Here is a 144,179-nt window from a genome sequence, read left to right as displayed (position 1 = left end):
GTGCACAATATGATATATCAACTAAGATAACAAAAGGAATACAGTCTCTACAATTAATATATAGAGAAAGGTAAATACTAGTCATCAGGTAACAGGAATTGTGTAAATTAATACAGTGCATGTAATGTCATACTATGCAACAATCATATATAGCACACAAGTGTAACAGTCACACACAAACATGCTGTAAACAACAATGCAGTAAAATATAACAGTAAATGCATGCAAATATGCAACACATATCACATGCAACATGTATGGTCACTGTCTGCACTCGTCATCCCCAATCACTCACCCAGTACAGTGAACTGAGGCGCTAAACAGGACATACTGCATAGGCTCCAACAACTAACCACTAATAATCAAGTGGGGAGCGGGCAGTGTATCTCAGGAGGGCTATCTAGTCAGTCTTGATTACACCCAACATGGCGCAACAAATGCTCTCATCCATATCACACCACTAAGTGCTAACAACAACAACAGCCAACAGCTGTCAACAACACCAATAGCCAACAGCTGTCAATAACACCTACTACTCGCATGTAGATGTTATGATGATCAACTCAATATATAATAGCCACAACTAATCAACATGAATCAAGATGAGACATCATAGGTCAACGATACAAACTTGAGACTGTACTATCAATGGATAGATCAATCAAAGGTCAATCAGCATATATCAAGCAACGAACAACACAAGGTATCAACTAGGTACATAACATAGGTAAAATGAGTATCAACAGGATAATATTAGATCATATCAAAAGTCAACTGGCAAGTATCAAGCAACATGTGAAACAAGAGTATCAACAAGGTAATAACACAAGCAACATGAATAACAACAGGATAGACAAGTAACAATAGATCATGTGCTAGAAATAGAGCCTGTAGTGACCAAGTATAGGGTACCCACCTGATCTGACGAATATCAATCACAGAACCCCAAATATATGCTCCGAGTATAATAGGACCAATCAAATCAAAGTCCTGAAATTAAACAACAATACAATACTTACTACGATGATACTGTATCAAATTTACAGTAATTAAATTCTATAATTTAATCCAACTAATCCCCTTATCAACATTCATCCCATATAATCGATAATCCATTACCACCCGCCCTAATTGTTAATGATCAACTTAGCATTTAATCATGCAATTAAGCCAATAGAATCCATAATTCCATTTATCACAACCGAATCCTATATTAACTAATCAATCCACACTAAAATCTATACTTCGCTTTAATCAAAGTTAACCTAACCTAATCCTATCATTAAACTGATCCAATAGTGGTTAATCAACTATCCACACACTCTTCCAACCTCCACAACCCATCTGTTCCCCCATTTGATCAACCCTAACAGCCAACAACCGGTAGAATCCCATAAACTTAATCAAATTCTAGGAAAGAACTTACCTCAGTTCAAGTTGTAGGATCGAGTGCACGTGAGAGGGGGGTGAATCACGTGCTTTTTAAAATTCATTTGTTTAAAATTAGAGTTAGAAAATTTATGCTTTGAAAAGCATGTAGCAGAAAATGAATACGAAGCGATGAAAGAAAATATATACGAAGGACACAAGTAAAATATTTTTACTTCGTTCGGAGCTGTCGATGACTCCTACTCAAAGGCCCAGGTCCCTTGGACCTTTTCGTTGGGCAATTCACTAAGTCTCTCTACCGGTAAACTCCCGGTAGAGTAGTCGGAATACAAAGATAGGTGAAAGTATAATAACCCTATACTTCCCCCGAATATTTAAGCACAAATAAGATAATAAATAAATGTTACCAATGCCTTAGGATTGTATCAGAGCAACTCGTGTGTTGGCGTTGGTCTCTCGGTAGTGATTGGACGTGGATGAATTAGAGTGTCGTCGTCGAAGGAAGAAGAATTGATGAAGCTTTAATGAAGGCCTTGATCGATGTACAAATTAATCACAAATGAAGCACTGTTCTAATTAATTCCCCAAAAGAACAACTCTAATGAAAGCTTCGGCCAATTCCTTTATATAGGAATACTCGATCTCATCAAGATCCAAAATACTCGCTGCTTTAATTCCTATCCTGCACCGAAGCTATATGAAGAATTAAATGGATCTTTTATCCTTGAGTAATGTGGCTTCATTAAGAAAGGGATAAAGTAACGTAATTATAGCAAGGAATAAAGTAACGTGTCATTATAACAAGGAATAAAAAATCATATTTTATTATTAGAAAGAATAAACTCTTCATTAGTAGAATGATACTTTATTATTGATAGGAGTAAATAGATTTTCAGATTTAGCAAAATGAGAAATTATGAGGAGTAATTTTGCAAAAAGACCCCTGCAAAATCATGTTAGTCCAAAAGTAAATCCTAGCACAATTTATTTGGACTAAGATAAAATTCAAAGTTAATTAGATCCTGTCTCCCATATCAGGATCTAACCATGTCTCAGTTTAGATCACCCAAATGGGTCTAGACTGGACCGCGCCTAAAGTCCAAAATTGGACTCGTCCTCACTGGTTCACTCCTCCAGTGACTTACCTCACTTACCTCATGCAGCTCTACTTAACTTCTTAACCCACTAGGACTTCCTACCAATGCTCAACCACCCTGGTCTTTCTGCCAAGTCTCAACCAACTTGGTCTTCGGCCAGTTGTCAGGCTCCGCGGACCCAACTGGACTTCCTGCCAGGGCTCAACCACCCTGGACTTCAGCCTGGTGTCTGGTTCTAAGTCTTTCGACCCTGCACACTTAGTAAAGAGGTTAAACCCACAACAAACCTAACTTTAACTTATTTGTCATTCATCAAAACTTGAGTTTGACCGTTAGTGCAAACTGCACCAACACAAGCCAATCTTGCCCTAGATCTCAAATTTCAAGCCCTTTCTTCTTCTTTGCAGATCCAAAGAAATCAATCTGATTAGAGCAAGGTTCATCAACCAAATGGCTTACAAAATTCATCATCAAAACCGATTGGATTCAAGAAGAGCAACCTCACCTCGAATCTACTTATACCTTAAATCCAATCCCTGATTTCGATTTCTCCTTCGATCCAATCTCCCTTCTTCCCTCGCAGTCGAAACCCAAAGAATACCCCGATCAATCTGCTCAAGTCTCAATAAATTGAATTATGGAACTCAATCAGATCAAGGGAATCGAAGGAATACAACAACAACAACAACCAAACCTTATCCCACTAAGTGGGGTCGGCTATATGGATCCTTTTACCACAACAACAACCACAAAAACCTCATCCCCTTACTGACCGGCTTTCTCCTCCTGTTCGCGCCGATTGAATCGCCACCACACGCGCGATTCCAACCACCTCCAGTGAGCCGATCCCCAATCGAGCAAGCTTTTAGTCGCTGGCTTTGAAGATGCTGCAATGCGAGAACGAAGGAAGAAGACCTCGACTTCCTTGGCAATAGCACTCGTCGTTGAAGACGATTTCAAATCAGAGTTGGATGGCGTCTTCCTTGTGATTCCTGGCAGATGCGATTGGCAATGACGTTGTGTGGCATCCGGCGGTGATGGCGAAGGAAGGAGAGAAGAAGAGAAGAAACGCAGTGGAGGCATGGTGTCAGGCACGGGATCGCAGGGTGGGAGAATAGATTGCGATTTTTCTTTTATAACAAGGAGTGCACAGTAACTCTCAATGGGGTTAGGATTTGGGCTAAACTGGCTTAAAACCTAGGATTTACTGTAATCATTGAATCGACTACTGTAACGAACCAAGTTCAATCTTGATTCGCTTAGTTTACTAACCAAACGACTTCTGATTTGATCCAAACCAGTTTTGTTTGATTCGTCTTCGCAAGACGAATCTTCTCGCTCCTTTTTTTGTCAACCCCTCTTCTATAATGAACCAAACCAAGTTGGTTCAAATTGGATTCAAACCGACTCGTTTGGTTCAGTTCATTCCATCTTCGCAAGACAAGTTCCCTTCTCTCTTACTAGCAAAATTTCTGGTATCTTACATATTTATGAATTTTTATTTAATTATTTTATTAAAGAATTAAAGGATAATCATAATATTGCATAGTAGAAAATTAAATCGGGTTGGATCGGGTTAATTTAGGTTCGAGTTCGGGTTTATACTTTTCAGGTTGAATTCGAGTTCGGGTCGAATTCGGATTGAGAATTTCTAATAATATTTTTATTTCAATCCGACCCAAACCCACCCGATCCACTCGAATTGACACCCCTAATATCTTTCCTCTCTTCTCTTTCCTCTTAAATTAAATTAAAATTTAATTTAAACATTAATCGACATAAATAATCCTCTAAATTTATTTATTTTTAATTTTAAACTTTAATAAAAATTAAAAATGTAAAAGAAGATTAATAAAATATTAAAAATAGTTTTCTATTTTTTAATATCTAATTATAAAAAATAAAAATAACATTAATAATGAGAGTTGATTTATTAAAAAATAATAAAATAAAATAAAAAATCACATTAGTACTAATTTTTAAAAATCAACACCAGTGCTTAAATATAACATTGTTGTGGTGTTAATTTCTGAAGACCACATCACAGTGATGCTGGTCTTAAGAAATCACCATTGTAGTATTGGTTCTGATTATACATTGTGGTGTTGGTTTTGAAAGACCATCAACACAGTGGTGCTAGTCTTTGGAAACCAATACCATAATATTCTGAAAGTTTTAAATTATTTTGAGCACTGCTGTGATGGCTTTAAAATAGTAAACAAGGGTGTATTTGGACTCAGGTTCACATGATAAACTCATATGCGTTGGAATGAGTTTGATCAAAATTTTTTAAGTCCATCAATGGATTTTGACCGAAATCCATTGATGGACTTAGATGGAAATTTTACAATGAGATGGAAGTGTGGAGTGTGTAGAAGGTAGATATGGTGAGAAATCTTGATTTTGAGTCTACTATGATAATGGTTGATAGACTTAGACAACTTAGATTTCTGAAATTTTACAATGAGATGGAAGTGTGGAGTGTGTAGAAGATAGATATGGTAAGAAATCCTGATCCTGAGTCTACTACACTAAGTTGTAGGCCTGTGTCAATTAACACAAAGTCTGAAACTGTCAAAACCTTTTGAGCAATATTAGAACTCTTTTACTATGATAACGAAGGACACCCTTGGACTTTTGGGCACTGCACAAACCTACAGTAGTTGGAATGGGTCTGATCAGAACTCTATTGGTCTATCAATGGATTTTGATCAAAACTCATTGATGGACTTAAGGTATTTGGATTTCTAAAATTTTACCATGAGATTGTAGAGGTTAGTTTATAGAAGATATATATGGTGTCCAATCATCACTAATACTTGTAGGTGAATTTATGGTCGCATATCAACTAGCATAAACTATAATGTTGGTTTCTATAGACCAGCACCATAGAAACCAACACCATAGTGTTGATCTTCAGAAACCAACACCATAGTGTTGTTCTAATCACACACTATGATGCTGGTTTTTGAAGATTAGCACCACAGTGATGTTGGTATTTGAAAACTAGCACCATAGTATTTTGAAAGTTTCAAGTCATTTTGAGCATTGTTGGGAGGGATTTAAAACAGTAAACGATGGTTTATTTGGACTCAGATTTACTTAATAAACCCACAAGCGTTGGAATGAGTTTGATCGGAGCTCTTTAGTTCCATCAATGAGTTTTGATTAAAACTCATTGGTGGACCTAGATGACTTGGAATTCTTAAATTTTGCAATGAGATGAAAGTGTGGAGTCTGTAGAAGGTAGATATGGAGAGAAATCCAGTCCTGAGTATCCTACACAAAGTTGTAGGCCTGTGTCAATTGACATAAAGCTTGAAACTTTCTAAACCTTTTGAGTAATGTTGGAAATCATTTATGATGATAATCGAGAGCACCCTTTCTGGATACTACAGAAACCTACAGGAGTTGGAATGGGTCTGATCAAAGCTCTCTAACTCCATCAATGGATTTTGGTTGAAACTCATTGATAGACCTAGGATATTTGAATTTCTAAAATTTTACCATGAGATGACAAAGGTTAGTATGTAGGAGGTATATATGGTATTCAATCATGGTCCTAATACACATAGGTAAAGTTATCATGTGTCAACTAGCATAAACTGTGGGGCTAGTTTCCAAAGACCAGCACCACAGTGTTGGTTCTAATCACACACTGTGGTGTTGATTTCTAAGGACCATCACAATTATGGTGATGGTCTTTAGAAACCAACACCACAATATTCTGAAAGTTTTAAATCATTTTGAACACTGTTGGGAGGGCTTCAAATAGTAAAAGATGACTTATTTAGATTCATATTCACCTAATAAACTCACAGAAGTTGGAATGAGTCTGATCGGAGCTCTCTAGATCCATCAATAAATTTTGACCGAAACTCATTGATGGATCTAGATGACTTGGATTTCTGAAATTTTGTAAAGAGGTGGAAGTGTGGAGTGTGTAGAAGATAGATATGGTGAGAAATCCTAGTCTTAAGTTTCCTATATGAAGTTATAGGCTCGTGCCAATTGACATAAAATTTGAAATTTTCTAAATCTTTTGAGCAATGCTGGAAACCTTTTACAATGATAACGGAGCAGACCCTTAGACTCTCATGCACTACAGAACCCTACAAAAATTGGAATGAGTCCGATTAAAGTTCTCTAGGTCCATCAATGGATTTTGATCGAAACCCATTAATGGACCTAGTGTATTAGGATTTTTGAAATTTTGTCATAAGATGGAAGATGTAAGTGTGTAGAAGGTATATATGATGTTTATGTCTGGTTCTGATATCTCTACGATAAGTTATATGTATGTGTCAAATACCTACTTTTGAATGTTATAATTTTTGACTCGAATATTAAAATGAGATGTTCTACACACCAAATCAAAGCTCGTTTAAAGATCTACATTTGTTATGAAGTGGAACTTTATAATAGACCAATTTCATGTTCAAAAAATATCATTTAGGGCCTTTTAGAGGTTTAAAATAAATGTTATCTTTTTTATTAATTTTTGCTCATAAGTTATCGTAGGGATGTCAGAACCAGTCGTGGACACCATAAATACCTTCACTGCATTACCTTCTTCCATTTCATGGCAAATTTAGGTCCATCAATGGGTTTTGACTAAAATCCATTAATGAACTTAGAAAGCTTTGATCGGATTCATTCCAAGTGCTATAGTTTTCTGAAGTTCCTCGGAGTCTATATATGTCCAGAGATATCAATTTAAAGTCATTAACAACAGTGATCAGAAGTTTTTAAAGTTTTAGACTTTAAGGCAATTGACACATACACATAACTTATCGTAGAGATGCTAGAACAGGATTGGACACCATACATAACTTCACTACACTACCCTCTTCCATTGCATGTCGACTTTTTAGAAATCCAAGTCGTTTAGGTCATCAATGGGTTTTGGTCAAAATCCATTGATGACCTAGAGAGCTCTGATAGGACTCATTTTAACTCTTGTGAATTTATTAGATGAATCTGAGTCCAAATAAATCCTCTTTTACTGTTTTAAGGCCTTCACAATAGTGCTCAAAATAATTTGAAACTTTTAGAATATTATAGTGCTAGTTTTCATAGACCAGCACCACAATGGTACTAATATTTGAAAATCAACACCACAGTGTATGATCAAAACTAATATTGTGATGTTGATTTCTTAAGACTAGCATCACTATAGTGCTAGTCTTCAAAAACCAGCATAATAGTGATGTTGTATTTAAACTATGGTACTGAATTTTTTAAATCAATACTAAAATAATTTTTTATTTTTTTAATTATTTTTATTAATAAAATCAACTCTCATTATTATTTTTATTTTTATTTTTTATTCTTTTATAATTAAATATTAAAAATAAAAAATTTTAAAAATTTTAAAAATAATAATATTTTATTAACCTTCTTTTATGTTTTTTATTAAAGTTTTAAAAATAAAAATAAATAAATTTAAAGATTATCTATGTCGATTAAAATTTAAACTAAAGTTTAATTTAATTTAAGAGAAAAGATGTTGCATACAAAGAAAAGAGGAAAAAGAAGAGAGAAAATGTTGCATGCAAATGAGAGATGAAAGAAAAGAGAAAAAATCACTAGTTGTCAGAGGGGTAAAATGAGAATCAAGTATGTTCTTTGAGAAAAATGGCAATTAGGTGTATCTTTTGAACATTCTCAAACTTTAGGTGCGTCCTTTGGGAATTTACCATTATTTTTCTTAAGCCTTTTCCCCCACCATCATGAACTCTCCTTGCTTCTTTATTTATAGCCCTCAAATTGCCTTCAAACAAATAGCCATTTTGCAAAATTATAATCGACTCGACCTTTTTCTAGTCAACTAATTTTGTGATCACATAAGCTTCTACTTGCAAGAGATAGGCTAATATTAACATAATAGTTTGATTGATCCATAGAATTTGACAAACAACCAAGAGGCATATTTATGATTGTACGAACAACCGAGAGACATAAATGCTCTCATTAAGTGATGTGAGTTCATGATAAATACGTATAGTAATTGAGGAAAAGAGAGATGAAAAAAACTTAATTAGAAATGATAAAATAAGATAAATTTTATTTAAATATAAATAAGGATATAGTAGGATATTGAACCTAATGACATAGGAAAACCATATAGTTAACCATACTTAGTGGAATAAAGGTTAAGTTGTCAGTTGTTATATGTAAGCTTCTGCTTGATAACAAATACTTTAATAGACTCAATCTGATTCTAGTTAATTGAACTATTTGATCTCGTATGTCATTTCATAGTTGTTGTCCTCCTTTGTCAAATCAACAATATGATTATAAGATTTATCTAACTAACTAGTGAACTAAAGTGTTTAGTTGACTACTCTAATGAACTCCCAACTAAAGAGCAACAAATCCATAAAAGACAAATCTTTATTTCACTATTCAATCGACTCAGGCTACCTCAGTTGATTGAATTCACATTCAAATAACTTCACTCCAAATAAAACTCTTCTATTTATGAGCAGAATATCTTGAGTTGATTTTATAGTCAACTCAACATCCTAATTGATTGATATCAACCTCTAGTAGATTGGATCATTGACTACAACCAAACTATGGTCTAGTTCTTGCCTAGTTAAAAGTCTATCTGAAATCCAAAATATAGGTCACTCATAGACTCTCACAATTCTCTTAAAGTTTTTATGTTGTCACAACTTTACTTTGCCTAAGTGTTTACCCCCTATCAAGTCCTTAGTCCCTTGAATGCATCAAGTTCTCATTTCATTCCACATGTTATCTTTCACTAGGTCACCTACATGGTCCACCTCTTGTTGTTGTTGCCAAAGTTGTTAACCCAACTCAATGCTACTAATCCTGTAGTCATTTTGATGTCCATGTCATCCTTTGAAAATCTCTAGTGGTTTATATTCCTACGGTTAAACCAACCGAGAATAAAGAGATATTTTAATTATAAAATAAAGTGTCAGGTGCTTTTCTAATAAATTTTGAAAGAGGAATGCTCCTTTGATAGTATAAATAAAGAAGAGTACTCTTTTGATTTTCTATCAAGAAATTTTAAAACAAAGGCAAAGGATTTCTTAGTCTATAAAGAGGGAAAAGGGATGTACCCATGAGATTATAAGAGAAAAAAAAAGATGTTCACCTAGTCATTGAGAGGGGATCGTCATCTCTTCTCTTAGTCACCTCTCATCAAGAATCACCTAATGCGATTCGACCAAGAGATAAGAGGATAAAAGGAGTTTGTAGGGGATAAGTGAGATTGAGAGGGTGAAGGAGAAGATGGAGAGAAAGTAGGTCTTTTGTTTGAATTGAATCCAATTAAATGTAGTTATTATAACTCAATTTTAAACTCAATCACATGGATTTAAATTGGGCCCGACTAAACTAACTCAAATCATATATGAATCAAAATTAACCCCCCTAAAACTCTCAAACTCATACTAAAATCAAATTAGGTTTAGATAAATTTATAATTAATTTTATAATTAGGGAGAAAATTAAGCATAAAAATTAAACCAAAAGAAATTATTATGATTTAACTTGGTTCAATCTAAACATAACAAAATTAAACCACACATTTTGATTCGAGTTCAAACTAGATCTAACCTAACTTAAATTCATCATAGTATTAAATTCTTATTTTAGAATAAAGGTAATTAGAAATAATGCATTGAAAAGTGTTTATTCAAAACCTCAAATACTTGAATATAATATTAAATATATAAAATTTTATATTACTGCAATTAAAAAGATTAACAAATTGAAAAAATCTTCATTGGTAACAATATTGATAAACATTGTCAAATTGATAAAATAGAGCAAAAGATAATAAAAGCATATTGTGAAAATTAGTGCAAGCACTTTATAATGTAATTTTTTATAAGAATTAATAAGAGAAAGTAAACTTTTGAAAATATAAAATAATGGGCATCTTAAATTTCTTCAAAGATCAACCCCTTTTTACTCATAGTAATGACTATTTATTTAATAATAACAACTCGTTTTGAAATTCATCATATCTTAAAATTGAGGTCAGAGATACTTAAATGCATCATAATTTTTGGGACTTAATTTCCTATTGATTTGAGAGCAATTAATGGACCTCTCACATTAGTTGGCTTACTCTACATGTGGATTTGATGTGTTGATGTTGGATGCTTAATGAAATTATGCAAGTTTTAATTGTGAGGTTATTTATTATTGTGACAATGTTGTATGATAAGTTGCTTATTTTTTAACTTATTTTTGCACTGAAAATGTGAGCTGTGCTATTTATTATGAACATTTTCCTTATGTTGATATTGAATATGTTTTGAGTTATATGATATTGATATCCATTTGTTGACTTGTTGTCTCCAAATTCACACATAAGTTAGTGGTGAATTATGAGTTTGCAATCTTAGGTTTAGGGAAAAAACTTTTCGGTATTATTTTTTGACACTTTGTGATCCTACACCAAGTCAATGTAGTTTATCTTAGGTCATATCTTTGCAAGGAAGGATTGAGTCATAAGGGTTGACTTTTTCATCAAATTAGTAAGGATAATATTATGAAGACCTATAGTCACGGTAGAGTCCTTGATTTATCATTGACATTCAAAATATATCTTTAATTTCATCATTCTTGAGTGACTTAAGCATCATAGAAACTTTATCTGAAATAACTTCACGCTCGCTAATAGAAACCCCGGACATCCACTTCAACAACCAACCTATCCACTAATCTCCTCGCTCTGGTAAACTTTTGGTGCCTATTTAGTATCATCTCAATATCCATCTTGACGATCCATTTTGATAGCATCAATTTTGATTTTAGGATTTTACTTGAGTATACTTTTGTTATGTTATTACGTGTCTTGGATGAATGTTTGTTTCCTCTCATTTTCATTAGATTTGACTATGATTTATTTGAGTAATAATGTGGTATAAACTAAGTTTCTGAGTTGATTTATTCTTATAATGTGAGTAGACTAAGACTTTGCTATTGTGAATATAATATAGTTGTTGAGTAGGGGACTTTGATGTAATTTCTTTAAAGATCGAGGTTTTTTTAAAATATTGTTGGTGTGAATAATTCTAATGCTTCTTTTGTTTGTTTATATGGCAATATGGATGCCAAATATATTATTTTAATAACAAAAGGATGGAATTTTAATGTAGGTGCTAAATTCCAATACAAGCTTGTGCATGTCGTACTATATATATATATTTGAAAATAAAATATCGTGTTAGATTTTAAAAAATATTAAACTAAAGGTCGTGCCAGATGTATCTGTTAACTTCTTTATAAAAGTCTACAAAGCACATTCTTGATAAACGTCAGTAAAGATGGATGTTTTTTTTTTTTTGCAAAAATCAAATGGAGTTTCTTTTTATTGGAATTACACCCTCTTTGATTTGTTTATCAAACACCTGTCCTTTTTATAAAATTATATAGGTACTCTCAAGTGCCTTGTTTGATTGATTTTGACTTTTCAATAGGTTATTTTTAAATTTAAACATTCTTCTGTAAAAAGGTGGATCATCAAAGTTACAACACTATCTATAATAATCGACCCAGTTACGATTTTATAATTCCTATAAAATTAGAAACTACAATTTTATAATCATGACACAGGAATATATTGCTTGGTTTTACCAGGATTGATCAATTGCGTAAATAAAAAAAAATATATTATAAAATTTATATTATAATTTTATAATTATTATAAAATTATAATAATTATAATTTTATAGCTGTTATAATGTGAATGTTATCGAACAGAATAAATCTGTATTGTAGTTGTTATAGTTTCATAATTATTGTAATGTGAATGTTAAGTGAATAAGATCAAGTTCAAATTATAACAGTTATGATTTTATAACTGTTATAATATAAATTGTAATAGTTATGATTTTATAATTATGACGTAAATATTATAACAGGTCAAATTTATTCGCCTATTAATTTAGAGGTGTTGATGAGGTGTAATACCCTTTTAATTTTTGTAGATATTTTTAAAAGAATTTTTGACGAGTTCAAAAGCGATGAGATAAGTAAAGAAAATATTCAAATAAACTTTTAAAAATTTTATTTTAATAAGAGTAAAATAGGGAAATTAGACATCAACCGGAACATGGATAATCTTACCTTATTTAAAATTTAAATATAGAACTCTTCTAATCAATTAATATTAAAGATGATGGATCCGATCCGATTAAAATTTCTCATTAATCATAAAAAATCTAAAAATACGAATAATATATCATTTTGTCTTAAAATTATCTTTCTATTAAAAAAATAATAATCCGGGATAGTCTTATCTTAGAAGTTTAATCCAATTATTTATCTTTTAAAAAAATTATGTCAACTTCGTATCGATGAAGCAAGTTCGATCACATTATAGCCATTCATTCACTTGAATAAAATGACAACTCAATTCTCAGTCAAAATAAGTTGATTATTTATTATTAGTCTTATTCAATCATCGTCACATACATACATTTCCACTCCACCAAGGTTAACTTTCATGTTTAAGCCCTACAATTCCTTTCTATTCGCCCTCAACTCCTCGGCCTCCTCCTTTCCTTTCACATGCCCCTTTTCCTTCCTCTCCTTTTCCTGCTCCACGCCCCCCGCTTTTCCATTTCTTCCAAAACTTTCAGCCCTTCTCCTCCTTTCGCCTGCCTCGCTGTTTCCCTCTTTATTTTCTTACCAAAACAGGAAGAGGAGGAGCTCCTCTCCGTTGGTTGTTTACCGTCCGCTCTCGTTCCGGTCAACATCTGTCCCCCTCCCCAAAACCTAATCTTTAGCCCTCTCGATCCACAAAAGAACTTGTTTTTTTCCTTGCTCCTCGTCGACCAGGCGCGCCCATGGCTTCCTTCCTCGTCTCCATTTGCCCCGGGTAGTCTTAGACGACGCCTTCGAGTAGCCCCTTCCCCCTTTTTCCTTCTTCCGGTGCTGGTGGTGGACTGTCTGTGGTTTTCGAGCGTATTTTGGTGTGGGATTAGGGTTTTGGAGGATGGAAGGAGGTCGGCAGGGATTAGAGAGCCTGGTGGCGGCGCGGCGGTCGCTGCGGGCCAGCCTGGACAAGTCTCGAGCGCTGGGGGCCGCGCTGGCGCGTGCGGGGCCGCGATTGGAGGAGATCCAGCAGCGCCTCCCCTCCCTGGAGGCCGCCGTCCGCCCGATCCGTGCCGAACGCGGCGCGCTTGTAGCGGTCGGAGGGCATATCGACCGCGCCGTGGGTCCTGCTGCTGCTGTGCTCAAGGTGTTTGACGCCGTGCACGGCCTCGAGCGCTCGCTACTCGCCGATCCACTGACGGACCTCCCCTCTTACCTCGCCGTCCTTAAGCGCCTCGAGGAGGCCCTCCGCTTCCTCTCCGACAACTGCGGCCTCGCCGTTCAGTGGCTCGACGACATTGTGGACTACCTCGAGGATAACGCCCTCGCGGACCTGCGGTTCATCGGGATCCTTAAGGACTCCCTCGCCTCCCTCAAGTCCTCGCCTTCTCTGCTCGATGGCGGCCTCCTTGCTGCTGCTCTCGATAAACTCGAGTCCGAGTTCCGCCGCCTCCTGGCCGAGCACACCACGCCTCTTCAGATGCCACCCGACACCGGGGACGCTCCCACCATCGCGGCTTCCCCTATCCCTGTCCCTGTCATCAACAAGCTCCGCTCCATTCTCGAGCGGATTATCGCGAACAATCGGCTTGATCGCTGCATCTCCATCTACGTCGATGTGCGAGGTTCCAATATCCGTGCCAGTCTTCGCGGACTTGACCTCGATTACCTAGAGATCAAACCTGCGGAGTTCAGTGACGTGCAGAGCATTGAAGAATACATCGACAAGTGGAGTCGCCATCTTGAATTTGCCGTCAAGCACCTCTTTGAGGCGGAACTCAAAGTCTGCTTTGATGTTTTCGAGCGCGCCGTGCCTCGGGAGATTGCTGAATCTTGCTTTGCTGAGATTGCTGCACAGGCTGGGATCCTTGCGTTCCTCCAGTTTGGCAAGACTGTCACAGAAACGAGGAAGGATCCAATCAAACTTCTCAAGCTTCTAGATCTCTTTGCAACTCTAAACAAATTGAGATTGGACTTTAACCGGTTGTTTGGAGGAAAAGCCTGTATTGAGATCCAGAATCAAACTAGGGATCTCATCAAGAGAGTAATTGATGGGGCTTGTGAGATATTTTGGGAGCTTCTTCATCAAGTAGAGCTCCAAAGGCACATGCCACCACCTTCAGAAGGATCTGTTCCTAGGTTGGTGAGCTTTGTGACCGATTACTGCAACAAACTTCTAAGCGAACAGTATCAACCAGTCCTTAATCAAGTTTTGATGATACATCAAAGCTGGAAGCAGCAGAAGTTTCAAGAGAAACCACTAACAGAGGCGATTCTTGATATATTTAAAGCAGTTGAGGCAAATATTGATACTTGGTCCAAGAACTATGGTGACATTACTCTTTCCCACCTTTTTTCTATGAACACACACTGGCATCTCTACAAGAACTTGAAGGCAACCAAGCTTGGGGAGTTGTTGGGTGAGGCAAAGTTGAAAGAGCATGAGCAGTACAAGGATTATTTTGCTGCACATTTCTTGAGGGAAAGCTGGGGGAAACTTCCTCCTCTGCTGAGCAGAGAAGGATTGATATTGTTCTCTGGTGGTAGAGCAAAGGCTCGGGATCTTGTGAAACAGCGACTGAAAGATTTCAATAAGGCCTTTGATGATCTGTATCAGAAGCAGTCAAATTGGGTCATATCAGACAAGGATTTGAGGGAGAAAATATGTCAATGGGTACTGCACACAATTGTTCCTAGCTATCGGAGCTATATGCAGAATTATGGGCCTCTTGTGGAGCAAGATGCCAGTGCAAGCAAATACGCCAAGTATACTGCTCAGAGCTTGGAGTCGATGCTTGGTTCCCTTTTTCAACATAAAACTGGAAGAACAATGAGTCTAAACATAAGACACTCAAATGGAAAAGTAAGCAATGCAATGACAAACTTGGCACGCTCTGCTTCAACTGTGAGCTGATGAAATGATCTTTTCCTGTTGGAGTTGAGCAGAAGCAGTTGCACATCCTCCGCAGGCACCAATATCAGATGAATAAGAATGGGCATCAATAGTAGTAGCTGATGGAAGAGTGAACATATCAAATAGAAGTGCTTGAAAGTTAAAACAGTGACAAGGTTTGGCAGCTAGATTTAACAGTTCTCACAAATTTGCTGTTTCAGATAATTGGAGACTAGAGAGCTATTGATGGCAGAAGGTAGACTGAATCTTGCCATGGGCAAAGTTTTTTTCCCAATTGTCTTGTGAACTAGGATGGATGGTTGTGGTCCATGGCAGTGCTAACACATTCCTGGTAGAAGATACTGCTTTGTACTGCTTCTGAGGTTCTTTTCTCTCTCTGTCTCTCAATATGCCTTAGATTTTTCTAGCATTTTGTTATTCGTTTTAGGTGTAAGGTTGGGGGAAGCATATATTAGTTTGCTTTTATTTGTAAAAACTGTTCATAAAATTACATGTCATGTTCTTGTATCTTCATTTCTTTTCATGATCGATCATCTATATCACTATGTATCAGCATGCTAATAGCTAGTTAGGTGCATTCTTCATGAGTGAAACAATTTGGATTGTAGTCATGGGTTTTCATGCAAAGCCATCGCGGTCTAGCCCATCTTCTTTTTTGGATTTCCATTGGAAGTGCTGGAACAACTTGCACTTCAATGTATTTTATTTTCACATGTTACCTGCAGCAGTGATAATCCAGACTCATGCTTTTGCTTGTGGTACTGATTAATATCTGGATTCTGACTGTGAACTCAAATAAAACAGACTTAGTAAGTGGCTAATTCAGTGAAGTTTAAGTAGGATGAAAGTTTTCATGCTACTTAATTATAGATCGTTAATCCATGTGTGGTTCATCTAAATGCTAATTTGCACACCTGGATCTTCCTGTATAAGTAGGAATTTCTTATTAGAGGAAAGCATATATTTTGACAGTTCTATTTTCTTTCTAAGATATATTTCATGCTCACCAGTGGATAATTACTATTCTCTTAGCGAGATGTATTGCACATCTTGATTGCAGTTGAAGATCACCTGGAATGAATACAAGATGATCAATATTTTGAAAATGGGAGGGTAGGATGGTTCAATTAAGCTGAGAAATTTCCAGTCTGATCTATGGAAAAATATCCTAGTAAAATATGCTATTTTGACTGGTCAAAACTTGGAAAAACTAAGCAAAATCAGACACTAAAATCTGGAAGTTTTTTTTAAAGAAAAGAAATATGAATATAAGACACATAATAAACATCCTTGAGATCAAATGTGAAGTAAAGTGAAGAAAATGATTAAGAAAATTAATGACAAAATAAAATGCACAGTAGATGCTGCTCTTTCTTCATCAAATGCTCCTCTTTTCATCTAAAATTAATATCAAAACTGGGTGAAGAGAAAGATTCAAGTAGACTTTGAGGCTTTTTATTGATGTAGTAGTATGATGCTCACATGGATAAATGAAGGAAATCCAAAGTGAATCCTAAGAGACAACATATTGTCATATTTGTAACTTTCTGATGTTGTGGAAACCTGCAGGTGAGATATTATGAGATTATGAAAAAAAGTAGGAGAAAAGGAGAGGAATGAGAAGACTGGAAGAGGTAGGAGACATCATGAGGCGATGGTTGCTTAGGGTAAAGAGAAAAGAATTTTAAAGATGGCCCATGTATGACTAGTGCTTGAACTGGTTGTACTGTAACCTATGAACTGGTTGTTCCACAATATTGCAGTCCAATTTTTAAAACTTTGGTCTGCTTGTTGATGACTATTGAAAAAAATTTAGCAGAATGTGATACAATCTAGAAGGAATTTGTACTGCTCCCTATAAGGTGGGATAATATTCAGTTTATATGTTTTTCCTTCTAGCTTGCTTACAAGAGTTGTCCAATGGATGGGTGCTCCTAGTGTAGGGTATTTTATGCTTAATCTTCAAGCAAAGAGTCTTTGCTTTACACACACACATATCTATATATTTGGCTTTTTTTCAGGGCCGAGTAGAAATTAGCACCTCTCTAATTTGCATCCATTATATTTCCTTCAACATTATAGAGATACATATAAGCGAAGTAGACAAGAAAGTTCCCGCTAAACTAAGAAACTACTACTACCGAAGGGACTATTGCACCATGGACAGTTGCTATGTATTACTTACAATTAATTAAATTTCCACTCACATTTTCCTCCACTAGTGATATATTGAGAGATTTGGTGGGGAACAGATGGAGGAATATTGATGATTGGGCTCAAGCTTGAACATGGTGCTATTTGGAGGCTTATATGGAAGGGGAACCTTGTGTATTAAGCAAGGTAGTAGAAGAGGGATTGTTGGGTGATTGTGAAGATATAGGATTTCTAGTCAACCAAAGGAAGGGGATGAAAGAGAATGCCACTATGATTGGTCAATTTGGTCCATCTGAAATTTGAGGGGATGAAGATTGCCTTTGCACGATGATGAGTGATAGGGATTTGACATAATTTCAATCTAAAGGGGCAACAAACATGTGCAAACTATTTCTTGCTAAGGTAGAGGTGTGAGTGGTGATGGTTGACATTTTTAAGGTTGCAGATTTAGTAAAGGGGTCATGTTGCGTTGGATCTGATGAAGTTAAATTTAGTGGAGAGGCTTTTGCAGGCATTCAATCTCTTAGGTACTGATCAACAAAGGAACAGAACACCATGTTAGTTCTCAATATGTGCAGAATGAATTTTGGCATGGATGCAAAGGCAAATGATGGGCATAGGTAGACAAATTTTAGGCCAAGGGGATATGGAGCAAAGTAGTCTGTGCAAGACAATAATTATGCAGTTGGTGACAAGGGAGAATGCTGTCATATTCTCATAACTATATCAACTGGATATTTCTGAAGAGGCAATTATGCAGTTGATCACAATGGAGAATGCTGGCATACTATGATAATATCATTTTGATATATCCGAAAATCATTTTGATACATTAGCTAAATCAGAATTTTATGGCAAATGGTGACTTTTTATGTAGATAACAGATCAAAATGACTGTGGAAGAAAACTAAAAATCCAATGTACTGAAATAGTCATGTACAGGCAGTCTCCTTCAATGGTGAGTAAATCTTTGCTGCTCATTCTAGCCTCAAACATAAAAGTGCCTTTCACTTGAAGGGCTTTGAGCTGATTTTTTTTTTTCTTGAAATTACAAACTCATGAATGGCATTTTCATTATTGCTTTCCCCTCATGAAGTCTGTATGATTTTCATGTGTCATGGTTACAGATTGAATAGTAAGATAATAATGGCATAGTGGATACACTTGTGATAGATGTTCATAACTAATGTTTCTATACTAATTAGGGTGTTTTTCCATGCCTTGGCTAGTTGAAAATTCCACAGTGTGGAGCAAAGTCACTAAGAGGACATATAGAGTCACTAGAAAGGATAAAAAATAAAATACTAATAGAGAGAAACTAGGTGGTGCTCCAAATAAAATTATAAAAAAAAGTAGGATGAGATGGTATTGATGTGTTTGAAAGGTGCCAGTAGATTTTATAGTAAACAGAGAAATTTATAAGAATTGAAGGTGCAAGGAATGGAGGGAATAGTGATAGTTTTGTATAAAGTTTAATGGAGGGATAATGGATAAGGTTCACGTAGCCAAAACTAAAAGTTGTGATAAACCTAGTCTGATGCTGATGATGATTGGACCTTTGATGCATTGAGTACTGAGCAAATCCTTTCTTCAAAAGGGTCCTGAAAGGTGTGAGAGGGTGGCACATCAACTAAATACAAAAAGTAAGAAGTTAATACATGTATTTGACAAGAACTGGATTCATCTTAGGAAACACTTCTTGCAAACTCAATGATCCCTATCTAGTAGGATTTTTCAGTTGCTAGTGGTATGTATAGGAGGGTTACTGAGTGATTGATTGAGGACAAATTTGGGCAATATCTAACAGATTAAATTTGTGTGCTAGTGTGGGGTTGCAATAATTGATTTCTTGGTATTGGTGGGGGGACGAAGGTGCAACAAGGAGATGTCGATTGTGCCATTGGAGGATGGTATGCTCTACTGATAATAGAGGTTAAGTTGATGTTGAAGGGCATCGAGTAGTTTTGTTGTGCAGAATTGCTTGTTGGAACTGTGAAAGACAGAATACAAATGATATAGGAAAGAACCAAACAGAGGGAGAAGAGAAGGCAAGATACTAGGGGGATTGGAAAGAGAAGGAAGAATATAGGTAGAATTATCGACTAGAACAAACGACTTCTACACATCAGAATTGTGTAGAAGATAGGATTGTTCTTGATCCATGAGTGGTAAGGCCAAAGGTGCTGCACTTGGTCAACTAGTATAACAAACCATGTAGGTTGGGTCCAGTTAGGTGGTGATACATGTACAAATCAAGAGATAGTCTCAAAGCCCTTTGATACTTGGATTTTTCATTTACCCCGTTATCTTCACGTCTGATATTTACATTTGGACACTGACACTGTGAGTGAACACTCAACTTTTCTACTAATCACATATACATGTGCTTAGAAGTAACCATGTCAAACACTTAGATCAACAACCGTGTCAAGTACTTATAACATTGTAAATGAATAAAATGTTTATGATATTCGGTAAGAGTTGTTTATATTCATTTTGTCAAAAAAAAAAAAAAAAAATTAAATATGTTAGAGCACTAGCCAACTTGGCTTGTTGATTGTCATTAATGAAGATTGTGAGTAGTCCATAAACAAACTTTTCTATTGCAATTTCTTTTTCAATATACAATATAGAATAAATGAAGAATATACATAGATATATATGCACACACTATTTGTGTCTATTATTTTTAATATCTTACAGATTCTAAGTTCTAAATTATCTATAATTTATTGAAAATGAGAAAAATGGTGTAAGTTCCATTTATTTGATCAATCTTTTAACAATTATAAAGGCAACTCTATGTCTAATCAGCAAAATAAAATAAACATTTCAATAAAACGGGCCTGAGTATGCATTTTTATGCTCCAAAAGATAAATGAACATACATAAGTTCGATGAGTTTACAACCTCACTTAGAAACTAGACTATTTGGTCCATTATTAAAGGGAGAAAATTTTGGGAGAGAGAATATTACTAACATTGTCTTAATTCCGTTTACTTAGATGTCATCTTCGGTTATCTGATTGGGTGTTTACATAAGCCTGATTCAGGAATAGAATTAGGCAGGAGAAATACCTCAGTGGAACTAAGAAGAAGCCTGAAACAAGGGTTGTCGAACTTGTCTACTTTGCAGGTGGTGCATGTCATATGAGGATGGAGGATTTTCATGGTATCATGCACAGGGAGAGATGAGAATCTGATGATGACATGTGGAGGGAGGGAGGGAGGGAGTTTAAAGTTTAACAATGTTTTGCATAGAGGTGGAGTCTTGTGCTCACCTCAATGGGAGAGGAGGAAGAGAACCTTGAGATGAGAAGGTGGGGGCTTGGTTTCAGAGGAAACAAGGTGTTGAGGCCTTAGTGAGCCAAGGGGAAATTGGTTATAATAATGAATACTATAAATTTTTTAACCTATATTATAAAATATAGACCTTCTGCTGTAAGTTATATAACTTGTACTATCAATTATATAAGTTATATTATAAGTATTATATTCATTTAAGATATTAGGCTTATATTATAAGTTGGGTAATATAGGTTATATGACTCGGTGTGAATGGCTAATATAGAACTTGTACTATAAGTTATGTAACTTATAATATCAATTTTATAACTGATAAATTATATAATTTATAGTTTAAGTTATATTATAAGTATACTATTGATTTAAGATATTAGGGGGGTTATATTATAAGTTGAGTACTATAGGTTATATAACTGTGTGAATGGCTAATGCATAATTATAGCATGCCATAAGTTCGAATTAGATTAATAATTTAAAATTATATTTTGAATACTTAGATTAATAGACAATATAATTTGGGTTGTTTTATTAAGTTAATAAATTAAATGTTTGCGATATTAGATTATAGTTTTTAAAATTTGTCATGTCCCTGTCCTTGTGTCTTAAATTTGAAGCATTTTCCAATTGTGTCCTTATTTTGAAAAAAAAATAACATATCTGACATTTGGATACATATGTATGTCATAGCATTTGATTGGAATTTGACTCATATATTAAAGAGGACAAAGAAGATGAAAAAGAGATGCAAGAAAAGTATATGACAATGAGGGTTAGTTGGATCTGTCAGCAAACTGTTGCAAAAGGGGGAAAGGAGTGGGAAGAATTAGAATTCAATAATTTATGACTAGTAGACTTAAATATTATGTGAGATGCCTTTATATAGAAATTTACTATCACTAAACTAAGAAACTACCAACATGGTTGTAGCTTGATGATCTTTTGGAAATTTTGATCAGCCAAATAGTCATAATATAGTACAAAACAGGAGTTCTGTGCTCAAATTTTACTGATGACAATAATATGATCTCATTATTTTGTGCTGTTCGGATCAGTCAAGTCATTTATATCCTCCCCACAAACGAAAGGATTGTTAAAAATATAAATACATAGGTTGTTCTCTTTGCTAATATCTTGATGTTTCTGAAAATCTAGTTAACCAATCAATTTTACAATATATGGTCTAGATCCCAAAGAGGATTAAAAATTATGGTAGTATCTGAACAACATATGATACAATATGAATAATCAGATGCCATTTTAGGCTGGATCTTCTTAATCCTGAGAGCCTTGCCACTACGTTAATGTAAAAAACTTTCTAGCATTCCACAATTTACATTTGCTCAGATTAGTAGAGTCATTTAAGTTTCAAAGCCTTGGATGCATTGATTTTGTTTTTGTCTATTTCTTCTCCTATTTTTCTCTGAAATTTTATGGTATCAATTGCTTAATGGAGTTTATGAAATGACATTGTGCTGCCTGAAGCAAGATTACTTGACGTTGTGTTACTGTTAAGATTGTCCTTGATTATGATGCTTGCATTTTCTTGTAAATAAAGTGTTGAAAGGAAGTTTGGTGGTTGCGATAAGCAGAGAAAAGTATGTGTGAGATCTACTTGTAAATTTGCTCGTCTACAATTTAATAGTTTAGTTTATAGGAAGGCTTGCCTAAAAAAAGGAGTTAACCATGCTAATTTAGTTGGATTATTTAGTTTTCGTTTACTGATTGCACAATGAATCTCCTGTAACGTTTACTAATTTAGTTGGTATGTTAGGCTTCAAGTTTAGTAGAACTTCTATCATCTCAGTTTCTCTTTCCTGTATGATTCTGGCAACAATTTGAAAAGCAACTAACCCATTTGAGAAAAAAAAAAGGAAAATTGGATCAGATTGTTTTTCTCTAAGTGTATGTTTGATTCTCAGAAATAGCCATTACATTCATGAGGAATTTTGACACACTGGTTATTCTTAGGCTTGGTTTCCAAATGAACTTGGATCGACGATAGTAACTCTTATAGAATTATTATTCCTTTTGATGTTCTTCATTTCAAATTTTTGCGCTGAATGTTGTTATTTTGTGAATGAAACTAAGAAATGTGTTCTGTTTGATGATTATACCAATAACGATAATAAATCTTGCTATCTTCCACCTGATACTAAACTAAGGTGTCCATGGTGCATCCAATTTGGAGGGTTGATAAAAGTTGAGTGGAGTGATACCAAATGCTCTTATAAATTTACATCTCTGATGATGTACAATATATGATGATACAAAAATATTTTTTTCCTTTCATTTGCTATGTTTTCTTATGCATATTAGAACCATTGATTCACAATTTTCATGATTAATGCACTAGATTTAATGGTATCAATCTGTAACAGTTTTTATTATAAGCATTATTTTTTTTTTTTTACTTCTAGATTTTTTTTAAAAAAAATCTATGCTTCAACATTTTTCTTCACTAGTGGATTGTATAAAGAGACGACGATGACGTAGTGCTTATTGATTTTGTTCATTTATATGAATTCAAATTTTACCTTTTTTTCATTGCATAGCTAGTTGATGGGGGTTTGTCATGACTCATATATGCATCATCAGGCTCGACCACAAGATCTCCCTCTCCACCTTATCCTCGTGGTCCTAGCTCAATGCTTCCCCCACATTATCGATACACACCTTGTTGAACTTCATCAGTTGCCTTTAGTTTTCTCTTCACTATTGCTAACTTAGAGTAGGATGGGACAAAAGAAGAGGAAGAGAAAACAAGGTTTTCAATAGCCTAAAGGGATTCTTTCAAATTTTCATGTTGTTGGTGCAGAGAGTACCATATCCAATCCATATTTTAATGTATAATAGGAAATTTAAAATTAGATTGTTTTATGAATCCAACATGTTTATTAAGCATGCGGATATAGAAAACTTGACAAGAAGATTGGATAAATCAAATGACCAAGAACCAAGCAGAAGGACAATCTTAGTGGATCAGGTGATGATACACTATGCAGTAGAAGTCCGATGGTTACGTGATTGGACATCAAGCAACTTTAGTAGATTAGGTGATCAGACACTATGTAGAAGTCCAGATGGATCAGAAAGCAAAATAAGTTAGGTGATTAAATTCTGATGAGTTAGGTGATGAGACATCAGAAGTAGTGAAAGTATCCATAGGTCAGGTGACATAACACCAACCAAAGATAAGTTTTGGAGGTACCATTAGGTAGGTAAGCTGTCACTGAAACTTCCATTCCTATATGGAAGTTAGCTTCTTTGGTTAGATAATATTCATTTCTGTATTAAAATTCATAAATAATACCCAACAAGGATATATGGACTGTACGAACATAAATATACTACTTATTCAATGATGCAGGCAATGTTCAACCCCAAAATTTGACTCTACCATACCATCATACCATGACATGACTGACAACTAATCTCATGCAGAAATGAAATAATCAATGTCGATATAACAAAATGGATAGTAGTCACTATGCAAATAAAATAAATTTAATAGATTGTAGAATCATCTTCATAACTATCATTGAGTATCTTTGAAATAATCTCTAACTTTATTGATCAAACTTCGAAAATCACTCAAATATGTGAATCTGAAGGTCAAAGGAAAAAGAAAGTGAGCACAAAGTGCAAAGTAGAGATACGAAAAATATGCATGAAAATATTATTAAAGAGGGCAACAACATTATTTATCTTTTATCTTTTCCATCTCATTCGTCTTTTATTCTTTTCTTAATTAATATCATCAATTTTTCTTATTTTCTCATTTGCTAATATTTCACTAAATTTTGTCTTATTGGTGAACGACATACAATATACTCATCCAGAATGTGTCCTTTAAATAGAGGTGAACGATTTGTTGGTGAAAATTATCAGTCTTGCCCCAAGAAAATGATCATTGGATTTTAATGTTTGTATGTATCTAAAATAGAGTTTAAGTTAGGCAATGTTGGTGATCTAACATGTGTGATTTGAGTAATACAGGAAAGTTAGGCAATGTTGGTGATTTAACAGGTGATTTGAAGTCCAAGTTTGAAGTCTTGACAAAAGGTGAAGTTCCGAAGGTGCGGCCTCTTGGCAAACGGTGAAGTCCTGGAGGCGTGGCCTCTTGGCAAATGGTGAAGTCCCGGAGGCGCGGCCTCTTGGCAAACGGTGAAGTCTTGGCAAAGGTGAAGTTCCGTCTTGGCAAATGTGAAGTCCCGGAGGCGCGACCTCTTGGCAAAGGGAGACTTAGCACGATGAAGCTGAGGGAAACATCTCAAGCAAGTGCAAGGATGGGCACGAGGCTTGTGGAAGATGTTTGAAGGCTTGCGTCAAGGCTAAGGGATGAAGAAGGAAAGCTGAAAGGGAATTTTCAGCTTCACCAGTCGACTGACACTGCCATCAGTCGACTGGCGCCTTGATCCAGAAGCACACAGAAAGATCAGTCGACTGACCAGTCGACTGACCAGTCGACTGATCGACTGAGTCAGTTGACTGATGGAGCCATCAGTCGATTGATATTCGAACGTTGGGCTGACAGCTGGAGAAATAAACTCAATCTAAAGTAGCCGTTGAAGCCCACCAGTCGACTGGTCCCTGGGGCAGTCGACTGGTATCGCGAAAAATATAAAATGACAGATTAAAGCTTGGAGAAGGTGTGGTTTTTATTCTATCATCTCTGTAAGATCTTCAAGTGCTGTCTTTCATATTCTTCCTCCATACTTCACTATTCATTTCTGTAAGAGGAAGAGAGATTGTTTGTAAAGGTTTCTCCGCCTTCAAAGAGTGCTTTGAGAAGGAGAAGTTTCATAGTGGAAAGGTCGCGTGCTGTGTGTGGATCCTTGGACTAGTCACCTCGTAGAGGTGGATACCAAGTAAATCGAACGGGTTAGCGTTGATTTTTTTATCTTGCTTTTGTTTTTTGCTTCCGCTAACGATTTTGTAGGCAAGAGCGAAAAATCGCTATTCACCCCCCTCTAGCGAACGCATCGGTCCCAACAAGTGGTATCAGAGCAGGTTCCTTTCGGACGAACTAACATTCAACCGAAACCTTCAAATGACGTTTCAAGAGGGATACAACACTGCACGACCTCCCTACTTCGATGACAATAATTTTGCATATTGGAAAGGTAGAATGGAATATTATTTAATGAATGACATTGAAAACTGGTTTAGTATTGTAGATGGCTTTGAGAAACCAAAGGACGCCTCTGGAGCTCCTCTCCCTACCAAGGAATGGTCGAAGGATGTATGCAAGAAGGCTCAAGCAAATGCAAAAGCCACAACCACCTTGCAATGCGGGCTTTCCAAAGAACAACTGAGCAAGGTCGGACCATTCGACTCGGCCAAAGAGCTTTGGGAGAAGCTCATCGAACTAAACGAAGGTTCAAGCGAATCAAGACGAGCCAAGAGGGATCTCTTGGTAGGACAACTCCAAACCTTCACCATGAAGCCCAACGAGATGGTAAGTCAAATGCATGGGCGATTCAAGGAGATCGTGAATGGTCTTCATGTAATAGGTGAGAAAATTGACAACCGGGACTTGGTAAGGTACGTACTTCAAGCTTTTCCCAGAACCACTCTATGGGCATCGATGGTCGATGCGTATAAAGTGTCTAGGGATCTTTCAGCTGTTAAGTTAGATGAACTATTTTGTGAATTTGAATTACATGAACAAGCTAACTGTATCTACCAAAGAGAAAGGTATAGCTTTGGTTGCAGAAAAGAAGAAGAAGAAGGAAAAGAAGGAAAGCTTTCATCCGAGTCCGACTGGGAATCTTCGGATAGCGATGAGGAGATGTCGGCAAAGGAGGTTGCTCAATATGTCAAGAAAATGATGGGAAGAACAAGAAGATTCACAAGGAGGGATGTAAAGAAGATGTTTACATCATCAAGAGGTAAAAACAGTCAAAGTTCAAGTTTTAATCATAATGTTACGTGCTATGAATGCAACAAGAAGGGGCACGTCAAGACAAACTGTCCATGGTGGCCCAAGCCACATGGGATACGTCAAGTAGCGAGTCATCAGATGATGAAGAAGAACTATGCCACATCACTAGACACATGGCACTGATGGGACGTGAAAGTGACCAAGAGACCACAAGTGAGGAGGAAGAATCAAGTAGCGACGAATCTTCATCAAGTGAAGATGAGGTAATGGATTCTGCCAAAGAAAATTTTCTTTATAAAACCATTGCTTATCTTAAAAATACTTTGGATAAATCTAAGTCTAAGGTTAAGGCATTAAAGGAGGAACTTAGGACTATTAGGAACAATGCATGTGAATCTAGTGACTCTAGTGAAATTAATGAGGAAAATGCTAAGTTAAAGGATGAAGTCGTTGATTTAAGAAAATGTTTAGAAAAATTTTCAAATGGGTCAAAATACCTTGATATGATCCTAAATAGTCAAAGAGCGGTTTACAACAAGGCCGGAATAGGATACAAGCCTAAAGAGTTTGCCTATATTTCTCTAGTAGGAAGACAAGGGTCACCTAGCAAACAAATCATTAAAGGAAAGGTAAAACAAGCATGGGTCCCTAAGAAATATTTGTAAAATATTAGTGAATCTAGCTTTTGGGTACCAAAGAGTGATGTGTTTCATGTTGTATAGGTAAGAGAGAAGAAGGAACTCATGTTTACCAAACCAAATATGCTAAAGAAATTATCAAGAAATTTGGTTTGGAAAATACTAAGGTAACTTCTAATCCTATAGGAACAAATGTGAACTTAGATAGTGACGTGGAGGGAATTTGGTATGTGTTTTGAAAAATTATGAACTTAGCATTGCATGATCCTATAGCAAAATGTTATTTATGTACATCTCACAAGACCCTAGGAAGGCTTGCTTGTGTATTTCTTTCATTTGAATATTATGTGAGATGCTAGGATGATGTTCATATCTCACTTATGCTTATAGCATCTTGATGAGGTATGAAGAGTATCAATATAACTATCATATACCAACTATCGTTGACTTTGCCCAGAGAAGAAGACTTAGACTTGGACCGTTTGGACGTGGCGGTTGCAAAAAAAAAGAAGAAAAAATAATAATAAGATTTATCTTTTATCATATAAAAGATAAATACTTATTTTTTATTAAAGATAATTCTTTTTATGTTTTATTAAAGATAAAGTTTATCTTTATTTACTCAACGGCTACAATCAAGCCTATCTCTAATCAATGATTAGGATCGCATCAACGGATCAACGACCAAGAGAAAGTTTATCTACGATCAACGATCTAGATCTATTCTCTTGGGCTATAAATAGACTTAGAGTTTTAGAGTTAGATCACCAATTACTTTTGTAATCTTCTCTCTAAGTCTGTGTGCTACAATTGTAAAGGCTTCTCCGCCTAAAGGAGTTTTTTATTGAGCGTTAATTGCCTTGGAAGCAACGATCCAGTTGCAACCAAGTTTTTCTTAACGACGAGTGCTAATTCTCTTAACCGTCTATTCACCCCCCTCTAGCCGGTACAACCCGATCCTACAGTATTCACATTGATATACACTTGCAACATCAAAGATTTCAAAACATGGCTTAAGATTGATACATAAGTACAAGTTTGTGCCAAACTCTTAAGTTTGTGTCAAACTTGTGAAATAACCAAATTTTTCATAAAATTATATTTTTCCTTGATAATGTATGTCAAAACAAACTTGTTTGCAAAATTTCAGATTTTTTTGAATTTTATAAAATTTCTGAAATTCATATCAGAAAGTTGCACAGAACTGATACACTGCATCAGTCGACTGATGCAGGTATCAGTCGACTGGTCCCAGTCGACTGCAAGCTATTTTCACTCGACTAATAAATCTATTAGTTTTGTTTAAACATGTCAGTCAACTGATGAGGACCTCAGTCGACTGATGTCAGTCGACTGATTCAGAGATCAGTCGACTGATGTAGCTGAAAGTTTCTGATTTTGATCTTTTTTTTACTATTTACGTATCCTTTAACCTACTATTCTTTGATACATACTCTAGGAGCATTGTTATGGTCTATAGGATTGATCAAACCTATATTTTAGGTGCTACAAATTCATTGTTGGTGCATGGTATAGGAGGAGTAGGATTTTAGGGGGAGTGTGTACCTAAACGAACAAATTTGTTATTATTAAAGCATGAGGCTCCTTATTGAACATTTGCCCTACCTCTTATTTGTTTCCGCCTCCTTTGAATTTATGATCTTTTTGTTGTCTTTCAAAAAAGGGGGAGAATGAGTTTGGTTTAAGTTAGAATCAACATGTTCTTATGCTTTTATGCTTATTGTCTTATGATTCATTCCTTATTGTTATGATTATTTTACTGTTGTTATATCCTATTATATTAAAGACCTAACATAAATAAGTTTTTGTCAAACATCAAAAACGGGGAGATTGTTGGTGCAGTCTTGCTCCAAGTGTAATTGAATTTTAATATTTGGCTAAAATGAGTTTAAGTTAGGCAATGTTGGTGATCTAACATGTGTGATTTGAGTAAACAGGAAAGTCCAGATTTGAAGTCTTGGCAAAAGGTGAAGTCCCGGAGGTGCGGCCTCTTGGCAAACGGTGAAGTCCCGGAGGCGTAGCCTCTTGGCAAATGGTAAAGTCCCGGAGGCGCAACCTCTTAGCAAACGGTGAAGCCCCGGAGGTGTGGCCTCTTGGCAAAGGTGAAGTCCCGGAGGCGCGGCCTCTTGGCAAATGTGAAGTCCCGGAGGCGCAACTTCTTGGCAAAGGAAGACTTAGCACGATGAAGTTGAGGGAAACATCTCAAGCAAGTGCAAGGATGGACACGAGGCTTGTGGAAGATATTTGAAGGCTTGCGTCAAGGCTAAAGGATAAAAAAGGAAGCTGAAAGGGGATTTTCAGCTTCACCAGGCGACTGACACTGTCATCAGTCGACTGGCGCCTTAATCTAGAAGCACACAGAAAGATCAGTCGACTAACCAGTCGACTGATGGAGCCATCAGTTGACTAATATTCGAACATTGGGCTGACAACTGGAGAAATAACTCAATCTAAAGTAGTCGTTGAAGCCCACCAGTCGACTGGTCCCTGGGGCAGTCGATTGGTATCGCGAAAAATATAAAATGACAGATTAAAGCTTGGAGAATGTGTGGTTTTTATTCTATCATTTCTGTAAGATCTTCAAGTGTTGTCTTTCATATTCTTCCTCCATACTTCACTATTCATTTCTGTAAGAGGAAGAGAGATTATTTGTAAAGGTTTCTCCACATTCAAAGAGTGCTTTGAGAAGGAGAAGTTTCATAGTGGAAAGGTCGCGTACTGTGTGTGGATCCTTGGACTAGTCACCTCGTAGAGGTGGATACCAAGTAAATCGAACGGGTTAGCGTTTGTTTCTTTTATCTTGCTTTTGTTTTGTACTTCCGCTAACGATTTTGTAGGCAAGAGCGAAAAATACTATTCACCCCCCTCTAGCGAACGCACTGGTCCCAACACTATAATCCACCCCATGAGGAGAAATTTATCTCCATTTGATCCAAGTTTATGCATGCGCAGAAAGACTCGAAAGCTCTTTTCAAATTATGGAGCCAAGAGCTCTATATTTATAGAGAGTTATTTCTATTATAATATAATTAATTTTATATCTTTTATAACTAATAGAATTGAAGTTTCATAGTACGAGAGTTACATTCACTTCTTTAGTAACTTGGTTGTTATATAACTTCTTACGAGCACTGAGCCGAAGCTTTCTCTCATATTATTCAATTTTTGATAATAATATCATTTATATTATTTTATTCACTTTAAATTCTCATGAGGGTTTGAATTTTTTTTTAGAAAATTATCTTAAATTTTCCATATTTCTCAATTGTCTATCTAAATGGCATTGATCAATTTTGATAGATACAAAAATTTGATAAACAAGTATAAAAGGATAAATAAGTATAAAGATATGATTAAGCAAATAGAAGTATATACGAGCGTGTACTTTATTTTTCTTCTACCAGATAAATATAAATCTTAAATAATTCATCATCAATATTTTCTAATCCATACCTAATTTAACATTGATGAGGTTATTCTTGTTTTCTAACCGATCAATGTAGACCTAAAACAACAACAAGCACCGTATACTACATATAATGGATTTATGACATATAAAATAAAGAAAATCCAAGTTATGGAATTCTTGATTGCTATGAAGTGTCAAACCAAAAAAAAATTAAGTAGAAAGGGAATTCTTGATTACCGTGGGGCGTTGGCAACACGACGATGGTAGCGTGACCACGACGACGCTAGCTACAAGGGCATTCAACGACCATGATGTGCGGTGACGAGTTTGAGTGTGGCGAATGTCGGTTGGGGGAAAGGTAGGGTTAGGGCAAACATAAAAAGGAGAGAAAGAAGAAAGGGTCAACCACGGGAAGAAGGGTTTGGCTGATGCTTTTTAATTGATATTTTTGTAAAAATGTCCAACCAATTTTAGAATTTTTAACTAAGTCTTTTTTCCCAATGATATAACATAAGCTATGAGAGATTTTCTAATGAGGGGTGCTTCAACTTTTTGAAATCGAGAGTAGTCTTAATAGTATACACAAATTTGACACAAAAATCACCTTATGTTTCGAATTCAAAGTGGGTAATAGTTGTTGATCAAATATAACATATGTTCTAAACTTTGTGGTGTAGGAAGTAGATAAGGACAACTTGAGGTTCCAAGTGACCAGAACTGGTTTGAGAGACCTAAAAAGGTGATTAGGTTGACAAATCAAGTTGTACTTTAGATCAAATCTTACTGAACTTCCAAACCTCTTACAATATCAATTACAGTCACTAAAAACGGAGATAAAAATGACAATAGTGAAAGCTTGTGGAGGTAGTATTTGTGCATTATGTTTGCACCAAGTGGATGTTGATCTCAAATCCCCTTTTTGCCCCTTTTATAGTCTTTAGTTTAAAACTTTTCATTTTATTGATGTGGTGATCAACAATTGATTGATCATTAATCGATTAATCTTATTAGCAATTAATTAATCGGCACTTAGTCAACTGTTATAGCGCTTTAAGACATTTTGTACTCTTTCAATATTAGAACTCAATCGACTAACTCAATTGATAGAATAACATTCCACTCACTTCAAATAAGTCTTAGTCGACTAGAAAAATATTATGATCATTTTACCAAAGTTTATATCATAGTCGACTGATCCAACTAGAATACTCTAGGCTTAATTTGTAGTATTTGGACCACCAATCAACTAGTCCCTATATATTAGTTTATTGGGTCAAATCTTAAACCAATTAGGTTATTGATCAACAACCACTAGTTAATTGATACATAATCATTAATCGATTGGTCAAATCATAAAATCCCTTATACACATGAGATGTGATTTTTTTAATCATAATCCACTATATAGATTCTAACACTAATTGATTAGATCTTTTAATTTTGACCTGCTCGAGTTTGCCTAGTTTATAATGTATCCTTGACTCTTGTATACACAGAATTTCTCAAATTTTTAATGTCGTGTATCATTAAACTGCATCTCTCAGACGTTTCGAACTCTCAATTCCTCCTTACACATCCTTCATATTCTCAACTTATCCTGTTTTGTTGTTCTTCATTTTATGGTTCTTCAAATACGTCATTCTTCTTTGATCTTGCAAATCTCGAGCCATCGTACCATCACAATTCTTAATCATGTCACTTAACCTCTATACTCAAACTACAAATTTAATTAAAACCTTTAGCTCAACTCATCAAAATACTTTACTGCTGAGCTGCACTAGGGAGTAGAGTCCTAACAGTTACATGCCATTAAATTATTTAAATATTAACTTTAATTGATTGAAATAATATTACTATAGATAATATTTATAAAACATATTTTTCTTACAATTTTAATTAACCAATTTTCGACACTGTAATTATAAATTATAAGAAACTTTTCTACCGATTTAAATTATTTTGATTTTAAAAAACCCATAAAGACTCATCTGATTTTGATATTAACTTTCTATGTAATATTACATAATTAATTAGATTGTTATATGCTTTATCAATTTAAGTAAATTATTTGTGAAATCATGTTTCTATCAATATTACTGCTTGCTCACGTCATTTCTATAAAAAAATCTAATCATTACTCGATCATTAATTATATAAAAAAATAATTTATTTTCAATTCATTCATAATAATAATATCGAAATCCTAATCAAATATGAATTTTATTCCAATCTTATTTTCAATTATTCCTAACTCACAAGCCTATAAATAACACTGCAAACTTAATTTGTTTGTTACATTCTTCATTAATTAACCCATAGAGTTGCTTGATGTCACCATGTTGGCGAAACATAAATCTTTCAATGAAATTTCTTTCGCTTAGTATAGTTTTAGATTTTAAAAATTCATGTGACTCAATGTATAGTGATGTTATTACAAGATTGTAATAAAAATTTATCTTGAAAATTTCATTTCAGCAAAACATCATTAATTACTTTGGAGTAAGAATTAGTATATTATAAACTTGATATGATGTAGAATTTGAAGACTTTTATGCTCAGTTTACTTGGAGGTGTGGAAAGAAAAACTGAGGAAACATTTCCTTTGCATGCATGCATCCACTGTTTACTTTTCTAATTTTTTAGAAAGGGAGAGAAAGTTAATCCATCTGTTGATTGATTTTCTGTCAAAATCGCTCCCCTCCAAATCGGGCGAAAAAGGATGGAAAAAAAAAAGACTTAACTATCCTCTCTCTTCCCTGCTCTCTCTTCCCTGCTCGCGATACTGCGCCCAAACAACAGACGCGCCCAAACAGCAAGCTCCACGTCGTTGTCCGGCGATCCAGCGCTTCCAGATCCGACCTCGCCCAAACAGCAAGCTACCGGCAAGGTGGAAGCTCACACCAGGCTGCCAAGGTGGAATATTGCCGCTCTTCCTCAGCCGCCTCGCTGTCCCCCGCCGCCTCGGCGTCGCCCACGCCGTCCTTCACGGCGGACCTTCGAGCGCAGCTGCATTCAGGCCTACCTCGACCTCGCCTTCGCCTCGCCGGGCCTCCACATAGCCCTGTCGCCGCCGCCCATGCTTATCCGCAACTGCGCCCTCAAGTCTGCAATTGTTGCTTGGTGCGCCCGCTGCAGCTTCGTCCTCCCCTCCCACTCCCTCTCGAAGCTGCTGTGGCCCTCGTCCGTTGCCTCATGCCCACAAATCAACAGCCTGTTTCCTCCGCCGCCGCCTCTGCAGCGTTGTCTGAAGGAGGAAAAGTGGAAGAGGACGCAGATTTCAGCGATAATGCAGGGAAAGGTGGAGGGCGATCGGGGGCGGGCCGGTGGGGGCGAGGGAGAGAGTGCGACGGAAGCGGGGGAGGAAGAAGAAGATGGATATTTTGGACAATATAGATTTTTTAAATTTTCCTTCCTTCCCCAAGGTAAACAAACATAATGAAAGGATGGATTTTATTTACCTTCTTTTCTCCTTCCTTAGGGTATTTTCCCTAGGGATTCCTTTCTTTTTTTCATCCCTTGTATGAAGTAAACATATGAATAGATTGATTTATCTTATTTTGACATGATCTATTTCTATTGCTATTATTGAGTGAGTTTTTCCAACAATCAAGTATGTAAAGACAATTTCACAACAAAATGGAGATGAGTTTTTTTTAAAGATTATTTAATATTTTATATTGTTAAGAATATAAATATAGATTTTATTATAGATGAATTTTATATTTCAAAATCTATACAACTTTATAGAATAGTATAATGTACTATTTTTTTATTATATATATAATTTATTATAATAATATATAATTTATTACATTAAATTCAAACCCCTCAACTCTAATTTTTAAATCCATTCTTGTATATATATATATTGACTATAACAACAACACCAATAACAATCAAGTTTTATCACACTAGATAAAGTCGATTATATGGATCTTTCTACACCATTAAACTTTACCTTCTATTATATAATCATTGGACTATATCCCCTAATATATTTATTAATATCTTTAAAATCAAATTCATAAATACATATCTAAATATTTTTTTTAAATTTTATTAAATATATTTTTTAATTTTCTAGAAATATAATTTTAAAGTTGTTTTAGAAAATTTCAATGGACAAATATTATATTAAAAGAATCTTTTAACTTTTATATTTCTAAAAATATAACTAAATATAAACATGAGAAAGAGTTCAATTTAATTTTAAATTAAAAAAACACTTTTAAAATACTAAGTATAATCATTATAAAATTACTTTAAAATTAACTTTAAGTTATAATTAAATTACTTAATTATCATTTTTATCCTAATCTATTTTAAGAGGTATTCCTCTTTTAAAAGATATTAAAATAATATTTCATCTATAATTTTTGATTAAAAAATATATATATTTTTATTTTTTTACTTAAAGCATGTTTACTAAAATTGCACTGTAATTATTTTACCAAAACAGTTTTATCTTTGAACTATTTTAATTTGATCAAAACTTTGAACCTTTGTGCTATTTTAATTTTATAGTTAGATCGGTTGAAATAAAAAAATATAAAAAAATTTTAAGTAAAATTTATGGATGAAATAAATGTTTTAATAATTTTTATAACATATGACACTATTTTAATAATAATTTTAACTCCTAATTTTATCGTTCTATATGACTAAACCGCAGTCGAACCCAACTAAGCATGTCCGGTTCGGTTCGGCGGTTTCCACGGGAAAGCTAAATTTTAGGGTTCATTTTTTGCTTAATTATCACCGGCGAGCCGCGATCTCTCCCGACCTCGACGCCGAAGCTGAAGCGACATAGCGGCTGTTGCCTGGGACAACGTCGCCGGTTAACCTCCTCCGACGGAGGCGGATATTTTATCTCATTGTACCACTTTATCTTCCTCTTCGAGGTAAGCCGCCGCCTCCTCCATTTTTTCTTATTCCTCTTGTTCTTCACGTTCTTTTTTCCCCCTTCCCGATTCAACGAAAAGAAACATAGTTTCTGTTGCTGCTTTCAGCAATATCAGAGGCATTAACAGCTTCGACATGAGTCTCCAATGTCAACACTCTTAATACCGTTACTGAAGTTCCTGACCGCCCCTTGCTTGGCTAAGGAGTTCAAACCCTATTTGTGTTCCGGCAACCATAGTTCATTAATTAGTCAGATGTGATACATATTTAACAAAATTTCTGCCCTAACATGCCCAACATTATTGAGGTTAACCCAGCTGAGAATAAAGGTCTCAGGAACTCACATCAAGAAAAGAAACCCAGAATTGCTACTGAATCAAAAGAAAACACAAGGAACCTGCTACCCACTGCTAGTTTGGAAGCTGGAACTGCACGGATAAGGTAGAAGGTGCCACAATCAGCGACGAACGAAGGTTGATGAACCAATGAACTAAACCCGACTACGGTTCGGTTCACTACCGAAAATCTTGGCCCTTAACTTTAACCTTTAAAGACGGTTATCTTTCATGGTTTGGCACGGCCAATTATGGTTCGTAATGGTTCAGAATTATTATTTGTATTTTATTTATTTTAAAAAATATTTTAAATTTTATAAATGTGGAAAAAAATAAAAAAAGGCTTAAACTTATTTAGGTTCCTTATGCATTCCTTAGTATATAAAGAAATTAAAGGCCACGCAGTTTACTTACATTTTTACCCTTAATATCTGAGGAAGTGATGTTGTTTTCTCACTTCCATTTTTTATTTTTTGCAGTGGTAGTTCCTTCGGTATCAAATTCTTCTACTTTGTATTCTGAAAGTTATATATTTTTATTTATTTTGCAACTCTCATCCAATCATCACGTTGCACTTGAGCTTCTAAAGAACCAGGAGCCAAAGTATATCGTCTTTCATCCAAAATATTATCTCTAGAACTAAATGTTTGTTCTAATGCAATAGTTGATACTGGACAAGCTAGAATCTTCTTTGCTATAATAGAGAGGATGAGATACCTTTAGGTCTTTTGCGACTACCATTGTAAAATATTGTAATCTGACTTGCTATTTGTTTCACTGAAATCAAAGAAAGATGTAAAATAATTCTCAAGTTTTGACCACTTGAATGTCACTCCCCTTGAATGCTACTGTTATATAATTATCCCCACTCTTACTATAATAAGATATCATAGACCACTTGGCCTTACACTTGATATCAATGGTTTTTTTAATCTAATGTTAACATTGTTATATTTTAGTGTGATGAGGCATATATATATCACACAAGTTATATCTTTTGATCAATTTTGTATGTTCAGTGATAGTCTTCATTGTATAAAACCAATGGTCTCTATTATTGAACATATCATACAAGTCAAATGGTCTCTATAAACTCAATAAGTTTGGTGTTGGATGGATAAAAAAATAGGATAAGACCAATGAGAAACCTACTAAGAGATCTAATGAGATTGACAAATTGAATGAGTTAAAGGTGGAATCAAGGATTGAAATACCGTGTTGTGTCGCCCGAAATAGACGGTTTTTACTGTTCCGACACAAGACATGCACCGACACAACATGCGCGACAATTTCGCATGCGTCACATGTGCGCCATAGAAGGAATCAGCGAAGACTTACCTAGAAGCATTGGTGAAGGCAATCGACAAAAGATTAGCTTGATGAGGCGACTGGCGAGAGATTAGCAGTGGTGGTGAGGCGACGACGAGGCAGTGACTACTCTTCGGAAGAGGCGAGATGCTGGTCGATGAAAAAATCTCGCCGAAGGGAGGAAGGAGGTGGCGGAATTGCAAGGGGAGAAAAAGAGGTGGAAACCAGAATCGCAAGAAATTATAAATTAGGGTTTTATTAAAATCTAATATAATGGCTTAATTAAAACTGTTATATTAAAATAAAATAAAATTTTATATGTTATAATCAATGTTGTATATATATATATATCATTGTCATATAAGTTTTTTTATAAAACATATTATTTAAATTATATATATAATTTCATTAATTACTATATAAATTATAACTAGATATTATATAAATTAATAATTAATTAAGTAAATGGTTGATTAACTAATATAATTATAATATACAATTTTATATTTTTATTAAAAATATAAAAAATTAAAGTAAAAAATTAAAATATTCTAATTAAAAATTTTAAATTTGTATTGATAATTTATTCAAAATCAAACTTTAAATTATGTTTATAAATTAAAAATTGATAAAATTTTAGAAAAATATTTGGAATAATTTTAAAAATTTATAAATAATTTTAGAATTTTATAAATAATTTTAAAAATTTTAATTGTTAAGAAAATTAAAAATATATAGATTTTTTAAATAAATTTTGAGTTTAGAATGCAATATAAGCTATATATATAAATTATAATATTTAATCTACATATTGTTCATAATATTTATAAACTATAATTACATAAATATATATTATATAAATCAATAATTAATTAAATGCACAAATAGTTAATTTATATAATTATTATATATAAATTAGGATCTTTGTGTTAATCCTCATAACATAATAATATATATAAATAGATGAGACCGTCTAGGATAATCAACCCAATCTTCCTCTAAGACATGCTATTGAAGTTCGAATCCTAATCAACTATCTTTCCCCCACTTAGAATCCTTTTTATAGCTACATGAATAAGGATGTGTATGAGAGCTTAATTATCACAATTTAACTTTAACAACTTAGTAAGAGTACATTACAACTTAGTCATCAATCATTTAAGCTATATTAGCTTACATACCACATTAGTCATAACTTTTTTTTTTGTCTCTGTGCTAAACATAGTCACTATAGTTTTTGCCTAACAATATTCAATTGTTCAATAATTGAGAACTTGTATAAAATGAATATACAATTTATTTTTAAATTATACATGTTAAACATATTTATCTAATGATTACTATATATATAAATAAAAAAATATTGAAACCGTATCGACACGGCACGATACGACATTGAAACCATATAATTCCGGTTTGAGACCGAAATCTCAGCACGGATTGAGATTTTAAATCTTGGGTGGAATAGTTTTATATTAGAAAACTTAAGGAAAATAGGTTGAAAAATTGGCTTCAATAGAAAACTCGAATAGTCTCACTTTGAAAAATTTAAGGCAAATGGGTTGGTTTAAAATGCTATTAGTATCATTAAATGAAAGGTTCTCCTTGCATCTAAAAAGTAAAAAAAAAATCAACTAATGATTTTTTTTTAAAATTCTACGTTTAACCCTCGGTTCTCGGATGAATTGCCAGTTCAAACCACCGTTTCAATAGTTCCTTTTAGGCTGGAATTGTAACTGAACCGTTGAATTGGGTTAATAGGGAACCGACCTGGTTTTGGGCTGGGTCTGGTTTGAACCTGGCCTATGGACAGGTCTGCCAATGAATGCTACAAGGATTGCCTTATAAGTTCAAGGTTCCATTCAAGAACCAACAAAGTGAGAGTCTCACCAATGCATCACTCCACCACTGCATGCTTTGGCCAAATATTCCCCCTTTTATAAGGCAACATCCTAGCTCATTCTTTGGCCAAACATTCCCCCTTTTATAAGGCAACATGCTGCCCTTACATCCACTCAAGGCCAAGTAAGGTTGAAGCCCATTATATTTCATTGAACTCCAAATTATCTAGTTAACCTAATTGGTGGCCTGGATTAAGCTAATCAGGCCATATGATTTACTATTTGCTACAACACTTCAGCCCCAACCCAAGCTTTGACTTTATTGATTAGTCACTGTTGAGTGCTCCCTTTGTATTTAGCTCAGGCCCTTGTGATTGGTCCCTTGGGATGTGTAAAGGGTCTCCTTGTTGCCTTGGAATAGGCTGCTCCTTCCCTTTGGTGGCTTTAGTTTGATTCCTCCTCCTTTGTTTTGCTCAGTCACTCTTGGTCTTCCCCTTGGATCTCATCAATTATGCCACCTCGCTCCTTTCTATTTTCCTTCTTTCCTTTAGCCTTCCTGGTCCATAAGTAACAACATCTCTGTCATACCTAGTTAGCCTATTTGCCCACTTATTCAGTAGTGACCTTGCTTTGTTTAGTGCAGCTCTCAACTGTCTCCAACTACTGTGGGATCTTTTGGAACCATTTAATAATTAAAATTGAATTCCTATTGATAAAAAATTATATGGGTTATATGTTTGGAGTCCTAATATAATCATATCGAAAGCCTGACTCACATTGTTTACTTTTGCCTGACAAATATGGAGCTATTTCATCTTTAAACTGCTTTTGGATAGCAACCATTGTTGATCGACATGTTGATATTCAGTGCAGTTGCCAATGATTTAAAGCTTATGGCATTCTTCAGAAAAGGAATTGCAAAGTTGGTACGCTCCTATGTTCATCTTGTTGGTTCTTGGTTTTGTTATCTATAATCTAAACCTCATTGTTTAAATTTAATTTGGAAATAAATATTCTTGATGATAAATTTCTTTATGGTATGCCTTTAGGTATAAGTCTCCTCATGTGTTTCCTTTTCTTGTTGCAGGTGACAGAGGCCATATCTAAAAGAAAAACTCCTTTCATAACTTTTGTCTTGGGTAAATAATTCGCTTTCAAACTTGAAAAACACAACATTCCTGTTATATGTTTCTTCGTTTCTAATGCAATTTAATTTTTTTTCAGATACTTTATCTCCAGGGTTGTTAGTATTTTATAGGATCTAAATAGCATTGGTTCAGAAAACATTCTATACCTCTATGATTTGTTTATGTTGATTTTTTTTTTTACTTCTTTTAATTAATTATACATGGCCTTATAAAATTATAGCTAGAATGTCTCTTTTTTTTACTCTTTTTTATTTATATGCTGTTACTTGCTAGACACAACCAAGGGTATTATTTTTTTCTTTTTCTTCTAAGATATTCTTTTATAATGATATCACGAAACGAATTTCAAAGGTTGCTACTTGAAAAAATTTCACAGCATAGACACACTAATATAGGCTACCTTAAGCACTCAAAATATACAAAGAGTGAAAACTATCATAAATTGAAATATGAATCAATTACATGAAATTCAATACCTTATAAGCTGACAATAAGATGATTTTTTCATAAAATGAAGACTTAATTTAATTTCTTAAAAAATTTAAAAGAAGTTTTTTTTAGTAGTTACAACATTACCTGGCTCCCTTGAGATCATCAAACCTTACATAAGTGCAAAGTGGAGGATAGGGGGAGGGGAGTATGTTTTTAAGAAAGTGGTTCTAGAGCATGTTGTTGAATTTCAACAAATATGTTGGCAACCATTTTATCATAGTATCCATACATCCTCTATATTCTGGATTCCTTTTTAGTGGAATAGGCATCTTTGCATGCTTCCACGGGAGCTATCACTGTCTATGTATTACCCTCTCAAATTTAGACAACTATAATGAGTGACGAAAAGTTAATGTCAAAATTGTGGGAATATGACCTATGGGCAGATCAACTAACAAAGAAGAAAACTTAATCTTTTAATATGATATTAGGACCTTTATATTGAAAGTTAGAATATTTAACTGAGGTGGTAACTAAATGAAGGGAAGTGCTCCAAGTGATAAGAATATCGAGGTATTAAAAGCCAGTTGCCACTAGACAGTTTGCTGCAGTAGGTGGGCTTAGGTGGTCAACATTAAGATAATATAAAAATAAGGATGAGAAGTAAATTAAATTAAGAATTATGACTACAGTATCTTTAATTAATCAAAATAACTTTATAATCATAAATAAATGTTATAAATTATTAATAAACATTAAGCACATAACAATAATGAAATATTTCATGTTTTAGACCAAGGTTCACAATATCAAGTTATATCAAAGTTTTAGTCTTTGACTGATACGATACTCAATATAGTAGCAGATGAATTGTGCTAGTGAAACATTGGAGGTTGTAAGAGGAAAGAGATGAAGTAGAGGAAGGAGATATTGCTTATGTGAGTGATATTGAGTTTCAGTGATTTATCAGAATGATATATTTCGACTGCTTCACCTGGTACAGTAAGAGAATTCAAACCATGTTGTAGACTACAACCGTTATGACCTCATCCAAAATATGTAAATTATACATGTGTATTGATAAAATATTATATATTAATAATACATATATAAAGCTAGAGGGAGTTTACCTAAAGTAGCATGAGTAATTTTCTCTTAATTTGTATACCTCTTTTGCTCTTCATGTGAAATATTAGAGCTTTTTCCATTGCTTGATCGTATCTCGCTATTTCTTATGTCTCTAAGTGTACTAGACAATGTAAATGAGGAAACAATTTGACATCAAAAAGTTAATAATTGAAGAAAATAAATTAAAGATACCAGATTGACTATGCTTTTGTAATAAAAAGAAATAAACAAAGAATATTCAAGATTCGAGTACCTACAATAAATTAAAGATTTGATTTGTTTGTATAGGTAACTTTCCTTTACAAAATCTTTTATGCCTAATTCTACAAGGTATTAGAGTAGGCCTTAGCCATCTCTCTAACTCTAACCATTTATCCTGTCACAATCACAACCATGGATTGAAATCTCGTACCTTGTTGGGCAAAACTATTTGTAAATCATCGAAATTTGATGAACTTGGTACCAAAATTTAAAATCTCGAGCCATGCCGTAGTTTCGGTCTTTGATTGGAAAAATACCGTTTCAGTATCGTGTCGATGCGACGATGCATGGTGTCAATGATAGATTGGAGGTTGAAGGAGGAAGGAGATGAAGCAATGGAAGAAGACATTGTATATGCTGAGTGGCCAAATTTTTATAATATAGCGGAATGGTATGTTTTGACGTTTCTTTCAGCATGATACAAGATTTAAAACTATACTTGACATAGCCAATATCTCCTTCCTATGCTTCATCTCATTCTTCAACTCCAATCCATTACCGCCACTATGCATCAAAATATCGACATGATACCGAAATAATATCATTTCAATCAAGACCCAAACTTCGGCACGATTCGAGATTTTGAACCTTAATCACAACCATTGAAGGACTCCTAACCCTAGCTAGCTTCCTCTCCCTCGTCTCTCACATCTTGATCTCCACACTTGGAGAGGTGTGATTGGGATGGCAAAGTCTTGATTAAGGTGAGCGACAACATCTACTATCAGATAAAATTGATGCAACAAAATCATTTTGATTAAGGAAGCGACAATGACATCCACCGATTCTAGCTTCCAATAGCATCAATAACGTATATTTACTTTGGGCTTATATAACATACTATTTCATCTTTATATACAAGATGGTAAGATAGATATACATACACCACCTTTAGGGGGAGTGTTGATGTTTTAACACTATTATATATAGGATATAGGGTTGATCCATACTTCATTCCTTTGAAGGTGGGAGAAAAGATAATGCTTTTTATTGATAAAAAAAATTAGAGTTTTAAACTTATGTAATTAATTTCTTTTGGCTAACCCAACAAAAATGGGATACTTTTATGACAATAGGACAAATCTAATTCAATTAACATAAGGTAGATTAAGACGGGGCGCAAGCAAATAGAATCGATTGTCAAGCCGTATGAGGTAGGAAACTCTCAAGTACGGTTCAAAGGGAAGGAGCTACCTATGTTGGTGCAATCAAACACCAAGAAATCGAGCTCGATAATATTATTTTGATGTGGTTGGCAAAGGTTTCAAGTTAGCTCTATATTAGACTAACATATTGTGTCAAGTATGCGGGTGTAGGGTTATTTTGATATTGACATTGTAGGAGCAATGGAAAAGTCCAATATAAGAGTTGATAGAAATCCAACTGGGTTGAGGTTGATTGAATATTTGACAAACGAGGCCTTGCAGGGGTAGGCAGATTTCAGAAAATCAGATTGAAGTTCTTTAGTTCAAGGTGGATTAGTTACTAAATAGATGAAGGAAGACTTAGAGGCAAAGCCTCTTGGCAAACGAGTCTTGTAGGTCAAGGACGCCCAAATACTAGCATGGAACAAGTTTAGGAGGTGAACTCTTAGCAGGTGAGATATGAGAGAACTACCTATACTTCGGGAAAGGGAAACTTTCTTACTTAGGCGATGACTTGAAATAAGTGTTTTAGGGTCAAACTCAATGGATTTTATCAGAATGATTTTGAATTAGAATACGTACTTCTCCTTGGAAGTCTGAATCAATTACTCCCGTACCAATTCCTATCATCATTTTGAGTGCTGCACCCGATCGAGGTGCTAATCTTGCATAGAATTTACTAGAAAATTCCATTGCAATACCTGTCCCTGCCAATGCTTGCATCCTTGCTGGTATACTGATTTCTTCATCAAGAAAGATATCATATCCTGCAGCACCAGCAGTTCTCCGTATAGGAAGTTTTGCCGTAGGAGTCAGTCTCCGAATTTTGAAAAATTCATCTGACGCTGACGGCTGCGCCAAATTCTTCTGTGGCTCCACCACTGCTTCACTCGGCAAAAGTTCCTGAAATTCTTGTTCCAAGTCAGTTATAGAAACTGACTTACCTTTTCTTTCTTTGTCAAGAGCAGCCTTTAAATACTGGGTATAATTAAGAAGTTCTTGTACCATATCTGTTTCTTTTTCATACGGTGGAACAAGTGTTGGCTCTTGATATGTGATTGCTTTGTCTAGATAAAACTTAGAACATGATGGACAACATGTCATATGACAAATAAGACAGTGTAATCTCATAGTATCAGTGGTTATCATCTTACAAAAAGTGCAATATAAATACCTCCCTTCAGAAATCGGTTGGTTTTCCTGCCAGCAATGCTTGCAGTTTTTCATAATATCACCAACAAATACCTGTGATCTCCATCCACAGTCTTCTGGTCCCATCATGAAAATAGTTTCTGAAGCCTTCCATGGGGTATCTTCAAGTACCAGTTTTGCATAATTTACTGGTCCCATTTCTCCTTCAGAGTAGCTGCAAATTGCGTCAGAATCTGGTTCATTTAGATCAACTGATAAAATATCATAATCACTTGGTAAATCAAGTTGATCTACTACTGCAGCTCTAACAATGTTACCAGTCTTCCGTTTACAGTCTCTGGCAAAGTGTCCTGGCTCACCACAAATAAAACATTTACACTTCTTTTGTTGCTCAAATTTTTTTCGTTTAAAAACCCTAACATGCGTGTCATGAGGTTTTCCTTTGTAAGTTTTTGACTTTCGAAGCCCATACCTCTTTTGTGGTCCTTTATAATATCCTGGTATTGGGATCTTACTACAAAAAGCCAGGTCTTTGACAGTTTTTTGAATGACTGCATTCTTACAAATATTAGCCAAATATTGGTATGAAAAATGTACTCTTGGCAAAATACCTACCTGATTAGCTGGGTATTTTGCTTTAAATGCTTTTTCTATTTCGGTACCAATTATGGCTGGCATCTTTTTGAATATCTTATCAGATAGCTCTGGATTAAGAAAGGCCCTTCCAGAATTTGCTGCAAGATTTTTAAAGTCATTAAGATAATTGAAAATATCTTTCATACTTGAGCAATGCAGTCGCTCAATATCTGCATAAGCCTGATCTTGTTCCATTGTTGAGCCTTGATAAGGATCTTCTAGTAATACCATTCTTCTGATGGCTGACAAAATATTCTGTGTTTCTCCTGCCATTTGTACAAGCTCCTCATATTCTCTGGCATAGACCATTCGCCACTGGATCCACATTTTTTTCTCCGTTTCTCCCAAGAGATTCTCAATAAATTGTACTTTCTGTTTATTATCTGCCCAGGTTCTTTCATTGACCAAGTTATTAGTAATAGATTCCCACCTAGAAATAACATCAGCATATTGTCCAATATCATCTGGTAATACTAAGATTACCCCAGTTGATTGTTGTGCAGAAGGTAAAACCCAAGGTTGCTGATAAACTCTCTTACCCTTATAATTACCTGACCACTGAACCCCTGTTGGTGGTTCATATGGCGACTGTGATGATTGTGCTGGTGGGTAATTGATTTGCCCCATTAATGGTTCTGTTGGAGGGTTGTAGGCTGAAATTGCAGATGACGATAAAGCCTTCTCCGTATTCATCAAGGAACGCATTATTGGATAGTCCATCTTTTCTAATTGCTCTAAAATTTCCTCCTGGGTAGTGACATGCGCTGCTTCTTGCTCTGGATCCTCATTCTGCGTTGCCTGTAAAGGCAGATTATTATTAGTTTGATTAACTAATTCACCTTCACTATGAGGTTCCTCCAGCCGTTGTAAGAATTCCTCAAAAATAAATGATTCCTGTGGAATTGGGTTATAATACCCATTTTCCCTAGGAATTGTATGATGCTCCAGAATTATCTGCTGTTGAGCTTGGAGCTGCATCTCAATTTGTTCCACGTGTTCCACAACTTGTTGCCAATATAAATCTGACTCCGTATCAGTACTTTCCCAATTTGGTTCTTGATTCAGCTGTACCCCTTGTTCTTCCTGCACAAAAATAGGATAATCCATTTCTTGTTCTGTAAGACCTAGGAAATGCATACCTAAGTCTTCTTCATCTTCTTCATATTGAATTGGGGTATTTTCAGTATTTTGAAAATCTGGAGTTGGTAGTTCATCCAAGTCCCATTCTGGGTCATCTTCCCAAGGTGTATCTTCCCATATACTAGGTAAAGCACACTCTTCTTCTTCACTTTCGCTGATCCATCCATAGCAAGGGAATTTCTTCTTTTTCTTTGAAGGCTCCTCGTACTCCCATCCTTCAGGTGGTGGATCATCTTCTTTGCTTTTCTTCTTATCAGAAGGTTCTTCATATTCCCAGCCTTCAGGTGGTGGATCATCCCATCCGGTTGGGGTGATAGGGAGATAATACTCTGGTGGTCTTTCAGGAGTAGAGTAATCCACATAGTAATCATACTTGCCGCTGCATTCTCCCAAAGTATCCCATCTGGGTGAATTTTTGGAAGTCTCCCGAATATTCTTTCTTCTTTTTTCTTCAGCTTTAGCCCAGCCATCCCATTCATCTGGTATTTCTTCTTCAAGTAGAACGGCCGCAAATTCTTCCTCTGGAACTTCTTCCTTTGAATCTTCAATGTCCATCTCATTCATTCTTCTTGGCTTAGGATTTCCTGTGGAATGATATCCTGAAAAAGCCAAGGTTATAGATCCATCCATTAGGTTTGTTGTTCTTACCGCCTCTGGATTGCGAATTTGAGGTGCCTCTGGTGGTTTAAGGATCCACCTCATGCCCTGTAATTCTGCAGTAGTTCTTGGTGAAGCTGGTACTGCACGAATACCATTACTAGCAAGATAATCAGTAACATTTTGAATATTATAACGAAATCCAGCATGGCTGGTATTCGTTAACCTTGCAATTAAACCCCTGGTAATTAGTAAATTGCTTTCTGCAGCATTCCAGTCTTCATAGCCGTGAGTTTGAACGGCTAGTTCTATATGATGGAAAAAGTCTTCAATACTGATTAATATATTTGGAGCTATATAGACCAGCTGCGTACCTCCTGAAAGGTCGATTTCCATAGTCCCGATGATCGAACGATCATCCCTCCATCTTGTGTCTCTTAGGACTATTAAAGCATTAGTCCCTGCATTTCTGCGATGAAGGGCATGCACTCTAATCATTACTAAACCCAAATGAATAATCTGCATACCTTCCCTTCTGAGTCTATTATAACTCTCTTGATTGATCAGAGGTAAATTTTGCTGTGAATCTGTTACCAACATTCTTACTTCAGAATAATGTTGATAAACTCTGTGCCTTGGTTCAGTCCAATTTATACTGTATAATGTTTCTGCCGGCACTAGTGATGCTCGTCTTCTTTGTGACAGTTCTAGTTCAGCATCAGGATTAAGCTGACTTTCAAGAGTCCTGGGTCCATTTCTGGTTCCAGGTATTCTCTGCTGTGCTTGATATCGCAGTCTTGCCATTCTGCGATAATCACGTATCTGATCTTCTTGTGCTGAGGTTATTGGTTGCGAGACCTCCGTTTGTGCTCTTTCTGAAATAGAGGGCCTAGGTCTGTTCGCCATCTTCAGATATTTTCTTCAACTTCTCTTTTTCTTCTTTGAAGATTTTCAATGGATCTTTGTAAACAAAGAAAGGCTCCTTCTTTGATACTGGTTTGACTCCGAGTGATAACCCCTTCAATTGTTTTGTAATATCCGCAACCTGTGTAGATACGTCAGATACAATTGGCTTTTTAAGCAGTAAATCAAGCTTTGTGTTTATAGTTAATAAAAGCTCGATTATTGTATTGTTCTGTCGATTTATATCACTGTTTGTGGCGTGTGCAGCTACCACAAAACCCAAGGCTGGTGCACTAATTCTTTGAGTAACCTGCAAAGCTTTCTCGTATTCTTCAGCTGAGGAGGAAGGTGGAGCTGCTCCTGGTGGTGGAGCTGAGCTCATGAAACTCTTCTTTTGACCTCTTGTACCACTTCCTCAATTCTTCCAACCTGCAGTCTGACTTCTTTGATTAGATTAAAAGCTTGATCTTCTATCAACTTTGGTTGTCGAGAAATCTCCTGCACCAAACCTTTAATATCCGAAACTGTTAGAGGTTTGCTTATTAATAATTCTTTTTGCAGATCTAATACAGCCCCTTGTAGTTTCTTCTGAAGTTTTAAGGCTTCTGTTAAGGATTCAGTAACTTCAATATGGTTCTGCCTTAAAGAATCCAGCAACACATGAAACTCCTTGGTTGAAATATAAGCATGTAAAGAAAGTCTATCATATAAGACGTCCAGATTATTAGAAAGTCCTTTAAGTGAAACTTTGGTTTCTAGGTTAAGATATTCTAGGTTGGCCGTCCTAGAGTTTTGATACCAATCCCTAATTGTTCTTTCAAATCTTTCAGACATTTAAGGACATTTTTCTTATTAATTATCAAATTTCACGTACCCTTCAAGCTACCAGCACAATTTCGTTCAGGCAACTTTTGGCTCCCTGGCCTTTCTTCTTCCTTACTAAAACAGAGTACCGGCTCAATATAGGGTTTGTGAAACAAGTAATTAATACAAATTATGCCTTAAATATTTTCCAGATTAGTAAAACAACTTCGTGATTAGAAATCATTACCTTCGGATGCCTTCCCAGAATACCTTTACGAGTTTAGCCAGAAAACATCTTTAGAAACCAAGCTCTGATACCATAAACTTTATTGCAACTTTTTTTTTACAAGGATCTGGTGGAGTATAGGCTTACAAGCACTTGAACTCACAAACTCTCAAGCTATTTTCTAGCACAAACTCCCAAACTAGACCTTAGTAAAGGCTTCGGGTGTTGCCCGCTTGTCTTGCTAAGCTTCAGAACACCCCTTTTATAGGAGAGGAGAGGTACAGTGTTTTTAATTATTCACTATTACGATGCTCAATTAATTCATGTGAGTGCTCGTAATAGTGCGCACTAATGCACTGAGTGCACTCATAGTGTAGTCATATCACACTCCTCCTTAGAAGATGCTTATTATACATCGTGCCAGAGCATCTTTTACAAATGCACACACTTTATTTAAAGGTGATCGTCATTGCGTGACACCTTTATAATACCGCTTGGCAATACTAAGTGTCGCACACTTATTTACAATACCGCTCTCAAAAAGGAACGGCTCCCCGAGGCTCAATTCCCTTTTGATTACAGTAGCTTTGGCTAGATGACAGGTAGAATGGATGCTAGGGACAGTAGGGTATGTCCCAGCTGCTTCTTCATTTCCTTAGGCGCTCTGGATACTTCTTCAACAGATCCCTCAATTTGGTGGAACAGGGCGATTTGATCTTCAGGAATTGTGACTGCTATCATCAAGTGGTGAACAAGTCGAGATAAGGCGTCCGCCAGTTCATTATTGGAGCCTTCAATGTGTTCCAGCTTTATTTCCACGCCGGTACCTGTCATATAATCTAAAAACGTTATCCACCTTACCCGAGATGGCTTGTTGTTGACCGTCTTGTTGAAGAACTTGATTATGGCTTGACAATCAGTTCTTAATGTAATCTCTTTCTTGTCCAAATAGTGTATTTTCATTGCTGAAAGGGCTTCCATACAGGCATATATTTCAGCATCAATTGTGGACTTAATAGTTGGAAATTTCCCACTCGCATAGGCACAAATTTGTTCAGAACTTCTAGGATCAAACTTGGATTTCTTCCATTTACATACACCACCCCATCCTTCCATGCATCCATCTGTTTCAATGATAATATATGCATCTGGTGGAGGTAATTCAAGATCCGGTAAGTTCTGGACTATAGCTCTGATTTTCTTTACAATTTCCCAATCTGAGCCTTTAAATCGCCTATCACCATGTGGAGAGGTTTTGGAATACAGAGGTCCAACCAATTGACTCAAATTCTTGATATGCGATCTAGCATAATTTAGAATTCCCAGCCATGATCTCAACCCCTTTAAAGTCTGCAATTTTTCTTCGTCGAAATCCAATATCTTCTTAATAATATGTTGCTGCATCTTAATCTTTCGATTACCAGACGGAGCCTCTGGCACATGCGTGGCTCGAGCAGACAGCGCACCACGCATGGCAGACGGAGCAGCGCGGAGCAGGGCACGCGCGGAGCCTGCGACGGAGCCTCTGGCACATGCGTGGCTCGAGCAGACAGCGCACCACGCATGGCAGACGGAGCAGCGCGGAGCAGGGCACGCGCGGAGCCTGCGACGGAGCGTGGCTCGAGCACATGCGTGGCTCGAGCAGGGCAGCGCACCACGCATGGCAGACATGGCACCACGCATGCAGACGGAGCGCGCGGAGCAGGGCACGCGCGGAGCCTGCGACGGAGCCTCTGGCACATGCGTGGCTCGAGCAGACAGCGCACCACGCATGGCAGACGGAGCAGCGCGGAGCAGGGCACGCGCGGAGCCTGCGACGGAGCCTCTGGCACATGCGTGGCTCGAGCAGACAGCGCACCACGCATGGCAGACGGAGCTGCGCGGAGCAGGGCACGCGCGGAGCCTGCGACGGAGCCTCTGGCACATGCGTGGCTCGAGCAGACAGCGCACCACGCATGGCAGACGGAGCTGCGCGGAGCAGGGCACGCGCGGAGCCTGCGACGGAGCCTCTGGCACATGCGTGGCTAAGGCAAAATCTTCATTTACTTATCTTTGAAAATAAAGCAAAATTAAAATATACTTACCAAGTTTTTGAAAATCCATTTTGAAATGTACTAATAATAGATTTGAAAAATATGAATTTTTGAAAACAAATTTCTTTTTCCTACTCTACTAAACATAAACCTAGTTTTCTTCTAAGTAATAGATCCTAAAAGAATAGGTAATTGAGTACTAGACTGTGAAATGATAACATGAGTTAGACCCAAGAGCAAATAGTAGTATCAACATCAAGTAAGCAAATAGCAAGTCATAAAAAGTAGCAAATAATAGCAAGTCAAAAGCTAGATAACCTATCTACAAGCAACATATCAAGTCAAACATCCAGTCAGATCAAGTCAACAATAGTATCAAATATAATGTCTACTGAGGTGGTGGTGGTGGTGGTATCTGTAGTGCCCTCAAAATCTGTAGAATCTCAGCCATACTAGCAGACTGTGCATCCAGTCGTCCAATGAGGTGGAGCTGGTGCATCAGGTAATGCAAGGAGCTCCTCTAGCTCTGCTCCTAGCTCTATGTCTGCTATGTTTGGCTGAGGCTGGTCCGGATCCTGCTGCTGCTCCGCTCGTGGGGGCTGAATCTGAGGCTGTGGGGGCTGAATCTGAGGCTGCCTCCATGATAGTCTCCCCTCAGGGCTAACATCTATGTGACCTAAAGTGATCTGTCGGCTGCCAATACTGTCGTAGTCTCCATGGGGTATGATCTCACCTATGGTGGTATCTACCCCTAGAGATGCAAATATACCAGTCAAAAGATGGCAGTATGGCATGTGCACTCTCCTACTGGTCACTATAGATGCAGCATAGATCACGGTATGAAAAATAAGAAGTCCAAGGTCAATGTCCAGTCTGTGAGTGAAGGCATACAGAAGGAATGAATGAAATGGTCTCATAGGAGTCAGGTTTCTGGTAGCCAGGGGTAGGATGCAGTTTACTATGACTCTGTACAGGACATACTCCTGTACTCTAAGATCAGTAGAGGAGAAGTTGACTAACCCTGGGGCTCTATCCTGCTGGAAGAAATAGGTGTGCATGACATCTAGAGTGATCCCCTCGTGTGGCTCGTCAAAGGGCATGCAGGAATGAGGGTATACTATGAACTGGGAGGCTGAGGGTCGGAATCCTATGAAATTGTTGATCATGGCTGGTGTAATGGTGATGGTCCTACGCCCGACTCTAGAAATGATCGTGTTGTCGTCCTGGAGATCAAGATTGTTGTAGAATTCTGAACACAAAGTTGTGTTCATAGGGAAGGGTGCAGTAGACAAGTCTGTCTAGGTGGTAATGGTCGATAGTCTGAATGGTCAGTGGACAAGAACGAGTAAAAAATCCTCTGTCTAGTGATCTACAGGGTAGTGCTATGTAGGTGGTCTGTTCAAATCTAAGCCTGTGTCCCTCAGTGGGGAACCTAGGGTCTATGGAGGGGGTTACTATCGAAGGCAGCCTCTCTAGCTCTCTTTGCTCGTCTAAATAGGAAATACTTCGTAAATAACATGAAAAAATACTTGAAAATACAATAAAAATGTAAAAGATTAAGTTAGGAATGTTACTTGGGACCCATGTTGTGAAGTGAGGCTTTCCTACGAGTGAAATCGCGAAAAAACCGGAGAGAAAAGGGATTTTGGAGGTGTTCGGCGCGGTGAAGAATCGGCTTCTGCCGATTCTGTTTTATACCGTGATCTGAGTCGACTCCAGGGGTCTGAGTCGACTCCGTTGGCGGTGTGAGTCGACTCAGAAAGCGGTGTGAGTCGACTCCAGCAGGTGAAAAGACATCTTCCGCGGGAAAATTCCCGCCGTCTCGTTGACTGGTGCTGAGTCGACTCAGGTGGTGATCTGAGTCGACTCAGATCGGCTTTTTCCGCCGATCCGAGAAAGATTTTCAATGATTTAAACGTTAATTTATTAATTAAATTGTTTAAAAAGTTTATTTAATTAAATTTAAATTAAATTTAATTAAATTAGAAGTTAATTAATATTAAATTTAATTAATTAATTTGAAGTTTATTAAATTTTAAAAATTTTGTTTAATTAAATTTTGAAGTTAATTAATTTTGAAAATTTTTAATTAAATTTTGAAGTTAATTAATTTTGAAAATTTAATTAAATTTTAATTAATTTTGAAAATTTGTTTTAATTAAATTTTGAAGTTTATTAATTTTAATTAAATTTTGAAAATTTGTTTATTAAATTTTGAAAATTTGTTTAATTAAATTTTGAAGTTAATTAATTTTGAAAATTTTAATTAACTTTGTTTAATTAATTTTGAAAATTTATTTAATTAAAAGGAAGGACGGCTCCCCGAGGCTCAATCCTTATTAATGTTAAATTGATTGCAATGGATGGCTCCCCGAGGCTCAATCCTTGCAATAATTGAATTAAGTTGAGTTTTATGATTTGATTAATTTTGAAAACTTGTTTGTTGGGTTATTTTCATTTATTACCTATTCATCTCACCCAGTCTAAGTGGTCAATCAGTTATCCTATGGGTTGAATGTGAGATGATTTCAATTTTATCTTTGTTTATTGTGAAGAGGTATCTATACTTGATCAATTTTGAGTTAGATTCAGGTTTAGCCTTCAACCAATTAAGTACACATTTCAAAAATTGATTCCCAGGTTGTGGCGAGGCAAGGGGCCTTCTTGGTTATCGGAGCAACGACCACTTCCTAGACAGAATCAATTCAAGAAATTATGGACTTAATCGATTTATTGAAAAACCTTGGTCTAACTAGTCTAGGATGTGGCGAGGTAGCTTCGGTCAGTTCAGTTCGACTCCGTGAACCAAGTCAGGTACTCCTTACCCTTCTTGACCACTTTGTCTAGCCTCCCTGACGTACTATCATCTCGCCCCACCCTGGTACTATGTTGGCAAGAATTGATCAAGTAGTTGGTCCTTAAACTAGCCTAATTTCTAATGCAGAAAAATAAATCTAAGTTATGCAAGAAATCAAACAAGTTGTTTTGGTTCCCCCGGGATCGTGTCCCTTGATTGGTCGAACCAAGTGGACCTGATCCTTAGGAACCAAGAATTGGTTCGGTCCGACTGGGTTAACCAGCCGGGACTTCGGAACCCACGCTTGGACTCGTGTTCGGTTTCTACGTGTGAGTGCAATGAATGATCTTTGTTTAGCCGCGTATCCGATGCCCGATCGGTTGTATCCAGCCTTCTGCGATCCAAGCATCATATCCAGATACTTGGACCCGGAGGTGAATTTTTCCAGCGATCGTCTGAGTTCACAAACTTGAACTTTCAATTGAGCATTTTCTTCCTCGAGTTGAACTCGAGTCGAATCCTCAACCTAATCGTTCGGAGTCGGTGATTCAGGATTGACTTTCTCTTTGAGGAGTACTAACTCCTCTTGGAGCGATTCAACCAGAGCCTCGGACTTGGCTAATTTTTTACTTAGACTAATAATAATTGAAAACAATTTGTGTCGACTTACAGTGGGTTTCAAACCTTCGGAAACGGATACGGATCCGTGGCTTTCGTCGTCCGAGTCGTAGTCGCTTTCATTCGGGTTGTCTTGTGCCGGAAGCGCGAGGAAACTCTTTGTTGGTTCTTCGTCCGACTCCTCGGATGATGATTCGTCCCACGTTGCTTTTAGGACCTTCCGTTTCTTCTTTTGGTCCTTTCGCGGGCAGTCGGCGATGAAGTGCCCCTTCGTCCGCAGCCGTAGCACTTTGAATCTTCTCTTCCGGTGGTTGTACTATTTTCAAGAACCCCCGCTCTGATCAATTAGATTTCGGCGTCTCGGTGTTCGGAACAGTAGCTTGAGGCAGGCACAGCACCGACGTCGAAGTTGGAAGTCATGGGAGTCGCGGGAACGAAGTTTGGAAGCTTTGGAATTCTTGAATTCGGCTGCTGCTCTCGGGTTCCTTATATAGTCGACCTGAGTCGACTCAGATAGCGATCTGGGTCGACTCCAGCGCGCGTGGCAGATAAAACTTGATCGGCTTTGTCGCTTATCCCTCCTAAGTCGACTCTGATCTCGTTCTGGGTCGACTCCAGTCACGGTGGCGGCAGCGGCGATAAGTTTTGACCCTGAGTTGACTCAAAACCTTACCTGAGTCGACTCCAGGCTGATCTGGCGGAAAACTCGACACGCTGACTTCCTGATTCAAGCTGATTCGGCTGGAGTCGACTCCAGAACCCATCTGGGTCGACTCCAGACCCGAAAAATCAGATTTTTCGTCCGGAGTTGGCTTTCGTCGGGCTTTTCCTTCCTGCACAACAAGTTAGCTCAAAGATAATATGTAAAGGATCGAGTCGATTCACCGAACCAACACCGAGTCATAACTTCAGATCTCCGGTGAGATCCTGGGTTAGACCCAATTGGTGATTGACAATCCCAACTGGTAATTTTGGTACAAACACACTATTCACCGACTCTAGTGATTCGGCTCTAAGTTGCAGAAGGGTGGACTTGGTCAGGAGGATCAAGTTGCAGCTGAAGAATGGACTGATCAGGAGGATCAGTTGCATTTCAAGTCCTGGGGGGCAACGACAGAGCCGAGCACAAGTCCAACGGGTCAGGAGAACTCGGTTGGCATCAGGTAAATTCTCCTGAGGGAGTGGGTGAGGACGCGTTCCTACGAGGAACAATAGGCGTCGGTCTAACCCAGGATCTCACCGGAGATCTGAAGTTAAGACTCGGAGTTGGTTCGGTGAACCGACTCGATCCTTTACATATTATCTTTGAGCTAACTTGTTGTGCAGGAAGGAAAAGCCCGACGAAAGCCAACTCCGAACGAAAAATCTGATTTTTCGGGTCTGGAGTCGACCCAGATGGGTTCTGGAGTCGACTCCAGCCGAATCAGCTTGAATTCGGAAGTCAGTGTGTCGAGTTTTCCGCCAGATCAGTCTAGAGTCGACTCAGATAAGGTTTTGAGTCGACTCAGGTAAGGTTTTGAGTCGACTCAAGGTCAAAACTTATCGCCGCTGCCGCCACCGCGACTGGAGTCGACCCAGAACGAGATCAGAGTCGACTCAGGAGGGATAAGCGATGTTGGGCGAGAGCAGTACTAGGATGGGTGACCCCCTGGGAAGTCCTCGTGTTGCACCTAATTTTTGATGTTTTTGTTTTTGCGTTTTTGTTTGATGTTTCTTTTGTTCGTGCAGGAGATGCCTTCCGTCTCGTCTCTGGCCTCGTGTTTGTGTGCGTACGTGGGTGTATTTTGTCGGGAATTGTTTATTCGAGGTGCGCGTGTGTATTTTTTTCGGTGGTCTCTTAATTTCCTCTGATGATTTCGTGGTCGTTTGGTTGGGGAATCGTGGATGGACGGATGGATTTTTTGTTGTGGTTCCGCACGGTGAGGCGAAGGTTGATCTGTATCGATGACCGTTGGCGGGATAAATAGGGAGCGTGTGGTGGGAAGGATGGGTGCGATCATACCAGCACTAATGCACCGGATCCCATCAGAACTCCGAAGTTAAGCGTGCTTGGGCGAGAGCAGTACTAGGATGGGTGACCCCCTGGGAAGTCCTCGTGTTGCACCTAATTTTTGATGTTTTTGTTTTTGCGTTTTTGTTTGATGTTTCTTTTGTTCGTGCAGGAGATGCCTTCCGTCTCGTCTCTGGCCTCGTGTTTGTGTGCGTACGTGGGTGTATTTTGTCGGGAATTGTTTATTCGAGGTGCGCGTGTGTATTTTTTTCGGTGGTCTCTTAATTTCCTCTGATGATTTCGTGGTCGTTTGGTTGGGGAATCGTGGATGGACGGATGGATTTTTTGTTGTGGTTCCGCACGGTGAGGCGAAGGTTGATCTGTATCGATGACCGTTGGCGGGATAAATAGGGAGCGTGTGGTGGGAAGGATGGGTGCGATCATACCAGCACTAATGCACCGGATCCCATCAGAACTCCGAAGTTAAGCGTGCTTGGGCGAGAGCAGTACTAGGATGGGTGACCCCCTGGGAAGTCCTCGTGTTGCACCTAATTTTTGATGTTTTTGTTTTTGCGTTTTTGTTTGATGTTTCTTTTGTTCGTGCAGGAGATGCCTTCCGTCTCGTCTCTGGCCTCGTGTTTGTGTGCGTACGTGGGTGTATTTTGTCGGGAATTGTTTATTCGAGGTGCGCGTGTGTATTTTTTTCGGTGGTCTCTTAATTTCCTCTGATGATTTCGTGGTCGTTTGGTTGGGGAATCGTGGATGGACGGATGGATTTTTTGTTGTGGTTCCGCACGGTGAGGCGAAGGTTGATCTGTATCGATGACCGTTGGCGGGATAAATAGGGAGCGTGTGGTGGGAAGGATGGGTGCGATCATACCAGCACTAATGCACCGGATCCCATCAGAACTCCGAAGTTAAGCGTGCTTGGGCGAGAGCAGTACTAGGATGGGTGACCCCCTGGGAAGTCCTCGTGTTGCACCTAATTTTTGATGTTTTTGTTTTTGCGTTTTTGTTTGATGTTTCTTTTGTTCGTGCAGGAGATGCCTTCCGTCTCGTCTCTGGCCTCGTGTTTGTGTGCGTACGTGGGTGTATTTTGTCGGGAATTGTTTATTCGAGGTGCGCGTGTGTATTTTTTTCGGTGGTCTCTTAATTTCCTCTGATGATTTCGTGGTCGTTTGGTTGGGGAATCGTGGATGGACGGATGGATTTTTTGTTGTGGTTCCGCACGGTGAGGCGAAGGTTGATCTGTATCGATGACCGTTGGCGGGATAAATAGGGAGCGTGTGGTGGGAAGGATGGGTGCGATCATACCAGCACTAATGCACCGGATCCCATCAGAACTCCGAAGTTAAGCGTGCTTGGGCGAGAGCAGTACTAGGATGGGTGACCCCCTGGGAAGTCCTCGTGTTGCACCTAATTTTTGATGTTTTTGTTTTTGCGTTTTTGTTTGATGTTTCTTTTGTTCGTGCAGGAGATGCCTTCCGTCTCGTCTCTGGCCTCGTGTTTGTGTGCGTACGTGGGTGTATTTTGTCGGGAATTGTTTATTCGAGGTGCGCGTGTGTATTTTTTTCGGTGGTCTCTTAATTTCCTCTGATGATTTCGTGGTCGTTTGGTTGGGGAATCGTGGATGGACGGATGGATTTTTTGTTGTGGTTCCGCACGGTGAGGCGAAGGTTGATCTGTATCGATGACCGTTGGCGGGATAAATAGGGAGCGTGTGGTGGGAAGGATGGGTGCGATCATACCAGCACTAATGCACCGGATCCCATCAGAACTCCGAAGTTAAGCGTGCTTGGGCGAGAGCAGTACTAGGATGGGTGACCCCCTGGGAAGTCCTCGTGTTGCACCTAATTTTTGATGTTTTTGTTTTTGCGTTTTTGTTTGATGTTTCTTTTGTTCGTGCAGGAGATGCCTTCCGTCTCGTCTCTGGCCTCGTGTTTGTGTGCGTACGTGGGTGTATTTTGTCGGGAATTGTTTATTCGAGGTGCGCGTGTGTATTTTTTTCGGTGGTCTCTTAATTTCCTCTGATGATTTCGTGGTCGTTTGGTTGGGGAATCGTGGATGGACGGATGGATTTTTTGTTGTGGTTCCGCACGGTGAGGCGAAGGTTGATCTGTATCGATGACCGTTGGCGGGATAAATAGGGAGCGTGTGGTGGGAAGGATGGGTGCGATCATACCAGCACTAATGCACCGGATCCCATCAGAACTCCGAAGTTAAGCGTGCTTGGGCGAGAGCAGTACTAGGATGGGTGACCCCCTGGGAAGTCCTCGTGTTGACCATTTCCATATGTCGACTATTGTTACCTCAAATTTGACCATACCATAATTTTGTGATCTTGAGTTCATTAGTCGACTGTCACTCTAACTTTAGCCAAACTAAGGCTAAGTCGATACCATGCCAACATACCTCATGTTTCTAGAACTTCCTCATCTACTTAATACATGTCAACCTCAACTTACCAAGATTTGAACCTTACAAAGTGTTGGATTGACCTTATCCTACCAAGACTTCCTATACTTACAGACTCCTGATGTGTGTGATTTATGTATATATTTTTGATGTTATTTAGCATTTATCAACTACAATATATGAGCATATTTTACATAATCTCCTAGCTTTTATATTCTTTTTATCGTTTTAGTTCTGAGAACTACTCTTTGTGTGTTTTATTGATAGGACGTGAAGATCTTAGAATTGGTGCGCATTTGAAAATGGAAAGCCTATGGAGCACACTTTCCAACATGATGCACGATTTGGATGTGGCACCTACCACAACCATGCATCACCCTTGGAGGCAAAACGAGTATTGGAGCAACAAACGGGCACTCTAGCAAGGAACACGACCTAACTGTGGCCCTTGACATGATCACACCCTGTACTATGGCTCTGATGACCAGATTCTAACATGCACTGTGGTCTCGCCGTATCTCCTGACACAGCTGTGGTGCATTGAAACATGATGATGATGCCCCTGAGTTTTTAGAAAAATTTGTTAATTTTTGATATCTTTAGAAGCTATAAAAGAACCATGGAGCATTGATTTAGAGATATTTGGGATTAGGGGATCTCCCATTCCCTATCAAAAGTTTTCCTATGACAGGGAACCCTAGGAGAGAGTCATCTTCCAAGACTCCGTAAATATTCCATCTACAAAGGGAGATCTTTCAAAGACACATTGATATCTATGATTAAGTTTTCTTAATGGCCTATTAGCTCAGTTGGTTAGAGCGTCGTGCTAATAACGCGAAGGTCGCAGGTTCAAGACCTGCATGGGCCATTTATATTTTTTTTAATTTTACCCTCGGGCATAGTTGAGTTGGTTACGACAGGGTAGACTTGCTGAAGTGGGCAAGGATCAAATCTCGATGAAGCTGAGGCAATGCCCTCCCCCGTAGTGATCAATTGCAGCTTCCCGATTTACCTCCTCACAGATGATCGTGGGGCCTATTTGGACCGGTGCGTTTGCTAGAGGGGGTGAATAGCAAATTTTTGCTCTTGCCTATAAAATCATTAGCGGAAGCATAAAAAGAAAAGCAAGACAAAAAGAACCAATACTAACCCGTTCGATTTACTTGGTATCCACCTCAACGAAGTGACTAATCCAAGGATCCACACACACAGCGACCGTTTCCACTATGAAAGTTCTTCTTCTCAAAGAACTCTTTGAAGGCGGAGAAACTTTTACAAATAATTTTTTTCTCTTACAGAATTGAGTAGTAAAGTTTAGGGAAGAGTTTTGAGAGGTTACAGAGATTGAAGTTTGTGCCAAGAAGAAAAGGTGCAAACACTTACGTCTCCAATCGTTAATCGGTGTTTTTATAATTTTCACGACATCAGTCGATTGACTCATGGATCAGTCGACTGATGGCCTTCAACGGCTCTTGTAGATAGCGTTTAATTCGTTAGTTGTCAGTCCAACGTTCATCTAGCAGTCGATTGAAACCTCCACTAGTTGAATGGTCAGTGTATTACACTCGACCAAAGTCTCTATGTGTTTCTGATCAAGATATCAGTCAACTGATGGTCGTATCAGTCAACTGGTGAAGCTGAACATCTCCTTTCAGCTTCCTTCTTCATCCCTTAGTCTTGACTCAAGCCTTTAAACATCTTCCACAAGCCTCATGCCCATCCTTGCACTTACTTGAGATGTTTTCCTCAGTTTCGTCATGCTAAGTCTCCCTTTGCCAAGAGACCGCGCCTCCGGGACTTCACCATTTGCCAAGAGGCTGCGCCTCCGGGACTTTACCATTTGTCAAGTCTTCAATCCTAGACTTTCCTGTGAACTCAATTCACACAACTTAGATCACCAGCATTGTCTAACTTAAACTCATTTTAGCCAAACATTAAAATTCAATAATACTTGGGGTAAGACTGCACCAACAGGGCCGACCGTGTGGGACTGCTAGGGTTACAGATTTCACCTTTTGCTGAAAAGTTTCCTTTACACTTCTCTCTTACTTTGAGTTGTAAAATACTTTTATTCATGTCTTTGGCTTGTATCTCCATCTCCAATTGCAGCAAGGAACACAACCTGACTGTGGCCCTTAACATTGTCGTGCCCTGTACTATGGCACTGATGACCAGATTCTAACATGCATTATGGTCTGGTTGTGTCCCCTGACATAGATGTGGTGCATTGAAACATGATGACAATGCCCATGAATTTTTAGAAAAATTTGTTAATTTTTGATATCTTTAGAAGCTATAAAAGAACCATGGAGCATTGATTTAGATATATTTGGGATTAGGGGATCTCCCATTCCCTATCGAAAGTTTTCCTATGATAGGGAACCCTAAGAGAGAGTCATCTTCCAAGACTTCGTAAAGATTCCATCTACCAAGGGAGATCTTCCAAAGACACATTGAAATCTATGATTAAGTTTCCTTCATGGCCTATTAGCTTAGTTGGTTAGAGTGTCGTGCTAATAATGCCAAGGTGGCAGGTTCGAGACTATAGTTGTCCTCGATGAGCACTTCATCGGCCAATAGAAGCTCTTCACAACAGTTCCGATGGTTGGACAACGATTCTCACAATTCTCTCTCATCGTGATCGAAGATTTGCATCCCCTACGCCATCGGAAGGGTGACGCCCGGATTTCTCCAGCTACTCCTCGCTCTCACAGACAAAAGGAACAAGACAGTGGGAGGCAGCAGCAACCACCGAACTCGGGAGAAAAAGGGTGCGTGATGGCGCGATCGGAAAGCGAAGGGCTGCGACACTCGCGCCCTTGGCCGGCGATACAGGTCTCTCTAGTGAACAATAGACAACACTCTAGCAGCGGCATCTAACGCCGGCTGCACTCCGGCAGCATCTCTTCGTCCACGTGGATCTCTAGCGAAGAGGGAGGCACGCCACAGCAAGAAGAAGAAGCTCGGTTGTCTTTGCTGTTACAGTTCGGCAAGCAACACAAACACCCAAAGGAAAACACCAATTGGATACATTACAGACAAGAAACAAGAAACCCAAACACTGAGAGGCGGCGAATAGCAGCATCGGGTAGCGACGTTGTCCAGCGCGCGGTAGGGTTCCGGCTCCTTGCCGCGGTAGGATTCCGATTCCTTGCTTCTCCGACGGTCAGCGACGCGAGGGATAGCCACCAGTCGAGCTAGTGATGATGCGAGAAACAGCCACCAGCCGAGCGGGAGGCGACGCGAGAAATGGCCACCACCCAACCAGGCGGCAACGCGAGATCGGCCACCAGCCGGGCGTTCAGGGCGGTGCTAGGTCTCGGCGTCTTCCTTGGCCGACGACGCGATCAGCATCTCCGACGACTAGCTTGCGCAGCCAGTAGCGAGGAACGGCGCCGTGTGGGAGAAGGTGAACAGGGAGATTCGCTACAGGCGTGGCTTTTAAAACTCGGAATCAAACCTATTAGGGCTTTTTGGGTTTAATCGGGCCAGGTGGAGAAAAACCAGGATTTGTAAACCCTAAGTTACTGTAGCAAACCGGTTCACTTTTAGTTCGCTTGGTTCAATGACCAAATGATCTCTGATTTAACCCAAACTAGTTTTGTTCGTTTCATCTTCTCAAGACGAAGCTTCTCATCACATCTGTTTTGCCAAAATCTCTTCCACCATGAACCAAACCAAGTTGGTTCAATTTGGTTCAAATCTGAATCATTTGGTTTACTAACCAAATGATCTCTGATTTAAACAAAATCATTTTCGTTTGTTTCGTCTTCGTAAGACGAGTTCCATCATTTTGTCCATTGTCAGGTCCAACCAAATTTTATTTCTCTCGTTCTGAGAATCCAATTCTCAAACTTGTTTTAAGTCCTTCGGAGAACTTGTTGTGCGTGTGACCCAATAGGTTCCGGTTATGTTGGCCGCTCCGTAATTAACCATTAATTACGGAACGATCATGAGTGACACCTAGTAGTATATCATGATCCCCAATTGATCAAAAAATCAACGATTGATTCCAGAACATCTTCTAAACTCTTCAGCAGCTACACTGAATCGTGCCTCGTTCCTTTCACCGTCTTATACCCGCTTGGTTCAGGACATGGTCTATATGTCAGTTCCCACTAGGCTGACTACGTCACACCTAGCCCAAGCTGCTTTCTTGTCCTGTGGATTCAAGTTACTCGTACACGTATCCAAGAGTATCGTACTCTTGACATGTAATGCTTTGGCCAAAGACTTTTAGGGGGTGTTTGGTTGGGGGTTATCATTGATAACCTTGGTTATCTGTCCAAGGTTATCGTTGATAACCTTGTTTGGTTCAGGTTATGATTGATTCCCAAGTAATACAACATTACCGCCACATCAGCAAATGGTTATAATCCGGTAATGTGATTACCTTGGCAGCCTAAGGTTTTCTACGATTCCTGAGGTTAACGAAATTTTTTCCATAATTACCCTCCGATTTTAAACTAAGTAAATTAAAAGGTACTATAAAATCTAATTAAAATCAAATTATTTAATTCAATAAATTTTAATTTAAATATTTATAAATTAAAAAATAATTTATTTTAAATTTAAAAAATAAAATTAATGAATTATATTTATTAATTTAATGAATTATTTTATTAAAATAATTATTTTAATAAATCATTTTATTAAAAATATTTTTTTTAATTTAAAAAAATAAAATTAATAAATTATATTTATTAATTTAATAAATTATTTTATTAAAATAATTATTTTTAATGAATTATTTTATTAAAATAAAATTATCATATTATCTTTATTAATTTAATAAATTATTTTATTAAAATAATCATTTTAATAAATTATTTTATTAAATGAAATATAAATTTATTTTAAATTTAAAAATATAAAATTAAGGAATTATATTTATTAATTTAATGAATTATTTTATTAAAATAATTATTTTAATAAATTATTTTATTATATATATATAAATTTATTTTAAAATTTAAAAAATACAATTAACAAATTATATTTATAATTTTAATGAATTTTTTATTAAAATAATTATTTTTAATAAATTATTTTATTAAAATAAAATTAACAAATTATACTTATTAATTTAATGAATTATATTAAAATATAATTGAATGAAGGGTAATATAGTAAATATAAAACTGGTTATGTTTTATTCCCTCCAAACAAATAAAGTAAACCAAACAACATTAGGTTATGTTTTATGTCCCATAACCTTGGTTATGTGATTACCTGGTAATCATATAACCAAGGTTATATATCATAACTTGAACCAAACGCACCCTTAGTAACAATCCTGACAAGCGGCCGCAAGGTATACATCTCCTTTTCCAAGGAGCGGTGAATCCTCTGTGGGCTATTCAAACATCTTCGGACACTTTGACTTATACCCAATCATCTCGGGTCCACACCTCCTCGGAGATGCTTACTTAAGATGTCAAAGTATAAGTCTCCATGTCCAAGATGACTTGAATACCACAAGTCAAAGGAAACTCGTACTTAAGCTGCATTGAGATCTTCATTGACATATGAATCGAACCATATGAAGTCTCATGGCAGGTCACTCCAATGAACTGGTTACCTTTAACCAGCATCCACGTTTAACTTTCAACATCTAATATCGACAGTAGTGAGATCAGCTGCTTGGCTAACCAAGGAGTTCAAAACGTGCTAGTCTCGACAGAATCGATGACTCCCGCGCTCATTAATTCCTTGACTATGGATAATTTCAATACGTTCATAATTACACGTGTAGAGATGCTCACTAGTTGTGAATCCAATCACAAATTCTCTCACGCTATGAATCGTATTGCGGATATTCAGTATTTGAGTTTAAGATCCAATTAAACACATACAGAATGTGCACTCAAATAGTGAATTGCTATTTATCTAATAAATAGTATAACCGTAAGGCGATTGCCTTAGGACACCCCTCAAATTAACAGACTCCCACTTGGCCTAAGGTCAATCGCTTTGGTATCCAATATCAAGCGTCTCTATGTGTTCCTCAAGTTTATTTTGAGGTAGAGATTAAAGGATCCGCAAGGTTCCTTTCAATTGAAATCTTCTAGATTGTATTTCTCTTCTACGGATGATCTTTTGATCTATCTATTTCGCCGAAGCACGTGTTTGGATCGACAGTGAGACCTAGGTTCCATCGCATACGCGATTGCTCCATTGTTGTAGCAGTAAACAAGTAATGCTTTGACAATGGTTAGAACCATTCCAAGTTTAAAATGAACTTCCTGATCCAAATCACTTCGTTTGCTGCTTCACAAGCTGCAATGTTGTCTTATTTGAAACACTTTCAACTTATTGTGCCATAATTTAAGGTGTATTCGTACCCAGACCGGGACTTAGAATCATCCTTGTCTGTCTTATAGCTGGTATCCATATACTCGCTTGTGACCATATCACTTTCTCCATGTACCAAAATAAATCATTATTTTCCTCGCAAGTATTTTAATAATTATTTTGACAGCCGCCCAATGATCTATTTCTGAATCTAACCAGTATCCACTCGTGACACTCTGAGCACACGATATGTCGGGCCTCGTACACATCATAGCATACATGATTGATCCTATTGCCGAAGCATAAGGAATCATACTCATGTAAATCCTCTCATCTCTTGTCCGTGGACACGTAGACTTCGAAAGGTGAACCTTTCTTGGATTCAAGCATGCTAAACCCCTTTTAGCACCTTGTCTGTTTGTGTAGACTGTGAAAGACCAAGCAACCTCTTCGATCTATCTCTATAGATCTTAATCCGGAGATTTAGGTTGCTTCTCTCATGTCTTTCATGGAGAATATTTGACTAATCATAGTTTGACTGGCTGCAGAATAGACATATCGTTTCCTTTTATTACTCAAATCGTCGTTATAAATGAGCACGTCAATTTAATTAATACCGAATCCCCTAACTAAAGTAGTATAGGGCAACTCGAGTCGTCTCCCAACGATTGTAGACGGTGTGTGGTAATTCTAGTGGTTATTACAATTGGGGATTTGGATTTTTCTCTTTTTGGTTTGGATGGGGGGGTTGTTGTCTTAAGTTCTAGTTCTAAACAATGGAAAGAACACTAAGTATCAAGAACAAATTGCATTAATGAAGTAAAGAGTGCAACAAGTAAATAAGTGCATGAACAAAGAAACAAGCAAGAGAAATCTAAGGACAAACAACATTCAAAACTGTAAGGGGAATTTTAACAAACACTTGATATGCCAAAAGTCTAATCTATGCTTAAAAATGGAAGAAAAGTAAAGCTAATGATTCTCCCTAAGGTTCTCGCCGAAGATGGATGCGAGGCGAAGCGGACTCCACGAATGATGCGCCGAAGGAAGGAATCTCCAACTTCGAAGCAATCCGGAGAGGATGTGGATGGATGAGATGACGTGACGGAGAAGAAGGTCCTCTTGCTCCTTGATGGATGGAAGGTGGTCGGATTGAAGAAAGGAAAACTCCTAGCCTTCTTCTCCGGGGCAATGAATGGAGATGGTGATGAAGAAATGGAGGTAGGTGGCGGCTAGGGCAAGTCCCAAGGGAAGAATACCTTTTTCTTGACAAAAATCAGCTTTTATACCCCTTTGACAGCTCCGCGACACGGCCGTGCCTCTTAGGCACGGCCTAGGGCAAGCACCCCTCTGTTGGGAGGCACGGGCGTGCCTCCTAGGCACGCCCCAAAGTGGACACGGCCCTGTGGAAGAGGCACGGCCGTGCCTCTTAGGCACGGCCCCAAAATTGCAGGTTTTCTGCAAGTGATGCATTGCGGGGCCTTTTACCATGTCTTAGATGCCGAATCTGTCTGAACCCCCTGAATGAAAGTTGTAGATCTCGAAGTTATCTTCATTTTGGTAGGTCATACAGCCCGTAGTTCAACCGGAGCAAAAAGTTATGGCCATTTTAGTTTTAGTCTGCAGAGCAGTCCAGCTGAGACACGGCTGCGTTTGGACTCCGAAAAGGTGAGGCACGCCCGTGTTAAGAGGAGGCACGGCCGTGCCTCTTAGGCACGGCCTGGAGAAGTTGCTATTCTGTAAAAAGGCACGGGCGTGCCTATTAGGCACGCCCTAGAGAGGTTGATCTTCTGTAAAAAGGCACGGGCGTGCCTTTAGACACGGCCTGAAGAAGTTGCATTGCGGGGCTTTTTAGCATGTTTTAGAGGCCGAATTTCGCTGAACCTTCTGAAGCAAAGTTGTAGATCTTGAAGTCCTCGTCATTTTGATATATGGCACGTCCCGTGGTTCCATCTGAGCTAAAAGTTATAGCCATTTTAGTTTTGGTCTGCAGTGCAGTCTGGTCGAGACATGGCCCACGGGAAGAGGAGGCACGGCCGTGTTAAGAGGAGGCACGGCCGTGCCTCTTAGGCACGGCCTGGGCAACATGGGGCACGGCCATGGCTTGTGGGGCACGGCCTGGGGAGGTGGAGAATGGCCCTGGGAGCCTCCGAAACACCCCAAATGACCTCTAAACACTTCCAAATGACCTCCAACTTGGTTCAACTTCATGGCTCTTTAAGTATCCTACAAAAATACATCAAAAATGTTAGATTCAACCCAAAATTTGTAGGAATAAGCAATATGATCTAAAATAAGTTCCTACTCGCAATATGTGTTAATATTCAATAGTTACACAACGAGAGGGTCAAAATATCAAGTTTTAGAGCCAAAATAAACTATGAAAATGAGTGTTATCAATTCCCCCACACTTATTCAAGTTTTCATAGATCAAGGCATAAAGAGACCCAATTCATACACAAGTCAACAAGCATGGTGATTTCAAGCACATGATTAAACTAAAACTTGATGTAATCCTCACAAGGTATGTGATGGTGGTGCTCTCACTCTCAATAGCATGTAAGTAACTGGAGTTTCCACTCAATGCAACTCATGATGTTTCACTACCATATGCTTGCATGTCTCCTACTCTCCACCACTATAAACACAAGTCTCCATGACTTCAAAGGCTTATCATATCCATGAAGAACAACTCATGTATATCACAATGAAGCACAAAGAAACAAGATATATGAAGAGGTAGTATGAATGTGGAAGAAAGAAGACATAAAACAATGAACTGTTATGATGTTAAACATGCCCATTAACAGTGCTTGCAAGAAATCTACTTCCTTCTCCTTAAAAGATAAACAACTCTCATCCTCTTCCTCTTGGATGCGCATCCAACTCACTAAACATCATCAAACACTCCACTTCTAGAAAAATTGCACATCATATCAATGATCTTATTTTTTTTTTTCAACAAAATTTCTCTTCAATGAATTTTTTTTTCTTTTCATTTTTTTTTGCTATTAATTATATCTAGATTTTTTTTTTTGAATGTTTTTTTTTTTTTTTTTTTTTTTTTTTTGAACTTTTTTTTGTGAAGAGAATAAAAACCTATCTACAAATCATGATATGATGTGCTATCCATATAAGTATTAAGAACTCATCAACATCCACACTAATCAAATTCTTTTTTAACTTGGTATGCCAAAAGTCTAGTCTATGCTCAAAAATAAGGCTTCTCCCTAAAAATCTGTTGAAAAAAGCATGGGCGTGCCCCTTAGGCACGGCCTGGAGTGGTCTCTTCTCTGTAAGAAGGCACGGGCGTGCCTTTAGACACGGCCTAAAGAAGTTGTATTGCGGGGCTTTTTAGCATGTTTTAGAGGCCGAATTTCGCTAAACCCTCTGAAGCAAAGTTGTAGATCTTGAAGTCCTCGTCATTTTGATATATGGCACGTCCCGTGGTTCCATCTGAGCTAAAAGTTATAGCCATTTTAGTTTTGGTCTGCAGTGCAGTCTGGTCGAAACATGGCCACGGGAAGAGGAGGCACGGCCGTGTTAAGAGGAGGCACGGCCGTGCTTCTTAGGCACGGCCTGGGCAACATGGGGCACGGCCCTGGGTTGTGGGGCACGGCCTGGGGAGGTGGAGAATGGCCCTGGGAGCCTCCGAAACACCCCAAATGACCTCTAAACACTTCCAAATGCCTCCAACTTGGTTTAACTTCATAGCTCTTTAAGTATCCTACAAAAATACATCAAAAATGTTAGATTCAACCCAAAATTTGTAGGAATAAGCAATATGATCTAAAATAAGTTCCTACTCGCAATATGTGTTAATATTCAATAGTTACACAACGAGAGGGTCAAAATATCAAGTTTTAGAGCCAAAATAAACTATGAAAATGAGTGTTATCAATTCCCCCACACTTATTCTTGCACGTCTCGGGCAAGGAAAGAAAACAAACATCTCCCTAAGTAACTCATATCAATACTTCAAAGAAAGTAAAAGGTAGCTACTTAGGCTTATCAAGTTTTCATAGATCAAGGCATAAAGAGACCCAATTCATACACAAGTCAACAAGCATGGTGATTTCAAGCACATGATTAAACTAAAACTTGATGTAATCCTCACAAGGTATGTGATGGTGGTGCTCTCACTCTCAATAGCATGTAAGTAACTGGAGTTTCCACTCAATGCAACTCATGATGTTTCACTACCATATGCTTGCATGTCTCCTACTCTCCACCACTATAAACACAAGTCTCCATGACTTCAAAGGCTTATCATATCCATGAAGAACAACTCATGTAACAATGAATCACAATGAAGCACAAAGAAACAAGAAAAACAACTGCTTATCCTCTTCCTTCCCTGGATGCGCATCCAACTCACTAAACATCATCAAACACTCCACTTCTAGAAAAATTGTACATCATATCAATGATCTTATTTTTTTTCAACAAAATTTCTCTTCAATGAAAATTTTTTTCTTTTCATTTTTTTTTTGAATTTTTTTTTTTTGGGATTTTTTTTTTTGGAATGTTGTTTTTTTTTTCTTTTCTCTTTTTTTTGTCTTTTTTTTTTCAATGTGAAGAGAATAAAAACCTATTTACAAATCATGATATGATGTGCAATCCATATAAGTCTCTCAACAACACTAATCAAATCTTTCTCAATAAAAATAAGGCTTCAAAAAAAATAAAGCATGGTTCAACCATGGTGATCAAGCACGACCCATTCATGCTATCAATTATATCTTGCCTCCAAATTTTTTTTTTCACTTGTCTCCTCCCCCACACTTAAACTTTGAACTCCATCTTCTCCATCCACCAAGGGAGATCTTCCAAAGACACAATGATATCTATGATTAAGTTTCCTTTATGGCATAATAGCACAGTTGGTTAGACTGTCGTGCTAATAACGTGAAGATTGCAAGTTTGAGACTTGCATGGGTCATTCATATTTTTTTCATTTTGCCCTCGGGACAGTTGGTTAGAGTGTTGTGCTAATAACGTGAAGATTGCAAGTTCGAGACTTGCATGGGTCATTCATATTTTTTTAATTTTATCCTCGGGACATAGTTGAGTTGGTTACGACGACGGGGTAGACTTGCTGAAGTGGCTAAGAATCAAATGTCCTCCCCCGTAGTGGCCAAATTTAGCTTCCCGATTTACCTCCTCACAGATGATCGTGGGGCCAACCGTGTGGGACCACTAGGGTTACAGATTCCATCTTTTGCTGAAGAGTTTCCTTTACACTTCTCTCTTACTTTGAGTTGTAAAATACTTTCATTCATGTCTTTGGCTTGTATCTCCATCTCCAATTACAGCAAGGAACACGGTCTGACTATGGCCCTTGACACGGTCGTGCCCTGTACTATGGCTCTGATGATCAAATTCTAACATGCACTATGGTATGGCCGTGCCCCCTGACACTGATGTGGTGCTTTGAAAAATGATGACGATTCCCTTGAGTTATTAAAAATATTTGTTAATTTTTGATATCTTTAGAAGCTATAAAAGAACCATGGAGCATTGATTTAGAGATATTTGGGATTAGGGGATCTCCCATTCCCTATCAAAAGTTTTCCTATGATAGGGAACCCTAGGAGAGAGTCATCTTCCAAGACTCCGTAAATATTCCATCAACCAAGGGAGATCTTCCAAAGACACATTGATATCTATGATTAAGTTTTTTTATGGCTTATTAGCTCAGTTGGTTAGAGCGTCGTGTTAATAACGCGAATGTTGCAGGTTCGAGACCTATATGGGCAATTCATATTTTTTTAATTTTGCCCTCGGAGCAAAGTTGAGTTGGTTACGATGGGGTAGACTTGCTAAAGTGGGCAAGGATCAAATCTCGACGAAGCTGAGGCAATGCCCTCCCCCATAGTGGCCAATTGCAACTTCCCGATTTACCTCCTCACAAATGATCGTATGGTCGACCGTGTAGGACAGCTAGGATTACGAATTTCATCTTTTATCGAAGAGTTTCCTTTACACTTCTCTCTTACTTTAAGTTGTAAAATACTTTCATTCATGTCTTTGACTTGTATCTCCATCTCCAATTGCAGCAAGGAACATGGCCTGACTATGGCCCTTGACATGGTCGTGCCCTGTACTATGGCTCTGATGACTAGATTCTAATAGTCACTATGGTCTGGCCGTGTCCCCAGACACAGATGTTGTGCATTGAAACATGATGATAATGCCCCTGAGTTGTTAGAAAAATTCATTAATTTTTTATATCTTTAGAAGCTATAAAAGAACCATGGAGCATTGATTTAGAGATATTTGGGATTAGGGAATCTCCCATTCCCTGTCGAAAATTTTCCTATGACAGGGAACCCTAGGAGAGAGTCATCTTCCAAGACTCTGTAAAGATTCCATCTACCAAGGGAGATCTTCCAAAGACACATTAATATCTATGATTAAGTTTCCTTCATGGCCTATTAGCTCAGTTGGTTAGAGCGTCGTGCTAATAATGCGAAGGTCGCAGGTTCGAGACCTGCATGGGCCATTCATATTTTTTTAATTTTGCCCTCGGGGCATAGTTGAGTTACTTATGATGGGGTAGACTTGCTGAAGTTGGCAAGGATCAAATCTCGACGAAGCTGAGGTAATGCCCTCCCCCGTAGAGGTCAATTACAGCTTCCCGATTTACCTCTTCACAAGTGATCGTGGAGTCGACTATGTGGGACCGCTAGGGTTACGGATTCCACCTTTTACTGAAGAGTTTTCTTTACACTTCTCTCTTACTTTGAGTTGTAAAATACTTTCATTCATGTCTTTGTCTTGTATCTCCATCTCCAATTGCAGCAAGGAACACGACCTGACTGTGACCCTTGACATGATCATGCCCTGTACTTTGGCTCTAATGACCAGATTCTAATAGTCACTCTGGTCTAGCCGTGTCCCTTGACACAGATGTGGTGCATTGAAACATGATGACGACGCCCCTGAGTTTTTAGAAAAATTTGTTAATTTTTGATATCTTAAAAAGCTATAAAAGAACCATGGAGCATTGATTTAGAGATATTTAGGATTAAGGGATCTCCCATTCCCTATCGAAAGTTTTCATTTGATAGTGAACCCTAGCAGAGAGTCATCTTCCAAGACTCTGTAAAGATTCCATCTACCAAGGGAGATCTTCCAAAGACACATTGATATCTATGATTAAGTTTCCTTAATGGCATATTAGCTCAGTTGGTTAGAGCGTCGTGCTAATAACGCGAAGGTCGCAGGTTCGAGACCTGCATGGGCCATTCATATTTTTTTAATTTTGCCTCGGGGCATAGTTGAGTTTGTTATGACGGGGTAGACTTGCTGAAGTTGGCAAGGATCAAATCTCGACGAAGCTGAGGCAATGCCCTCCCCCATGGTGGCCAATTGCAACTTCCCGATTTACCTCCTCACAGATGATCGTGGGGCCGACCATGTGGGACCGCTAGGGTTACGGATTCTACCTTTTCACTACTAGAAAAAAGTTAATAGACAACGCGAAAAACGCGTTGTCTTTGTGGGTTAAAAAGCGTTGTAAGAGGCCCTGTTGTAAAAGGGGTCCCTCAACGACAATACTTTTTAAGCATTGTCTTTGTTAACATTGGCAACACTTTCGCAACGCAGAAAAAGCGTTATAAATATTACAACATTTTTTGCGACGCTTTAAAAATGTTATTTTTAATAAGTATGACAACACATTTTGCAACGGTTAAAAAGTATTGTAATTTTGTTACAAATTGCTTGGGTATTACAACGTTTTAAAAAGCGTTGTCTTTTGATTTTTTTAGCAGTAAATAAGAAACCAATATATTTTGTAAATACAAAACCATTGACTACAAAATTTACTAAATGACTTCCATATACAAAAATATTATCTATTATATTTACACAAAATCATTGTTACAGCTTATACAAAAGTTGTAGCATATGTCTATAACATACAACTTCATAACACATGTCCATAACATACAGCTTATACAAAAGTTGTAGCATCAACTTTCAACATCAAGGTACAACTTCAATATACAACTTTCAACACAGAAGGTCCATAACATCCATTGATGGTACACAACACAGCGGCTTCTCTATCACACAACAGCAGGTCCATAACATAAAAGCAGAATAATGTCCAACACAACAGCGGCTTCTCCATCACCAAGTAACAGCAGAATAATGTCTAACAGCAGCAGAAATAGAAAAGGTGCATCACAACATTAGCAGCAGAATAGAATCGCTCAGATACTATTCTCTCTCAGATACTGTAACATACAGTAGGGTTCTCTCTCAGATACTGCAATGCCTTTTCCTTACCTTGGCCAAGCCTGATGAAACCACTAGTAAGATGTAGCATACAGAATCAAACAGATAAGCAACTTCCATGAGTTTAATCACTATGGTTACATGAGACAACAAATCCTTGACTAAGGGACATAGACCTTAATTGTTGCTATCTGATATCTAAATTGAGCTTTATCTGTAACTACATGGATATAAAATAAGAGATGCAAAGTCCTATACTTGAACCTTGAACGTGTTTGTATGCAGGATAGTGGAAAATACCAAACAAAAATAAAGGTGAGCAGGAATAAGTGTGGTGAACTGTTTGAAGGGCCTATGCTATGAGCTGAAGGCAAGCAGCTAACTGATGAATTAGGGTTTTATTAATTTTTAATCGATTTATTTTTGGGCTTTTACATGAAAATATATTTAAAAATGAATCGATTCATTCATATTTGTCCCATATTGCATAATTTGAGGTTTGATATAATTTTTGTGATTTAATGGTGATTTTTTGGCATTAAATGGATTTTTATTGATTTTAGGGCTAAATCGGACCCGACTCGAGCTAAACCGTGGTCAACTCAAGTCAAAATCGTCAAACCGATCAAGCCAACATGGAGGACATGACTTAGATCGAGCCCGATCAAAATCTCTGAATTTTTTGGAAACCCTAGACTGCCCTAGAGCCTGGATCAAGTCTCAGCCGTTGGATTCAAAATGGACAGTCCAGATCTGTTGATTAATCAGAGTATAAAAACAAAAACATTAGGGAATGAACAGTGTTGGCTGCGCACTGTTCATCGTCTCCGCCCCGCGCGTATCCCTGTTAGGGAGCGTAACTCCCGGCCAAGCCCCGTCCAAATTTTCATTCTCCGGCGTGTTTCTGGATTCCCGAGGAGGCTGGAACCGGTCCGTTGGGCATCATCGGCAGCTGGAAGCTCGGTGACGGCGAGGTTTTCTCCGCCGCTGGCACTCCTCCTTTCCTGGCGTTTCCGGCGAGTTGCTGAACAAACCGAAGCCGCGCGTCGACGAGGGGTCCTCCGAAGCTCGCGAAACAAGTCCAAGGTTTCAGCAAACTCATCAGCGCAAGAAGAAGGAGAGAAATTCCAGATTGCAGCTAAACAAACCTGTTTCGTTCCATTCTCTATTTTGAGGAGAGGGTTTCTCCTCAATTCGGTGCTGTGGACGTGAGTAGGCAATCTCCAGCTATTGGCTCGAGCTTCCGAAGGGATTTTCAAGGAGGAGGGTTTCCAAATTGATTCTTGTTTGACATCAAGAAAGAAAACACGAAGAAGAGGAAGATTGGATGAGTTTATGTTTTGTTCAAACTGTTTCTGCACATTGCATTTCTGAAATTCCATTTTGAACTTAGTTAATCAGTCCTTACAATTTTGAATTCTCAAATTATTGTTAGACCATTTGATTTTTGTCAAACTTGCTGTTTAAGAAGTGTTCTTGATCTCTAGATTGAGGTAGCTTAGCATTCGGGTGAATTTTTGAAGCCACGGTTTACTGTTCTGTGTCATCTCATGACTGTTCCGTGCCAAATCATTTTTGTAGTTATCAGAAAAAGCTAGGTAGGTTTAAGCAATTTGATTGCAATTTTAGGATTAGTTGACTAGGTTTAATTGATTTCAATTGTTTGGTTGTTGCTTACACCTCTCGGGCTGTTAAACTCATTTTACCTAGCATGGAGCTTTTCATTCAGCTAGTTTGCCCTAGGATTCGATTTGCATTAGGGTTTAGTTGGCTTTAGGGTTTCAATTTCTAGCATTTTCATTTATTAGTTGATTTTCATTTACATTTCATTCAAAAATACCAAAACCCCCATTTTTATAGAAAACCCCAAAAATACGACACCCAAGCTTGAATTGAACGATTTTCTACTAGTCCTTGGAAAAACACGACTCGAGGCCCCTATACTTCATTTATTTGCATTTATCGTGGGTTTTCGATAAAATCTATAAATTCTAATTTGCAACCCTACTCGTGACATCTAATCTAGGGTTGTCACTAACCTATTTTCTCCATAGCTATAACATGATCCTTTCTTGACAATAACATCCATCAACTCAGCACAATCCAGAAGACAACCCTAAATTTCAAATCAATGAGTCCAGAGAAAAAGCATTTCAATTCTGTAAAAAAAAAATAATAGAAGCAAGAACATTTTGAACCGACCAATTTACCAACTCCTTCACCAAATATAATTTCAAACTCAGCTTGTTTGTATGGTCTCGATACCTGAAGAAATGGAGACTCAACAAGTGATACACAAGAACAAAGGAAAAATAGATATAATAGTTAATATATGTAATTGTTGGGCGCTTACTTTTACTCAATCCAATAGTTTGAAATGAAGTTAACACAATTTCACAATTAACAAAAATGTTTGTTTATCATTTTTAAAGATGGTTTCTATCATTTTCAAAGATTTGGTGTGATAAGAATGACTGTATTTGCTAAACATACTTTGCTTTTCTGCACTCTAACACGCACCCTAATTCCAATATCTTCATCTCCTTTTGCCTGAAAAAAAAAACTAATGAAGTTATTCTAATTTATTAAAGTCGAGATAAAGAGAACTAGAAGTTAATCACTGAAGTCATTCACTCACAGATTTGATCTTTCCAATAGGGTGAATCTCTAGACGAAGTGATGCCATAAAGTTATTAGTGACAATTTACATTTAAGTGAAAACATGTGCCCATGGATTACTTAAAGCAACAAGATATTAGGTTACAGGAAATCAGATAATCTAGCAGATGGTTTAGATGAAAACACAGATCAACAATGATTCTTTAAGTTTTATAGTCAAGATTAACGGCTTCAAATTTCTTTAAAACATACAGGAAGTGTGTTGTAAAGAGCAATAACCTTGGTAGCTGCTAATCAACTGTCTCTAATTTGCAAAGATACAGAAACTCACAAAAATCAAACTATTACTAAGGTAAACAAAGTTCCTTTTTCAGAATCATTATACTTACTAAATCTAAGTAGAACATTAATATTGGCAACTTTTAAAAGTCAATAACAAATAATAGTATAAATGGGGAGAAAAAAACTAAGACATAAAAAATTATCCGAGTGAAACAAAAATTACTTTCTAATGCCATTTCCCCATTGTCAGGTTGGCAGACAATCAAATTTTCTATGTCAACTCCCAATGCCCTAGAATAAGTTGGATCAAAAGCATGCTCTGCATCAACAAGCATGGCATTGCCTCCCAATTTCTGCATATTAGTAGCCGAATACATAGTTGATTCAGTAATATACTTTAGCAGTTAAAAAAAATGTGTCACCTTGTGCTACAAACATTTATCATTTCTAAAGAAACAACACTAAACTTTTAAAGCTATACCTGTATTTCTGCAATTGCATGTAGAGCTAGCGTAGTCTTCCCACTACTTTCTGGACCAAATATCTGTTGAATCAGAAAAGAAAGACAATTTATAATTTCACAAATCACAATAATTCTAGAGCTATTCAATTCTTTAAGCATAGATAGAGAGATCCTTTTGTTTTCCTTGATTGTTATATGAAATAACATAAAACTCTATGATTTACAAATTTATCAAATTAAAAAACTAAATAATATTATTCCATTCTTTTCTAGTAGTTTCTATGTTTTCTAAATTAAAGATAAATGCTCAAGTGTAAAGGACAAAAATTAAAAAATACTAAAAATTAGTAGACCATGACCAATCACTATAGAATTAGACTGATAAATAATGAAAAATGTTTACCTCTACAATTCGTCCTCTGGGAAGACCGCTACCTAGAGCAAAATCTAAAGTTAAACACCCACTTGGAAAAGTCTCTCTGCAGTGAAGATCAATCTTGTTAATCAAATTATCGAAATACAGCAGGCTTTTTACGTAAAACAAGTGAGATATATCAATAGTATACATACACTAAAGCACCACCAGCACTTCCTAATCTTGTAACACTTCCCTTGCCAAATGAACTGTTTATATCATTCATTGTTGCTTCCAATGCCTTAAGCTGCAACATATAGAAACCAACTTATTGTCATGCCAGGCTGACTGTAGAAGAAATGACAATAGCTTTAATAAGGCAGCAAGAGCAGTTGATGTATCATTGAAGGAACAATGATACAACTTTGTAAAATAAATGAAACTAATGTAAGTAAAACTCAATGTTTCAAATATTAGCCAATAACAACTCAAGCACATGCAGACTAGCACAAATCAATAGACCAATTAAGCTAATATCTTCTTATTTATAGGTAAGTCATGCACAACCTTCCTACATTATCAACTTTGGACAAGTTAAGGTCAAAATATGGTGAGCATATATTTGAGTTCAGTTTTCCTTATGAGAAATGCACAGACTTGAGATCCTGGATATAAACCCTCAACGACAATACTTTTAAAAAACCAAGAGATAAATTTTTTATCCTCAAACAAAATTGGTCTGAAATTTATTACCTGAGATCTCAATAGCTGTGCATTTTCCTCCTCCAATTTTGACACTAAAGTTTCAAGCTCAGCAATATATGCCTAAAAACATCAAGTTACAGAGGAAAAAAATTCAAGCTTTTAGGGTCTACCTAGTAATTCAGTGACCAGTCTAACTTTGGAAACCGAGGGCAAACCAAAAACCTATTTTCTCTCCCTTGATCGTGCAGCAGACTCCCTGTTCTTTATCATCCTCTTTTGCCGCTGCATAGCAACCCTATCCGCTGGATCCAACAACGGTCTCTTCCTCCCTCTACTACTTGCCACACCCTCTGCTCCGTTAACAAATTCAACAACCAGATTATCCCACCAATGGATTCGGCCCGCCACCAGCTTGGATGGAACCGGACAGGATTCCGACATCCTCCTCTGCCACCGCCCTTGCCCGCGCCAAGAAGTCCTCCAACGTCATCTCCGACCCAAGTCCCTCCCCGCCCTCGGCCACCCGGCCAGCGGTGATCTCCCGCCATACCTCCTCCACCGTCTTCCCGCCGATGCTCATGAGCGACGCCAAGCTGCTACCCTGTCCCGACACTGAGGCTCCCCCATCCGCCCCCAAGGCGGCGGTGTTCTCGGTGCATATGCCGCGGAAAAGCTCCTCCATGCTCATTGACCCGAGGCTCTTGGTGAGTCTGCCGCCTCCGCTGACGGAGCTTTGGAGATCAGCGACGGGGAGAGAGCAGATGGAGATCTGGTGCGTGAGATTGGAGTTGGCGGAGGATGACGACGCCATCACCCTCGAAGACGCCATCGGGAAGCAACTTGGATCTTCAAGTGGCACCGGCGATTAGGGTTAGGGTTTTCAAAGATCCATGTCTCTCTCCATCGCTGAATCCACATGAAGCACGAGAGACAGAGAGAGAGAGCGATTTATTTGCAGAAAAGATGGACCAAAGTCCAATTTATTGACTTTTGAATCCTTCTTCTGTAAACAAACCAATAAATGCATAGAAAATTTCATGTTGGCACGAGGAGGTCACCGTACGCACTAGAGGAGCACGGGCCTAGAGGAGCACCGCCCTAGAGGGGAGCACGGGCCTGGAGGAGCATCGGATGCGGCTTCCATTCTATCTTCGTCTTAGCCTCTTCACAGCGGCGCGAAGAGGAGCTAGAGGTGTGAAAGGGGCGGGAGAAGAGGAGAGGCACGAAAGGGGGGGCCGGGAGAAGAGTAGCTACTAGCTAGAGGTGCGAGAGGGGGCGGGAGAGGCACGAAAATGGAGCGGGAGAAGAGTAGCTACTAGCTAGAGGTGCGAGAGGGGGCGGGAGAGGCACGAAAATGGAGCGGGAGAAGACGAGCTAGAGGTGCGAGCGGGAGGGGACGAAAATGGGACGGGAGAAGAGAAGAGGAAGCATACGCACGAACAAAATCGCGGACTCGCCCGATAAAAATCCTGGATATAAACCCTCTAAACCCTCAACGACAACCCTCAACGACAATACTTTTAAAAAGCATTTTCTTTGGTAAAAAAACCGCTAAAAGACAACGTTTTCGACAACGGTTTTTTAAAAGTGTTGTGGTTGACCCAAAATAAACGCTAATAGACAACGCTTTCAGAACAAACGTTGTCTTTTAGTTTTAAAAGACAATGTTTTTGAGTAAAAACGTTGTAAATTAAAAAACCACAACGCTTTTGCTAAAAACCGTTGTCTTTGGGGCATTGTCTATTAACTTTTTTCTAGTAGTGTTTATCGGAGAGTTTCCTTTACACTTCTCTCTTACTTTGAGTTGTAAAATACTTTCATTCATGTCTTTAATGTAGGTCTAAAAGGATGTCCACATCTCCACAATGGCATGATATTGTCCACTTTGGGCCTAAGCCCTTATGGCTTTGCTCTTGGGCTCTCTCCAAAAGGTCTCATTCCAATGGAGATATCTTTCATCCTTTTAAACCTATGATCTTTTCCATGTGTTATAGATGTGGGACTATGTTTGCACCTTTGCAACCCAACAATCCCCCCCTCAAACAAAGGACCACAGGCTCCCCTCAAACGGAAAGCCTCCGTTTGATGTCTGAATCCTCGACCCACCAGGACTTCATGCCCAGCCGCAACCAGGACTTCATGCCCCTCGGTCCACTCGACCTACTAGGACTTCCTGCCCAGCCGCAACCAGGACTTCATGCCCCTCGGTCCACTCGACCTACTAGGACTTCCTGCCCAGCCGCAACCAAGACTTCCTGCCCCTCGGTCCACTCGACCTACTAGGACTTCCTGCCCAGTGTCTGGTCCTCTTGATTCAAACACGGGAGCCCCCACTTCCTTTGTTTTTAAGGTTCAACCCACATGGTTAGATCCGGATCATGACTCATCCGGCGGTTAGTCCGGTGAAGAGCGGTTTCGCTCTGATACCAATTGTAGGGTCTAAAAGGATGTCCACATCTCCACAATGGCATGATATTGTCCACTTTGGGCCTAAGCCCTCATGGCTTTGCTCTTGGGCTCTCCCCAAAAGGCCTCATTCCAATGGAGATATCTTTCATCCTTTTAAATTCATGATCTTTTCCATGTGTTATAGATGTGAAACTATGTTTGCACCTTTGCAACCTAACATTTAACTTGTATCTCCATCTCCAATTGCAGCAAGGAACACGGCCTGACTGTGGCCCTTGACACGGTCGCACCCTGTATTATGGCTCTGATGACCAGATACTAATAGTCACTATGGTATGGTCGTATCCCCGGGCACAGATGTGGTGCATTGAAACATGATGACGATGCCCCTGAGTTTTTAGAAAAATTTGTTAATTTTTTATTTCTTTAAAAGCTATAAAAGAACCATGGAGCATAGATTTAAAGATATTTTGGATTAGGGGATCTCCCATTCCCTGTCGAAAGTTTTCCTATGACAGGGAACCCTAGGAGAGAGTCATCTTCCAAGACTCTGTAAAGATTCCATCTACCAAGGGAGATCTTTCAAAGACACATTGATATCTATGATTAAGTTTCCTTCATGGCCTATTAGCTCAGTTGGTTAGAGCGTCATGCTAATAACGCGAAGGTCGCAGGTTTGAGACCTGCATGGGCCATTCATATTTTTTTAATTTTGCCCACGGGGCATAGTTGAGTTAGTTATGACGAGGTAGACTTGCTGAAGTTGGCAAGGATCAAATCTTGACGAAGCTGAGGCAATGCCCTCCCCCGTAGTGGCCAATTGCAGCTTCCCAATTTACCTCCTCACAGGTGATCATGGGGTCGACTGTGTGGGACCGCTAGGGTTACGGATTCCACCTTTTACTGAAGAGTTTCCTTTACACTTCTCTCTTACTTTGAGTTGTAAAATACTTTCATTCATGTCTTTGTCTTGTATCTCCATCTCCAATTGCAGCAAGGAACACGGCCTGACTGTGGCCCTTGACATGATCGTGCCCTGTACTATGGCTCTGATGACCATATTCTAATAGTCACTATGGTCTGGTCGTGTCCCCTGACACAGATGTGGTGCATTGAAACATGATGGCGACACCCCTGAGTTTTTAGAAAAATTTGTTAATTTTTGATATCTTTAGAAGCTATAAAAGAACCATGGAGCATTAATTTAGAGATATTTGGGATTAAGGGATCTCCCATTCCCTATCAAAAGTTTTCATTTGACAGGGAACCCTAAGAGAGAGTCATCTTCCAAGACTCCGTAAAGATTCCATCCACCAAGGGAGATCTTTCAAAGACACATTAATATCTATGATTATTTTTTTATGGCATATTAGCTCAGTTGGTTAGAGCGTCATGCTAATAACGTGAAGGTCGCATGTTCGAGAATTGCATGGGTCATTCATATTTTTTTAATTTTGCCATCGGGACATAATTGAGTTGGTTACAATGATGGGGTAGACTTGCTGAAGTGGATAAGGATCAAATGCCCTCCCCCGTAGTGACCAATTGTAGTTTCCAGATTTACCTCCTCACAGATGATCGTGGGGCCAACCGTGTGAGACCACTAGGGTTATGGATTCCATCTTTTGCTGAAGAGTTTCCTTTACACTTCTCTCTTACTTTGAGTTGTAAAATACTTTCATTCATGCCTTTGGCTTGTATCTCCATCTCCAATTGCAGCAAGGAACACGGTCTGACTATGGCCCTTGACACGGTCGTGCCCTGTACTATGGCTCTAATGATCAAATTCTAACATGCACTATGGTTTGGTTGTGCTCCCTGACACTGATGTGGTGCATTGAAACATGATGATGATGCCCTTGAGTTTTTAGAAAATCGTTAATTTTTTATATCTTTAGAAGCTATAAACGAACCATGGAGCATTGATTTAGAGATATTTGGTATTAGGGGATCTCCCATTCCCTATCGAAAGTTTTCCTATGGCAGGGAACCCTAGGAGAGAGTCATCTTCCAAGACTCCGAAAATATTCCATCTACCAAGGGAGATCTTCCAAAGACACATTGATATCTATGATTAAGTTTCCTTCATGGCCTATTAGCTCAGTTGGTTAGAGCGTCGTGCTAATAACGCGAAGGTCGTAGGTTCGAGACCTGCATGGGCCATTCATTTTTTTTTTAATTTTGCCCTCGGGGCATAGTTGAGTTGGTTATGATGAGGTAGACTTGCTGAAGTTGGCAAGAATCAAATCCTGACGAAGCTGAGGCAATGCCCTCCCCCGTAGTAGCCAATTGCAGCTTTCCAATTTACCTCCTCACAGATGATCGTGGGGTCGACTGTGTGGGACCGCTAGGGTTACAGATTCCACCTTTTACTGAAGAGTTTCCTTTACACTTCTCTCTTACTTTGAGTTGTAAAATACTTTCATTCATGTCTTTGTCTTGTATCTCCATCTCCAATTGCAGCAAGGAACACGGCCTGACTGTGGCCCTTGACATGATCGTGCCCTGTACTATGGCTCTGATGACCAGATTCTAATAGTCACTATGGTCTGGTCGTGTCCCCTGACACAGATGTGGTGCATTGAAACATGATGACGATGCCCCTGAGTTTTTAGAAAAATTTGTTAATTTTTTATATCTTTAGAAGCTATAAAAGAACCATGGAGCATTGATTTAGAGATATTTTGGATTAGGGGATCTCCCATTCCCTGTCGAAAGTTTTCCTATGGCAGGGAACCCTTGGAGAGAGTCATCTTCCAAGACTCTGTAAAGATTCCATCTACCAAGGGAGATCTTTCAAAGACACATTGATATCTATGATTAAGTTTCCTTCATGGCCTATTAGCTCAGTTGGTTAGAGCGTCGTGCTAATAACGCGAAGGTCGCAGGTTCGAGACCTGCATGGGTCATTCATATTTTTTAATTTTGCCCTCGGGGCATAGTTGAGTTAGTTATGACGAGGTAGACTTGCTGAAGTTGGCAAGGATCAAATCTCGACGAAGCTGAGGCAATGCCCTCCCCCATAGTGGCCAATTGCAGCTTCCCAATTTACCTCCTCACAGGTGATCGTGGGGTCGACTGTGTGGGACCGCTAGGGTTACGGATTCCACCTTTTACTGAAGAGTTTCCTTTACACTTCTCTCTTACTTTGAGTTGTAAAATACTTTCATTCATGTCTTTGTCTTGTATCTCCATCTCCAATTGTAGCAAGGAACACGGCCTGACTGTGGCCCTTGACATGATCATGCCTTGTACTATGGCTCTAATGACCAGATTTTAACAGTCACTACGGTCTGGCCATGTCCCCAGACACAGATGTGGTGCATTGAAACATGATGATGACGCCCCTAAGTTTTTAGAAAAATTCATTAATTTTTTATATCTTTAGAAGCTATAAAAGAACCATGGAGCATTGGTTTAGAGATATTTGGGATTAGGGGATCTCCCATTCCCTATCGAAAGTTTTCATATGACAGGGAACCCTAAGAGAGAGTCATCTTCCAAGACCCCGTAAAGATTCCATCCACCAAGGGAGATCTTCCAAAGACACAATGATATCTATGATTAAGTTTCCTTTATGGCATAATAGCACAGTTGGTTAGACTGTCGTGCTAATAACATGAAGATTGCAAGTTCGAGACTTGCATGGGCCATTCATATTTTTTTCATTTTGCCCTCGGGACAGTTGGTTAGAGTGTCGTGCTAATAACGTGAAGATTGCAAGTTCGAGACTTGCATGGGCCATTCATATTTTTTTTAATTTTACCCTCGGGACATAGTTGAGTTGGTTACGACGACGGGGTAGACTTACTGAAGTGGCTAAGAATCAAATGTCCTCCCCCGTAGTGGCCAAATTTAGCTTCCCGATTTACCTCCTCACAGATGATCGTGGGGCCAACCGTGTGGGACCACTAGGGTTACAGATTCCATCTTTTGCTGAAGAGTTTCCTTTACACTTCTCTCTTACTTTGAGTTGTAAAATACTTTCATTCATGTCTTTGGCTTGTATCTCCATCTCCAATTACAGCAAGGAACACGGTCTGACTATGGCCCTTGACACGGTCGTGCCCTGTACTATGGCTCTGATGATCAAATTCTAACATGCACTATGGTATGGCCGTGCCCCCTGACACTGATGTGGTGCTATGAAAAATGATGACGATTCCCTTGAGTTATTAAAAATATTTGTTAATTTTTGATATCTTTAGAAGCTATAAAAGAACCATGGAGCATTGATTTAGAGATATTTGGGATTAGGGGATCTCCCATTCCCTATCAAAAGTTTTCCTATGATAGGGAACCCTAGGAGAGAGTCATCTTCCAAGACTCCGTAAATATTCCATCAACCAAGGGAGATCTTCCAAAGACACATTGATATCTATGATTAAGTTTTTTTATGGCCTATTAGCTCAGTTGGTTAGAGCGTCGTGTTAATAACGCGAATGTTGCAAGTTCGAGACCTATATGGGCCATTCATATTTTTTTAATTTTGCCCTCGGAGCATAGTTGAGTTGGTTACAATGGGGTAGACTTGCTAAAGTGGGCAAGGATCAAATCTCGACGAAGCTGAGGCAATGCCCTCGCCCATAGTGGCCAATTGCAGCTTCCCAATTTACCTCCTCACAAATGATCGTATGGCCGACCATGTAGGACAACTAGGATTACGAATTTCATCTTTTATCGAAGAGTTTCCTTTACACTTCTCTCTTACTTTGAGTTGTAAAATACTTTCATTCATGTCTTTGACTTGTATCTCCATCTCCAATTGCAGCAAGGAACACGGCCTGACTGTGGCCCTTGACACGGTCGCACCCTGTACTATGGCTCTGATGACCAGATTCTAATAGTCACTATGGTATGGCCGTGTCCCCGGACACAGATGTTGTGCATTGAAACATGATGACGATGCCCCTGAGTTTTTAGAAAAATTCGTTAATTTTTTATATCTTTAGAAGCTATAAAAGAACCATGGAGCATATATTTAGAGATATTTGAGATTAGGGGATCTCCCATTCCCTATCGAAAGTTTTCCTATGACAGGGAACCCTAGGAGAGAGTCATCTTCCAAGACTCTGTAAAGATTCCATCTACCAAAGGAGATCTTCCAAAGACACATTGATATCTATGATTAAGTTTCCTACATGGCCTATTAGCTCAGTTGGTTAGAGCGTCGTGCCAATAACGCGAAGGTCACAGGTTCGAGACCTGCATGGGCCATTTATATTTTTTTAATTTTGCCCTCGGGGCATAGTTGAGTTAGTTATGACGGGGTAGACTTGCTGAAGTTGGCAAGGATCAAATCTCGACGAAGCTGAGGCAATGCCCTCCCCCGTAGTGGCCAATTGCAGCTTCCTGATTTACCTCCTCATAGGTTATCATGGGGTCAACTGTGTGGGACCGCTAGGGTTTCGGATTCCACCTTTTACTGAAGAGTTTCCTTTAAACTTCTCTCTTACTTTGAGTTGTAAAATACTTTCATTCGTGTCTTTGGCTTGTATCTCCATCTCCAATTTCAGCAAGGAACACGGTCTGACTATGGCCCTTGACACGGTCGTGCCCTGTACTATGGCTCTGATTATCAAATTCTAACATGCACTATGGTCAGGTCGTTTTCCCTGACACTGATGTGGTGCATTGAAACATGATGACGATGCCCTTGAGTTTTTAGAAAAATCGTTAATTTTTTATATCTTTAGAAGCTATAAAAGAACCATGGTGCATTGATTTAGAGATATTTGGTATTAGGGGATCTCCCATTCCCTATCGAAAGTTTTCCTATGACAGGGAACCCTAGGAGAGAGTCATCTTCCAAGACTCCGTAAATATTCCATCTACCAAGGGAGATCTTCCAAAGACACATTGATATCTATGATTAAGTTTGCTTCATGGCCTATTAGCTCAGTTGGTTAGAGCGTCGTGCTAATAACGCGAAGGTCGCAGGTTCGAGACCTGCATGGGCCATTCATATTTTTTTAATTTTGCCCTCGGGGCATAGTTGAGTTGGTTATGATGGGGTTAACTTGCTGAAGTTGGCAAGGATCAAATCCCGACGAAGCTGAGGCAATGCCCTCCCCCATAGTGGCCAATTGCAGCTTCCCAATTTACCTCCTCACAGATGATCGTGGGGCCGACCATGTGGGACCGCTAGGGTTACGGATTCCACCTTTTATCGAAGAGTTTCCTTTACACTTCTCTCTTACTTTGAGTTGTAAAATACTTTCATTTATGTCTTTGACTTGTATCTCTATCTCCAATTGCAGCAAGGAACACGGCCTGACTGTGGCCCTTGACACGTTCGCACCCTGTACTATGGCTCTGATGACCAGATTCTAATAGTCACTATGGTATGGCCGTGTCCCCGGACACAGATGTGGTGCATTGAAACATGATGATGATGCCCCTGAGTTTTTAGAAAAATTCATTAATTTTTTATAACTTTAGAAGCTATAAAAGAACCATGGAGCATAGATTTAGAGATATTTGGGATTAGGGGATCTCCCATTCCCTGTCGAAAGTTTTCCTATGACAGGGAACCATAGGAGAGAGTCATCTTCCAAGACTCCGTAAAGATTCCATCTACCAAGGGAGATCTTTCAAAGACACATTAATATCTATGATTAAGTTTCCTTTATGGCCTATTAGCTCAGTTGGTTAGAGCGTCGTGCTAATAACGCGAAAGTCGCTGGTTCGAGACCTACATGGGTCATTCATATTTTTTTTTTAATTTTGCCCTTGGGGCATAGTTGAGTTGGTTACGATGGATTTCTGATCAGCCTTGACTATACTATTCCGTGGAGTTTTGGTTTTGGATGGTTGTGGTTATGTAGGATTATGGTTCTGATCAAAAGAAGAGGTGGAGCTGATTTCAAAACCTTGGATCTGAGGACCTTGATTTATTGGTCCTATTACACAAAGTTGGGTATTTTCTGGGGTCTATCATTGACAAACATCTTATCAGGTGGGTACCCCTGTGCTTGGTCAACACAGGTCCTCTTTTGTAGTACATAATTTAATTGTTTATCCTGTTGATACTCCTGCTACTTGTACTATTTATCTGATTGATACTATATGATATTCGTTGTTGAATATTTTCTAGTTGACCCTTGATATGGTTTGATACTATCCTGTTGAATCTCTTGATACTTAGGTGTGTTATCTAATTGATACCTTTTGATACTCGTTAATTGATACATGTTTGTTGACCTTGATTGACCTATCTATTGATAGTTCAGCCTTTAGTTGATATCGTTGATCTATGATGACCCCTCTTGATTCATGTTAATTTTACTGATTAGTTGTGACCATTACATGATGAGATGATTATCATAACATCTACATGCTAGAAGTAGGTGTTGTTGCTTGCTGTTGTTGTTATACCTCTCACTGCCTGTGTGGGTGAGAGCATTATAGCACTGCCTGTGTGGGTGCTACGCTCTGCCTATGTGGGTGTGATCATTATATCATTATAGCACTGCCTGTGTGTGTGCTACACACTGTCTGTGTGGGTCCGACGCACTGCCTGTGTGGGTGCGATCATCTTAGCACTGCCTATGTGGGTGATAGCATGCTTTTGCTGTATTATACGATTTGGTACAGAGTCCATAACTTTCCATCTGTTATTGAAGATCCATATGGTACAACTTATAAATATGGGAAGCACACATAAATGGACTAAACGGATTATATTTTAGGATTTATCGTACTAGTACAGTCATTTGCTCTATCATAATCTAGATGTAATGCATATTGGGAAGAATATTTTTGATAATATGGTAAATACAATCATGGATATCTCTGAAAAAATGAAAGATAATTTAAATGCAAGAAAAGATATACGACTCATTTGTAAAAGACTCACTCTTGATGCCGATGAAAATAGTAGGGGACCAAAGTCAAAGGTAATTTATACATTAAATAGAGATCAGAGATGTATTATTTGTGAATGGTTAAAATCTTTAAAATTTTCAAATGGTTATGTCTCTAATATTGAAAGATGTGTTGACTTGAAAGAATACAAATTAATTGGTTTGAAAAGTCATGACTGTCATATATTCATGAAAAGACTTATTCCTATTTCATTTAAGGAACTTTTACTAAATTTTATCTGGGATGCAATTTCGGAGTTAAGCATTTTTCTTCATGATATTTGCTTAACAATTTTGAGACATTCACACATGAAGACTTTAGAGACAGATATTCCAATCATTTTGTACAATTTAGAAAGGATTTTTTCAACTTCATTTTTTGATTCCATGGAACATTTTTTAGTTTATTTGCTATATGAGGTCAAAGTTGGAGGTTCTGTCCATTATCAATGGATGTATCCATTTGAAAGGTATATTTTGAATTTTAATTAATGGATAAATATTTAATTATCTTATTATATATTGTTTATATCTAATATGATTTCTTATATGATAAATAGATTTCTATATCATTTGAAGAAAAAAGTAAAAAATAAAGTATATGTTGAAGTCTCTATTGTTAATGCATATATCGTAGAGGAAGTAATAACTTTTGCATCATATTATTTTGAGCCTCACGTTAAAAGCAAAAGGCGGATATCAGGAAGAAATGATGAAGGTCCTATTTATCCAAATTTAAACTCATTTTTAATTTTTAATTATCTTGGTCGATCAAGTGGACAATGTAAGCATAGATATTTAACTGGTCAAGAATGGCATGCAACCCAAACATATATTTTACTGAATTATCCAGAAGTCACACCATATTTCGAATGAGTATATATTTTATTTTTTTAATATTTTATATCATCATTATTTTATGTTATAATTTAATTTTTTGAAGGATTTTTCAACACTTATATTCTGAAATGTCGACACAAGACTTTGATCGATTTTGTGATGAAGAATTTGCACCGTGATTTAAATCATATATAAGTAGTCAATCTAACTTGTACTATCATTTATATATATATATATATATATATATGCAAATTTTTAAATATATTTTTTTGATTTTAGGTTCATGATAATCAAGCTCACCTTGAGCAGGAATTTCTATTTCATCTTTTTTTTTGGTTCAAAAGCATTGGTACGCACTTAGCCAACATATTTTATAAATAGATATAATTTTCATACTCAAGAATATAGAATGGAAAAGAGTACAATGAATGGTGGGATATATGTTCAATCATCAGATCATGATAGAAGTGCAAGCAATGATTTTTATGGTTTGATGGATGAAATTATAGAGGTAGAATACCCCGGATCAGAAATGCGAGTTATTTTATTTATGTGTAGTTGATTTGACCCTGTAAGAGGAATGAAAGTGCATCCACATTATAATTTGATTGAAATAAATCATAAGAGATTTTATAAAAAAATATGAACTATTTGTGTTGGCATAACAAGTTATTCAAGTATTCTATGCTTCATATCCTAGTTTGAGACGTGATAAAAATGATTTTTGGGTTGTTTGTAAAACTAAAGCACGGAAAAAGATTGTGGAATGTTGGGAAGATATTGCATATCAACAAGAGGAAGTTATAGGAATACATTTCAGACTGAAGAATATATTATTTCAATATTACGCGCGAGATCCTAACGAAATTGTAATAAATATGGATGCAAGTGAAATTAATGATAATGAATCTGACGACGATGACGACGACGATAATGCCAATGAAAATGAGGACTTTGATATTATATAAAAAATGAGGAGATCTTTTTAAAATGATAATGAAATTTTTATGAGTAATTTAGTTTTATTCTGTATATTTATATGACTTGATACTTATTTAATTGTTTATATATTGTCTAATTGTTAAATATTTGTAATTAACTATTAATGCACCGTATTTTTTTTATAGGTCATTACAGGTGATATTATTTATGTGTTTAGTTTTACACCTGCTTATATCGTAGCACATATGGTAAATTTTTCATATTCTCTTTATGTAATCAATATTTATTAATTATTTTATCTCATAACAATTTTGGTTGACAGTTTCGCAGAGGTAGTTATAGACGGAATACTCCTGGCCAGTTTGCTTCAACACCTGGCGCTGCAAGACCTTCGCATGCATCTTCGCCGCTAGAGTCGTTGCCTTCACAGTCTCCAATCCCTTCTCCCAAACAATCCGCTGTTGAGATGGAGGATATTTGCGAGTTTATAATCCTTCACGGCGATTCATAAGTATTTATCATTTTTTTAGATATTTAGATTTTATTTTATTTAGTTTATTTAATAATATTTATTTGAAATTTTTGTAGAGATTTAAAAATTTTGTACGAGTTATTCACGAAATTAATAAAATCATGAATAATCATTGGGGAGGGGCTTCTATGACTTATACCAGTACTCCAGCACCTACAAAAGAATAATTATGGTGGAATGAATTTAAGATATATGTTTCCTTCAATTGATATATCAAATTAAATTGAATATATATAATCATTTATTATTTTTTTAATTTTAGCGAGTATTTAATTGGGATCTATCAGAAGAATTGGAAATCGACCGGATTTTTAAAAAAATGTGGGGATCATATTCGGCATGTTCTAAATCATGCCAAGACCAGGGAAAAAAAACACCATGCATCATCGATGAAAATTAGACAAGGATCCTCGATTTTTGAGAAATCGAGGAAAGTAAAGAAAGAAGTCATCAGAATAAGGCAAATCAAATATTGAATTCTAGTCACTCATCTACTACATATGCGAGAGACTCCAACAACATTGAGGAACATACACGCAGATTGGTAAATTTTTTATAAACACTACATTACTAATTAAATTTAAATTATTATATTATTTCTAACAATGCAATTTTAGGCTAAGGAGTCGGGGAAGAAGCCGTTTTTTATTGAGATATTTACCCGCACATTTCAAAAAAAAGATAAGACTTGGAGCGGGGAGAGAGCTAAAGCTATGAAGGTTTGGATTTTAATATTTAACTTAATTGGATTCTAATAGTTATGTATCTTCTTTAACTTATTAAATGTATTTGTATTTCGATACAAGAAGAATATGATGAGCTCGAGCTGGCACAGAGAAGTTCAAGTGCTAGTGATAATGCTGATGGATCTGAGTCCTCTGTTGGGAATGACCTGAATATTTGGTTGGAGGCAAGTGGAGGATCCAAGGGGGGAGGATATTGGGAATGGGTTCTCTAAGCAAAACTCATCAAGTTGTTGGCACATCTTCTTCCACCCCACCAGCAATGAAGGCACAGATAGAAAATCTAACTGAAGATGTCTCTAATTTAAAGGGCATAATTTTGTAAAGGGATAAAGAAATGAGAGAAATGCGTAGACAACAGGATTTTATTATATATTATCTTCAGTTAGGCTCCGCTCCGAGTCAGCTTCCTCCTGGTTCCGGTGATGACTGTGATGAGGTTGATTCTTCATAAGCTTAGTTGTGTATCAATTTGATTTTTCTCACAATTAGCATTGCTTTAATTTTTTTTTTTTGTAAATCTTTTATTTTTTTATTGATTAATATTATTATTTTATTTCAAATAGGGTTGGCGAAACCAAGGACGGCTGTGAGATAAGTATTTACATATTATAATTTATTTATATAAAATAATATTTTTTATTTGCTATTGTCGGAAAAGAAAAAGAAGCATGGATGGAGAAAACAGTGAAGAAGCAGAAAGTATTGTCCGAGGTCAATGCCGTGGACGATGATACTTTTTGCTTCTTGTGGTTTTGAGACTTTGTTAGTTGTTTGGATACTTTATTGGATGTTCTGAGACTATGTTGGATATTTTGAGATATTTATTTATTCTCCTATATTGGATGTTTTGATGTTTTAAATGTTTAGATACATTTGCATTCAGGATGAATATTTTGAGACTTTGTGTGAATGTTTGATTTATATTTCATTGAAATATGTTTGCTTGTTTGAATGTGTTTGTTTATTAAGATGTGTTTGTGTGTTATGATGTGATTGATTGTTGTGAATTATGTGATGAATTAGTAGTTTTGAAATGAAGTGAATTTGTATATGTAAACAGGCTTGTGTTTGTAAAAATGATTCATATTTTGATAGAATGGAATGAATCTATGAGAAATTTTAAAGGTCTGCGATGAATTTTGCTATCAAAACAGTTTCATCGTAAAATTATCATAATTTTACTATGCTATTGAAACTTTGGAGATGAAAATATGCTTTCATCGTCAATTTAGCAGATATTCGTCGTCAATTTGGCAACGAACTTTCCTTTCATCGTCAATTTTGACGACGAAAATTATTTTCGTCGTCAAATTGACGATTCTCCTATAGCCTCTCTATTGTGTTGTGGTCCCTCCACATGGGCCACATTTGGGCTTTTACCCTAAGCCCACTTTGGCGGTATTCTATTTAAACTGAGGAGGGCAGTCGTCGCAAACTACGCAGCGAGAGAAACAAAAAGGAGAGAAAGAAGGTGTGCAGATTTTTCCAGCGCAGTCTCAGAAAAACTCAGTTTGTCGGAGTTTGAACCGTTGGATCATCGTCAAATTTTGACAGCGTGTTCGTAACATCTTGTGCATCATTCTGAACGGTGGAGATCGGATTTTGACATCTGTTTATTGAGGTCATTCTTTCCCAACAAGTGGTATTAGAGCTAGGTTGATTGGTTTGATATATTTTTGTGTTAATCAAATGGAGGATCAAGTAGCAACAACAATACTATGATTAAGCTCACGGCTACCAATTACTCAATTTGGAAGTCGCGAATGGAGGATTTATTATGCTGTCTTGATTATGAAGACTGTAAAATACGGTAAAAAAAATAAAAAAAATAAAATGGTTAATGGTTAACGGGTTTAAACCCCGTTAACCCATTAGGAATCCAATAACCCTCCCCCTAATCGCGACTTCTCCTCTTCCGCCCGACTCTTCTCCTTCCGCCCGACGCCTCTTCTTCTTCCCCCACCTGCCGCACCCTTTACTTCTTCCGACGGAAAACGTTATTGAGGTTAGTTATATTAATTGATTTATATAACTAATCAGTTGATGGGATAAGTGGTGTTATTTGAATTTAATTGGATTCAAGTGGTGAGCAAATCATGGTTGGATTAGTTTAACTCTTGGTTGGGTTAATTCGAATGGGGTTAAACAAATATTAAGAATTTGCTAAGGTTTTATTGGATAGGAATATTTATATCGTTGTAATTAGAAATCTTATTTATTCTAATTACATGACACTGAACCAGACTTTTGACGGAGGTTCTTTTTCTTATACGAATCGGACAATCTTTTGAAGGCGGGTACCTTGACTTATCTCTTTTGATATGTCAATTATGATATGTATGGTTTGGTATCTAGTAGTAAATTTTTATGCATGTATATATTTGCCCTAGCATGCTTCTATCTGATACAGACTGTTTGCCTTTATCTGATACTTGTTCTTAGATTAGGGATACATTGTTTCCTTTACTAGGCATTGATTTATTTCTGGTTATACCTTGCATGTATACCTAGACCTATGATACTCAAGGCATTTTGTCTTGCCCAATCTGGTGCATATTATATGGAGGCATAGTTTGGTACGATTGCATACATTAGTGTCATGCATCATCCTTGCATTATTGCATGCTAGCGATCATCGGCTCCTCCTTGATAGTCGTAGTCTGAGCCCGTCGCTAGTTACATGATCTGCACACACAACCACTCATGGATTAGTGGTATATCAGGAGGGTGTGTGCAGTTGCTCTGTCAGGGCTCCGCTCGGCCGCATCAAAGGTATATGGTGCCATAGTGCCGTAGCGTGGTAGCATTACAGGGATCCCTCCTTCGTATTATGAGACGAGGAGATGAGAGCTTTGCTCCCCCATATGATTTGGGGTAGGAGGATAGGTGTACTCCGCCAGCATCCTGTCCACTCGGTCACTGAGCAGTGATGGCAGAGTGCACAGTTGTCACAGCCCTACCCACTCGACCTCACCATTGTGGTGACGGTGGCTGACTGGCGTCAGGGGTGACCATGTCATTGCATCATGTGCATACTGCATGGTTTGCATTGCTTGCTGTATTTGTTTGCTGCATATGTTTGACATGCATACAGGAGGACTTATGCATTTGGTTAGGCGACCTTACATCTATTTGCATGGTTCATGCTATGATTCTGGTATGTACAGTTTTCCAGTTCCAGTGTGTATTTCTTTCTGTACAGGCATGATTATTTACCAGTAGATAGTTTATTATACATATCTATTGAATACCCGCTGAGTTCTTTGAACTCATCCCGTTGGTTGATTTCTCTTTTCAGGATGACGTCTGTCTAGAGAGCCGAGCTGCTAGTCCCATGTCGAGATCTCGACACTTTTGGTTTTGTTATTATTATCAGTACTTTTGTTTCAGAGTTTGCTTTATATCATGTATATTTTTGAATACATCTTGTGGTTTTGGTGTGCATGTGATATGTTACTAGTTGTGGATCTTATTTCAGTTTTAGTACTTGTGATGTGGTTTTGTTATGTTTATGGATTTTTAGCCGTGTAGGCTTATTTGTGGCCTTGTAGGCCTTTGTATATATGTATTCAGGATAATTGTCAGCGTTACAGGGGAGATGCTGTCGAAATGATCAGACAGCCGTCTCCCGGGGCGTGACGAAGACACACTTTTAGGTGATAAAGGCAAACCTCATGATATGTCAGATGCTCAATGGGTTAAATTGAATAGAAAGACTGTTGGTAAAATTCGACAGTGGGTTGATAATAGTGTGTATCAACATGTTGCAAATGAAACAAATGCAAGTGTATTGTGGAAAACTTTGCAGGAGCTATATGAGAAGAAGAATGCACAGCACAAGGCTTTTCTTTTCAGGAAATTGATGTATCTCAGGTACAGGGATGGCACCTCAGTTTCAGAGCACTTGAATGTTTTTCAAAGTATAGTAAATCAGTTGACTGGGATGACGATACAGTTAGATGATGAGATACTTGCTCTATGCTTAATTGGTTCTCTATCTGACAGTTGGGAAACACTTGTTGTTTCACTTAGTAATTCTGCTCCAGATGGTAAGCTCACTGTGAAGATGGTGAAAGAAAGTATGTTGAATAAAGAAAATAGAAGAAAAGAGCGAGGAATATTAACTATGCATAATCAAGCTTTAGTTACAGAAAAACGTGGAAGAAGCAAGAGCAAGACACCAAGAAATTATGATAGTCATGACAAGTCACGAGGTAAATCTCATAGTAGATACACATTTAAGTGTTATTATTGTGATAAGCCAGGGCATAAGAAGTCTCAGTGCAGGTTATGGAAAAGGGAACAAAGTGAGAAAGGTGAAGCGAAGAATGAAGATGTTAGTACAGCAATCGCTACAGATGGTGATGTGACTATTATTTGCGATATTAATAACATTAATCTCACATGTCAGGATTCTCATTGGGTAGTTGATTCTGGTGCATCATATCATGTCACTTCTCGTCGTGATGTGTTTTACAGCTATACAAATGGTGAATTCGGTAATGTGAAGATGGGGAACAATGCAGAATGCAAGATTATAGGCATTGGTGATGTCTACATGAATACAAATATTGGGTGCAAGTTGCATCTGAAGAATGTGAGACATGTTCCTGAAATTCGCTTGAATTTGATCTCCACTGGTATACTAGATGATATGGGGTACCATAGTTTCTTTGGTGAAGGTAAATGGAAGCTCACTAAAGGAACTTTAATAGTTGCCAAGGGAAACAAGTATAGTTCCTTATATGTGACAGAGGCTAAATCTTATGGGGGAGAAGTGAATGTAGCTGGTGATTTATCTGCTCAGCTATGGCATTTGCGACTTGGACACATGAGTGAGAAAGGTATGCAAATGCTCTCTAAGAAACAGAATATTCCTGGCTTGAAGAACATATATTTAAAGGTATGTACACATTGCATTACTGGTAAACAACATAGAGTTTCTTTTAAAACATTTTCTCCGTCTAGAAAGACAGATTTGTTGGATCTAGTGCATACTGATATCTGTTCTATGGATGCTTTGAGTCTTGGTGGTGCTCGTTATTATATTACCTTCATTGATGATCATTCTAGGAAGGTTTGAGCTTATGCTTTAAAAACTAAAGATGAGGCTCTTGAAAAATTTAAGTGTTTTCATGCATCAGTTGAGAGAGAAACTGGTAAGAAGCTGAAATGCATTCGTTCAGACAATGGTGGTGAATATCGTGGGCCATTTGAAGAATATTGCAGAATCCAAGGAATCAAGTTAAAGAAGACAGAACCAAAAACACCTCAGCATAATGGAGTTGCAGAGAGAATGAATCGCACAATTAATGATAGGGTTCGTTGTATGCTCTCTCATGCAAAATTGCCAAAGTCCTTTTGGGGAGAGGCCATGAGATTAGCAATTGATGTGATTAATCTTTCTCCATCAGTTCCACTAAACCATGATGTACCGTTGAGGGTTTGGTCAGGAAAAGATGTCTCATACAGTTATCTGAGAGTTTTTGGTTGTAGGGCATTTGTGCACATTCCTAGAGATGAGAGATCTAAACTTGACAGTAAGACAAGACAATGCATTTTCATCGGATATGGCCACGATGATTTTGGGTATAGATTTTGGGATCCAGTCAACAAAAAGGTTATTAGAAGCAGAGATGCTATTTTCTTTGAAGATCAGACCATAGCAGATTTTGAGAAGTCAGAAGAGTCAAAGTCTAGCTGTGAAGGAGTTGATACAGGTATGGTGCGTCCACCTATGGTTTCTATTGATAATAATAATCATGTACCTGTTGATGATCCGACTTTAGCTGATGGTGAGTCAGTTCAAGAGAACCCAAATGAAATGTCAGTTGATCATCAGATTATAAGAAGAAGCACAAGAGAGAGACAACCTTCTAAAAGATACTCCACCAACGATTATGTGATGCTGACTGATGGGGGAGAACCAGAGACTTATGAGGAGGTTTTGTCTCACGAAAAGAAAGGTGAGTGGTTAGCTGCTATGCAAGATGAGATAGATTCCTTGCATGAGAATCACACCTATGACTTAATGGAGTTGCCTGAGGGCAAGAGAGCATTGAAGAACAAATGGGTGTTCAGATTGAAGACTGAAGAGAATGTTTTGCAACCAAGGTACAAGGCAAGATTGGTTGTGAAGGGATTTGGTCAAATAAAGGGAATTGACTTTGATGAGATTTTCTCACCTGTTGTGAAGATGAGCTCTATCCGAGTTGTTTTGGGATTAGCAGCTAGTCTGGATTTGGAGATTGAGCAGCTTGATGTGAAGACTGCATTTCTCCATGGTGACTTGGAGGAGGAGATTTATATGGAGCAGCCTCAAGGTTTTAAAGTTAAAGGTAAGGAAAATCTTATTTGCAAGTTGAGAAAAAGTTTATACGGGCTTAAGCAAGCGCCAAGACAGTGGTACAAGAAATTTGATACTTTCATGAAAGCAAATAGGTACAGTAAGACTACTTGTGATCATTGTGTATTTGTGAAGAAATTTTCTGAAGGTGACTTTATAATTCTCCTATTATATGTTGATGACATGTTGATTATTGGTCACAATACTGTCAAGATTAAAAAGCTCAAAGGAGAACTCAGCAAATCCTTTGCCATGAAGGATTTAGGTGCTGCTAAGAAAATCCTCGGCATAAAAGTCATTCGTGACAGGAAGAAGAAAGAACTTTGGTTATCTCAAGAGGGATATATTGAGAAAGTTCTTGAGAGATTTAATATGAGCAATGCAAAACCTGTTGTTTCTCCACTTGCAGGTCATTTTAAGCTTTCTTCAAAGGAATGTCCTATAAGTGAGCAAGAAAAACAAGAAATGAAGAATGTCCCTTATGCATCAGCAGTAGGGAGCTTGATGTATGCCATGGTGTGTACAAGGCTAGATATTGCTCATGCCGTTGGTGTTGTTAGTCGGTTTCTTTCAAATCCAGGAAAAGAGCATTGGGCAGCATTAAAATGGATTATCAGGTATCTCAGAGGTACTTCTAAACTATGTATACACTTTGGGAATGATAAACCTGTGTTGAAGGGTTATACAGATGCAGATATGGCAGGTGATATTGATTCAAGAAAATCCTTGTCTGGTTATTTAATTACTTTTGCAGGGGGAGCAGTTTCATGGCAATCAAAATTGCAGAAGTGTGTTGCTTTGTCAACTACAGAGGCTGAGTATATAGCAGTTACAGAAGCTTGCAAGGAAGTATTGTGGATGCAGAAATTCCTACAAGAGTTAGGCCATGAGCAAGAAAAGTATGTTTTGTACTGTGACAGCCAAAGTGCAATTCATCTCAGCAAGAATTCCACATTCCACTCACGTTCGAAGCATATCGATGTGAGGTATCATTGGATTCGTGATGTGTTAGAATCAAAGATGCTACAGCTTGAGAAGATTCATACCAATGAAAATGGTTCTGATATGATGACTAAGGCATTGCCAAAAGAAAAGCTTGTAATGTGCCGAGATATTGCAGGTATGGGGGAACCTTCCTCCATGTGATCGGGAGGGGGAGATTTGTTGTGGTCCCTCCACATGGGCCACATTTGGGCTTTTACCCTAAGCCCACTTTGGCGGTATTCTATTTAAACTGAGGAGGGTAGCCGTCGCAAACTACGCAGCGAGAGAAACAAAAAGGAGAGAAAGAAGGTGTGCAGATTTTTCCAGCGCAGTCTTAGAAAAACTCAGTTTGCCAGAGTTTGAACCGTTGGATCATCGTCAAATTTTGACAGCGTGTTCGTAACATCTTGGGCATCATTCTAAACGGTGGAGATCGGATTTTGACATCTGTTTATTGAGGTCATTCTTTCCCAACATATTGCAACGAAATCAATTTTCATCGCGAAATTGACGATGAAAATAAATATTCGTCACAAAAATAATGACGAAAAGAAATTTTTGTCGCAAATTACAAATATTGATGTGACGAAAAATTTATTCGTTGCAAAATTGACAACGAATCAGTTGTTTTTTATCGCAGAATTTTACGACGAGTTATTACGAACGAAAAATATTTCGTCGTAAAATTCATCATCAAATTTTTTTACGATGAAAATATTTTTTATTTTCATCCTAAAATTCATAGCAAACGGTCCTTTTTTATAGTATTTCTTGTTTAAAGCCTGATAGATGCCCCCAGTACTGTTGCTTTCTACAACAGTACTATAATTCATGGAATTAATCCAGTAAGGTCGATCGCCATGCCAGTTAAGTAATTAAGTTGGTGACCAAGCTGACCAACCAGTATTTATCAGTGGTTCCATCTGAACCATCTCCCTCGTCACATCTGGACTCGTAATGAATTAGAAACCAAACAAGTTCATCTTTTAGGTTCACCTGCTTGACCCCAGCCAAAAATTATAATATCAACGACAGTAATGCATGCATGCAAATATTAATTTAAACACAAAGAGAGAAAACGATATGATCACAATCAATTCTACTTCGTCATTCTTGAGCACGTTACGCCATACACATGGCCGGCGTTAAATTTAACATTAGCTCTAACTAACTAACCTACAAATTTAAGAGAGGTTGAAGGCGACCACCTGCAGCACCCCCGCCGGTTGGTACGTCGTCTCACTCATACATTGTTTATGCTTATCGATAACTAATCGCACAAAAGCAATCATATCGGTCGCTCTGACACGTATATAAGGACGCTAGCTAGCTAACAGAATGGACATGCATGGAATTGAGGCCATGGGAAGACAATTACTCGTTGCAGTCGTCGTTTCTCTTCTCTGTGTTGCACTTGCAGCAGATGCAGCGGTGGTGGAGCGCATCTTCCATGTACCGATCGATCGATATATATATCATTCTTCTTCTTGTTTTGTTTTTGTTTGTTAATTTGTTTGTTGGAGTTGGGCAGGTGAAGAACTTGACGATTAGCCGGCTGTGCGAGAGAAGAGTCATCACTGCGGTGAACGGCAGCATTCCAGGTCCCACTCTCAAGGTTTTTGAAGGTGACACCGTAGTTGTTCATGTCATCAACGACTCGCCCTACAACATAACCATTCACTGGTACCTATCCTCATCTCCTATCTCCTATCTCCTATCAGTATATCTAGCCTTCAATTTAGATTGAATCTATCGAGTTGGTATGTCCCGTTAAACACTTTAGACGGATTGAGTTAAAATTTTATCAATCCATTTTAAGATAAATTCATATGAATTGACCCACAATGACGAAGCTAGCCTGGGTGATTTACCAGGGCTGATTCTGGACCATGGACTACGCCGATACAATACCCCAAGCCACCTTCTTTATTTTTTCAAATTTTTCATTCTTTTGCCCGTAAATCCAAGCTTTTTTCCTTTTCCGAAGTTGTCGGACCCTCGGGCTATAGCCTGGTAGCTCATAAGATGGCTATGCACGCCATTGTTGACCCGTTCCTGCGATCTGCGTGGATTGGCCCGCGACAGATTTGGGTTGGCCCGCAGATTGAGAATTTTTTTTTTTAAATTAAAGTAGAAAATTTAATGAATTAGTGGATTTGATCCGTCTAAATTAAAATTTCAACTTAATCAATTTAAATTGTAATCAAACTTAAAATTTTTAATATTTTTAATATTTTTTTTTATTTTTTGATAGGTCCGTGAGTGGTTCGCCTAATTTGTAATTCATAAATTAGAAATTTTTCAATTCGTCAAGTTAGTGAGTCGATCTATTCTTTTTTATTATATGATAAATTTTTAGTGGATTAGTTTGCTCTGTAGATTCATCCAATTTGACACCTCTTTATGTATATATTAAAAGTGATTTATGGCAATGCATATATATTAAAAATGATTTATGACAATGCAGGCATGGGATATTTCAAAAGCGAAGTGCGTGGGCGGACGGGCCGAACATGATAACGCAGTGTCCCATCCGGCCGGGAAACAAATACGTCTACAAATTCAACGTCACAGAGCAGGAAGGCACGCTCTGGTGGCACGCCCACGTCTCCTATCTCCGCGCCACCGTCTACGGTGCGCTCGTCATCCGACCACGCCACGCCCGCTCTTATCCCTTCCCCAAACCCTATCGAGAAGTCCCCATCTTGCTCGGTACGTACGTACGTACATCAATCATTCAACGCCCAATTCACTTTTGTAATTACTTTCTATTCCAGGCGAGTGGTGGAATGGCAACGTGGTGGACGTCGAAAAGCAGGCTTTCCTCTCCGGCGGTAGCCTGAGCAACATCTCCGATGCCTTCACCATCAACGGGAGCCCAGGTCATCTGTACAAGTGTTCTAAAAATCGTAAGAACAAGTCAAAATCATTTAATTTATTGTATTACATCGATCGATGAAGAAGGCTGAAGGCGTTTGATTAATTTGCAGACGCCTACGAGCTTGAAGTCGTCGCCGGCGAGACGTACCTACTTCGGATCATCAACGCTGCAGTCAATAATCAGCTTTTCTTCAAGATCGCAGGCCACAACTTCACCGTCGTCGCCGTCGATGCCAGTTACACCAACCCCTACCAGACCGACGTGGTGGTCATAGCGCCGGGCCAGACGGTGGACGCTTTGATCACCGCCGATGCTCCTCCCTCGAGCTACTACATGGCCGCCCGAGCATATGCCAGCGCCGGCCTATATGGCCCTCCTTTCGACAACACTACGACCACTGCTATTCTCCGTTATGCCAACTCCGGCGGCCGGTCGTTACCTGCTTCGATGCCGAGCATGCCGGCGTTCGATGATACACCGACGGCGCATCGGTTCTACACCAACTTGACTGGGCTTCTACGGCCGGAGACGCCCGCCGTACCTCTCCACGTCGATGAGCGCATGTTCGTCACCTTCGGTTTGGGGGTCGGCGCATGCGAGCCGAGCCAAGTGCTGTGCAACCGGAGTAGAGGTGCCGTCACAGCCAGCATGAACAACGTCTCCTTCCAATTCCCCACCTCGATATCGCTGCTGGAAGCGCATTACAAGGGCCTCGACGACGGAGTTTATACGTCTGATTTTCCCGACGATCCTCCGGTGATGTTCGACTTCACGAACGCGAAGCTCAACACCGACCCTGCCTTGACCGCGCTTCTGTCCGCGCAGAAGGGGACGAGGCTGAAGAAAGTGAAGTACGGCGCGACGGTGGAGATGGTGCTGCAGAACACGGCGATGATCGGCGCGGAGAACCACCCGCTGCACCTCCACGGGTTCAACTTCTTCGTGCTCGCGCAGGGCTTCGGAAACTATAATGCGACGGCGGCGACCGGCGGCTACAACTTGGTAGACCCGCAGGTGAGGAACACCATTGCAGTGCCTTTGAGGGGATGGGCCGTCATCAGGTTTGTGGCCAACAATCCAGGTAATTACATATGATACATAAGCTCATGCATCAAGCTAAACCAAACCCTAGCTAATTATGGTAATGAATTAAGCAGGAGTGTGGATTATGCACTGCCATCTGGAGCAGCATTTGCCGCTAGGGTTAGCGATGGCGTTTGAGGTAGAGGATGGAACGACGCCGGAATCGGTTCTTCCTCCGCCGCCTTCGGATTTCCCGACGTGCTAGGAAGGCCAAGGAAAGGCTGGCTGAGTAGTTTAACGGCCTAGCTATCTGTTGGTTGGGCCATCGCTATTATATATTTATTTATATATTTATTAAGCAATTTTTTGTATTCATTGTAATGGGTTTCCCTTTTCTTTTCGAAAAATTCATCAAAAATTAATAATTACACGCATATTATGCAGTAATTCAAGCAAATCAATGGAGACAACTTAGTTTTCTTAGCATGGTCTGTGTCTGTAGATCCGATAAAATTCATGTAGACTCATGTTCTCATAATTTTATTTTTGAATTTTTACCCAAAAAATCTTCCATTTTATAAACTACTAAAAACTCCTCCCTTACTGGTTCAAATTTTAACAGACTCGTCCCCTTAACGGTTCCAACAACCTCTCCCTTATTGGTCCGAGTCTCAACAGACTCGCCCTCTTAACGGTCCTAACTGATATCCATATAGATCTCCACAATGGTATGATATTGTCCATTTTGGATCCACGTCCTCATAGTTTTGTTTTTGGACTTTTATTCAAAAGACCTCATATCAATGAGTTATCTTCCATCTTATAATTTTAAATTTTTTCTATATATTTTTAATATGAAATTTTAATTATATCCTAATAGCTAGCGTCGTCAATGTGCATTTGGGTATGTCATGCAGGTACGGAAGTGTACAAGAGCCAAGTCGGGCTTAATTATATTGAAGCTTGTTCAATTTGTTTATTAAAATGTTAATCAAGCTTGAATCGAGATCAGCCTTTTTATCGAGCTAAACTAATAGTGTTAATTAATGTCGGTTAAACCATTATGTTAAAAAATGATGGAGAAAAAATCTCTTTCAATTCATATAGGATCACTACAATATCTCTCTTCAGACGAATCATATCCATAGAAAAAATTATTTCACAACATAACTTTCAAAAATATTTGCTTAGTCTAATCAAAAAAATCCGAATGGATTTAAATAAAGTTTTTTTATAGTGCTACTGGCAACAATTGCTACATCAAAATGTGATTTATCATGACATTTTAGACCAATTAATTTTGTTGATTTCATTTGAACACATCGTAATATGTTGAATGCATAGCCATTTGAAACTTTATTTTTTTTTAAGACATTGCAAAATATATCATTCTCTTTTTTTCCCCATTGAAAAAGATGCTGGAAGTAAATACTCTTTCTTTGGTCCTTTCTCAAGGAAGAAGTGATGATGTTATCCCCATTTCTTGCAAATCAAGTAGTGATTTGAGATTATCTTTCATTTTTTCCTTTCCTTTCATATTCAACAATGAATCCCACAAATAGAATCACAAACATTCTTTTCAATATCATAAGGTCAAGATTGTAATGTATCACATTATCTTTCCAATATGGTAAATAAAAAAAATACTAATTTTTTTCCAATTAAATGACAGTGCTGAATTATTATGAATTGTTTTCCGAAATGTAAATTTAAAAATTTTCAACTCATTTATCACCATGTCTCCTTTGTTGCAAAAAAGTGATAACACTCATCCCAAATGTCCCTCCACTGTCCACCTCATGGCCTTGTGAAAGGGAGGTAAATCACAGTATCGAGTGACCTCCTAGGTGGGAGAAACTAATTTCCCCAAGGGCATGCACCCGTGGGGATGCGAACCTTGCTTCACTGTTGCATATATACTACTTGAGTACCAACTCGACTATGCTCGTGAGGGTGTTTATCACCATGTCTCCTGATGCATGATCAAAAATATCGAGTGGTGGTCTTCCATACTCTTATGTGCCATCAAAAAATTGAGCATTTTCTAAAATGCATGATCATTATTTAAAAACTTACGGTGACCCAAATAACAGTATTTTTCATCATTTTAACCATTGTGAATGTGTAAATTTGTGACATATTGGGCAAGTTATCCTTTAGTACTCCATGCTGATAAGGTTGCATATCCAAGGAAATCACTTATTGTCCATACTAATGCGGTATGCAATTAAAAATTCTATTTAGTTGATACATCACATGCCTGAACTCATATCTCCCATAAATCTTTCAAATATGCAATAAGAGATTGCAAGTAGATATCGATGTTATTCCTAGAGCAGATGAGCCAGGTATCAATAGTGACAACATAAAGTATGATTGCTTCATACACATCCATGGTGGAAGATTATGTGACATTAAAATAACCAACCACATACTATGTGTCACATTCATATTTTTGAACGGATTAAATCCATTTGATGCTAAACCAAGCCTTATGTTCCTAGGATCCTTTGCAAATTGTGGATACTTATGGTCAAATGTTTGTCAAGCTGGGGAGTTAGCCGAATGTCGTATGTAACCATCCTTTGTGTGAGATTTAGAATGTCATCTCATATAAGATGTTATTTTGGATGACATGAATAAACGTTGTAATCTAGGCTTTATTGGTAAATACCATAAAATCTTATGTGCAATTTTTCTCCTCACCAGAAAAATCATTTTTAGATGTTTCCCATCTGGGTTCACTACATATTTTGCATTGAATTCTTTTTTAATTCAACCTCCAATACAAAGTGCAATCATTAGGGAAAGCATCAATCTTTTCATAATCAAGTCCTAATTGCTTCATCAACTTCTCTGCTTATCTATAAGGTCATAACTTCAATCAAGAACAAAGAGAGTAGTATAGACTAGGAAGTAAACTAAAGCTTACATATAATGAGAAAACATTAAAATAAGACTAAAATAAGAAATTCACATTGATCCCAAATTTGATTTCATACTTCCAAAATCTACAAGGAGAGAAACTGATCAGCATAGCTACGAACCAGGGTCAGGTATTTATCTAATTCTGTTTACTAAGTGTTTATACAAGTGATCCCATTACAGAATGCTTTTGATACAAATTTTAACTCAATGATTGTGTGTGGATGAGTTGATGGAGTAATTGATGGATTACAAACCATGGAGATTGCATCCAGATCAATTTTTTAGGATGATCAAAGGAATAATCAATAAAAAAGAAGTGAATGAACTTGTATTGCTTGATTAGGGATTGTGGGTGAATGATCAAATCATGGAAGTCTTCTAGATTTCCGCATCAAAACTTCCCAATTTAGCAATGGATTAGGGATCTGTTTAGAGGATCGACTCCTTCCAAGGTGAAGAAGAAGAAGAAGAGAGATCATGATACTGGTGGCGGTTGTAGCGGAGCTGCTCGAGGAGTACATGGCGCTATATAGTGTTTCGCGGGTGCTGGAGTAGCTGGTCCAAGGTGTTGGTGTAGGGAGCAATAGATAATCGATCCTGAATTTTGATAATAACAAAGGGTTATTTAAGTTAATATTTGAGAAGTGGAACTAATGAGCTGAATGGAGTGTGCAGATAGCACAGGAAAGTCCTAGTTGCGGCTAGGCAAAGAAAGTTATAATCTAGATGATTGGGCAAGGAAGACCTAGTTTGGAGGATTGGGCAAGGAAGTCCTGATTGGAGGACTGGGCAAGAAATAAAGTCTTGGTCAGGAGGACTGGGCAGGAAGTCTTGACAGATTAGAGCACCAGGCAGGAAAGTCTAGGCAGGTTTGGAGGACCGACGTTTAACAAGGATGCGTAGTGCAAAGTGACTCGACTTTAAAACTTCAATTATCAATTCTAGTCATTTCATCATCTCATTGTATTCTCAAAGTTTCCGGGGCAAGACACTTACCTATCTCACGCAAGGATTATCCTCTCTAATACTTTGCATTGTCTATGTAAGTTCTTAAAGGAGCACTCAATGCCAAAGGAAGCTAATATGTATTTTTTCAGTAACCTCATGATCTTAAAAGGGTATCTATTTAGTATTTCCTTAGTAATCACTATATCTCAAAGGGGTACAATATCGCTTCTACTCATTATCAAAATAAAATTTTCCCATTCAAATTTTGTTCTCGTGTCACATTCTTGAAATTAATTTTTTTATATGATCATTGACTCGAGTATTTTTTTTAGTAATTAAAATGTAGTGAGAATTATGTAGAAAATTAAGATATTAGTTTAATGTATGATTCATAATTATTTTTAGATATATATATCAATTCTCGAAATCAAGTATAAAGTGAAGTTGAGATACTAAACAAGTAGACTAACACTAAAATTATTCAACTCATCAATGCTCATGTCATGCTACCACAGATAGAAAGAAATAAATTACTAAAAATACGAGCATATTTTTTTTTATGAAAATATGAAGTTCATCATGCTAATATTGTGCTATAAGAAATAAACAAATAATGCATGATGACATCATAAAATTTTCACTATTTTTCTTCTTTTTAGTCTTAACCGAGATAGAACAAACCTCTTATATAATAGTTATTTTACAATTTTGATATAAGATAAAGATTTAAGTGCAAAGATTGTTAAAAATAAAAATAATACTTTACTGAGCTTTCAAGAATAGGATTTGGATTCTTTGATCTATGAAGCACAATTCCTTCATTTTGATCATAGACTAGAAGGAGAGCAAAGACTATCAATTGAGATCCTCCAGATAAGTTGATTTATCATTGAGAACAACAAACTTTTACAAAGAAATCATGCTATAGATGGCCAACAACCAATTTAAAATCATGCCCAAAAACCCATGCTTGTGGTAGCTCAACATCTTCTTTTATAAACTTTGTCATCAGTCAGTTGCTTATGTTTCATCAATCAACTGATCACTTTGATCTTATTATATCTAATTGATTTTTGTTATGTCAAAATCTTCACGATCAACTATAGGATCAAAGAGAGCGCTAGAGGGGGGTGAATAGCGCTATCTGTAGCGTTTTTTCGATTTTGTAAAGTCCATTCGCTTTCGTTCATAAGTCCGATCGATCAGAGTTAAACAGCGGAAAATATTGCAGCGAAAATTGTAAAATACAAACACAAAGAGACAATATTTTTTATTTGGTTCACAGCCACAGGTTGCTACTCTAAGGCTCATAATTGTTTGATCGTTTATGTTGGACAATCCACTATGAAACTCCTTTATTACGAACAGGAGTTTTGTCGATTACAGAAAAATAGGAACGGTAAAAAAATATTACCGTTCTTTTGAAAATAAGTACAGAATAGTAATCGAGTTACTGAAGTTGTAGAGTCGTAGTCTTTCTGTGCAGAACTTCAGCATTACGACGACTTCCAGGATGTTTCTTCGCGTGCAGATAGTCGTCGGGTTGCTCTGACTTGTTCATCTGAGGGGTCTCCCTCAAAGCTCTTATAAAGGACTATCCGAGCGCTTGAAAGCCTTTCTAGGCGCCTACACGTTGTCCGCTGATCCACCATCGGCGCTGCTGACCTGATACTTCCAAGTGTCTGTATTCCCTTTCTGGGCACTTGTATGTTGACGTAGAGGTTCTGGATGAACGTTTATGTGTTCCGAATGAATTTTGACTGTCGTGGCATTTATCCGAATTCGGGTGCCTAGAACCAATCCGGGCGCCTGAAAGCTGAGGTGTCCCGACCACTGGAACAATGCCACCTCACTACTTCACTGGCCTGCTTCCGTTGACGTCCGATCGCCTAGATCAAATCCGGGTGCCTGGACTTCGACTATACTGTTGATGAGTTGATTGACCAACCTTCTATTTGATTCTAGAATCCTTCAAGTCTACTTATGTAGTCAATTGTTCAACTTTCTCTTCTCTCCCAGAATTTATCAATTGATCAGACTATACAACCTTAAAATTCATTTATCGACTTACCACTTGATTGTACAATCTTTTGTTCCCTTTCATAATTCATAAGTCGATTATTTAATATTCCATTCTCTTTCTTATAAAACTATGAATATTCTCTTTCTTATAAAACTATGAATTCAAACACATATGATTTCAATCAGCTGACTGTACATGTATAATAGTTGATGTTGATTAGTCAACTCCAACAATTCATACACTCCATTGATCTCATACCATAAATTTTGGACTTGTTCAAATTCAAGGTATGCATACTCCTTTGTGTAACAGTCAATTGTTACCTCAGTAGTATCAGTGACTGATACACCGTGACTCAATCATCTATAAGTTGAGTTTGTCTAACTTTGAAAATACACTTCTCTCATGGTTACAATAACTCAAAGCTTTTAGGTTAGATTGTGTCAAGTTGAAATTTTTAAATTTGAATAAGTTTGACTCAAAGCTCTTACAACCGAGTCAAGTTAAAATTTTTAAATTTGGATTGCGATTTAGATGAGTCAAATCCATGAATCTATTAAGTTTTTTATTTTAATTTTAATTTTTTAAAAAAAAACATATTTTCTCAACATGAGCCAATCTAAGTCCGCTACGAACAGACCCATATGGGATCTAAGCTGGTTGATCTATCTGAATTTATTTGATAAAATTAAAATTCAAAAAGATTATAATTTAAAGTATAAAAAAATAGCCGCTCTAAGTAACAACCATTTGGGCGGAGAGATATTTTTAAAAATAAATATGTGAGTTGGTATAAAAATCACACAAATTTAAAAATTCTTAAAATATGCATACGCAATCAGATAAAATGCCTTAAATTCAAGTAAAAAGAGCATAATAAAACCAGTATGGCAAGTAATGAAAGGATAAGGGTAAGGCCTTGGAGTTTGTTTCTTTACATTTTCTATTTTTAGTCAAGTGGGGAAAAATGGAAAATGGACAGTGCAGTGAGCGTGAGTGAGCGAGCGAGCGAGTGAGATAGAGAGCTGGCTGGTGGACGAGTACCGTGAAGGTGCGCCATTGCTGCACTGCTGCTGCTACTCGTACTATCACTACTGTTGAGCCAGTGAGCCACTAGTGAAGCGTCGTGGAAAACGACTCGTTTTGCTACAGACAGCCTCTTCGGAGAGCAATCTGGCGAATCTCGAAGGATGCTAGATTTTGGGGCTTCAGATTTGTCCTTTTCCTAAGGTAAGATCCAAAGATGCCTCCTTTTCCAATCAATAGTTGCCTCCTCACTCATCCCTTGAAAGTGTTGCTAATGCTGGTTTTAGGGTTTTTAGTTTCTCGATCTCCGTTTCAGTTAGCCTCCCTTAAAGGTGTTTCTGATAAAGGCGGGTGCTGGTGTTTTCAGGTGGCGGCCTTCGACCATCAGGCGTAAGGCGTAATGGATTTCTTTTTCCTACTGGAGACCGTGAAGCAGGGATCTTGGTGAACGTAAATCTCCCTTTAGTCTAAATCTCCCTCGCCACGGTCCGTGAGGGTTTTCTTTTGGTCATGCATGGTGCCTTTTCTACATTGATGATTTTGTTGTCGTTGAGTGCTAAAGAAGACTATAGTTTAGTAGGAGTGCGTTCCGTTTCTTTCCTGGGATCATCCCGAGTGAATTTCAATCGAGAAGTACTTTTAATTATTTTCTTATCTGTGTAGTAGCCAATGATAGTTCTTGTTTTTAGCACATGAAGCGTTCAAATTCCCCCTTAGGTCTTATATCTGTTGCATTGCTTCTCAGTTCAGATATTGAAGATAGGATTTTCGAGGTTGCTACATTTCTTTTATCTGTGATTGTTTCTATAGTGTAAAGTGCATGAGACAATGCCCCTTCTTGCATTCAAATAGTTTCCAGTAACAACTCATGAGACTGATTTCGACATTATACTCTTTTGTTTTACCACTAGAATATTTTACATTTTATCAGTTCTAATCACCTGTGCTATGAGAATAGAATCATTTGATATGAACAGTCTTGCTTAGTTAACATAAACTTTCAAATTGTGACTTCTTTTGCATTTGGAATATTTCCGTATGTATTTTATTTATAGTTCATTGTTGAATCCTAGTGTATGCTTTTTAAACATCTCTCAGGTAAGGCTAATCTGTACTATCATCTCCAGAAATGATAATGAAATATATAGTTAGGGAATGGAGATAGATCAATCAGAATAGCACTGGTTGGAATCGGACATGAGTATGTTGTGGGGACATGCTACAGCCAAGGGAAGCTGACTTAACTGCTCTTTTAACTTTTCTGGTTGTGATTCCTCTTTTTATATACATTCTACTTGGGAGATGGAGCGATGCTTCAAAGAAAAAGGCTAGGATAAGTGTACTTGCACAGCTTGCTGCTGAAGAGGCTTTCCAAGTAGAGGCAATGAGTGCTGTTGATGTTCTTCCTGTTTTGCCTTCTTCAAAAACTGCCTTCCATGAATGTGCTAGATGCTTTGCCCCTGCTACAACACGCTGCTCCAGATGCAAGTTGGTTAGATATTGGTAACATAACTAAGCTCATGATTGTCTACTGTTTCCATCATTAATAATTATGAAAAGTACCAATCTTTTCTTCTTTTTTTGCTGTTTAATAATGTTTCTTGGCTGTATGATTTTCTATCTTGTTAATCTCAACAGCATGAGAATGATAATTGAACCTTGCTGCAGAAATAATGATAAAGAGGGTTAAGTGATGGGACACAAGTAGATTTATGGATGATTTACTTTTTTAATGTTTTTTTGTCCATGAGTGTTAGATGCCTTTTTTTTTCAAAGGATGTATGTGGCTACTGTTAAAATGTGTAATATTTTTCTGTGATTGAGAGATTGGAGTTCTATAAGCGCATTTGGTAATGGAATCAAACAAACTAATGCTCCTACTGCCTTTTATATTTCTTCATGCAATGGTCCATTCCTTAGGATTTTCAGATACTATGGAAGCTTAGCAATAAAATACCCCCTCTCACCTTCTCTTATGTGTTGAAGAAGATGAAACATATATGGCTCAGACTCTTTAAGGATGCAAATAAATGGTTATGCTGTAGGGATAAGAATCATGCGTGGATAGTGTGCTCATATTTTGTTAAAAAGTGTTTAAATGTGGTAGACATGGATTGAAATAAAATTACATATTTTCAGCAAACTATTTTGCCTCTTGATCAATAAAATAAAAATTAAATATTCTCATTCAGTAAATGCCACTTTTTATATAATGCTGCTTATGTAAAAACTTGCCAGTTTCTTCTACTATTTAATTCTATGCTTAAAACCAGATTTAATTGTTCCTATAAATAGCATCCTGATAATATTGGTTATATTTTCAGTTCTGGAAAGTGTCAAATAGTTCACTGGAGGCAAGGGCACAAACATGAATGTCTACAATGGCTTGATAACTCCTTGAATGTTTCTGCTGGTTTACTTCTTAAAGATGCACTTCAGCAAGGGCCTTTCTTAAATAACCTTAAATCTTCTTATCTTTGCAATGGTGTTCAAGGAGCAGAGTCCCTACGTTACAGTTTCCATAATGACATCTATGATCCTTTCCTGATGGCTACTGATGCATCTCAAGACTCAGATACTGGAAGGAAGATATCGGATAAGTTCAAAATGATTCAGTCAAATGGTGTTGATGATGATTCTCATGCATTTGACCGAGACCAAAGCCATGATGCTTGTGGGAAAGCCTTGTTGTCTAATCATTTCACTGAGATTTCTTCAGAGGATCTTCCTGCAGGCCAGAAGGTCCTTTTCACACCCTCTCTAAAGGCACAGTTAATTCCTACATTTCACTGCACTGTTTTATTATGCTCTTATTTTCTCCTGGTTTCAGTTTGCTGGGGGAACTGCTTCATCCACTCAAGTTCATGTGAACCAAGAGATCAATGGTTTATCAAATTCAAGAAATATGTCAATCCAGCACATTAAATTGGCAGGTGAAACAAGAAAGGAACTAAAACATAATGCCTCCCCAGTTATATCATCTCAGTCGCATGCTGATAAACGTTTGATAAATGGATTACAAAATGGGGAAAGTATCCCTGAACAGAAGCCTGGTGTTTCATATAATGAAACAGTGAATGCTAGTCATACTACTGGACATTATTTTGCCAAAGAAAGCATAATGTACAGGAAACCCCCCTACACTTTGGGGCACACAACTTCCTCTTTGCAGAAGATGTCAGAGAACAATTCCAAACACTATCACCATGAAGGAGCAGAAAAAGCCGGTGGCAAGGAAACTGGATTTAGTAGGGCTTTCTCATGGATATGCTATTGCCCATTGCAGTTTCATGATTATTACTTATTACTTATTCATGTATTTGAAACTTGTGCAGGAATCATGGAAAAGAATGATTCCTCAAATATCTGCTTTGAAGGCCAAGATGGCAACCCAAGTATTCAAGGGTTGATGGGAGGCTCAAAGAAAAGTGCAAAAGTTCTCAAACGAAATCTTGTTGGATTGATAAACGATAATAAGAAAAATAAGGTGTGAGTTTGCTGATGATATTTATTTAGACACCCACAACCATGGATTTATAATACAACTTCTGCTTTTCATGTTCTGGAAATTCAGCTTGGTCAACTTCTGTTTCCTTATGAGGATCTTGTCATGCTTTTCCAATGTGAAGAAAGTCACATTTCTCCCAAGGGCCTTCTTAATTGTGGCAATAGGTATGAGTTAAAAAATGTTTAAACTATCAATTGTAATTTAAAACACAACCTATGCTGATTAGTATTACCCTGACATTTTTGTGGCAAATGTTTCTAAAGCATGCTGGGAGGCAAGGTTATTCCTGTGATGTTGTAATCTGATTGATTTATTGATTTTTTAGCTTCATTTGCTGTTCTGGATAGAGATTTTTTGTTTTACTTGAAGCAAATTGAACTGGTATGCTCACCACCATAAGAGGAGATAGTATTAAGTATACAAGTATTTAGATTGGTCACTTTTCTGACATGCTGAGCTTTTGGTATAAAGTGATTAGCCAATCAACTTTAACAGGAATCAATTTCTCACTAACTTGACTTCCATTGTGATATCTAAATATCAATTTGGAGTAGATTCTTTCTGGATCACTTTGCTGACACTTTGAGCTTTTGGTATGAAGTCATCAGCCAATCGACTTTAACGAAAATCAGTTTCTCACTGACTTGACCTCCATTGTGATATCTGGACATCAATTTTGGAGTATTTTTTTTTATGCATAAATATGACTAACTTTAACAGGGGTTCTATATTTCGATAAATCATTTTTCTATTTAGCTGATAACTTCACTTGAATGACCATTCACAATTGGGATTTGCTAATATGGATTTCTAGCATGCACCTATAATATTTATTCTGTGGAGTTCTTTTTCTGTTTTAAATGCAAGAATGACACAAACTTGGAAAATGTCACTATTATGACTGATTAATGTCCTATAATAGGGGGTTTAACGTGAGTTGATAATATGAGATAATAAACTATTTATGGCATATATTAACAGCCTGAAAAAGTAATAGGTTCTGTCCCATTAAGATTGCTTGTTTGTGTATTTAGTTTCTAAACACAGACGCCATGGAAAGAATACTGATTTTTAACCTGAAGCATATTGTAATGGCCTAATCTATTCCAGATGTACTTCACCTTAATGAATTACTGATTTTTTCATCATCTTTTATCTAACTTCTTTTGGCTCGCTTTTGCAGTTGCTATGCCAATGCTGTTTTGCAATGTCTAACTTCCACAAAACCTCTTATGGTCTACCTACTTCGAAGAGGGCATTCTCGAACCTGTACATTTGAATGTTTTACTTGTTCTTGTGAATGAGAATTGCATAATTTCATAATATCTTCAGTTTTGCTCATTCATTAATTTCTTAGGTTGTGTGAAAGAATGGTGCCTCATGTGTGAACTCGAGCAACATGCTTTGCTGTTGAGTGAAGAAGGTGGTCCTTTGTCTCCCATCAAGATCCTTTCAAACATGACAAATATTGGGTGCCGCATGGGTAGTGGAAACCAAGAAGATGCACATGAATTCCTGAGGTGTAGCATTAGGATATATGTATATATATATTTTCCCATTTGTTTCCGACTTGAGCTCCTTACATAAAAAATAGAAACAACTTTTTATGGTGGTACAATCTAGGTATGATGGATCTTTTATTCTTTTAGGATACTAAGCTCAGTTCTATATACACAAGACTTGAGGATGATTGATCTTTTCTTGGCATGCTATATGGGTTAATATTCAATCAAGCTTATCACTGATAAATTGACTGTTTTCATTACTTGACCTGAAAATGAACCCTTTTGATGGGATCCAACATGAGACTGAAATCGTAGGCAGAACCCAGCTTCTTGGGTTGAATGAATCGTTCTAATCATCATCAACACCATTGTGATGTTATGCTTTTGGTTGTCTGTTTGGATTCAATAGGATTGGCATATCAGCCTGAGACCCATTTTTATCTTCAAGATTGAATGACAGATTCTAGAACCATGTTTTCCAATGTGATGGCATTTAGTTTCTGTTGTTTTTATTTACAGTCTTCACAACTTCAATTTTCTGAAGTAGTCCTCTTATTGATTCATTCTAATACAAAACCTCAGGCTTCTTGTAATGTCTATGCAATCTGTTTGCCTCGAAGGCTTGGGAGGTGAAAAGGAAGTTGATCCATGGTTGCAAGAGACAACACTAATACAACAGATATTTGGTGGTCGCCTCAAATCTAAGGTGATTAACTGTGACTTATGCAAAGTTGATGTTGTTATCTTCATACAATCTTTATACCTGAATGGTAATGATGTTCTCTAGTACTAACTTGTGAATATAAACCAATCAAGGTTAAATGCCTGAGATGCCACCTTGAGTCCGAAAGATATGAGAGCATTATGGATCTAACACTGGAGATACATGGTTGGGTTGAGTCATTGGAAGATGCTCTCACTCAATTCACTGCTCCTGAGGATTTAGATGGGGAGAACATGTACAGATGTGGAAGGTTGAATCAATATCCAAATTTTCATATCTAACCCTATTAGTTTATGTATCACAGCCAATTTGATTTCCATGTTTGAAATCTAGGTGCTTGGCATATGTCAAAGCCAGGAAGCAGTTAAGTTTGCATGAAGTGCCAAACATACTAACTATAGTCTTGAAGAGATTCCAGGTAATGAGATGTTGAACAGATGGTTTTATTAATTGATGTTGAATTCAGTGATTTCTTTGAATTATCCCTCCAATTTCTCGAGTCAAGTGAAACTTAATTATATTATTCAGTCTATTGGGCACTAGTTTGTATGGAACTGTTTTTTGGTTATGGATTCTAGTGGATGATCTTTGATATTTGGCATCTTCATCATCCTGTTTGGCCCCTTGTCAGACACTGACACTTGGACTTCAACACATTGAGTGGACAAGTACCTTTTCCTATTCATCACGTGCAAACAATTTTAGAAACAATTGTGTTGGACTTGGATCCACATCCATATCAGTTACTTGTACCTAAGTGTAACATAGCTAAGCCCCACCACTTTGAGCATAGGGGTAGATGGAGAACATTGTGCATGCTGTCATTATTGGGGAAAATAGGCATTTTGTGCATTTTCTTGTGACTAATACTAACATTACATGTGAAATTATGCTGAACTTTTCTTTCTATGCAATTCATGTGAATTAACCTGACCTAATAATGTAATCTTTATTTTGCCTATTAGACAGGGAAATATGGAAAAATCAATAAATGTGTTACCTTTCCTGACATGCTGGACATGATTCCTTTTGTGACTGGGACTGCTGACAAGCCACCACTTTACCTTTTATATGCGGTTGTTGTGCACTTGGACAACTCAAATGCATCATTTGCAGGGCACTATATATCCTACATCAAAGATCTAGAAGGAACATGGTTCAGAATTGATGATTCTCAGGTAACTACTGTCTGTTGTTTATCATTTTCCCATCATAAACTTTAACATTAATAAGGAAATATTGAACAAAGCCAATCTCTCATATTATTAGTAGTATGGTTATTCATAAAATTCTGGTAGTGCTTGTTTGAGTTTATTAGAGATACAATGAGACCAGTGCAAGAATTGAAGAAAATTCTGTGTTGGAGTTTCGCTCTCCAGTCAGCAATTTGTTAGAGATACAATGCGACTAGTGTAAGATTTGAAGTATCATATTGTGTTGGAATTTCTATCTCTAGTTAAAATCATATTGTTTCGACAATACGTTGTGACACCCAACATGCTTTGGTGTGATTTAAAGCATGCCAAATCAACTCAATGAGGTTTGCTCTTATAAGCCTTTCATATAAATTGTCATTACAACTAAATGAAAACTTTTAGAAATTAGCAACTCAGTTGAATTAAAATTTTGAAGCAATAAGTTAAAAAACATAATTAGCATTTCAAGTAATGATTATACACATACGAGGAGGTCAACCAATCTCCTATACCAAAAATAAATAATGCCCCATCACATTTAATATTATAACTTATGTTCCACATTATAAATATAGTTGTTGGTGCTCTAGTTGGCGCTTCCAATTTTTGTCTCCTCTCAATTAGTGGGAGATATTCTCTTCTCAGTTGGTATTGCTGCAATTATGTCAGCGTGAGCACTGAAATGACATTCACCCAAGGTTTAAATTAAAGTTTAAAATATCGAGCTGTGCCGGAGTTTCAGTCTTAGACCGAAACGATACAGTTTCGGTACCATATCGTACCGTGCCGGTATAATTTCGATATTTTAAAAATATATAATATATTAACTAAAATAAAAAATTTAATCTAAATAATTAAAAATAAAAAATAAAATATTTTTTAAAAATAATAAACTAATTTTATGGATTTTATTAAAGTCTATTTAAATTATCCCGAACTATAGCTAGGAGTTGATTATTAAAACTTAATTAATACCTAAGTTAAAAAATAAAAAAATAAAAAATCTATCGCGATCGCGTGTTGCCCGCGTGCGGGCCGCGCGCCCAGACGGCGCCTCCGGTGGCATCGCTGGGCTCGGGCGACGCCTCCGGAGGCGTCGCCGTGACCGCGCGACGCCTCCGGCGGCGTTTACATGCCGGAACCGTGGTGCCGATGCTGTGCCGGTGCTGATACTGCGGCAGAACGAAAAATTTCGTCCGTATCGCGCGATACAGTTCAGTATTTTAATCCTTGCATTCACCCATGCAAACATAGTATCAATTGGTACTTGGAGATTTACACTGATATTTGATGACACTTGAAACCATGGATTAATGATAATCTTCAATAGGCCTTATAAATAGTGTTTGATATTCACAACAAAGCTTTTAGGGAAATCGTTAGTTTGTCAAGTAAATTACTGAAGAAGTGGCTATGATTTAGGCCATAATTATGTGTGGGGTTATCCTGTGTATATCACATGTTATACGTATACATATCACGTATTGAAATACTGCTATGATGTGGATACTGATCTTTTGTTGGCTCAGTACAACATCAATGAGCTAACATGCTAACAAGCAAAATTCTTTGACTGCGAGCACGTGTTGTACCCCAATTACATTGCAAATTGTCCCTATTCATTGATATATGTTTCAGGTTCATAGATTTGAATAAAACACCTATCTTGTATTGCGGCTATATTAATATTTTGAAATTTGTTCATTTTGAATTAGCTGTGCCTCTATGGTTCCTCCCCGGTTTCAGGGCCCAATTAATTAGCTTTGTCACAGCCTTGAAATTATCAATAGGTTCACCATTATTCAAAAAAATTATAGTACACATGTCCTTGACTGAGCTTTGAAATTCCAAATTCATGTAATGTAAAAATTCTTGATTAAACTAATGTATAATAAACAAATGTGAGATTTTAATATCATTGCAATGAGATTCATAGATATGAGAGAAATTACAAAGTTCAGGTGGGGGTGGGGAACTTAAGGGGAGACATGTTGAGACGAAGGGCTGAAAGAACTAAAAACTACTATTGGTCATCTTTGGCACAGTATCAAAACTGCCCCCCATGATTTGAATTTCTTACATCGAAGAGTGGTGCTAGGGGGGGGGGGGGGGAGTTGAATAGCACGTAGTTTTAGAACTTATTTTTTATTCTTCAGAAACGAAATTAGATCACATTGAAAAACTTAAGGAAGAATAAAAAATGCAAAGAAAATACACAATCAAAACTTAATATGGTTCGACTTTCCTCCAGGGTTCCTACTCCACGGCGTAATAATCCGTTAGGTGTATCAATCTCCGAAAAGTCCACTAAATCTTCTCCTTTTCGAAATAGATTCAGGGTGGAAAAATCTTTTACAATCAAAGAGACTATAATAAACAATTATTGTATCTCAACCAATGAAATGCAAATAATGAAAATATTACTAACATAGCTTGCAAAACATCGGAGCTTAACAAAGTGGCTCTAAGGCGAATTCGAGCATAGAAGAATAAGAGAATGATTGAGGAATGATAGCTTGATTGATGTAGTGTTGGTGTCGAGCTACTTTTATAGGGTTTTTTTCAGTTGATCGATAAAGCCTTTCCGATCGATTGGTACATTGCTTATCTCGTCGATCTGCTAATCAAATCAGATTTGTGGTTGTCCGTTCAATAGAAATGGTTGACTGATCTTGTTCACGCCAACTTTCCCATCCAGATTCGTTTATTGATCGGATCTAATCATGCTCCTGATTGGCTTCAGTTGCTTGATAGCTTGTCACATTAGCATCTCACGCTTTATCTTTTGCCACGTCAGCTGCGTGAAGTTTATCCTTTATCACGTTAGTTGCCACGCTAGTATACTAGTGTTTATCCGACACCAAGCCACCACATCAACACCTTATCTGCCAACTCACTGATCACAATTATCTGGTTGACTGAAAGCTCTTTTTCAACTGCTCAAAAAATCCGATCGACTGTATTTCTCTTTCGGCTGCTCGAATATCTAGTTTCTACAAAATAAAGTTAGTACGACAAGCAAGCAAAATTGATATGTTTATGCATGATTTATTTTTTTGATAGTTAAAATTGTGTGACTTCGACTTCGAAACTATATTGTTTTCTTAGTTGAGTCGTTACCTAGCTGTAGGTTACCCTCGTCCCAAGGTGAAGATGCTCCTCAACCTTCTTTCAGAAGGATCTCTCTTGAACTAACTTTGCCTTCGTAGATGACCAAACATTTGGTCCTGCTGACCCGTTTGGACTTGCCTGTTTAGTGCCCGATCGCCTATCCCACAATGCCTTTCTCTATTGTCTTGTGTCTTGTCCTCTTGACTCACTAGAGCTTTTAAGTGATTTGCACACAACACCCAAGTCAGATCCACAATACTTAACTTTACACCCTTTGCCGTACATCAAAATACAACTTTGATCATTTGGTGTTGCATACACTAATAATCTCTCCCTTTTTGATATTTGACGACCCGATTTAAAGTTAAGAGATAATGCACAACTTTAAAACCTCTTAAATTTTAAAACTTTAAACCCTGCTTGAAATTTAAAATTTTAAAACTTAAACCTCATATTCTCCTCCTTTGACATACATCAACAAGTAAAGTCAATACAAACTATAAAAATAGATAATCATAAGCAAGGTTTAAAATATCGAGCCGTGCCTAGGTTTCGGTCCCGGATCGGAATGATACAGTTTCGATACCATATCGTACTGTGCCGGTATAGTTTTGATATTTTTAAAATATAAAATATATTAACTAAAATAAAAAATTTAATTTAAATATTTAAAAATAAAAAATAAAATATTTTTTAAAATTAATAAGATAATTTTATATATTTTAATAAAGCCTATTTAAATTATTCCAATTATAGCTAGTACTTGATTATTAAAATCTTAATTAAACCTAAAGTTAAAAAATCGTGATGTCGCGCGCGGGCCGCGCGCGTGGAGGTGTTGTCAGGCCCGCGCGGCGCTTCTGGTGGTGTCGCTGGGCCCGCGCGGTGCCTCCGGTGGCGTTGTCGGGCTGGGCGGCGCCTTCGGTGGCGTTGCAGGGCCTAGGCGGCTGAGGCATCACGCGATGCCTTCGGAGGCGTCATCGCGCCCGGGTGATGCCTCTAGAGGCGTTTCCTGGCCGGAACTGATGTGCCAGTGCTATGCCGATCGGTCCGTCGGCGGAATGAAAAGTTTCGCCTGTATCACGCGATACAACTTGAAATTCATTCCCTGATCATAAGCCTAATCAAAAGAGGGAGTAGGTAATTTCGCCTGTATCACGCGATATAGCTTGAAATTCATTCCCTTATCATAAGCCTAATCAAAAGAGGGAGTAGGTTATTGGCTGATATGCCAGGTCTTAGGAAAATCCATCATCTCATGTTGCTACTCTCGGAGTATTTGGATGCCCCTCCTAATCTGCCTAAAGCCATCTTGCAACATCTCCTCTAAATGAGTAAATCAGTCACCTGAATCATGAGGATCCGTTGGGGCTGGCAACTCCAAAATTGAAATATTGGGCATGTCATCATTAGAGTGTAATCCCTCCTCGAGTTGTGCAACACTCTATCGTTTGACTTTCCACATTAAGGTCTGGTCTCCTTTCCCTATATCAGCTAAGGATATCTGTCTATATCTATCTTATCAAAAGAGTCGGATAACATTTTAAATTTTTTTGATGTAATCTCTATGCCAAAAGATGCAATAAGTCAGTAATGATGTGATAATAGACATGATGGGGGCTGGTTAGTGCTTGGTCTTTAGTAGCTAATGGTAAAATGCAACTTATGATTACTTTATATAATGCATTATCAGGTGCCCTAAGATGTACTACTTGAATAAGATTATGACGAGGACCTTCAAAGAACTTAGAATGCATTTATCCAAGGTGATATGAGAATATGGTTCAAGTAGTGTTTGAGGGTGGTTTGGGAAACAGTAAAAAGGGTTAGGTAGGTCTGAATAATATCAGCATTAAACATGTCTTGCCCCTACCTTAGTTTTATAGTTAAAAGTCATCAATAGGGTATACGCTGTGATAAAATTCTGCACACAAACCTTGGTGAACATGATGTGTGCAGTAGAGTAGGTTGCTTAGGGCATAATAATTGATTATCTCAACTATATCAGAACAATATTTAGTAAAGAAATCCCTATCTAAATACGTAGTTCCTAAAACTAAATGAGTTCTAGATGCAAAACATTGCCTAAGTTCGTCAGTAGGGAACCTAGGATCTTATCTAGGGTTTGAGGGACCGGCCTGATGACTAACTCTATGCTTTTGTCTATAAAGAAAGAATATGATAAATATTTAACTTAAAAGAAAGATGAAATAAAGAGAGCTAAGATAGTTATCGAGGCATTTTTGAGGATCTTGAATGACGGTTGAGCCAATTCAGAGCGTCCAAGCTCAGTTGTAGGATCAAAAATGAAATCTGAGCTCAACGGAAAACTTAAGTAAGAATAAAAAAACACAGAAAATTCACAATTGATTTAACGTAGTTCGGTTTCTCTCTTGGGTTCCTACTTGCCGTAATGATCTATAAGGTGGATTGATCCCCGAAAAACCCACTAAATCTTCTTCTTTCCGAAATAGATTCGGAGGTGGAGAAACTTCTTACAATCAAAGAGATTACAGTAATCAATTAGTGTATCTCAACTAATGAAATGCAAATAATGAAAATATTACCAATATAGCTTGCAAGATTTCGGAGCTTGGCAGAGTGATTTTGAGGCGAATTCGAGCACAAAAGAATAAAAGAATGATCGAGGAATGATGGCTTGATTGATGCCGAGTGCTAGATTTGAGCCACTTTTATAGGTTTTTTCGATCGACCAATAAAGCCTTTCTAATCGACTGGTACACAACTTATCCCGCTCAATCCGCTGATTAAATCGGTTTTGTGGTAACGGTCGATCGATCTTGCCCATGCTAGCTTTCTCATCTAGATTCATTTGCTAATCAAGCTCCCGATTGGCTTCCGATCACCTAATAGCCTACCACGTCTCACACCTTATCTCCTACCACATCAACTGCCCAAAGTATATCCTTTGCCACGTCAACATACTCGTGCTTATCCGACACAAGGCTAGCCACATCAACACCTCATCTGTCTACTCACTTATCACAATTATCCGGTCAACTGAAAGCTCTTTTTGGTAGTTCGGAAAATCCGATTGATTGTATTTCTCTTTCGATCACTTGAATACCTATTTTCTGCAAAACAAAGTTAGCACGATAAGCAAGCAAAATAGGTATATATTATTATGCATGATTTATTTTCTAATAGTTAAAACTGTCTGACTTCAACTTCAGAACTCATGTTAGTTTCTTAGTCAGGTCATCCCTTAGCTGTAGGATTACCTCTGTCCCAATGTGAAATCGCTTATCACAACCTTCCTTCAGAAGGACTTTTTTGGAACTTACCTTACATTCTTACTTGATTAAATGTTAGGTCTTGTTGATCAGTTTGGACTTTCTTTACACTATCTATTGTCTAGTCCTTGTGACCCATTAGGGCTTTTAAGTGATCTACACAGTCAACACCCAAATTAGATCCACAATGTCTAACTTTAAACTCTTTGTCATACATCAAAACACAGATTCGATCATTTAGTACTACCTGCACCAACATGAACACCATCTACACTGTCCCATTATCAACATTAACAACATTAGAATACTTTGTTTATGCGGTATTGTGGTAAAGTTGGTATATCGCTATTGGATTGATAAGTACACACAGCAATTCCCTATGGTGTGATTTTCAAACAATGTGTCGAACATTCCTAGGGTGTGCCAGTAACCTTGGTTTTCATACATTTGTTTTATGTTTTGACTAAATTCCATCAGAGCCAACCTCTACCAACTGCATCTCAAAAATTTTCAGGCAGAGTTTAATATTGAATAGAACATGTTTGAAATTTCTTGTCTTTACCTTTTTAACTGAGTCCACAGAAAATCTGTTGCATATTCTAGTTAATGGATAGATGCAGATGCTTTTGGATTAATTGCAACTGAGTGATGGGATACTTGCTTTTTTGGATCAGTCAGTGCCAATAAAACTCCTCTGATTGTTCTCTTGTTTAAAATAGGTGCAAGCTGTATCACTGGGTCAAGTAATGTCTGAAGGCGCATACATGCTTTTCTACTCAAGGTACACATATTTTATCTGTGCATTTTATGATCAATTCTCTAACATGTTGAATCATCTATTTCTCAGATCTTTTCCACGTCCGCCTCATGCTTATGCCGAGAAAAAGCTATCGTGCCCCTTGATTAGTACGAGGAATATGGCTAAGAGTCAGAAAACTTCAAACTATGCTCCACCAAGAGTGAATGTGAACTTACATTCTTCAGCAAATTCAGTACACCAACACTCAACAAATGATTCAGGAAGCAATTACGGCGGCGACGATACCACTGATCAAGTTGCTGAACACCTCTCAAGGCCCTTTAGCAGAGACTTGGTGCCAGATGGAGCATATCCAGATGCAATGAGTATTGAACTTTCTGATGTGACATCTAGTGATTGGTCGCTCTTCACAAGCTCGGATGATTCATCGTTTACCACCGAAAGTACCAGAGATTCATTTAGCACCGTGGATCATGGAGACAATACTACCCTTGATACCATCTCATCTATATTTAGTCCTTTCTATGTTCCAGAGTATGCCAACAGCAACACCATCTCCTGCACAAAGTTCTCAGGGAGTCGGTCACAAACAAGATTCTTCTCGGAGAGCAGTGGTGGTGATAACCATCCATTGCCATTGCCGTCGCGACCAATTAGCAGTGTAAATAAAGGAAGGACGATGGAACATGCCCGTGCTTCAACGGAACCTGTAATTTCACGTGGCCATCAACGCAGCATGTATGGTGAGTGGGAGTAATCCCGAAGATGGCATGGCCTTGTTCTTGTGAGTTTTGCGATATGTAGTCTAGATTCTGTTAGGCCTACTTATTAAGCTTACTCTCGAGCCGAATTGAGCTGCGTCTCATGGCTTGTTTTTTTGATCGAATGAGGCGTGCTTAGTTAGAAGCAAGGCATCTATGAGGCCGGAGAACAGGTGCTTATGTATAACTCGAGCAATCTATGGAAGATTCTTGATTTCTTGCTGAATGCATTGGTTAAAATAGCTTAAGCTATGTGATTGTCTAGGCACCCTAATGTATTGAAGTTCTTTCCAAGGCCAATGTGTTTTGGAGACACTCGTATTGGAGTTTGAAAGAGTTTTGGAGATCAATAGATGATTTAGATAATTAATAACGGTGATAAATAAATGAGGCATACAATGAGAAGAGTCGTCAATTTAAGTTGGATCCGTCGGATTGATTTGTTCTGTTACACAATTGAGGTGGATTGGATTAAAATTTTATCAATCCATTTTAAGATGAGTTAAGGTGGATTGATTTGTCTAGGTCCGTGGTCTGCATGGGTTGGTCTGTGATGAATTTGGATTGATTCGCGGATTGAAAAAATTTATTTATTTATTTTAAAATTTAAAATTAAAGTAAAAAACTTAATAGATTAATGATCTTGATCTATTTAAATTGTAATTTAAATTTAAAATTTTTAATTTGATCTGTTTAAATTGTAATTCAAATTTAAAATTTTTAATATTTTTTTATTTTTTTGAAAGATCCACGGGTTGGTCCGTCTAACTCACAATCCGCATTGGGTTGGATTGAGTTGGGTTAGAGATTTTTCAATCTATCAAGTTAGTGGGTCGGTCCGTCTCGTCCTATTATATGATGAGTTTTTGATGGATTAGTACGTCTCACCATGGATTTGATCTGTTTGACATCTCTAACAATGAGTTCTATGAGTTTCTTGGACCTATGAGAGTGTAAATGACTTTATTTTTCAATTTAGAGCCGTTTAAATTATATAAAATTTTTCAATGCAATTGCTACATGACCTTAAATTGCTCTAAATTAGCCTTAAATATAGACTCCGCGTCCAAAGGATCTAGGGAGCTCATAAGAGTATTTATTTATGAATTTAAACTAGTTTAGAGCTATAACAGTTTTGACCCTAACTCATCTAAATTCAAAAATAAATACTTTTATGAGTTCCCTTAACCATCTAAAGGCAATATATGCTTTTATTTTTCAATTTAGACTAGTTTAAGGCCATGTAGACATTTTGTTTGAAACTACTGCATAATTCTAAACTAATCTAAATTTAAAAACAAACATTTCTATGAGTTGTCTGGCCCCTATGGCGTCGAGTTCTATATTTCTTTTCAATTTTAGACTAATTTAGAGCTATGTAGCACTTTTGAACTCAACTATTACACAACCCTCTAAATCTAGAAATACACAAGCTTACAAGTACAATTTGTTAGTGCAATCATGACGTAGGTTGTCATGTATGACTAAGACATTTTGATGCGTTTGGCAAAGGGCTTAAGTTAGGTTTGTTAGTGTTACTGATGCGTGCATGGAGTTTGTGTTAGTGCATGTGTGCCCTAAATGATTATGTTTCATCAAGTGTTTTGATGTCTCGAACAAAGGGTTTAAGTTAGATTTGCTTGTGTTTTTGATGTGTGAGCTAGTTAAGTTGTGCAAGGACTTGGCAAAACACATATGAAGCTTGTGGAACTTGTGACACAATGAAGTTGAGTTGTGGTTGATGACTTGGCATGACCAAGTTGGTATGGTTCAATGGCTTAAGTTTTCTTGGAGATTAGGGAAAGATATGAGACATCTTAGGGATTGTAGGATGAGGATCATTGAGGTGTCAACTTTGATAAGAGCCCCAAGAGATGGACTATGTAGATGAACAAGTGAAGGATGACATAAGAGTTGAGCTGAAGACTTGGTGCATCCAAGGGACTGAGGATCTGACTAGAGATGACCACTTAAGAAAAGTGAAGCTACAACAACTCTTGAAGTAGTCAAAAGAAGGTGAATTATGTAGGTGAATGAATGAAAGATGACATGTTGAACAAGCCAAGGGCTTAGTGCATTTTAGGGACTTACAACTTGATGGGAGGCAACCTTGTGGGTGAAGGTGAAATTGCAAAGGTAAACTCTTAAATGAATTATGAGAGTTGAGTGACCTTTATTTTAGGTTTAGGTAGGTTTTTTTTGGTGCAATTGCACCTCAAGTGGTTTAGTGTGACTTTGGATTTTGATGTTTGGGAAAACAATTTGAGTTAGGCCTTGCTTATATATTTGATGTGTGTGTGAGTGTACATAGATTTGTAGGAATACCTATGGAGCTTGTAGAACTCATTGGTTTGGTGTGGCCAAGGTGGCACACTGAGTGACTTGAAGATTTGCTGAGATTAGAGAATGATAATATGAAACATTTGGGAGACCATAGGTCGAGGAACCCTAAGGTGGTGCTAGAGCAACTCCTAAGTGATGATTTGGTGCGAAAAGGTTGGCAGATCGATGGCTATAGGAAGCAGACATGAGGTAGACTAAGAGACCCTAGGATGAGGAACATCGAGGCAACGAGGACAACAACTATGAAGGCAAACTTCGCAGATGAAGGGGTGAAGGATGACATGTAGAGAAGCTAAGGGCTCATGGGCATCAGAGGGACTAAATAACTTGATTGGAGATGGCTGAAGGGTAAAGTCAAGATGTGGTTATAAAACTTCGATGAACTAACCGTTGAGTGACTTGTATATGTAGGAAGGAGGGTAGAACTCAATATAGGTAGATCTGATCTTAGAAGTGGTCAGAACGTCAATAATTGACTATTGATGGATGATAGTCGACTAGTGGCTAAGAACCTAATGCCCCAAATGGATTTGAGGTATAAGGGTTGACCAATTGATTGGTATGAAATCCTATTGACTGATGGTTGGAGTCAGTTGATAAAATAGACCGTCATATGATAAGCCAAAATCTCAAATTTTTAGTAAACCACATGTAGTTAATTGATGTTGATTCAAGTCGACTGGAGGAATAGTTGATTAGGATAGTGGTTTTATTTGTGGCTGAATTGACTAGGCAATTGACTAATGACATTAGTCATCCAATGATAAGTGATCAGTTGACTATATGCTGATATGAAAAGTAGAAAGGAGCTATTACCAATCAACCAATGACGACAAACCAATTAACTGTTGGGTGAGAGATATACTTGTAATAAGATTTCAAAGGCAATAAAGGAGCAATGGAGGCTTCTATGAATATTTGAGCGTGTAAAAGGTTCCTCCACCTCTAGTTGTTGGCAGAGAATGAGAAAGTTAGTGGAGTTTTCGAGAAATGATCAACTAATGGATCATAAGCCATGGAATAGGAGCTTGAGGTTGTTGAACTATGTTAAACAGATATGTTAGTGATTATGGTAGGTTTTATTTTTATGATGTGCTTTCTATTGCTAATATTTTTCTTGTTACCTTACTAACCAGAGCAAAAGCATTTTAGATTCACGCTTACAGGTGTACGATTGCTATTGACCCTCCTAGCTCGGCCATTCAATCCTAAAAAGTGGTATTAGAGTTAAGTGTTCTTCATTTGACTAGCTGCTGAATAAAAATTGAAAACGACCAAAGAAGCAAGGAAGCTTTCATTAACCACCAAAGATTATGAGATCCCACCATACAATGAAGATTTTGATTTTTGGAAGGAGTTGATGGAGCATTGGTTTTCAATCAACTACAAAAAAAAGTTTGGCCATGCTTTAGGGTATACACAAACTAGAGATGAAGAGGGAATTAAAACTCGAAGAAAGGTTGGACATAGTACCAATTGAAGTTATATGAAGGGAATAAGAGAATTTGGAATTTTCTAATGTAGGTAATGGCCAAGAGGGTCTTGGATGTGATAGATGAAGAATGCTCGAGACTTTTGGAGTCAAATTGTGCACGTTCATGAGAATCCCAAGAAAGGGGAAAAGTCCAAGATGTAGAATCATATATATAGCCATCTCTTTAGTAAGAAACTAATGGTGGATAAATCTTCTTACATTTGTTATCTTACAAAATGAAGAAGTGAAGCACAAAAGCACCTTACAATTTCACAGAAAAAGAAATTGGGAGCTTTGAGCACTTAGGGAGACAAGAATTGGTGAGTTGCCTTGACCCCTTTTTATAGCCAAACCATCAACTTTCTTCTCTCTCCTCAAAAGTAGCTTATCAAGTGACTACTGACATGATTTGATGATTGCATAATTCTTTTTAACAATAAACTAGATTGTTATCATTAGGCTCATTAGTCGACTGATGCTTAACAATCAACCGCACTAGATAACTACCTCTAACTTCAAGTGAAGAGAAATATTTTTAATCGACTAATCCACTTTGCCTTTAATCGATTGATTCTTCCTATCAGTTGATTGACACAATCTTTTCAATCGCTTGTAGCTTGAGTTGGTGCTTGCCTTTGTTCCCTAATGTGCTAGTACTTCCTTGTTAAGTTGACCTACCAAGAGGTTTTCTAGGCCTTCAGGACTTCCTTTATGCCAAGAAGCTCTCATCGCTTTAGGGACTTCTTTCTTGTGCTTGGTGTTAGGTCCTTGTCAACTTTACTTGGATTAATTGAACTTGCCTAGCATCCTTTGTTGTGCCTAGGTCCTTGTCGACCTACTAGGACTTCCTTTGTTGCCTCTGATAGGCTCCCGCAAGAGTACGGTTGTCGTCAAGTAATAAAAAATTATCGAATCCACAGGGATCGTGAAATTAATCACTATACTAGCACAAAAAGAGTTGCGAATGAAATGATTTTGTTGTTGGGCTGAGAAAGAAGAACAAGAAGGACCTAATCCTCGAACAAAAGAGAATCAACTATATAGTATGTATGGGAAACATCCTAGGATTTTGGAGTCCTTGAGAGTTATGGCTGAAAGTATCATGGATGTTTTGCTATTCCTCAATGCTTATATCAATGTAGAGATTCTAACCAAGCTATCCAATTAGACCTTTTCAGACTTCATCAGGATTATATCATGAATCTCTAATGTTATGATTACTAGTTCGAGATGACACCTAAATAGTCCGGTTCTATAGCTCTCCCACTGTCACCGGACACTCCAGCAATACTACTGGTGTCTTACTCTCTGTCACCGAATACCCAATTAAGGACCTCTCCCTAGTAAACAATAACCGTTAGTTATCCCTCATGGGAATTCGTTACGATTTAAGAATCTCCTCAAAAAGTTTGGTTAAAAAGGTTCACTTCCTATTACAAGGCACCCCGGTCATACGATCTTAAGATTTCCTGTAAATCGTAATTCACTCCCATCCATATGAAATCAAGTCTTTAAAATAAAATCAAATACGCACGAGACATAATTCCAAATAACAAAGCATAAACATGTCATAGAAGATAGCAAGTACGAATCCATCGAGTACAATCATCCGTTACATCTCAATTTCTCCTACGTTCTAGAATCAAAGATATCTACTCCATGACGGAGGAAATACAACTCAAGAAGGAAGAAGAGGAATTCATCCTAGTCCCAAAATCTAAAAAGAAAAGGAAAAAAAGGACTTATAAATATGTGCAGCCTTCCTTGGATTATGCTCTCCTCGTCGGCGGTGGGTGGAAGCGGCGGAGTAGTCTTTGGAGGATGGATGTGGCGTCGAATTCCCTCTCGGAACGTGGTTACGGCTGCTCTTTGTTGTTCTCTGATGGCTCCCCCAAAAGGGTTTCAAAAAGATGTTTAAATAGGCATCCAAGGGAGACATGGTTGTGCCTCTTGGCACGATCGAGAAGTTCGGAGCGACCTGGCTGTGTCTCACGGCGCGGCCGAGAAGATCGAAATGAAATTTCTGTTGACACGGTCGTGTTTCATGGAATGACATGACTGTGTTTTTCGGAACGACCAAAAAACTCGGGCTGACTCCCCGCTGGCACGACCGTGCCTGGTAGGCACAACCAGAGAAGGAGGTGCTTTGGAAAGGAGTGCCAGCCGTGCCTTGTAGGCATGGCCACACCAAGCAGGGCCTCTGATTCTAGGGCACGGCCTGAGGCTGGTGGTCTTCTATTTCTGAGGCACGGCCGTGCTTGGTGGCACAGCTTGTAGAAGGAAAGGCGCTGGTGGAGGGCACGGTCGTGCTTGGTAGGCACGACCCCTACTTTGCTTGTGTTGTTTTTCCTTCATTCCGCTTTATTTCGTACCGATTTCCATCCTGTAAATGCTAAAGTACGAGAGCAGACCTCCGAATTAGGAAATAGAGAAAATATACCTAATGCATGAATAAAGGATGCGATAAATATAGAGTATCAACATGAAAATGCATAAAGATGTCTAATAAAAGCAGTAAAAATATATGCATACCCTACACACATCAGCCTCCCATTTGGTTGACCTCAATCTTGCTAAGGCTTCCTTTGTGCCAAGTGTTCATTTGGACTTTTTCTTACCTAGAACCTGTTGGGTTGCAAAGGTAAACACATGGGAAAGATCGTGGGTTTAAAAGGATGGAAAGTATCTCCATTGGTGTGAGACCTTTTGGGGAGAGCCCAAGAACAAAACCATGAGGGCTTAGGCCCAAAGTGGACAATATCATGCTATTGTGGAGATACAGACATCCTTGGGGACCCTACAATTGGTATCAGAGCGAGGCCGCTCTTCACCGGACTAACCGCCGGATGAGCCATGATCCGGATCTAACCATGTGGGTTGAACCTTTAAAACAAAGGAAGTAGGGGCTCCCGTGTTTGAATCAAGAGGATCAGACACCGGGCAGGAAGTCCTAGTAGGTCGGCTAGACCGAGGGGCATGAAGTCCTGGTTGCGGCTGGGCAGGAATTCCTAGTAGGTCGGGTAGACCGAGGGGTATGAAGTCCTGGTTGCGGCTGGGCAGGAAGTCCTAGTAGGTCGGGTAGACCGAGGGGCATGAAGTCCTGGTTGTGGCTGGGCAGGAAGTCCTGGTTGCGGCTGGGCAGGAAGTCCTAGTAGGTCAGGGTGGACCGAGGGGCAGGATGTCCTGGTGGGTCGAAGATTCAGACATCAAACGGAGGCTTTCCGTTTGAGGGGGGGTCTGTGGTCCTTTGTTTGAGGGGGGGGGGGATTGTTGGGTTGCAAAAGTGCAAACATAGTCCCACATCTAAAACACATGGGAAAGATCGTGGGTTTAAAAGGATGGAAAGTATCTCCATTGGTGTGAGACCTTTTGGGGAGAGCCCAAGAACAAAACCATGAGTACTTAGGCCCAAAGTGGACAATATCATGCTATTGTGAAGATACATACATCCTTGGGGACCCTACAGAACCTTCTTGGACTTTCATTGATATGTTTGCAACTTATGTCAAGCTCTCCTGCAACTGCTTACTTGTCATATATATGACATAGCCATATTGCCTAACTTAAATATTATCGAAATGTCAAAACCTCAAGCACACATGATAGAGCATGATTGCACCAACAATATTTCTTTTTTGATGTTTGATGATAGATTTAAGTAAGTTCTTCATCAAAACATTCATGAAGCAATATGATCATAACAAGTTAAATAGAAGAAACCACAATGACCTTAAATAAGGGTAATAGCACTTAAAATGATTTTCTATTAATCTATAATGTTTTCCATTTACATGTGATTGTTTCTAAAACCTTTACATCTCTCCCTTTGACATACATCTAAAAAAGATGCATCTTTTAATAAGAACTCCCCTACAAGAGTCTAAAAACTTCACCTTGAGTTTTTCTTAAGGTGAATACTTCACCTCTCATCCATTGAGATATTTAACCTTTCATCGAAACAAGATAAGTACCTCTTCCTTGATCCAACATTCTTTCTCAAGTTTTCTTATTCTAGGCAAGATCATAGTTTGCAGAATCATGTTCCCACATAGAATCGATTTGAGATCAGGATCGGATTGGTCGGGATTGGATCGTAGAATTGTCGAATGCTACTAAAAATCCTTAAAATTTTATGATACATGATTAATAATTAAAAAATATCTAAAAATATCATTTGCATATAAATAGATTAATACTTACACATATATATGCAATCGTTAACACTCGACTTCTCAGATGATATTATTATCTATAAAAATTTAAATTAACTAGTAATTTAACTACCATTCTAGTATATGACTCAATAATATTTATATTTTCATATCGTAAAATGAAAGAGTATAAAATTTTTATTAACATAATAATAATAATAATATCATTTAACCTTAAGAATGTCCTCTTGATTTTCAAGATGATCCAATTTAAAGGCTAACAAAGTAGCTAACATAGAGGAAGCTATTGAATCATTTGATTCAAACACAAATCCCAAAAATATTCTTCTAAAGACTCGTTGATTCTGTAAAATACCAGACAATATACATTTAAAAATTCATTATTTTGGGGAAAAGAAACAATATAATATTATTATCAAAAACTAACTCAAAAATAACTAAATAGATATTTAAATAATCTCAAAACCTTAACCCTAACTCTATCAAAAGATTTTAAAAAATAAAAAAAGATAAAATCTTTCGGGTTTCCAAAAAGGCTTTAAATAATATTTTTATTTTTTGGGTTTGAAAGTAGGCAGTTAAGGGTAATCCTTGTACCTAACTATAAATCTCTGAACAAGCTTTGATTTGATATATTATAGGTCCTGTAGTTCAATCCGAGTCAAAAGTTATGATCTCTCAAAGCTTCCACCAACCCTGCTCCGATCCTATTCCGATCCTATCTTGTTCCGATCCTATCGATCTTGTTCCGATCCTACCGGTCCTGCTCTGATTCTATTGTAAAATTCGATTATGCATGATTCATGATCGATTTCTGCTTTTGGATCATAGGATCGTACGATCCTAGGATCCAAGATAGTGATTTTACAAACTATGGCAAGACTATCTCCTAAGAATGTATATCTACCCAACCTTGGGTTACTTAACAAGTCGACTGATGAATTCTAGAAGGGAACAAGTTGGTGGACAATCGACTAGTAGAGTTAATTGATGAAATTCAGAAGGGAACAGAAGGTTGAACAGTCAACTAATGGATTCCTCAATGGAGCATAAGGTTAAATAGTCGACTAGTTAAGTGGACTAATGAATTTAGAAATTGAACAAAAGGTTAAACAATCAGCTTGGGAAGTTTACTCATTAGAGAATATAGTCGACTGTGGAAAACAATTAACTGAAGATAAAATCAAAAGGTGATCTAGTCGATCTCAAAGACTTCGATATACCATAAAGGCCAGAATTTTGGTTTATTTTAAAATTTTAAATTTAATTTTAAATTTTTAGAATTATTTATTATTTCATAATTAAATGACACACAATTATAATTAATTTTATAATTTAAATTTGGATTTTTAGTATATAAATTTGACTTGGTATTTTTAAATTTTAAAAATTTATTGTAAGAATTTTTAAGATTTAATTTTAAATTTCTAATGGTTAAATTATTAATTTTAAAATTTATCTTGTTGGATTTTGAATTTATCTTATTATTGTTAAGATTATTTTGATTATTTAATTTTAAATTATTAATTAAATTTGAATTATTAGATTTATCTTGATAATTATTAATTTTATCTTGATTGGTTGAATTATTAATTATTTTTTGGATTATTTAAATTAATTACGTTTGAATTTTTTTAATTTTGAATTATCTTGATTTAATGAGTTAATGATTTATTCTAATTTTTTTATTTGAATTATATTTAGATTAAGTTTATTAGAATTAATTATATTAATATTTTTAATGATTGAATTTTTTAAATTTAAATTAGTTAAATTATTTTTTAATTCAAATTTATTAATTAAAGTATTCAAGTTAGGTGAATTTTCATTGTTGTTACGATTTAAGTTTGAATATTTTATATTAATTTATTTATTTGTTAATTAAATTTCCAAAATTAATTGACTTTTTTTAATTAATATTATTAATTTAATTTAATTTTAAATTTTCTAATCTATTTAAATTTGAATTGGTTAAATTAATTAATTTTAAAATTTTAAAATTTTCTAAATTTGTCAAATTAATAAATTTTGAATTTGAATGGGTCAAATTAATATTTTTATTAATTAAATTAATTTTTAATTGTGAATTTTTAAAATTATATAAATTTTCAACAAAATTAAATCTATTTTACAAAATCTTGGAGACGTTTTCGTAAATTAACGAACTTACTGGAATCGTAACTTCTAATTCTGATTTTGACTGTTTCTTTTATCTTCTTCTCTAGATACCGATTTTTATAGTGTTCGTGTTTCTAACATTTGAAGCACATAATGGACTTTTTATTCCTCTAGGCTGCTAGCATCGGTTGCTCCTTTGCCGCCAGTGGTGTCATCCGAGTCTTATGAGCAGGACACTAATTTTTATAGTATTCTCTCTCCCAACTCTTAAAAATAATAATATGCAATTTTAAATGAACTTTAAAAATATTATCTCGCTTCTCCTCCATCTTTACCTTCTTACTCCCGTGGTAGTTAGTCCGATCGAGAGCCAATCTACTTTGATATCAATTATAGGATTGGTGTGTGTGCGAGAGGGGGGGGGGTGAATCTCACTCGTCGTTCGTACATTCTATCAAAAATATTAGCAGCGAATATTAGATAACAAACATAGGACTCATAGATTTTACTTGGTTCCTAACCCCTAGGGTTTGTACGTCCAAGGTCTATATACGGGAGGTGCCCATCTACTAATGGCCTTCTTTTCGGAACTCTTTCCAAAAGCAGAGAAACTCATCTTACAATCTAAATTATATAAAATGTGAAATGCAAAAGTAAGATAGAATGAAAAAGTAAACACTTGTGTAGCTCGACCAAGAAGTCCTGAGTGCAGTGCACTCTTCTTAAAACTTCTTCAGTTGCACGAATAAGGCTTTGGTCATGTTCGACAACACCGTAGGATGATAGAGTAGTAGAATTTTAGTTTGTCCCTGATGTTGGACTTAGAGGCCATATAAAGATGCTTCTGGACACCCGAAGGATGATAGAGTAGTAGAATTTTAGTTGTTCCTTGATGTTGGACGTAGAGGCCATATAAAGACGCTTTCGGGCACTTAGATCCCTTTCTAGGCACCCCAGATCGATCCAATCTTGACCGTTTTCATCGATCTTTATTGGGATCGATTCTTCTCGATCCGAGCGCTTGGACCATCCAGGGGCACCTAGACCGTCCGAGCGCTCGGAGTATGATCCGAGTACTCGAAACCAGTTCAACTAGGTTTAACCTGGGTTGACTTCGGATTTGGTTCGACTGCTTCTGTTTGCTTCTCTCATGCTTCCTCAATCTTGCTTCCAGCTCCTAGTTCCTGCAAGATTAGCATATAAACAAGCAAGCAACCTAAGTCTAACTGTAGTCTGTCTGACCTACTAGGCTTACCTTAGCCTTACCCTGTAAGTCTAACCTACTAAGCTTACCCTTGACCTAACCTCAGGTTAGAACTAGTCACTTAGTAGACTTCCCACCTGCCAAACATTCGGTCACCTTGACCTGCTTAGATTTTTCCTTGCCAAATCTTTAATTAGGATTAGTCACTCGATAGACTTCTCACTTGCTAAACATCCGATCACCTTGATCTGGTTGGACTTTCCCTTGCCTAACCTCTAGGTAGGACTTCTTCATTCACCAAGACTTCCTGCCTCACTAACTAGGACTTCCTTCAGCTTCACTTCTCCTGCCTAACTAGGATTTCCTGCACAACCCATTAATCGTGAGATCATATCTCAATGGTCCGAATAGATATATTATTAAACATGTCTAATTCTAAACATCGGGTTGTTAACTCATTAACATATATACATCATATGAGCTTAGGGAGAGTCTCACTATTTCAACTCATACTTAAAATTAAACTCTGATTTTAAGTTGAGCTACTTAAAATTAAACTTTGACTATATTAATGGAAGGTGTAAGCTTTAAATTTTAAACTAGGGATTTCTTATTTGGTCTCATCATTTACATGCAATATAAAGAAACTATCTACATGCATCTACATGACATAATAATGACGTTTTTATATAACATGCATTAATTATGTTAATCATGCATATTTTATGATATACATTATGACACAAGTTATATCGTTGTTGTCATAAATTAATTAACACATATATGTTAAAGAATTTTATTTCATAAATTACAATTCTTTTGTTAGATTAGGAAATATTTTTTAAATCCAATTACATATATATTATTAGGAAATATTTTTAAATCTAAAAATTTCAAATTTAATTAGAAAATAATTTTAAAAATTAATTTTTTTCTAATCATATTAAGAAATAATTTGCAAACTTGAATTTTCTAACAAATTCATAATCTTTTTCAAACATTGAAAATTTCTATATTGGATTAGGAAACTATTTTCTTATTCAAAATAGCTTAACATATCCAAAATTTAATTTTTAAACAACCCACAACAAGCAAAATAAAGATCTATGATTTATGTTGAAACATTGTGGCCCCGACATTACTGTTGGATTTTCGATAAGCTTATTTTAAATTTTATATTTTTATAAACATGTAGTGAAAGTGTAATAAATATTTTATTACATACACATAACAACTACACAAGGATACATACGCATGTAAACATAATCAAAGATAAGAACATAAATAATTTATACCTTTTGAATGATGGGTAGCGGAAATGACATCAATTGACAACCTTGAGAAATGTTATCTCTACTCGTATCCACACCGAGATCTCCTCAAGATGACTTCCCTAAGTCACGTGTCGTGTCTCCATTTTGATATGAGTCAAAGGAGAGAGACAAATAATCCGAGAGAGGACCTACAATCCGATTTCATATCCAACGCCTTGAAGCAACCCATCGATATGAATCAGATTGAATAGAGGTGATCACACCATTGTTCAAAGGTTGAACAGTTCATTGTCAAGAAGGGGTACCTAACCTAATGGCATGGTATGTTCCAGTAACAACAATTGCCCTGGAACAATAGTTAAAATGAAAGGAAGAAGCGATACCTTTCGGTGGAGAAGCAATCATTGCTTTAACTCTTTCCTTGCTTCCACTGCCGATTGTAGCTTCCTTTGACTCACGGATGGTCGGTCCTTGAGAGGTACTAATCCTAAGGAAGATCAATGATCGGTGGTGAGCTTGGAAGGCCTCCTTTGGCCAGCAGCAACAAGAACCACGAAGAGGTGGGTGGTGGCAATATAAATGAGGAAGGCCTTGTGTTGGGCAGCAACTCAAGGAGACGAGGAGGCCGACGTTAAACCTAACAATTAGATTTTTAATCATCTAAATAATTCTTCATAAGAGATGTATTTATAGATCTCTAATGGATTTGATTCGCTAATTAAAAACCCACATCCATTAACCCAAAGTCTAAACTGTTAACTTTAAATTTGGTTCACAATCAAACTGAATTGGTTCAAAATCAAACCATATTTTTAATTAAAACTAAACTAATTTGGTTTATAATTAAATCAAAGATGACCCACTTTGTCTTCAAAAGACGTGAGCCATCCGTGCTTCCATTTCGATAAAATATCTTCTATATTTATGTTGGATTTCTACATACGTAATTTAAAATTTTATGTTCCATAAAATATAGTAGCGAAAGCGTAATAAATAATTTTATCACTAACTATGCAAAAATCCACCCAAGGTAACACACGCATATAAACATAATCATAAATAAGACATAAACAACTTTATACTATATGATCGAGTTTGAGCGCTAGGGGAGTGAATAGTACTTCATCGCTTTTTCACTTGTACGAAAAATTTACTTAAATCAGAGTACGAAAAGTAGCAGGAATAAGAGAAATGAACACTTTTATTTACTTAGTTCATAATCACAGACTTGCTATTTCAAGACCCACGATCCTTGATCATTTTCGATAAACAATCCACTATTAAACTTCCTTCTTATGAGAAGGAGTTTTTGCTTTACAAAATAAGTTAAGAATGGTAAACCTTTACTGTCCTAAGAGTTTAAGTACAAACTAAAATAACAAGATTATCGACTAGTAAATTAGAAGTGTAGCATATAAGTAATGCATAAGCATATATTAAAAAGCAAACCAAATAAGTTGATGATCGGGTCCCGAAGCCCTGAGTGTCTCACACTCTTCCTGGTGCTTCCCCTATCACACGAACCACACTTCAAGATCTTTCATGAGCACATAAGAATATGATTGATTGAGAATTCTTGTCCTGAGCCTTCTGCCTTCATCTCCCTTTTATAGAGTTGGATCCGCCCTTTTTTGGTTGATTGAAAAAAATCATTCGATCGACCAAAAACTTGGTCAAACTCTATCCGAAGATCAAGCCTCATGATCTCGTTGTTATTTGAGTTTTTAGGTCAATCAAAACTTTTTTAGTCGACTGAAAATCTTTTAGGTCAACCAAAAACTTCCAGTTGCCCATATCCATGTCCGGTCTCAGTCTTGCTTTAGTTGTCCAACTACAACTTCCTGTAAGACAAATATGAAAGCATATATAAGCAAACAAGTCTTAGTCTACCTTACCTACTTGTTTACTTACGTCTTGCTTGGAGTTTATTCTTTCATGACTTTCCTTTGCCCAGAGTTCACTCCTATGAGTCTCCTCATTACTTAGGGTTCACTATCCTAGGATTTTTTTCTTTATCAAGCATCTGATCACCTTAACCTGCTTGGACTTATCACTTGTCAAACATCCAAACATTTTTTATTTACCTAGACATCCAGTTACCCTTGACTTACTTGGACCTACCTTTTGGTAGTCATCCGATTAATCTTTAACCTGACTAGACTTTACCTTTATTAGTCATCCAATTAATCTTTGATCTAACTAGACTTTATCCTTTGCTAGTCATTCGGTCAACCTTTGACCTGACTAGATTTCTCACTTAACTCACTTCGAAATATATGGTTCTGTTTGGATCAACTCTTGGTCAAACTTGATCAGATACAAGTATATTATCAAACATTGAAATCCTAAAGGCTAATTGCACCAATATATCTCTTGTAAGTAATCCCAATATATCTGCGTCAAATTCTTCAACCTCAGAATATCATCTAGATACTGAAGCAACTGATCATGTTACACTTGATTATGATATTCTCATAGAAGCTTTATCCTATCATGGCCCTGACATGGTACAAGTAGGCAACAACTCAGGTTTGCAAATTGCTCACCTTGGAAATATATTTTTTTCACTTATCAATCAACTCTTTTACATGCACAATACACTTCATGTTCCCTCAATCATTAAAAATTTACTTTCAATTCGTCAATTTAGCCTTAACAATAATATGTTCTTTGAATTTCACCTTGCAACCAGAACCACTCTACTTAGAGGAATTAGAGACGGTCTTTATTACCTTCACCTCCACCAAAGTTCTCATTGGAGAACGCACAAATAAATCCTCCTGGCATGCACGACTTGGTTATCCATTTCTACGTCTTGTTAAAAAAATTACACTCTTTCATCGAGTCTCATATCCTCACACTCCCGAACAAAATGACTTCGCGGAGAGGAAACATCATCGTATAATTTAAATTGCCTTAACTCTTCTCAATCATGCATCGGTTCTTCTTAAATATATAGGATGACGTTGTCCAAATAGAAACATGGTCCCCGATGCATTCATCATCGATCCTCTATCCAGAAAAGTTGGAGAAGTTCAAATGGTTGGTCTTGTTGTTGTACGTTGTTGTGCCATTTTCTAACATAGGCTCTTAAAATGGAGCTACGCAATTGCCTCCATCCTCGACATGCCTTTCTCCTCAACTTTCTCTGCTAATATAAATTCTACAACATTCCTCATCTTGGCAACAAACAACCCCATCATCTCACCCAAGAGCATTATTTCTCGCAAGCAATCCCAATATATATGCATCAAATTCTTCAACCTCAAGATGTCATTCATATTCTAAAGCAATTCATCTTGTTACACTTGATTATGATATTCTTACAAAAGCTTCATCCTATCATGGCCTTGACATAGTACATGTAAGTGATGACTCGGGTTTGCAAATTACTCACCTTAGAAACATATGTTTTCACTCATCTGATCAACTCTTTCACATGCAATACACTTCATATTCCCTCAATCACTAAAAATTTACTTTTAGTTCATTAATTTGCTCTTGACAATAATGTGTTCTTTGAATTTCACCGCACAACCAGAACCACTCTACTTAGAGGAAGTCTTTATACCTTCAACCTACCTCCACCAAAGCCCTCATTGGAGAGCATTGCGGATTGATAAAGACCATTTTGTGTCACGCTAAAGTATCAAATAATTACCAAAACTCCTCTCTACACTAGTGCAGTATGGGTTACTCGGATCGTCTCTCACAAGGATATAGCCGATGAATTCCAATCTCCAAAACAAATTATTCAGAACTGGGATTTGGGTTTTTAAATGTAATTGTAAACAAGAAACAATAAATGGAAGAACAAAGCGAATAATAGAGAAGTAAGCAAATTAAGCTATGATCACAAAGCAATTCATGAAAATATAAAGCAAGAAAACTAAAGAACATTCAATTGATAGTAGATCAAAACAAACCAATACTAAGAATGCAAATCAACCCATGAAATAAAAAGCAAGTAATCTGAACTAACCTAATCTAATGTTGAATAGGAATCAAACAGGAACAGTAATATTAGAGAACACCAAGATGCAAATTAACAATACTAACACTCAAACATGTTCAAATTCAAATGCATTAGGGATCAAACCAAATTTCCTATCAACAACTCAATTGCATGAAAAGAAGACTGCACATTGCAAGAAAAGGGATCTCAGAACGATGTTCACAAACCAAGCTAGGGCATCCCCTAAGCTCGTATCAGTGGCCTTTGTTATGAAGAAGAATGCTACTTCTCGGTTGATGGCTGATCAGGAATTGTCATCAAGTTGCAGATGAGGTGGATTTAGGGTTCTGGTGGCAGTGTCTGATGGAATTAAGGAGAAAGGCTATCCCCCTTTATCTTCGGTGGATGGAAGAAATGGAGGTATCATCAGCGTCTGACGATGGTAAATGAATAATAAATTAATGAGGAAGATTATCCTCTTAACCTCCTCAGGGAACTAATGCTTGCTACTTTTCGATGATGAGAATCCCCTAACTCTGGTTGAAGATGAACTCCTGGTGGTGGACAGGATCGCGACCGACGATGGGAGATGAAGCCTCAGATGATGGTGTCACAGGATGGAATGGAAGGTGGATCACTGGAGGAGGATGGGATGGATAGGAAAGGAAAATCCTCTTGATCCCGATGGTGAATGACTCTTCGATGACCAGCGATGGGTGAAGGAAGAAGAAGCTCTGTTCTGGCACACTGATCCTCTGCCCTTAAATTGCAATCTCTTTCTCTCATTGAAGCATTCTCTTTTGAATCTCAACCCTTTGATCCAATCTGCATCAATGACTGTGAATTCTCTAGCTCTGATCCAATGGTGGAAGTCAACCTAGATTTGATCCAAGGGCTCAGATCTAGATCTACGGTGATGATCTATCTTCTCTTTGACTTGGATAGCTCGAATTTTCATGGATGGTTTAGATCACTCATGATCTTGGATGAACGGTCCAAATTGCTCTAGATTGGATCTCCTCATTTAAACCTAGCTTTGTTGGTTCGATTTAACTCGAGTCTATGACCTTTGATCACTTACAAAGACCACATTCAAATAATCAACTATAATTCCACAAATATGAGATAATTTGCATCAAAGCCCAAGGATGAATCCAACTCATGTAATATGATATAAATTTGAATTTAAATCAACGAGAGAATTAAAATCATGAATTTAAGAGCCTAAATAGTATGATAAAATGATGGTTATCAAGAACGCACAAATAAATCCTTTTGGCATATATGCACGATTTGGTCATCCATTTCTATGTCTTGTTCAAAAAATTATACTCCTTCATCGAGTCTCATATTCTCACACTCTTGAATAAAATGGTTTGCAAATAGAAAATATCGTCGTATAATCGAAATTGCCTTAGCTCTTCTCAATCATGCATCGATTCCACTTAAATTTTAGGATGATGTTGTCCAAATAGAAACATGGTCCCTATTGCATTCATCATCGATCCTCTATCCGAAAAAGTTGGAGAAGTTCAAATGGTTGGTCTTGATTTTGTACATTGTCATGCCATTTCCTAGCATAGGCTGGAGTTGCGTACTTGCCTCCATGACATGCCTTTCTCCTCAACTTTCTCTACTAATATAAATTCTACAATATTTCTTCACTTTGTGTGAATTAACAAATTAATCCTTTGTTACTATTATGTGTGAATCAATAATTAATTCTTTATTTCTAAACATGCACTTCTCCTCCCATATGTATGTATTACTATCCAATTCAATCTCATCAGGAAATTAACGTAACTAAACTGTGAAGATTCAATCTCTTTAGATCGAGTTGCATTAAGAACAAATAGTAATTCAATCTCATCACTGCACAATTGTATCACCAATCTTGTACAGTATTAGAAATAGATGATTACAGAAATTAAAGCGATGAGTTAGGAGGTGGGAGTCAGGCAATTAACTTGAGGCTCACATTCTTTGCCGATGGATCCCAAGGCGTTGCTACAAGAGGAGGAGGTGGCACTGCCATCGTCTCTCATGATCACCACCTCCTTCATAACAATGTCGGAGCAAGGAGCAAAAGGGTTGCATGTCAGCGTCACAGCCATCAGGTTTGACGATGTGCCTCGCATCCGTTGGTACGTCACTCCTTCCACTTTCACTGTGCTCGACTGCAGTAGCAACGTCGACATTAGATCAATCAAATATCAGAGATATATATATATATAGAGGAATGCTATGCTGCGTGATGAGGAATTTGCGATCCGTGCGACATCCACGATCCACCATTGTTGCCGTGCGCCGTCGTCGCCGCACCGTCCGGCCACCGCTGGCCGCCGCCTCGGGCGCGATCAACGCGCCACTCGCCGGTGCTCCGTCTGGTATCGGATCACGTTGATCCTTCCTCGGCCGGTCTCCGATCGCGATTTGATCGGAATTCGACCGCGATTTGGTCGGAAACGGCGCACGCCATTGTCGACCGCGATCGGGTCGGATTCCGAGCAAATCGCGATCAGAGACCGGCCGAGGAAGGACCGGCGTCCGATCGCCGTCGACAGTGACGCACAATGGGGGCGGCATTTTCCAAACAAATTACATCGGATTCTAGCCACTATCCGATCGGAATTCGGTGTCGGTCGAAATGCCAACGAATGGTGCGTCGATCGCGGCCGAGATGGCGACCGATGGTGGTCAAACGGCGTGGTGAGGACGGCGGCAGAGGCGATGGATCACGGATCGCGCACGAATTTATCACGTAGTATAGCAAACCCATATATATATATATATATAAATCATACCTGATCGCTCTTGCAGTTAGTATAAGGTCTATCACAGTAAGTTTGATCGATGATGATAGGATTTCGAGTAGAAACGAAGTTGATGTCTTCGAATGTGATTCTCCTGGCAAAACCCACTCCGCCCTGCCATGTCTTGATCCGCGCGCCGTTCATGGCTCTCGTGAAATTGCACTGCTTCACGATCACATCCGCCACTTCCTCGGACGTGCTCTTATCCTTTCCCAGGCTCCCTATGCTATAGATAGAATTTGGGATTTAGGGTTTGATCGAGATTTGGGGGTTTAGGGTTTATATATAAACCTTATGCCGTGGCCGGGCCCGCAAGCGATCCCGGTGATGTTGATTTGGAAGGCGCCCCGTTTGATGGCGATGCAATCGTCGCCTGTGGCGATGGTGGACCATTCGATCCGGACTCGACGCGAGTTGGCGACATCAATGCCGTCGGTGTTGGGGCTCTCCCCCGGCGCGGTGATGGTGAGTTGAGAAAGCATAACGTCGTTGCAGTTGTCGATGGCCAAATGAGATCGTTGGCTGTTCATCAGCTTCAAACCCTTCACCACCAAATTATTACATCCGTTCATCAAAACTTGCTGCATGCACCGACAAATTAAATAATTAAGACAAATTAATAGTATCTATATACCCGAGATTGTTATCCTGCGCGACAAACCCGTGCGTGACCCCTGCACGATGCCCTGACCCACCGCCGATGCCGCCGCTCCCGTCGCCCTGTTCGGCTATCGTCGACCGCCGCCTCGATCGCGATCGACACGCCACTCGTCAGCGCTCCTTCCGACGGCGGATTCTGGCCAGATAGTGGTTGGAATCCGACGAATTTACATCGGAAAC

At 37.8% G+C, this 144,179-nt stretch overlaps 6 protein-coding genes, 1 long non-coding RNA gene, 13 other non-coding genes and 2 pseudogenes across 22 annotated transcripts; 18 read left to right on the top strand and 4 right to left on the bottom strand.

Annotated features, from left to right (window-relative positions):
• The first annotated feature begins 13,096 nt into the window (after positions 1 to 13,096).
• On the top strand, positions 13,097 to 17,082 carry LOC141813983 (exocyst complex component EXO70A1). Its single transcript, XM_074701988.1, has 2 exons — positions 13,097 to 15,848; positions 17,056 to 17,082. The coding sequence occupies exon 1, from the start codon at positions 13,474 to 13,476 to the stop codon at positions 15,484 to 15,486; it is 2,013 nt and encodes a 670-aa protein (XP_074558089.1). The 5' UTR covers positions 13,097 to 13,473; the 3' UTR covers positions 15,487 to 15,848; positions 17,056 to 17,082.
• Positions 17,083 to 35,611: 18,529 nt separating this feature from the next.
• On the top strand, positions 35,612 to 40,428 carry LOC141847940 (uncharacterized). Its single transcript, XR_012603442.1, has 3 exons — positions 35,612 to 35,799; positions 40,153 to 40,210; positions 40,372 to 40,428. It is a non-coding gene; the product is annotated as an uncharacterized LOC141847940 (long non-coding RNA).
• A 3,510-nt stretch (positions 40,429 to 43,938) lies between these two features.
• Positions 43,939 to 47,742, bottom strand: LOC141826935 (uncharacterized). The gene is made up of 8 exons (XM_074714255.1): positions 46,831 to 47,742; positions 46,605 to 46,749; positions 45,634 to 46,469; positions 45,434 to 45,554; positions 45,166 to 45,284; positions 45,023 to 45,101; positions 44,644 to 44,900; positions 43,939 to 44,301 (listed from the first exon to the last, which is right to left on the bottom strand). Exons 1-8 carry the CDS (start codon positions 47,725 to 47,727, stop codon positions 43,939 to 43,941), a joined length of 2,817 nt encoding a protein of 938 aa, XP_074570356.1. The 5' UTR covers positions 47,728 to 47,742.
• Positions 47,743 to 56,292: 8,550 nt separating this feature from the next.
• LOC141814737 (5S ribosomal RNA) lies at positions 56,293 to 56,411 on the top strand. Its single transcript, XR_012600518.1, has one exon. It is a non-coding gene; the product is annotated as a 5S ribosomal RNA (ribosomal RNA).
• A 315-nt stretch (positions 56,412 to 56,726) lies between these two features.
• LOC141814724 (5S ribosomal RNA) lies at positions 56,727 to 56,845 on the top strand. Its single transcript, XR_012600516.1, has one exon. It is a non-coding gene; the product is annotated as a 5S ribosomal RNA (ribosomal RNA).
• A 315-nt stretch (positions 56,846 to 57,160) lies between these two features.
• On the top strand, positions 57,161 to 57,279 carry LOC141814661 (5S ribosomal RNA). The gene has a single exon (XR_012600505.1). It is a non-coding gene; the product is annotated as a 5S ribosomal RNA (ribosomal RNA).
• Positions 57,280 to 57,594: 315 nt separating this feature from the next.
• On the top strand, positions 57,595 to 57,713 carry LOC141814584 (5S ribosomal RNA). Its single transcript, XR_012600494.1, has one exon. It is a non-coding gene; the product is annotated as a 5S ribosomal RNA (ribosomal RNA).
• Positions 57,714 to 58,028: 315 nt separating this feature from the next.
• Positions 58,029 to 58,147, top strand: LOC141814525 (5S ribosomal RNA). The gene has a single exon (XR_012600487.1). It is a non-coding gene; the product is annotated as a 5S ribosomal RNA (ribosomal RNA).
• Positions 58,148 to 58,462: 315 nt separating this feature from the next.
• Positions 58,463 to 58,583, top strand: LOC141814533 (5S ribosomal RNA). Its single transcript, XR_012600489.1, has one exon. It is a non-coding gene; the product is annotated as a 5S ribosomal RNA (ribosomal RNA).
• A 920-nt stretch (positions 58,584 to 59,503) lies between these two features.
• TRNAI-AAU (transfer RNA isoleucine (anticodon AAU)) lies at positions 59,504 to 59,577 on the top strand. The gene has a single exon. It is a non-coding gene; the product is annotated as a tRNA-Ile (tRNA).
• An 11,857-nt stretch (positions 59,578 to 71,434) lies between these two features.
• Positions 71,435 to 71,508, top strand: TRNAI-AAU (transfer RNA isoleucine (anticodon AAU)). The gene has a single exon. It is a non-coding gene; the product is annotated as a tRNA-Ile (tRNA).
• Positions 71,509 to 72,179: 671 nt separating this feature from the next.
• TRNAI-AAU (transfer RNA isoleucine (anticodon AAU)) lies at positions 72,180 to 72,253 on the top strand. The gene has a single exon. It is a non-coding gene; the product is annotated as a tRNA-Ile (tRNA).
• A 755-nt stretch (positions 72,254 to 73,008) lies between these two features.
• LOC141826927 (DNA repair protein recA homolog 1, chloroplastic-like) lies at positions 73,009 to 77,282 on the bottom strand. The gene is made up of 10 exons (XM_074714249.1): positions 77,185 to 77,282; positions 77,018 to 77,093; positions 76,633 to 76,695; positions 76,375 to 76,504; positions 75,889 to 75,941; positions 75,744 to 75,800; positions 75,453 to 75,515; positions 75,290 to 75,366; positions 73,261 to 73,324; positions 73,009 to 73,167 (listed from the first exon to the last, which is right to left on the bottom strand). Exons 1-10 carry the CDS (start codon positions 77,253 to 77,255, stop codon positions 73,009 to 73,011), a joined length of 813 nt encoding a protein of 270 aa, XP_074570350.1. The 5' UTR covers positions 77,256 to 77,282.
• Positions 77,283 to 77,607: 325 nt separating this feature from the next.
• Positions 77,608 to 78,503, bottom strand: LOC141826917 (bZIP transcription factor 12-like; annotated as a pseudogene).
• Positions 78,504 to 82,172: 3,669 nt separating this feature from the next.
• On the top strand, positions 82,173 to 82,246 carry TRNAI-AAU (transfer RNA isoleucine (anticodon AAU)). Its single transcript has one exon. It is a non-coding gene; the product is annotated as a tRNA-Ile (tRNA).
• Positions 82,247 to 82,918: 672 nt separating this feature from the next.
• On the top strand, positions 82,919 to 82,992 carry TRNAI-AAU (transfer RNA isoleucine (anticodon AAU)). Its single transcript has one exon. It is a non-coding gene; the product is annotated as a tRNA-Ile (tRNA).
• A 2,234-nt stretch (positions 82,993 to 85,226) lies between these two features.
• TRNAI-AAU (transfer RNA isoleucine (anticodon AAU)) lies at positions 85,227 to 85,300 on the top strand. Its single transcript has one exon. It is a non-coding gene; the product is annotated as a tRNA-Ile (tRNA).
• A 670-nt stretch (positions 85,301 to 85,970) lies between these two features.
• TRNAI-AAU (transfer RNA isoleucine (anticodon AAU)) lies at positions 85,971 to 86,044 on the top strand. The gene has a single exon. It is a non-coding gene; the product is annotated as a tRNA-Ile (tRNA).
• Positions 86,045 to 87,946: 1,902 nt separating this feature from the next.
• Positions 87,947 to 91,459, top strand: LOC141826909 (uncharacterized; annotated as a pseudogene).
• An 8,237-nt stretch (positions 91,460 to 99,696) lies between these two features.
• Positions 99,697 to 102,681, top strand: LOC141834536 (laccase-7-like). The gene is made up of 6 exons (XM_074721857.1): positions 99,697 to 99,790; positions 99,870 to 100,021; positions 100,806 to 101,050; positions 101,116 to 101,247; positions 101,329 to 102,300; positions 102,377 to 102,681. Exons 1-6 carry the CDS (start codon positions 99,701 to 99,703, stop codon positions 102,505 to 102,507), a joined length of 1,722 nt encoding a protein of 573 aa, XP_074577958.1. The 5' UTR covers positions 99,697 to 99,700; the 3' UTR covers positions 102,508 to 102,681.
• Positions 102,682 to 109,212: 6,531 nt separating this feature from the next.
• LOC141847883 (ubiquitin C-terminal hydrolase 15) lies at positions 109,213 to 124,212 on the top strand. 3 transcript variants are annotated; one of them, XM_074735992.1, is made up of 15 exons: positions 109,213 to 109,371; positions 109,535 to 109,617; positions 110,266 to 110,670; positions 111,492 to 111,909; positions 111,998 to 112,415; positions 112,503 to 112,654; positions 112,742 to 112,839; positions 113,859 to 113,944; positions 114,033 to 114,195; positions 114,763 to 114,886; positions 114,997 to 115,154; positions 115,238 to 115,322; positions 115,870 to 116,082; positions 123,185 to 123,246; positions 123,313 to 124,212. In XM_074735992.1, exons 3-15 carry the CDS (start codon positions 110,384 to 110,386, stop codon positions 123,980 to 123,982), a joined length of 2,934 nt encoding a protein of 977 aa, XP_074592093.1. In that variant the 5' UTR covers positions 109,213 to 109,371; positions 109,535 to 109,617; positions 110,266 to 110,383; the 3' UTR covers positions 123,983 to 124,212. The 3 variants fall into 3 exon arrangements, with proteins under 3 accessions (XP_074592093.1, XP_074592084.1, XP_074592101.1); XM_074735983.1 differs by having other exon boundaries at positions 109,535 to 109,653; XM_074736000.1 differs by lacking the exons at positions 109,213 to 109,371; positions 109,535 to 109,617 and adding an exon at positions 109,691 to 109,749.
• Positions 124,213 to 141,056: 16,844 nt separating this feature from the next.
• Positions 141,057 to 143,926, bottom strand: LOC141826891 (polygalacturonase-like). Its single transcript, XM_074714213.1, has 4 exons — positions 143,631 to 143,926; positions 143,331 to 143,565; positions 142,505 to 142,703; positions 141,057 to 141,286 (listed from the first exon to the last, which is right to left on the bottom strand). The coding sequence occupies exons 1-4, from the start codon at positions 143,924 to 143,926 to the stop codon at positions 141,057 to 141,059; spliced, it is 960 nt and encodes a 319-aa protein (XP_074570314.1).
• Between the last annotated feature and the right edge of the window lie 253 nt (positions 143,927 to 144,179).

This window comes from Curcuma longa, chromosome 1 (assembly GCF_044706935.1).
Source record: "Curcuma longa cultivar G26 ecotype Majalengka, Jawa Barat chromosome 1, ITB_CL_G26_1.1, whole genome shotgun sequence".
In the NCBI taxonomy this organism is placed as follows: domain Eukaryota; kingdom Viridiplantae; phylum Streptophyta; class Magnoliopsida; order Zingiberales; family Zingiberaceae; genus Curcuma; species Curcuma longa.
Note: the sequence above shows the minus strand (reverse complement) of the source record. Positions and strands in the feature narration are given on the sequence as shown.

Excerpts from the sequence above, each read along its gene's own strand:
- LOC141826935 (XM_074714255.1), bottom strand. The coding sequence starts at position 47,727 with ATGGCAAGACTGCGATATCAAGCACAGCAGAGAATACCTGGAACCAGA. Across the intron at positions 46,750-46,830 it reads CAGAGGAAGAATTTGCGGCC|ACTTCCAAAAATTCACCCAG; the intron begins GTTCTACTTGAA and ends AATATTCGGGAG. Across the intron at positions 44,901-45,022 it reads TATAAAGGACCACAAAAGAG|GACACTTTGCCAGAGACTGT; the intron begins GTATGGGCTTCG and ends GTGGTGAGCCAG.
- LOC141834536 (XM_074721857.1), top strand. The coding sequence starts at position 99,701 with ATGGGAAGACAATTACTCGTTGCAGTCGTCGTTTCTCTTCTCTGTGTT. Across the intron at positions 100,022-100,805 it reads TACAACATAACCATTCACTG|GCATGGGATATTTCAAAAGC; the intron begins GTACCTATCCTC and ends ATGACAATGCAG. Across the intron at positions 102,301-102,376 it reads GTTTGTGGCCAACAATCCAG|GAGTGTGGATTATGCACTGC; the intron begins GTAATTACATAT and ends TGAATTAAGCAG.
- LOC141826891 (XM_074714213.1), bottom strand. The coding sequence starts at position 143,926 with ATGCAGCAAGTTTTGATGAACGGATGTAATAATTTGGTGGTGAAGGGT. Across the intron at positions 143,566-143,630 it reads GGGCCCGGCCACGGCATAAG|CATAGGGAGCCTGGGAAAGG; the intron begins GTTTATATATAA and ends TTCTATCTATAG. Across the intron at positions 141,287-142,504 it reads GGGATCCATCGGCAAAGAAT|GGCAGAGGATCAGTGTGCCA; the intron begins GTGAGCCTCAAG and ends TTGCAATTTAAG.
- LOC141813983 (XM_074701988.1), top strand. The coding sequence starts at position 13,474 with ATGGAAGGAGGTCGGCAGGGATTAGAGAGCCTGGTGGCGGCGCGGCGG.
- LOC141826927 (XM_074714249.1), bottom strand. The coding sequence starts at position 77,255 with ATGAATGATATAAACAGTTCATTTGGCAAGGGAAGTGTTACAAGATTA. Across the intron at positions 75,367-75,452 it reads GTGAAGGAGTTGGTAAATTG|GGTTGTCTTCTGGATTGTGC; the intron begins GTCGGTTCAAAA and ends TTTGAAATTTAG. Across the intron at positions 73,325-75,289 it reads TATAGCTATGGAGAAAATAG|TGGTTTCATCAGGCTTGGCC; the intron begins GTTAGTGACAAC and ends ACATCTTACTAG.
- LOC141847883 (XM_074735992.1), top strand. The coding sequence starts at position 110,384 with ATGCTACAGCCAAGGGAAGCTGACTTAACTGCTCTTTTAACTTTTCTG. Across the intron at positions 112,416-112,502 it reads TGGCAAGGAAACTGGATTTA|GAATCATGGAAAAGAATGAT; the intron begins GTAGGGCTTTCT and ends AAACTTGTGCAG. Across the intron at positions 113,945-114,032 it reads AAGAGGGCATTCTCGAACCT|GTTGTGTGAAAGAATGGTGC; the intron begins GTACATTTGAAT and ends TTAATTTCTTAG.